Source organism: Cucumis sativus, chromosome 6 (genome assembly GCF_000004075.3).
Source record: "Cucumis sativus cultivar 9930 chromosome 6, Cucumber_9930_V3, whole genome shotgun sequence".
NCBI classification, from domain to species: Eukaryota; Viridiplantae; Streptophyta; class Magnoliopsida; order Cucurbitales; family Cucurbitaceae; genus Cucumis; species Cucumis sativus.
The window spans coordinates 5,769,547-5,903,988 of record NC_026660.2 but is presented as its reverse complement, the minus strand read 5'-3'; the positions used below and the strand labels follow the sequence as shown (position 1 = coordinate 5,903,988).

Genomic DNA, 134,442 nt, shown 5'->3' with positions numbered 1-134,442 from the left:
GCAAAAGGACAAATATATGTTCCTAAAAGTCCAATAAATGGACAATACTTTAGTTTTTTCTTCTTTCTTTTTTCTCTTTTTGTTTTGATTTTCTTCCTCAAAAGTGATATTTAAATGGACAAATTGTTTCAATAATTGAACTTCCCATGGCCTAAAATTAATTGAACCTTTCAAATACCCATTAAAAAAAATTATAATTAGATGTATCATATAGTTGGTAGTTCATAATATATATATTTTTAAGTTATATATATATATTTAAAAAATCTCCATATTTTCACACTTCAATAAAATGATTGAGGTGTTGGTAGAAGTAGTTTTATTTAATGTAAGAAAATGAAGTAAATTATTTACAAATATAGAAAATATTTTTAGGTTCAAAACAATGACCAAAGAGGTAACTATTCAAACTCTCTAATCTCCTTCATTAGTTTGATTTTTGTGTGTATTTTTCTAAAGTTGCATGATATATAAATCTTATTAGTTTGATCAATCGATAATTATGTGTGTTTGGTCAAAATAGGATTGTTGTATTCAAATATAATTTATGCACCTTAGTCTTTTTTTTCCAAAAATAGGGTTTAACACTAATGTGTTTGACTAATTTCCAATTTTATTATTATCTCTTAATAAACAAATTAAAATCATAATTAACTTTCAACTGCCTTTCCATGTGGTCTCATGTGTTTTCTCCCACAACTCTCTCTCTCTATTAATTCAGTTATTATGGTTGCTATGTTAGTTAATATTTATTTATTGCTTCTAAATGTTTATTATAATAATAATTATACAATTTAATCAATAATTAATTAATTAACTAACTAACTAATAATTCAAAGAGAGAGAAGGAAAATCTAGGTATTTTACTGAACTAAATTGATTAATAAAGGGTTGACTAAATTACAATATTATTTGATTATTGAGTGTAATTTTAAAGGCATCACATGGATTAATTAATTCCTTTTTCAAAAAAGAAAAAGAAAAACTGAATATTTACTGAATATTTTTGGGCGGTTAGGATCATTTTAAAGCAAACATAAAAATCCAAATCTGGCCAACTACCGCCCTTAGATATTGCCTGCCACCTATATATAATGCATCCCATGTGCTAATTTCTCTCTCTCTTATTCTTAAACTCAATTAACCTAATTATATTATTTGATTTAAATTGTTTTGTTTTAGTCTCAATTTTAAGTTAATTTTAGAAAAACTGTCAAGTAATTAGTGATATCAATGGATTATCGAATTTTAAATTGGTTACTTTTGAATTTTTTTCTTTTTTTTAGTTTAGTATGATATATATCAAATATATTATTAGACTCTCGTGATCTATAAATGAATAATTAATAACACTTCATTCAACTCATTCTTGAATTTTTATTTATATTTATATTAGACTAACAAATTAATTTTTTTTTTTGATTTGATTAATAGAGACTGTATATGTTTTAAGAGATAGACATGAGGTAGTTCACAAGTCAAACATGGAACAAAAAGTTCAAGTTGAATACTCATATACGTGTTTTAAGAGATAGAACAATATGAAATATGAAGAAAAATGATATATTGAGTTTAAATGAAATTTCACTACTTAAAACTCAACCCATTTCAATATTATTCATATTATTTCTTCAATGAGGTTAAATAAATTAATCAATAAGTGAAATACCAAGATCATTAATAAAAAAAAAAAAGTATAAATAAATAGGACAAAGAAGAAATGAGATTGCATTAAGTCAAAACTTCTCCACTAATATCTTAATTAGGAAGAAGAAAAGCAGTACTAGAGTGGAAAAGCACTTTTGAAGTGGGTTGGAGAGAGAGAGAGAGAGAGGTAGGTAGTTTAGTTAGTGAAAATAATTAAAAAGAGGATTAAAGAATGAATTAAGAGAGAAATTGGGAAGAGGGAAATGAGAGGAAGAGCATTAAGCATTAATAGAATGGGCATATGGGAAGCAAATTAGAGGGAATAAGGCATGCACCAACACACAACTAAAGGAATATGCATGAATCTCCCCTTTTTCTCAACCTCCTATGTACAATTTCTAATTACTTAACTTTGTTTAACCCTAAATTTCTAAACAAACCAATTTCTCTTTTATCTATAACCAACACCTCCTACGATTTGTGTGCAATTTTTCAATATCTAAACCCTTCTATGTATAATTTTTTATCTTCTTAATTTTGTCTTTTAAAAGTCTTTTGTATGATGTTCGTGTTTTGCGAATTTGTTGATTTTATTGTATTCAAACTTTTTACTAATGTTTAGAAAACTAACTAAATAAAAGATTTGAAATGATAAAATAAATTTATATATATATATGATCAATATCTTAGTTGAAAATTATTCCATAAAAAGGGTTGATACTAAACATATAACCAATTTAGTGTAAAAGGAAAAAAAAAAAACTTATGTAAAAGATAGGGTACCAAACTCATGGACCAAGTCCACGAGTTCAACAAGTCAAACATGAATGCCCCGTAAGCATGTCATCTCAGCTAGGTAGATATGGGTCTGGGTCCATGGTTAATACCTAACTCGTGGACCAGGGTTCGACACGTTTTTAGTCTAAATCATGGACCAAGTCTACAATTTTCAATTAACTTGTGGACCCATTCCATAAGCTTACTCGTATATATAACCCTAAAAAAGTTTTTTTAAAAAAGGTGTATACAAATTTTTAATAAACAAAAAAATATTATTTACAAACTCTTCAATCACAAGTTAAATTCAGAACATTAAAGTGGTGATTACTAAAACTTAAACAAGTTATTACCATATTGACAATCACGTTGGTGGGTTTCATTTAAAAACTTTAAATTTGATTTCAAAATCTAAAAATTGTGTTTTAGCTAGTTGAGAATTTGAAAATATATAATTTTTTTTTAATAAAACATGTTTAATTTACAAATTTAAAATTAAAAAAAAAAAAAGAAAAAAAAATGTAAGAATATGATTGATTATATAATAAAAATAATGGATATATAATATATGTAGATGCATATGGTCTCATCTTAGGGGTAGGAAAAATATTTGTCTTAGACAAACATATCTAATAATTGTTTCATTGTCAAATACATATCCAAGATTTTTTCCAGAGTTGTGTTCTTCTTCCTAAACATTGTAAGTTAATTTATATTGTAATTTCATCCCTCTAAAATTTTAAACTTTTCAATTTAGTCCTGGTATATTCCAAAATTTTCTTAAAAGGTCACTTCATAAATATTATATGACCTCCGTTGAGAAGGAACTTGTGGTCAAAATTTTGTAATTACAAACCGAAGCTTAACGTATTTCATTCATATAAATAGAGGTTCAAATACATTTTCTTATAGTTGTAAATATAACAATTAGATTCAAAATAATTAAGTACATACCAACATTATAAGAAATTATAAATATAGCAAATATTGATAGACTATGTTGCAAATAGATCTATCATTGATAAATTATAAGAGTTTATTAGCAATATAAGTTTATCACTGATAGACTTTGCTATACTTACAAATTTTTAAAAATTTTCTATATACTTAATTATTATAACTACTATTTTTTATTTGACAAAACCTATCTGTTTTAATTTACAAATTCTTAAATGAAAAATAAGTAAAATAAAAGAATTTAAACTTCTAACTTCAATCAAAATGGATCAATACTCTTCTTTCCATTTGAAGCGATGTTATCGAATTTCTTCTTTTCATTTGAAGCGATGTTATCAAATTTGACACACTTGCAAAAATAACAAAAATTTTGTGATAAAAATAGCAAATTTAAAAGCTAATAGTGTCAATTGAGCTAAGCTCATGTTGGCAATTACTTGTTATATTTGACTTATTCATCATATTAAAAAAAAAGAAATAAACCATTTTTTAAATGTTTTTGGTAATTTTTCATTAAATTATTTAGTTAATAGTGAGTATTTATTGTAATTTTTTAAAATAGGAAATAGACATTTATAGAATTATTTAATGAATGAATGTAGTAGAAGAAGAGAACATCCTTTTGGTTGCCCTAAGCACACATGCCAAAATTAAAATGGTAAATACATTGGGGAATTCAAAAGTAATAGATATAACTTTGAAGAACTAAATGATGTGTGTGTAACAGCAAAGTCCATGGGAATGGAAGAAGGGGCGGCACCTCGATTTAAGATATTCTTTTTTTTTTCAATTCATTTAATTTAAAATACTTCTTTTTAATTCTTTTTTTCTTTTTTCTTTTTTCTTTTTAATTTAATGTTCTTATTTATTAATTATTAATTATTTATATTTTATTTATTGAAATGATCAAATCAATAATGGCACAATTGAAGGGAATGTGGCAGATGCAATGCCTCTCCTTCTAACATGCCATCTTTATCACTAATCCCTCTTCTTTAATTTTCTTCTTCTAAATTAATTAATGTATCTTCCTCTTCTCCAAACTCGTTTTTCCCACCCACTGTATTTATTCATCCCGTGATCTTTCGATTACATTTTCAAATGTTTGATTTTGAAAAATGAAAGTCATTCAAAATAGATTTTTAAATAAAAAGAATTTTAGAAAAAAAATTTTTTAAAACCAATACAAATGGATCCTTAATTATCTTATACTAATATGAAAAAGTCATCGTTTTATATCTATTAGTAGCATTATTTATTTATTTCCAAGACGAAGATCGTATTAATTCAGGATAGAATTACACATTGATACTTGAATTAGTTTTATATTTAGTGATGTTTTTTCTTATTGCTAGCTCTTTGGGGATATTATAATATAGTGTAAAAGTGGAAGAAGAAGAAAAACTATAGTATCTCATGGCTCTTAACTATAAGTCCTAATAATCTTTTGTAAAAGAAAAGATAACAACAATAAAGTCTAATATATTATATATCCATCCATTTATATTAGATTTCCTAAATTAGGAGGATCAATTTTAATTTCTGACCACATATTTGTTGAATTAATCTAAACAAATATAAAATGATAAAAAATTAAAATTGGCAATGATTTAAATCATCATATAAAAATATGTTTTCTTATTTCCTAAATTAAATTGATAATTCAGTATAATAATTGGGATGATTTATAAAATAAAGATACTAAGAGGGTTTGTTTTGTAATTATTTGAATATAATTAATGTGAAAATAGTGGAATAAGTGTAAATTGAAGAATGAGGTAAGCCACATTGTAGCTTAGCTAGCACAATGATTTAAGATTAAGTTTATTAGTTTATATAAATAACCAATACTCTTTTTATAATATGGTTTTATTCATTATATTATAAAGTATGAAATGTGAAGTCCATGTTGTATTGCATGTGAGTTAACCTATATATATACACATATATAATGTATGGATTTTTAGAAGTTGTAATTATAAGTTTAATTAGGATTAAATAATTAAGTTGAACTTACATTAATTACAATAGTTTATATTCTAGAATCTTCTATTTTAAGTCTCCCTCTTTCTCTCTCTCTTCATGTGAAAGTTATTCCAATTTTAATATGTATAAGAGAAAAATAATTATACAATTTTTTTGTTTGTTTATTTTTTAGAAAAAAAGACTAATATGTAACCAATCATAACAAAGACAAATTGTTGATTTTGGCATTTTGCATTGTATTTATATATATCATACTTTAAAATGGTAACCAAACGCTACATCTAATCTCATGCAACTCTCGACTATACAAAAATAACCGTTAAACAATATTTAAGCATATTTAATGTTTTATGTCATGAAAGTCTAATTATAGTGTTATTGGAGAATAATTCAAGAGGTAGAAAATTTTAAGATGTAAAAAGATAAAATTAAGAACTAAATCAGTATGAATTGTAGAATTAAAAAATTTATGATAATAGTATTTATGTCACTACATTTTATAAATTACAAAAATAATAAATTTAATAGTCGATAATCTCATGATTACCATTTAATATCACTAATTTTGTCATATTCGCAATATGCAAAAAATAGATGTCATGAGCTGTCTTTTTTTAAATGTTTTTGTCCAATTTTCCTAACACTTATATGATGAGAAAGGTAATAATTTTTTTTCCTCTAAACTAATAATAAGAAAGAAAGAAAATATTTACAAAATATAACAAATTTCATATTCTATCGATAATAGATAGAAATAAAAGTCTATCAATATCCATTAATATGTATCGTTGAATATACCGACCTCTTAATAGTTTTTATTAAAGTTTTTCCAATAAATACATATTAAAACTTAGTAAAAGAAAGAAGAAAAAACCATGTTTGACCAAAGTTTTATGTGTCTTATATGTATATATATATATAGTCATTTGTGTTTGACAAAAAGAAAAAAAGAAAAAAAAGAAAAAAAAGTCCCATGTTCTTAAAGTGATGATAATAGCATATCTTGGTACCAATCATAGTTACAAAGATCATAGATCACAAAATATCTAAACACATGAAAGAAATATTCCCACCTCTCTTTAATTCCTTTAATTTAAGTCCAATTACTAATTTTAATTTACAACCCAAAATTAATAATTAATAAGAAATATGAAAGAGTGAGTCACCATGAATCACATGAAGAGAAAAACAAAAAACAAAAAACAAAATTAAAAGAGTGTTTTTAATTATGTGGATTTTCTAAATCTTTCCCTAACCCTTTAATATTATGCCCTTTTAGATTCTTCAAGATTATTCTTTTTTTAATTTCCTTGTAATTATCTTAATTATATATATATATATATATATTTCTCCAAACAATTCTCATGGTGTGTTTATGTGACACATACCCATCTCTTATTACTTAATTGTATTTTTATTCAAATTAATTCATTATTTCTAAACTTGGAGTAATAATTAATTTTGTTTATTGTTGCAATGTTTGTGGAATTGCATCTATGTTTGATCTCATTGTGACATATAATAATGGAACCACTAATATTTTAGGCTAAATTATATCAAAATATTTTTCAATTTTATACTCAATTAAAAAAATCTCTCTAAATTTCAAAAATTGCAAATATTGTTCATTTAAAAAATTACAAATCCTTTAGAATTTTAATTTTAAAGTATAGAAGTACTTTTCCTAAGAATATTTTGTATAATTTAGATTAATATATAAACAAATTGTTGTTTTAAAAGATAAGAAAGTGTAGAGAGAGCAAATAATTATGGAGTAAGAATAACATAAAAGTTAAAGGAAAAATTCAAAACTCATATAATTGAAGGATTAAATTAGCTTAAAAATGAGTTAAATTAAGGATTAAATTAAGGAATTCTTATCCACAAAGGGGTGAGGTTGAGAGAGAATATGGGACTAAAAATTAATATATTGAAAAAACTATTTGCAAATCTAATGGGCCCTTTTATAATCATGAACAGAACCTAACCCTAAATATATTATTAATTTACTTTCTTGATTCATAATTAATTATTAATATATATTCCCTTTCCACCCAAATTCTACCAGAAAGTATATATTCCTCTCTTCATTCTCATTGACCAAAATTAATTAAAGTGCTTCCCTAATTAATAATCTTAGGTTAAAAACCATTTCAACAAAATTAATATTTTCCCTTTCCTGCATATAACAATTTATTTTCAAATTGTAAAGTGAACAAAACAATCACAAATTTCAAATTGTTAATTTCATGAAAGATTAGAGATTAAAAGTTTTTGAATAAGTAGTAATTGTCTAGAATTTAGTCTCTATTATGAATTTTTTTTATCAAAATCAAGTAATAACTTTATCTATATACAGACTAAATGGTTAATGACTTTAATGTTAGACCATATGATAAATAAAATGCAGTGATTAGGCAAACGATTAGAATATGATGATAATGGTTACAATAATCAAGCTTTAACATCACTAATTTATTAATAATCGGTATATTAATTATGGAACTAATTAAATTTGAATGAAAAGTATATATTTTTGGTCCAAATAATAATGCATTTGGTAATAATTTTGAAAAAAAAAATCCATCTGTCATATATTCCAAGCAAGATATGTAGGTGTCTGTCACATTCATGAACTTTATTTGAAACAATTTCAAGATGCTCTCTATAAATATATATATGTGTGTGTTTGGTAAATAAAAATGGTAATTATATAAATAAATATTATTTTTGCAATTTGCATACAAATATATTATCATACAAATTCTTGAATACAGCATATCACATATTTGTTTACAATAATGTATTATTTTATAATGCCCTTTTGTAAGGTATCACACCCATCAGCCTTATCATAAGCATTAACTTTTTAGAAAAATGGAAGAATGTCCAGTGAATCTTTATACTTTTAAAGTTTTCTCAATTTTTAATTTTAGATTAGGTTGTGTTTAACCATTTTCTTCTTGAAAAATATTTAGGAGATCACTCGAAACAAACACTTAATTTTAGAATTCATATAATTGATATACGTAAAATGAAAAACAATCGATGTACTCTTTTGGTCGTCTACTTGTAAATTGTGAGGATCTCTTTTACATTCAAGGGTAATTGTAACTTATGATCATTTCAAGAATAATAATAAAGGATATAACGATATTTTAAAAAATTACAAATATAGCAAAAATATAGCTGATAAACTTGTATCGTTGAAAGACTCGTATAATCTATCAGTGATAAATCAATATTTACAACATGGTCTATCGGTGATAGACTTCTATCATTGATAGAATTTGACAAATTTTGCTATATTTGCAATTTTTTTAAATGTCACTAAATACTTAATTATTTTGAATCTAATTTTGTAACTATCCTTTTATTCAAATGAGATATTAGTTCATTGACATACTCTTCCTTAACTCAGATGTATTTTTTCTGTGGGTCTATTCTTTACGTTCACAGGAATTCTCCTATCTTAATTGTACGAGAGGCTTGTTAAATTTTTTGAAATTTACTATGATTAAAAGAAAAGTTTTCAAGCATTCTTTATACTTTCCTAGTAATTTAAAAAACCAAGTAAAGTTTTAAAAACTAAAATAAGAAGTAGTAAAGAAAAATATTTTTGTTATTAAAATTTAACTAAAAAACAATCATTGAAAAAAAAATTAAAAGGAAACAAGGGTAAGTTTAAAAAAAAAAGAAAAATTTAAAACGAATCCATTAGCCTAAAAAATTAATTTTACATATAATAACTTGATGTTAATTGACATATATTTTTAACTAAGTATCTAACATAAAATTGAAATTTCACAATTTGAGGACAAAAAATTCAATTCATATCTAATAGATTAAATTAGTTTTACTTTTGTTTAGATTGAATAAACTTATTAAACACAAAACTAAAAGTTGCTAAATTTATTAAACATCTATATATATTCAAAATGCAAGGACTAAAGTAATAAAAATCTAAAATTGAAGGACTAAATTTACAAGTTAAAACATTCAGGTATTTGAATCTAAATAATGAGCAAATTTTGGTTGGCAGCTGTGTATATGTTTGAGCATCTTATTTTGCTCGAGATACTAATGTTCTCATACATGATTTATTAGTAATTATATATAAACAAACACTATTGATCTTTACAAATCAGTCCACTATTATACCTTTATATATACATATATATAATAAGCATATAGTATTTTTAAAAAATTACATAAAAATGCCAGCTTATTGGTAAGGTTGCATACAAAAACCAATGATTTTTTGGTTTCTTCAAACCTTTTTTGTTATACGCGTGACTGAGAAAACTCACAATTAATTATTATCACACTCAATTTTTTTTCATAGAAAGTATTAATAAAATATATGAACAACTTTTCAGGGTCATTTTTAAAAAAATAATAATACTAAATGAACAATTATTTATTTAATTATTCAATTTTTAAGGAAAAGGGAACCTTTTTAGGATTTGAAAAAAGAAAATGGGTAGGGGGGTGGAAAAGTGTATATTCCCATGCTAAAAGTGGAAAGCTAGGGCAGGCTTGTTCATCAAATTCCAAGCTGGGTGTGGGAGCATTGCAAGGCTGGTTGGGTGACTGCTGGTAACAAGAACAAACCCTAATTTCGCATAAAAGTTCCCTTCCTCAACTTTCAAAATATCTATTTTAACTCTTGAATATATGTTTTTGTTGAGATTTGTGTCTATTAGATTGTTGAACTTTGACTTAATTATAAATTTGTAAAGTAACCTATCTTAGAATTACTTACTTGATGTGGGACTGTGCGTCATAACCAATTGTTGTTGCTCCAATACATTCTCAAGGTTGTTGTTAATACATAATCTCCAAGGCAATCTCATCTGTTTATTAAAAACAATGGTTTTAATTAATATAGTTCAAACATCAAAATATAATGTAGTGTAAATTGGCCTACCTTTTCCTAATAGATTATTGTGAGTTTAAATATCTAGTCATATATATATATATATTGAGCAAGATATTTAAATTGAGGTATGTCAATATTAACTATGAACATGCACAAAAATGATATCATCCTACCATATAGGAATATCCTGTCCCTACTTAATTTTGACTAAATAGCTAATGATTTTATTTTTATATGAACACATTGATTCTCTCTCTCTATCATATTATGTAATGTTGCATAATTTTTTGTTGGTGTTAGGTATGTAAAGTTGAGGGGTTTGATGATGAGAGTGAGAGGAGCAATTAAGTTGGGAATGATGATAGAATACTACTACTCCTTTACATTTATATATGAGTTTCTAAAAAAAGAAAAGAAAATGCCAAACCCCATATAATAGGGCTCCAAATCTCACTTTTCATGAAAAGGAGTTTGAGATTGTAATTTCAACAAATATATATAATATTAGTCCCAATGGCCACATAACCCTTCTTTTTACACTTTCATATCATACCTTTCACCGTCTAAATCTACCTCATTATTACCTAAATGTACCTTTAGCTTCATTCTATGTCTCTTCTTTCTTTTTAAGATTTACATACAACCAAACACTTCTGGCCACCTAGCATGTACATTAAAAGAAGAGGAAAAAAGAAGCTTAAATCTTTTAGGTTTTTAGGTAATGATACTTTAGTTCTCATGGTTTAAGATATGTGTATCCATTTAATGTAATTCACTGGGTAATATTATCAATTTAAGTATAGTTCAATCGATAAGACATTGATTACCTTTTCAAAAGTTGATATCTTGATCTTCATTCTTGCGATTGTTGACCTAAAAAACATAAGTACAAAGAGATATATAAATTATATTTTATTTTGAATTGAAAGATAGTTAATTTGTCCACTTGTAACTATAACTTTTTTCAAAAAGTGCTTAGAGATGAGTGTTTCACTTTAATACACTTTTCTAAAACTTAACCTCAAAATCACTGCTGAGGAATACACTCTAAAACTAAAAAAAGTACACAAAGAACATAATTTTCTCCGAAATATAGAGCCTAGGAAGAAGTTTAGTCATTAGTGACTTTTCCAGAGAGGAAAGAAAAGAAAAGGAAAAATTCATATGATATTAAAATTTAAAAAAAAAAAAAAAAAAACATAAAAATATAGAGTTAATGTTTTATCAGCATAGATATTGAAGTGTACCAGTTGGCAAGATGGGTGGTGTGAGCCATAAAACAAAACAGCCTTTCAACTCAAACAAAATTTCAAATTCCCTTTGCAGCTTGGTTTTTTTTGAGGTCCAAAGATGCTGACGTGTGGCCCCCTCACCCCATGCCCTCCTCTTCCTCCCTCCACGTGGGATCTTTTCTACATGTCCCAGTCAGCATTATAACCCCTCCCCCCATTTATCTCTTCATCATTGCCATTAAATTTCTCTGCTGGGGGCTCACCTGATTCAACTTCCTTTGAAAACTCCATCTCTCCCTTTCATTCCTCCCTTATTCTCTTCTCTCTCTCTCACACTTGATCTGATCCATTTACTGTCACTACAGACCCGACCCGATTTAACTCCGGATTAGATTGCCCACCCTCTTGTCTAAGTTTGTTTTGGTCGAACAATTGCAGGGTAAAGAATTGAACCATCTATCCATATAGATTTAGCACTCACCCTCTCCATGTGTGGGAGAAAATTTACCTACGATGGAATAATTAATGATTAAGATTAAATATACAGTTTATGGTGGGAGGCTTTCTAACATTAAATTCTTAATGAAGAGTATGAACTAATGTATTAGTGAGATCTAATATTATATTGGGAAGGGGAAGAGGGAATAAGAAAATAAAATAATCAAGGGGTAGGCAGAAGCTTATGATTTGAGAATGACCCTTCAAAGCTCATTGACTCCCACTTCCATCACATGCATCTCTCTCTCAACCTCTTTCTCTTTCTTCGTTTAGTGCCATCCAATTCTCCTTATTTAAACCCCCTCCATCCTCCTTTCATTCTCATCCTCACCAAAAATCAGAATTCTCCTCTCCTATTCCCAAAGCCTTCAAACTTTACTCACAATCTTCTCTTACAAACAAAAACACTTCCAAACATCTACCTGTTTCCTATTGGCATCCATCCTAAAGAACACAAACACAACCACAATTGTCAATCAAACAAAACAAAGTCTTTGAGTTACCTCAGTAGTGATGGAGAACTTGTTTCGTCTTGCCGATCATGATGACTTCTTCTCTCGACGTTGCATCTGGGTTAATGGTCCGGTGATCGTTGGGGCTGGGCCATCAGGGCTGGCTACAGCTGCTTGTCTTAGAGAACAAGGGGTACCTTTTGTAGTCCTTGAACGAGCTGAATGCATAGCCTCCCTGTGGCAAAAGCGCACCTATGACAGACTTAAACTTCACCTTCCAAAGCAATTCTGCCAGCTCCCAAAACTCCCATTCCCAGAAGACTTCCCTGAATACCCAACCAAGAGACAGTTCATTGAGTACCTTGAATCATACGCCAAGCATTTTGAGATCAACCCACAATTCAACGAGTGTGTTCAATCAGCAAGGTACGATGAAACCAGTGGCCTGTGGCGCGTCAAGACTGTTTCAACAGCTGGCTCTGCCCGTAACGAGGTCGAATACATTTGCCGGTGGCTCGTGGTGGCCACAGGCGAGAATGCTGAGCGCGTAATGCCCGAAATCGAAGGATTGAGCGAGTTTTGTGGTGATGTCTCACACGCTTGTGAATACAAGTCTGGAGAGAAGTTCACCGGAAAGAAAGTGGTGGTCGTTGGCTGCGGCAACTCGGGCATGGAAGTTTCTCTAGACTTGTGCAACCACAACGCCTCACCTTCAATGGTGGTCCGAAGCTCGGTAAGAATTAAAACAAACTAAAATATCATTGTTCAAATATGTTCAACTCAATGCAATTTGAATCTTGTACTTTTGATTCTAATGGTGTTTGCTTCCTCTGTTTCCAACAGGTCCATGTCTTACCAAGAGAGATCTTTGGAAAATCTACATTCGAACTAGCTATTACGATGATGAAATGGCTGCCCCTCTGGCTGGTTGACAAGCTCTTGTTAGTCCTGGCATGGCTGATCCTTGGAAACATTGAAAAATACGGCCTCAAACGGCCATCAATGGGGCCATTGGAACTCAAAAACGAGATAGGAAAGACCCCTGTTCTTGACATTGGAGCGTTGGAGAAGATCAAATCCGGTGACATCAAAGTAGTTCCTGGAATCAAACGGTTCACTCGCAACCAAGTAGAGCTTGTCAATGGCCAAAAGCTCGATGTAGATTCAGTAGTTTTGGCTACTGGGTACCGCAGCAATGTCCCTTCTTGGCTTCAGGTGAGGCAAACGTTCAGTTTAAACTTAATTTTTTTTCACAGAGTAATTTCGTCGAACATGTAGTAGACAAAAAAAATATTACCACCATTCTCAAACATAACTAACGAAACATTTTTCATTCAAATGAACAGGAAGGCGAATTCTTCTCGAAAAACGGATTCCCAAAAGCAGCATCACCACATTCTTGGAAGGGAAATGCAGGGCTTTACGCAGTTGGGTTTTCAAGAAGAGGGCTATCTGGGGCTTCATCAGACGCCATGAAAATAGCTCAAGATATTGGAAATGTATGGAAGGCGGAGACGAAGCAACAAAAGAAGAGAACAACTGCTTGCCATAGACGCTGCATTTCCCAATTCTGAAAACGGCTGCCATTGATGAATTGAGCTACACAATGTAAAGAAGAAACAATACAAATAATCATACTGTACAAAGAAAAAGGGAAGAAAAACAAAAACAAAAAAATAACCATAGAAACACAGCCCTCTCCAAAGGCCCATTTTGACAAATTTGTTTTGGGCATTTTGTAAAAGATGGAAGATGAGGCTTTTTCTTTTTTTTCTTTTGGAATGTTCCTTCATTTGTTCATGGAATGTAGTTGTAATTGACAGTTCTTTCTATTGTTCTTTTCATCAACCATTCTTTTGGTAACGAGTCAAATCAAATCATCATTGCCTTTCATACATTGGATCATTTCCATCCCAAGAAAATGTTATTCTTTTCCAATTATCTTTCTTCATTCTTCCCATTCTTTGTTTTCTTGCAACGTCGTATTCGAAAAGGATGAATAATCAAAATTATTGTTACTCGTGTTCATAATCTGTGTAGGTGAAGATTCAAATATCTCATCTTTTATTTGATATTTGAATTGAGATAGAAAAAGAATACTCAAAACCTCTTTTCTTTTCTTTTTGCATACAACAATTATCACAACTTGAAGGATATTCTACTTCTAGAGAGTAAGATCATGAGAATACGGCTAAATCAAGTTTATTTTGTCAATAGTACAATATTAAGGGTACAGGCGAATACAACTCAAGTTACACTCATCTTTATGCATCACTTCAATTGCAATGGAAATAGTGCTTAAAGAAAGAGGTTTATCACATTACAATTTATGATTGAACATTTAGATAAGCTACACATGAAGTTAGAAGTACACCTTTTAATGTTTATTCAACTCTTTACTTGAAATTAAGTTCAGATAAAAAAACGAACATGGACATAGTTCAACCGATATAAAATATATATTCAATCAAGAGATCAGACGTTTGAATTCTCTCTTGAGCTTTAAACATTGATTTTAGAAAATAAAAAAAAAAATAGTTAGAGATTTCTCTCTCTTCAAATGGAATAAAAGAGAGACCAGTTGAAGATGAGGGGATGAATAATCTAATGGGTTTGACCCCAATACTTAGTGAAATAATGCATGATCATTAGCATTTGTTGGCATTGGGTTTGCACATGGAAGCCCCCAGTTATCACACTTTCATTTCAATTAATTAAAATTTCAACCTTTTTTTTCTCTCTTACTTTTGCCTAAATTTGGAAATACATTTCATGGCAACCACCTTTTCAAACTTTCCCTTTTCATTATTAGTTTCATATATTCAACATTTACTTATTATTATTCTTACTATTTGTACACCTTTCAATTTCATCACATTTGAGAGTTGATTTAATTCAATATTGCAATTTTACCATCTATTCAAATTTTAAGATAATACTTTACCCCAAAAAATATCAAATATTGTAAATAAATTAATCTTTTTTAAACAAATTGAGTGGTTTATTTAAGTAAATGTTTAAATTAAAAGAAAAAGAAATTGGCGTCGCCCGGATTCGAACCGGAGACCTTCAGTGTGTTAGACTGACGTGATAACCAACTACACCACGACACCTGGGATGGTTGAACAATTTTATTTTACTTATACAAACCTAAAAATAGAAATTGGGCCAAGCCCATTAACTCAAAGGACACGTAAGCTTGTTTAATATTGACCTATTTATGTACGAATGTTTACAAATATATAATTCTTTATTTATTTATTTCATTGCCTTTAACAAAATTACATCATTGTTTTCATTTTTTTTATTTTCCTTCTTTGATCGAGATAAAATATTTGGGATGAGAGATCGAGTCTCTGAACACTTTTAGATATGAAGGTCACATTAATATCACTGAACTAAACTTACTTTTGTGCATTTTAATTTTTTAAAAGACCATGTGATATTTCAAAACTTCTAAGTTGATTAAGATATGTCACAGACTTATATCCAATCCCTTTGAATTCTCTATCTGTTTTGACTCGAATTTAAGTAAAAATTAATTAACGAGTGCTATCCATTTCTTTTTGCACGTTATCCTAAATCATGCTCAAAAAATCTTGTGGAGAAAGTCAAATACAAAAAAATTAAAACCACAACCTATGGTTTCTTAATATTGTGCGAACATCATTAATGCTAATAAATCTTAAAAAAAAAAAGTCAAATATAAATTTTGGAAAAGACCATGATCTATTTTCAATGCCTTATAATGAGGAGGAAAACACAAGATAATTCAAATGCTCATTGCACTTCTCAACTACCATTTTTATGAGCAATTTTTAATATATTTGAAGTTGATTCTTAACCTAATTCTGAAAGCTTTCTTAAGATTTCATCACATCAGTGTTTTCAATTCTATATAATTCATGTATATATATATATATATGTATATTCTCAAAATAGGTTGGGTTCCACGAAACAATTAAAATTCGTTGTTTTTTTTCCAACTATGATAAAATTTCGTAAGGTATATAAATCTACCCGTTAGGTAGAAAATCTTAAACAAATCACTGAATGGGTTTTTGCTTGCAATATGGTAAGATATCTTGTCATATAGAGATTCTCAAGCATTTTGATACATGAATTTTTCATATTTCCTACTCGAGGATATCCTCGTACATACATACATATCTTCATTTGCATTATATATTTAAAATAAATATTCAATTATATATATATATATATATTTTGTAATTCTTATTGTTTTTAACCCAAAATTTAAATTCAAATCAATATTTAATTTTTAAAAAAAATCATAAATTGTGATACATTATTTTGTTAGGAAAATATTCAAATTTGATAAAATAAAAAAGGTGAATACAAGTTTAGATCCTAACAGTGCCATGAAAATTGGATCGAATAAGTTGGTTTCGTCCAATTGGATCCATAATATTTGAATTGTAAACATATGGGCTCTCTGGACCCAAAAACCAACGTCTAATTTATTGGGCCTAAAGGGCCTCCAAACCCAAGCCCACGTTGTAATAACAACACAAAACAAATTAAGGGTAGTGAAGTTATATTAAAAATTAATGGCGTCGCCCGGACTCGAACCGGAGACCTTCAGTGTGTTAGACTGACGTGATAACCAACTACACCACGACACCGTTTAATGACTAGTGTCATTGTTGTGTTATGATTATGATTTTTGTAATAAGGATGAAATATAACATATTCTATATAAACACTCTTCGATTTCTTTTTGCAAAATTTTGAAGATTATTTATGATTGGGTTTTGTCAAAACAAAAGTTATCCTAATAAACTTTAACTTATGGTTGCAAAAGATTATATAAATATTATGAGTGAAGAGAATGAGTCTAGAACAAGTCTAAATAGTAAAAAAATGTGGTTTGAGAAAACAATTACATAATAAAGTAAAGTCTTTATTTTGATGCCTTAAATATAGTTAGTTTACTTTAGGAGGTCAAAAGTAAAGTGAAAGTGAACCTTTTGATAGGTTACAACAAATTGAGAAGATGAAGAATTGGAGCTTGAGCTTCAAATCAATGGCGGTTCCTTCCAATTTCACCTCCTTTCCTCCTAATTCTCCTCGCCCTCTTTCCTTCTTCTTTAAAGCTTCCGTTTTTCCCCTTCCCTTTTACAATTCCTGCACTTCCAAATCCATTTCCATCTCGAAACACAATGCCTTCACTGGCTTCACAAGGACTAGACCCATGTCGATTCAATCCGTTTCTTCTTCCTCCTCCTCCTCCTCCTCTTCTTCTTCTTTTGGTTCTAGACTTGAGGAGAGTGTCAAAACTACAATTACACAGAACCCAGTTGTTGTTTACTCCAAGACTTGGTGTTCGTGAGTTCAAATCTCATCCATCTCATCTTTATATTTGTAATGCTTTTTGTTTTTTAGATTTCCTTTATGTCCTTTTCATGATTTGGGTTTTCTTTGATTTGTTGGCAATATTTAGAAATTTGATCCTTCCTTTTTTTTTTTTTTTTTTTCTCAAGGTATTCTTTTGAGGTTAAGGCGTTGTTCAAGAGGCTTGGAGTGCAGCCATTGGTCATTGAATTGGATGAATTAGGTGTTTTTTCTTTCGCTTATTTTAATACTTGCTTCTAAACTGAGGACTATAATCATTTTCTTTTCTTTTTTTCCTTTATGGTGATAACTCGATTTCCTGTTATATGTTCTAACTCAATTGTTAACTTGAATTTTGGGATTAAGTGGTTAGCTAATATGGCATCAGATTAGGAGATTCTTAATTTGAGCTGAATTGATCCCTGGGATGTTATTTTCTCCCAAATTCGTGATGTTAATAGTTCATTTGTTGGTTTTTATGAATCAAAGTGATGACCCCATATTGATCTATAAAACTTTGGTGGATTAATATGGAGCTCCATGTTTCGTTTTCAAACCAGCATGAGTTTTTCATACCATTTAGTTTTCTTGAATCCGTTTATGCATTTTGTAAGCTGACAAGTTTTTTTTCCGTTCAGGTCCCCAAGGGCCACAATTGCAAAAGGTACTTGAGAGGCTTACAGGACAACATACAGTACCAAACGTTTTCATCGGTGAGTATTGTGTTTGGAACTTTTAGCTCCTGTTTGACAATCATGGTTTTTTAGAATTGTGCTTGCTTTTTCACAATTTCTTCATCACGTGCTCATCTTTCTTAAGTAGACATTTGAATGTTAACCCAAATTCTAAGAACAAAAACAATTTTTTGAAAACTGTGATCAATATGTGGTAGTAGAATTTGTAGGCTTAATTTGTGAATATTCTTCATTGAAATAATATCTTCCGTAATAAATGACCATTTGATTCATGCAAAAGTTTTGCTTTTAACGGATTTGTTTTTTTGTTTAATCTCCATCGAGTACCTTTACTTATGATCCCAATCAATTCCCTTTGAACAATATGGTCATCAAGAAATTATAATGGTTGTCTATAAGCTGAGAACAGAAGCACCTAGAGGGGTTTAGGATTCTAGATCTCAATAAATGAATAGAGAACAATGTGGTAGCCCCTCGATCCCGGAAAACTTGACTTGGCTGAATGTGCCTTGCATGAGCTAAGATCTGATCATGGCATGGTACACTCTGAAGAATGGGCTGGCTGGTGCTCATAGTAGGTGGCATCATGTACACATAGTAGGTGGCTGGTGCTCCCACACTTACATGAATGGATGTGCTTGTAAATAAACAAAGACATTTAGTTTGAGTAAGGTGTCTGTGCCCAACACATATTAGACACCGAGTCGAAAACACACTTCTATTTCTTTTTAACAAAATGCTTTACAAACTGTAAAAAAGTTTATTTGCTATTGAAAGCTGCCCGCCCCTCTTTAGAAATGCAAGTAGGAAACATGGTTTTAAAGAGTTGGGGATAAAATATCCAAAAACTATGCCGGACCTCAATAGAAAAAATACATTCACGTTGCAAATGGTTCAAATCTTCCTTTGTCTTCTCACAGAAGAAAGTACTATTGATTTTTGCACACAGGTCTTTAAAGAAGTCTATGCTGTTAAACCTTTCAAGAGGAACTAGCCACATGAAATACCTTATATTTATCAGAATTCTTACTGTCCGAAGCATAGGATAGGAAATGGAAAAGGGTGGGGGTTGCAAATTCAATTGAGTATGCAAAGTTTGCAAAAGAAAAAGATCTAAAAATCAGTATTGCAAATAAGATAGATGAGCTCATAATCTTTTCTATTCTTTTAGGGCGAGGTCCAGTCCTATTAAATTTGTTTCCTCTTTTGTTTTTTTCTTGAAATGAGCTCATATTACTAAAAGCCTTGTTCGTTCATCACATTTTCACTTCTTCCTTGGTGAAAATCTCTGTATTTATCATAAACAACCAAAAAACACATAAAAATGATCAAATAGCTCAGCTATACTGTTGTATTGGTTCCTCTCCTGCTATGAAAAGGAATGTCCCTTGCACTCTAGAGAGAAAGAGAGAGCTGATTCCCTATACTCTTAAACTTCACAACCTTTTTATAGGAAACAATATTCAGAAAAAGGTGACAAAATTAGGTGACCTAAGAACAAGAGAATTTAAGAGCTGTAATTACAAACGAAATTAGTATGCCAACAGGGGTCATGCCTGCTCCATTGGCTAGGGTTTGGGGTCTCTTAGTCATACAAGCTTTATTCCGAAAGCCCTCAAGCACAGGTGCCCTCTTGTATAAGGGAGCGAAGCTCTGAGTCCCAGTTATAAAAAAAACGAAATGAAAAAAAGTATGATTTGTACACCACTAAGAGGCATTGTGTTGTATGCATTACGTTGTACAAAAAGCCAAAAAGACTCAAGGAGAGGAGAGGACTTGTCTTCAAATACTCTGTTCCTTTCCTCCAAAGGCCCCAAATAAAAGAACACACTACACAACGCCAAAAGGACTCTTCCCCTATCACTAACAACCCTTCCATCAAGCGTCTCCAAGAGCCAACCATCAATCTTCTTAGGGAGGCAGAATATAACTCCAAATTCCTTAATTAGCGTACGTTGCCACAAAAGAGCAATGGAGGGACAAGTAGTTGGGATTCTTCCTCATACAAACATTTACAACACACGTAAGGGTAAAAGTGAGAGGTCTCAATATCTCTCATTAGGGAGAGCAGTAGGCCACCAAAACAAGAGAGCGATGAACCCAACACCTTCTGGCAAACTAACAATACTACTGCCCCTTCGTGTTGTTTTAAATAGCTACTACCATTTTATTTATGGATGTTTACTCATTAGTTATCATTGTTTTATTCATGGTACTGATTGTTGTTTAAACTCACATTTCTCTCTGTGGCCAGGGGGCAAACATATAGGTGGTTGTACAGGTACATTTTTACAGCATAAGTTTATATAGAAGCTTTAAATCATTTAAAGGAATTATACATTGCATCACTTATATGGTTAACCGATTTCGTGCTTGCTATTGTGATGCAGATACTGTGAAACTATACCGAAAAGGAGAACTCGAACCTATGCTATCTGAAGCTAATGCTAAAAATTCAGAGACATAAACCTCAAGGCACATTTTGTTTTCTGAGCCATTTGGTGACTGACCTGTTGTTGATGTTCTCAATTCTACCTCAAGAGACACTTGTGTTTTTAGTTAGGAAAATGATGTATGTTAAGCTATTTGTGGATGAATTTGTTACAAGGAACTCCAACTTCTGCCATGAAATAAGAAAACATTTTATTACCATTTGAAAAATTGTTTTCTTGACATTTGTTTTTATTGAGATTTTTCTAAAGTAATAAACTTTTTCCTGTAACTCCAAGATGGTATATTTCTAACCAACAACTGAACAGTTATTCACGTTTGCTTAGTTTTATAACAAAATATATATTTTTTGATGTTTTAAAATGGTAAAATTACTTGAAATATTTACAAATATAGTAAATTTATATAATCTATCAATGATAGATACCGTTGACACTTTGTTTGAGTTTCACTTGTCCCATGAAATAGTTTAATATTATTTAACCATGACATATCGACGTTTTTAAATATAGCAAAATGAACTAAAATATTTATAAAACATAACAAAACTATAGATTTTATTAACAATAGACATTGATTATAGACATGAAAATATCTTAAGTAGTTTTATCATTTAAAATATTTTCCACGACATAAATGAGGCTCCAAAAGTCGATGAATATTTAGTTATAAAAAAATATATACCTAATTTTGAAAGGTAGACCAACTAGTTTTGAGAATATAATAATCATTTAGGAAAAGTTGGTGACAATTATTAGTGAACTTTTTGGAGGAACAAAAAAATATTCAAAACCCATATTGAAAAATTGCCGTTTTTTATGTATCCGTTGCGTTTGAGTATTGATGTCAGTCATCAGACCCATTGTTTGTTTCCACGAAGCTTCAACTTTTTCCAGTCCCACCCCCCAAAATATACTTTCTCTACTTATAACTTAATTCAAATTATTTCCCCACAAATACAATTACATTTACATACACATCAGCACATAACGGTTCAAGAACCATTACATTAACTAAGTTAAGTGAGAGATTAGATTGATTTTAACTAAATAATGTGTCAATATTAAAATCTATTTACACTTTGAGAAGAGTCGTGAAATGTCTTAAAGAAAACGCGTTCAATGACTTAGCATTCATTTAATAAGTTTTTGTTTTGCAGTTAGATATTCTGTTCAAACGACCACCTGTTTGAGCAACAACCAACAAGGCTTTACATCTACATCGACCTATTTGTATAAACATGCCCAAGATAACATTGTTCACATTGATAAAAAAAAAAAAAAAAACCTTCCATTGCTAATTAGTAAATGTTATGAACTAAAAGAACGTGTAAAATTATTCCAATCGACTTTAGTAATAAATCAAGCTTGAATTACTTCATATACAATTGATTTTGAACTAAAAAGCTATAAACTAAGTAGTGCTTGGAGCCTAACAATTCTTATACATTTTCAATATATGACAACTACTTTTTAAAATATAATATATATTACTAAAAACAAGAAAATTATACGTTGACAAAGATGTTTGAAAATTCAACAACTCTTATTCTTCTTTCATTAAAAGTCATAATCATCAACTTAGAGAGTTAGGATCCACTCGACCATAAAAACAATTTGACCATTTAGAATGTCACCTTCCAAAGTTCTTTTCTTCTTCGTCACATGTCAATAAACACTATTTTTTGAATAGAAAATTTAACTGTAGTAATTCAAATGTGCTATCATGATCATCATATTTTCGTGTTTATATGTTGATTGTAATCATAATAATACTTAAAGCAGTGAGGAAGAATAAGAAAAAGATGGTTTCAAGTGAGAGAGTTGAGGGAAAAGGAAAATAATAGAAAGAAAAAGAAACGAGAGGTAAAAGTAACTCGTGAGTTCAATGTTGTTGAAACCTAGTACGTTATGATTTAGTGTTAAAATCATGGCTACATAAAATGATTTAATTTCTCTAAATACTATTAAGAAAACAAGAAAAATTATCGATGAATCTGTTGAACTTAGATATAATTAAATAATAGCATAACGTTTAAGTATTTTTATTCTTAATCTAGAACATTCTAATTTTCATGGAATTTATTGAACTTAAACATAAATAAATAATAACATAACCTTTAAGTATTTTTATTCTTAATCTAGATCCTTCTAATTTTCTTGGAATTTCACCATAGTTTAAATACAATAAATATATATATATATATAACAAAATTTCATAAATATATATTTACCATTTTTGTAAAAATATTTGATTTTATTTAAAAAAATTCAGAAATTCACTGAAAAGTCTTTAACATCAAGATGAAGTCAAATTAATTAAAAGAATTAAATGGAAGAATTAGAGCGTTTAGAATAATTTCATTTTAATTATTGTGTTAAACAAGGAAAGAAAAAGAAAATTATAGAATTGTACAATATCTATCTTCATCTACCTCTTCAAAAATTAAATTAAATTAAATTAAGACCCAAAAAGGAAAAGAGAGAAATAAGAAGGAAGGTGAGAGGATGGTGACTTGGGGGATAATTAACAAAGCAACCAAATAAATGAGAAGAAAGAACAGCTCACTTCAACCAATAGGAAAATTTGGGTATCTTTTCTTTCTTCTTTTTAAATTAAAGAAAAAAATATCCTAAAATGAAAAACTTTAGGCTTAAATTACTATTTTGTCCCTTACTTTTCCACTTCTTCATTTTTTACCTTATTGTACTTTTCTATTTCTATTTCTAATTTATACTCTTAATAAACTTTTTTAAAAAAATTTCTACAAAATTATTGCTTTTCAATACATGAAAATTATCGTTGTTGTTATTAAACCAATTTTAACAAGAAAATAACTCAAAAATACTAAATATTAGATTTATCACGGAATTAGTATTGGTGTATTTATAACAAAATATTTATAACATATAGTAAAAATTTTCAGATTCTATCGATAATATATCTCGATAGTTACAAATATGCTTATATCATAAAAACCTACCAATTTCTAGAATCCAAAATTTTGTTATAGCTAATAAATGTTCTAATTTATTTTACTATTTTTAAATATGTCACTTAACTTTTTTATAATATCGTAAAAAATTAACATAAAATAGTGTAAAATGTTTATTTACTAATTTACATATTTCTTTAAATTCTTATTTCATATTATTGTAAGGTTTGAGACTTTTTCATTTAAAAGAGAAACATAAAATTAGAGCTTTGAAAATAAAATAAAATAGAAAACAAGTGAATGTAAAAATGTAAATTTAGTGATAGAAAAAATGTATATGAAAATGAGGAGAGGTGGGGGGCAAAATGGGTATTTGAATTTAATGGTAATGGAAGAAGAAAGTGAAAAAGTCAAAAGTCAAATATTAAGAACGCGCTGCGTATAAAGCTCCGATGAATACACGCGTCTTCTTCTTCGATGAGCGTTTTGGTCTATGTTGTCTGTTGTTCGTTCAATTCAACCTCTCTCTCTCTCTTTCTCAGTCTCATCCAATCCCTAATTTTTCTGCTTCAGCTTCTTCAATTCTTTCCCAATTACCTGAATTTCTTACCAATTTTCTATCTTTAGAACCTCAAATTTATACTTCCCCACTTCTTCATTTCCCCTTTGGTTCTTCCTGTTTCTGTGAGAATCCAATTCCTCCCCCCCCTTTTTTTTTTTTTGGCCTTCTTAAATACCTTCTAGGTTTCTTCCTCCTCTCCTCCTCGGATCAATCGTCCCCCATTTTCTTGTTCTTCTTAAGGTGACAGATCCCCGAAGCCTCTCCCAGGGTTCGTGTGGACTTTAAATTTCACTTGCCTTCTTTAGTTCTTTGGTAAATTTTATATTTCTTGATCCATTTTGGGCGGAAATGGGTCGCTAGCCTTTTTCCTTTTTATTATTATTATTATTACTACTACTGTTTTTTTTTCTTTCTTTGTTTTCCTCTCTTGGAGGGTACGTTACTTTATTGATCGTCTTGTTTCTCTGCTTTCTGATGGTCTTTGAATCTAGAACCATGGCTGTGTTGATGTAATTTCTTGACCCTTTTGTTCTTTTGAGTTTAGAAGCCCTGATTTTGGCCTTTTGATTTAATCTCCTTTTCAAAATGTCGTCTGCGGGTGTCATTGCTCTTTGTCCAGTTCGCAATGAGCATTTAGTTTATCATAAACGTCTAATTACTCCATCTGCTTTGGAATCTAATGAGTCGATTTGGATATATGTTTCTGTTTCGGGCTCGATGAGTCCTATGCCCATCTTTGCGTCGGAATCCATTGAATCTGTGAAGTTGAGGATCCAATCTTGCAAAGGATTTGTGGTGAAGAAACAAAAGTTAGTTTGTGGAGGTCGAGAATTGTCTCGGAATAATTCGTTAGTTCGTGATTATGGTGTTACGGATGGAAATGTGTTGCATTTGGTGCTTAGATTATCAGATCTTCAGGTCATCAATGTCAAGACTTATTGTGGGAAAGAGTTTACCTTCCATGTGGAGCGGGATAGAGATGTTGCGTATGTAAAAGAGAAGATTGCTACTAAGGTAAAGGAGTTTGTGGACGTTGTTGATGAGCATGAAGTAGTGTGCGATGGAAATCCACTAGATGATCATAGCCTTGTAGACGATATTTGTAATAGGCAGGATGCAGTCATACATTTGTTTGTTCGGAAGTCTGCAAAAGTACGGGGCAGACCTGTTGATAAGAACTTTGAGCTCTCTATTGTGGCATCAAATTTCGAAGAACAGTGTAAATCTGAGTTTTCTAGGGAAAATAACCAGAAGGAATACAATGAGGATAAGGAAGCTTATAGGACAAAGTATGAATATGATAAAGAAAGTGCACCAAGGCCTTATCCTAATGGAGGTAGTGTTATGGAGCCCATTGTGGTTAACCCTAAGGTTGAATTACCAAAACCCATTTGGGATATGGTGAACTCTACTGTAGATGGCTTAGACTGTGGGCATTTTCCAGTTAGCTCTTTGGAGGGAACCGGTGGAGCATATCTTATGTTAGACCGGTCGGGAAAGAAGTATGTATCTGTTTTTAAGCCAATTGATGAGGAGCCAATGGCCTTAAACAATCCACGGGGGCTTCCATTGTCATTAGACGGTGAAGGGTTAAAGAAAGGAACCAGAGTTGGAGAAGGAGCATTTAGAGAAGTTGCAGCTTACCTATTAGATCATCCAATAAGTGGACGGCGTTCAATGTTTGGTGACAAGAATGGCTTTGCTGGCGTTCCTCCTACAGCATTAGTGCAGTGCCTTCATGATGGATTCAACCATCCCAGTGATAAGTCAGTTAAAATTGGTTCTTTGCAGATGTTCATGGAAAATAATGGGAGTTGCGAGGATTTTGGTGCTGGGGCTTTCCCTACCAAGGAGGTCCACAAAATTTCTGTTTTGGATATTAGATTGGCAAATGCGGATAGACATGCTGGAAATATTCTATTGGGAAAAGAAAGAGAAGGGGATCAAGTTGTGCTTATTCCAATCGACCATGGATACTGCTTGCCAACAAGTGTAAGTTTTCTTTACTCGCTGTTGGCATATTTTAAATTTGGTTAAAGTATGAAAGGCCCTTGAATGTTGTCATTTGTTTCAAAAAAACCCTGCACTTTAAATGGTAACAATGTATGTTGCCCTTGAACAATTTTTTTTAAAAATTGGATGAAAATTGAGACACAAAATGTTATGGACCTAAAAAGACACTTCAGATCAGCGCAGTATTTTAGATGATCATCACAGAATTCTGAGTCTCGTTTTCGGTTTGAAATACTAATGATTTCTATTCCATTGGTAGTTTTGAATGCTTATGAAAGTTCAAGGTAATATTTGATTTTTGAAAGTGTGGCGGTATGGCAAATTCAAGGGTATTTATTTTAATTTAACCTTTAAATTTTCATGACCTAAAGAATCAAATATTAGACTCATTCTTATGCTGAATTTTGTTGGTTGGAACTTAATTTGTTCAGGGAGATTTCAATGGACTTTTTCGAATTAGCCTTACTCGTATTCCATCAAAATGTATCTGAATTGATATTCTCTGTCATTTCAGTTTGAAGATTGTACATTCGACTGGCTGTATTGGCCACAATCCCAGCAACCATATGATGCTGAGACGTTAGACTACATAAATTCACTGGATGCGGAGGAAGATATCGCCCTTCTCAAGTTCCATGGATGGGACCTGCCTCTTGAGTGTGCACGAACTCTTCGCATTTCAACCATGCTTTTGAAGAAAGGGGCAAAGAGAGGGCTCACGCCATTCGACATCGGTAGCTTTATGTGTAGAGAAACCTTGACGAAGAAGTCAATGATCGAGGAGTGCGTGGAAGAAGCAATTGATTCTTTGGTTCCTGGTACAAGTGAAGCAACATTCCTTGAAAGTGTATATGAAATCATGGATCTCCGCCTTGATCAGATTGCTGCTTCATTGTCCTGATGGGGAAAGCTAAAGATCATTTTTAGTAACTAATAATAGTTGTAAGTAATTAATTAAATATGTGGATAATGCACATATATGATGATATATATAATATATATATATATGTTAATGAAATGTTATGATCTCATGTAACGAAACGACAGGACTATATCTGTTCTGCTTCTTTGTTCTTTGTAATAGCCGCTGAGAAAGGGTTCTCTTTGGCTTTTTCAAATGGCACTTCCTTTGGAATTGCTGTTCTTATTTCATGCTTGTATTTGCTCTCCTAAGGTCTTTCTCCTTTGGAGTTTCAATGGAAATTTAATAAAATATTTATAAATTTTTTAATTTTATTTTTTCTCATTCTGTTAATTATGAATGATTGAACAGAGCAGGTTGTTTATAAGGATATTGTGTTGTTCCTTTTGTGAAGCATTTTTTAATCGAGCCTCTACTAAAGTTAAGATTTAAATTCTCTTTTTAACTTTGCAGTTTATACACTGATCTTTTGAAATGCACATTTTCATCCATTGTTGTTCCTTTTTCTGGAAAAATTGACAAAACTAGCAAACTTTTCGCTTTTATTTTCTAAAGTAGCACATGTTTTTTAGGACTCGTAAAATTGTTTTTCTTGAGATCGACTACCGAGATATTCTTAAAATATTATAATTTTCTAACTATATCTTCTTGGTGCTAGACCGATATTCTACCAATTTTCAAATTTTCTCCGGTTCAAAAAAATTGTTCAAACCTTTTCAAATGTTAACCAGTCGAGACGAAGTAAAAACTTTCTTTTGTTTTAATTCATGTTTTGGAAACGTTAATAATAGGACTTCAAAGAGATGAATCTGTTCCATTTACTATTGGCAAGCTCATTAAAAAAAAATCAGTTCCTTCCAAAATGGGATTGAGTCTTCGAAACAGACCTCGAAAAGAACTACTTCTACAAAATAGATGTGTAAAAATGTTTTTAGCTCAACCTTTTATTGAAGAAAAAAAACTAAAGGATTTTGGAAACAGTTTTCAAAGAAAGGCTCTCAATGCTTGACATTGTAAAAGCTAAATCTCAATTACAAGAAGGTTGGAATTGGAAATGGTTTCAAGGCCTTTTTTTTTTTCTTCTTCCTGTTAGATTTGAAGAATAGATATGAACTGATTCAAGATTGGCTTCTGGTGGATAAAGTTGAAGCAAATGTTATGCATTACAGTCAAATACATAAAGAGTTGAATCTCTAACAAGTTTACTGTTTATTTTGTTCTTTCCAAATCCGTCCCGTGATCCGCAGCTTCAGCTCTTTCCTTTCTCCTCCCGAAAAGAACAGCGCCATGTTTCGTTGTATAATGAGACCGTCATGGCTGTCCCTAACTTTCTTGTGGTTGTCCCGAATGCTTCGAGGGTTGCCTTCCCATATCAGCTTCCTACCATTTCCACCAACCTCGAGGCTGTAACTGAAGTTTCGAGCGTCGGTTTCGTCCCCCATGAATCGCAGAAATGCCATGTAAACTGGTGCCATACCCAGCTGAAAGGCTTCAAAATGAAGACAGAAATACTGGCCAAAGCAGTGGAAGACCTGAGCCAAAGGTGAAATAAGAGCATAAATAGAAGCTCATTATAAGTGAAAAATAATCTTGAATATTGTCACCCACGACTGTTCGATCATGTTGAATGGATACGTACAGTTAGCATCCATGTGGCGTTTTCGACTTCGCATGGATTAGCCTTTACATAACGATGATTAAACGTGCATCCAGAATGCATATCGACCTTGTGATCATCCCGAAGATGGGAAACAAGGAAAGGAATATTGCCATCAATTGGGCAGTCTGATCCAGCATAAGGGCAGGTATATGGTCTATAGTAACAGGCAGATTCATGTTTGAGTTTGCTGTAGTAAGGCAATATCTCCTGGCACCCAAATGTGGAGAATTTACAAGCCAGTTTAAGCGATTCAGCTATTTTTTCTAATGCTAGACATCTGATATCACCGAGCTCTTGCCTGCATGTCGGGCAACGGTTGTCTACCCTTGTTTTACACGAAGAACAGAGGGTATGCCCATTGGGACACTGCACAAACAAAACAAAAAGTTCAAAACATTCAGCAATTTCTTCTCGTCAACTATCCCAAACTGGATAGTCATTACCCGAAATTCATTCATGAAGATTCAATATCATTTAACGCTAGAGATTTCACAAGATTGACGAATTAGTTGTTTTGTCCTTTCGAAGAATCCACACATATCGTGGTGCGAATACCAAAATAGACAAGACATTCCTACGTGATAGTGTTAAATAGACATACACACATACACATAAACATCTATATCCAGCCAAAGCCAAGAAGGGAGTATTCAAAAATCGTCCAGGAGTTCTAAGATTGAGTTTGACATAAGTTCCCAAGTGATTTTGGATGAAAATAAACGTCACATTTAAGAAATTCAAAAATGATTTTAGAATATTTTTCCAGAAACACTTGATGTAGATTATGCAAAAATGATTTCTAAAGTTATTGGCTGAGAATCATATAAAATCAATATTGTAATTTAACACTTGTAAACTTTGAGATGTGATGCGACCAGACAAACTTGTGACTAAAAATTTAGAAAATGTAACCACACCCATAAGCAAGTTAATTTTACAACCACTTTTATTGAAAATGTTTTAAGAACAAGTATAATTTTAGGAATTGGTTACTAACATCAAACAAGAAGAAACGAGACCTGTCGTTTGTACTAACCTAATGCAAAACTAACATCGTTGCATAGCACCACATAGTCAACAAGAAATCAAACAGAATATTAGATCAATTACTCAACTTTATGATGCTGTATTGAAAAATACAACCATCTATTTACCATGTCCAATGCCTATCCTAAGTGCCTCAACCTTCTAACTCGCTTATGAAACCGTATGCTATAAGCAAAAGAGATGATCTGAGCATTGATTTAGAGCAAAACCTTTGACAATATTCAATCTAAATTGAAATAGAAAAAGAGATGATCCCAGCATTGTGAGTCCAAGAGAATCCTATATTCTAGCCATTCCAGCCTGCAAGTACCACTGAGAACTCGATTTGGAACGGGGAAGGTAAAACAATGAAGTAGATTCTTTTCAAATTTCACCTTCACCATTCCATTCACCTGCCCTATGCAAGCCTGATCTTGCAGCGCTAAGATAGTCGTTCTAAAGGTCAAACATAGGATTCCCACTTCCCCAATTGATGATATTTAAGATAATATGAGAAAGAGATCCCAGATTTTCCCCTCCATGTATTAATTAAACTAACCTAAAAAAGAGCCACAATTGGAACATGATTTCAGTTTCTGAACAAAGTTGACTAAACCACAACAAATGATAGCAACACAACAAAATGGCTCTTCATTTTGATGATTATGAGTATATTGAAGGGCAGGGCTTTAGCAAACAATTTAGACTCACAAAGATTAGAAATCTCCACAAAGGCAAAGGCAAATGAAAATGCAAATAACTATAAAAATAATCATTACAAGAACCGATCGATCGAGAAAACCAAAGGCCCAATGGAGGAGAAGAATCTCAAGAACCTCTAACAACAGACCCACAATACGAAATAGATCAGAAAACAGAAAGCAGAAACGGATCAAAACAGTGATTGAAGAAAAGAAAAAGAGGGTTGGGGGAAAGGAACCTGATGAATTGGGGGATACATAGAATTGGTACAAACAGGACATTCAAGAAGCTCATGGACACTTGTGGTTGTGGGATTGTCGTTATTGTTGATTCGAGGCTTGGAAATCGAAGGAAACTGACAGTGACGTTGAAGGGTCTTATCTTCCTCGTCCATCACATCCATGGATGGCATACCATCGATGCCATCCAGCTCCATTTTTGCAGAACAAACAAAGACCTATCCAACTGGGTATTAATTAAATCGAGAGAGAATCAAAATGTGATGATGGGTTTTGAAGGGGAAGAGGTATTCGCCATGAAAACCGGCGAATTGGGGATAGAAATGAAAAGGGTATCGAGAAAAAGTGAAGAATGAATGAAGAAAGGAATGAAAATGGATGATCAAAGAGATGAAATGGGTGGTTGAGATTAGAGAAATGAGGAGAAAGAAGAAGGAAGGAGGGATTTAGAAGGAGAGATTAGTTAATAATGGAAGTTTTTTCTTTCCCTTTTTCATTCCAAAATTTCTGATAGGTCGATACGAGGGACAGAGATGTCGATGTGGATCGGTTATAAATGAAGAAAGTTCCTTCTTTCTGAGCTGTTCTTCTCTTCTCACTTTTCCTTTTTTTTCAACTTCTCCTACCCAATTAACAAATTATTTACACAACAAAATCAAATGCAACAATTAAGTTCAAATCTTTACATTTTCATAGTTCATTATTTAGTTTCATATAATAGTTTATACTTTATAGTTGATTGTTTTAAAATAATAGTTATCTAATACCATCTTTACTAAACATATTCGTTATTATATTTTCTTCCACGAAAATTATTATAAATATTTAGCCAATTTTAAACTAAATTAGATTTATTGAACCGATTATGGAATAAAATTAAACAATCTTTAAAGTGAATATAGTTCAAAAATAATTGACCGACTTTATATCGACGAAAGTTTAAATCTTTATAATCCTTTGTTATATATAAGCATAATTAGATTAGTTTTTTATTTCTTAGTATAATAAAGGGTAGGTGTTTGAATCACATACCTAAGTGTATTAGTATATCTCGTTGAGTTGTACTCGGTGCTCATTTAAACATATATATAGATTAACTAGTTGGTTTCAAGTCATTGTAATATGGACTCAAAATTAGAAATGGTCACAAGATGGAAACTAGCCACACACATTTCTTATTAGAGGTGAGCATGATAGACCAAAAAATCGAGTCGACGGACCAAAACGGACCATGGTTTAGTTGAAGATAAAAGAGAGGTTGATATGTGTCAATTTGAGAAAAATCCAAATCGATAGCTTCTTTAAAAAAAATTTCAAAGGTTTAAACTGACTTAAATCGACGATTCAACTGACCAATGGTCAGTTTGTACTCTTCGTGACCGTGATCGGTTAAAACATTTACAAAACCGATCATAATCGATTTGGTCAAAAAATCGACTTCGAGCGATCGATGTTCAACCCTAGCTTCTATTCTATCATCGTTATGAAATTTGTTGTAAGAAGTAGTTCATGGATTGGTTTTAATCGAACAATCACTTCACATTTGTTTTTAAGAAAACAAACCATATAGATTTTTTAGTTGGAAAACATTTAATAAATGACTAATTTCCAAAAAAGAAAACAAAAAGAAGTTGTCTCATTTGAAGAAAATTGTTTGGGACCTCTTAATAAAAGCCAAATAATATTCCATATGCATATATACATATCAAATTAAGACATTTATTCAAAAATAAAAGATTGTCCTAAAAAGAGAGATTTCAAATACTATCAAAGTTCCAAATAGATATCTATTCCACTTCTTATTATTCACCTAACAAATTAAATATAATGTATTTTACATTTTAAAGTTTCTAATTTTAACTTTTAAACGATTGCGTCCCATAATTACCAATTAAGTTATTTTTCATTATAAAAACATTTAACATAATTAAGTTAATATGTCAACAATGTATTGTTATACTGACTTATTATTATGACACGTGGAACAAACGCGTTGTTTAAACATGTCATGGAAAAAATAAATAAAGTTTACATTTATATTATGCAAGCATATGTAAGTTTTATGTGTAGTGACGTATTCATTTGTCTAAATATGTTAATAAGATAATAATTAATCGTAACAATCTGTTTACATTGTTGTTTTGTATAGAAGAACAAACATTAAAGACAAAATTGAAAATTTTAAAAATTAGTAATGCTTTAAGAACTACGAATAAAAAAGTTGAATGTATGTTTTGATTTTTAATTATTTTAGAGTTTTGATTTTATCTCTGATGTAATTTTTTTGGACAGTTAATACAACTTAACTGACATATAATATTTGTTAACAACGAAGAGATTTGTTGTTCAATTAACGAATATTTTGAGATTATTGCAATACCATTAACAAATGTATTAAATTTACATGGTGGAAAAATGAGAATATAATTGAAAAATTAATATTTATATTAGGGATGACATTGAAACTTTGAATAAAGATTGGGACCAAATTGAAATAGAAACTAAATAGTAGGACTAAAATATTTAATTTGACTCAATAATAATAACAATAATTAGTTTCTCTCTCAAATTATTGTACTTTGGAATAAATTACAAAATGGAATTTCATTTTTAAATTGTTTTATTTGAAATAATTAATTTTTCCTAAGATAATAATATAATATTAAGATTCCTAACCTTAGCTTCTTTCTCTCTTTCTTCTCCAACACAAATATTATTCATTCTCAACATACTCCTAAACTCTATTTTAAAATCTAAATTGGGTAAAATTAAATTCTCATACCTTAGTACAAAATTCTCATGAATTTTAAATATGTAGTTTTGTAAATACGAATTATAATACGTAAAAGTTTGTAATAAAATAAGATCAATATTAATGTCTAAAAAAAAGGAATAGCTAAAGGTGAGTATGATAGACCAAAAATTTGAGTTGACCAACTGAAGGTGGTCTGTCGGAGATAAAAACGAGTTTGGTCGATATCAGTTAGAAAAAAATACATTCAACAGTTTGTTTGTACTTCTTTATGGTCCGGATCATAATATTTACTAAACCAATTATCATAATCAGTTTGGTGGAGATTTGGTTAAAATACTTATTAGTAGCGATACGAAAAGTTAATGATAAAATGATGTCTAATAGATAGGTTAATTAATTAAAATTTGAAAAACAGATAGTAATAAAGAAAGAAAGAAATAGGGAGAGATATTAAATGATATGGTCAAATAAAATAAATTTGATGTACACATCATTTTATGATATATTGAGCTATCCATTGTTTTTTTTTTTTTTTTTTTTTTGTAGTATTTTTCTTTTAAATACATAATAAACAAAAGCTTAGAAACAATGACATTTATCATTTAAAATTATCTTCGAAATATTTCTATAAAAAAAAACAATTCTTTGATTGAAAATAAATTTAAAATGTTAGTAACAAACGAAAATTTCCCCATATATATCAATTAAATTAATTCTTCTGAGGGTGGGTTAAAAATTATTTTTAGAAAATATTTTAACTGTTTTTTTCCCTAATATACTTTAGTATACATTTTGGAAATGAAAATGAAAATTTTCATTTTATATATATATATGATATATATAGTAGAGATCATGAGAGTCGAGAGCCCATCATGCAAGTAATTAAAATAGAGATTAACAATAAAAATAAAATGATAAAACCTTATTATTTAAAATATGGTAGATTCTATTTTGGAATAAAAAAGTTGGATCGACCGAACAAATTATTAAAAATTCCAAACCTACCGTTCAAGTACAAATCATATAAACTTCAACAAATCAACCTAACTCAATTACGGGTATAAAATATCTATTGCAACCAAAATGCGATAAATTCAAAATTTTTCTTACTTCAACATTGTTGAACGAAAAAGAAGAAGACTTCATTCTCTTGCAAAAAGAAAATACATCAAATACACCTACACGTGCTACGTAAAATTACAAACAAAACGTATATATATGTTGAAAACTATGGATACATGAATATGGAGAGGATTATAGTAAGATTTTGGTAGGTATAAATATGGTATAAATAATTGAAGAAAAGAGAATGGAAGCATATATATATATATATATATATATATATATAGGCAATAATAATAATAATAATGTTGGTGGCCAAAACATACCTTTGGATGGATAGTGGGGTTCCATTAATTGATGTTTGATCCAAAGTTTGAATAATGTGAGGTAGTGGTGGGTGTGATATTAATCTACATTTTCATTTTGTCAATAATTGTCAAACGGTATGGGAGCGGACTCTATTTGGTTCGAGGATTTTATGTTCTTAAATTTTTATAGAGTAGAGATCGAACCTTCGACATTTGGAGAGTAAAGTCCAATAACTCTGCGACTTCATAAACCTACTAAAAGAATACATAAAATTCGATTTTAAATATGATGAATAGTTAAAAGCTGATTGTTTTCTTGACAAAGTAGTTTAAAAGTTTATAAATAGAATTGTTCTTCTAAACAATAATAATGTTTTCATTTTTCAAATGAATGAATCGTCGTGAATAGTTTACTATTTGTAATCGTAATAACAACGACTTTTTTCATATCTTTTGAGATAAAAAGTCAAAATATAGAAGAAAGCATTTTGAACATTATTAGGGGGAAAACTAAGAAACAAATAAGTAGAAATAATTCAAAAAATGTAATGAAAATATAGGAAGGAAAATGAAGGAAAAATTCTTTTCTTTAAGTGATGAAGAATTTTTTTTTAATGTTGAGTTGTGAAGGAATATAAGCTAAGAATTATTAGAAGAAATGGAAATAATTTTGAGGCAATCAATGATGATTTAAAAGGGAAATTTTGGAAATGAAATGATGAAAAATAAAAAAGGATTACTTGAGTCCAAAGTTAAGCAAACAATGGCATTTATTAGAGAGATACTCTAATGGTTTGGTCTTTTATATAATTTCTCACTTCACAAGTAATGCTTTCCTTCTTCCATTATTTATTACAAATTAAACACAAATTTATAAAACTGTCAAAAATATTTATAAAATTTACCAAAATGTATTTATATTCCATCAATATAATTGTTGATTGAGTTATCAACTCTATTGAAATAAAATAAATAAATAAATTATGGGTTGAGTTGGTTAATAAATTCACCTAAAATAATTAAAAGATTTTTATTTATTTATATAGAATAAATATTTATCAAATTCTATTTTAGTTTTTTCTATATATTAAATTATTATAGACCCAAATAGTTAAAAAATGTTTAATAAAGATTATTTTGTAAATATTTAAAAAGTTTTACCATTTACAATAATTTCTCTACTTAATTAATTTCATGATTTTTTAATAAACTTTTAATTGATATCCGGACTTATTACTTGTTTTTCTATGAATACAATTTTAAAGAATAACTTGCTATATCTCAAAATTTTCAACAACAAAATTTATAAAATTTTAATACTATTTAAGAGTGTGAGTTGAATTATATATTTTCTTAATGGTTTATAATATTTTTCAACTAACAAAATTTATAAAATTTTAATACTATTACCACTTTTCTTTAACATAAACACGAAGCTCCGTCCTGTTTTTTCCGTTCGAGATTTGGACTAAAGACCTCATAGTCCCAAATACATACATGTATATATATGAATAAATGTATTTTTATTTTTTTGCTTAATTCAAAAAATCTCAGTGGGAGAAGAAAAAAACAAAGGAATACACAATTCTATCCAACAAGTAATTTCACCTTATGAACAATCAACCCTAAAGAAAATACCCACAACAAATGGAGAGTGAGTTCACCACTGATTTGGGAATGCTTCTCTATAGTTTGCATCTTCATTCAATTTAAGCTCCCTCTTAGTTAAAGCGCTGGATTTTGCACCCAACAGCCTCCTTGATAACCGATCTTTCGTCGACACTTTCTTACGCAGCATAGATGCAAGTGTTTTCTTCTTGTTCCTATCTGATCCGGTCCCTTCACCACCTGTTTCCATATTTTCACCAAACGCAGAAGATCTTGATGTCGATGCCAATGCAGCGTCCTGCAAAACACCTGCATTGTGCTCTCTAATTTTTGCAAGTTTGGCACGTTTCAATGCTTTCTTGTCATGTTCTCTCGTCTCTGCTGCCTCTTTATCTCGCGTACGTACATTTTTTACAGCCTGTCTCACTAGCTGTTCAACTGATCCAATCTTCAGATCAGGAGTTGTCTCATCCAATGAAGAACTCACGTTCAATGGCCGTCCTTCATCATCACGGGGCACGATAGGCCCATGAAATGGACACACTTTTAGATCTCTTCTTGGACAAAGTCCTCCTTTCCTTAAAGGAGCACGACAAGGTTGAATTTCGGGTTGATCTTCCTTGTACAAGGAAGCCCGGACATTCAGTTCCGCAATTTTCTCGGCAGGAATAGTTGCATCGTAGTCTACTCGACCCCAGTGGCTTTGAAGCTCTAATCCTCGCTGGTTAGCTAGAATATCTGTCCTTGAATCCCAATTATTTAAGAAAGAGCCCCATTCAATAACTGGAGCATCAGCTAAGAGCTTATTCCTTAGGGAGGAGGCTGAATTACTACTACAAACTTCACCATTTTTCACCACATTGCCAACATGTGCCCCACTACCAGTTTTAGAGTTATCTGCACTTTTAATCACATTAGATGTTGACACCACAACAAGATCTTCATTTTTCTTTTCGGAAGTACCTCCATCTTTTGTTGCTCCCACCGGACCTTCTTCCCAGAAATCTTCATCTTCGTCATCATGGTTTGCACTTTCTGTAAAGTTACAACCCAATTCTTCACATTGCCTCTTCACTACACGTAGACTATTTTGTAAATCGATGAACTCCCTTAAGGCTGAATCCCTAAATCTTATGTCCGTTGAATCAACCCTAACAAGAACAGAGATCCACTCTTGGATAGAAACCATATGTTTAGACATGAGCTTGTAAAGCTCCCTTAATGCATCAAAAATCACTTTATTATCATGATTTTCATGAACCATTTCTCCTTTCAGTGCAGCAAGACGTATCTGTCTCAGCTCGACAGATCGAAACTCTTCTGTGGTGTCATCATCCAAAGGAATCATGTCTCCGTCATCCTCTTTAGAATGAACAATATCCAGACACTCCTTGATCTCGTCTAAAGTCGACTGAATTTCTTCCTTGATAGAAGAAAAATTCTCTTTCAACATTCCATACTTGCGAAGCAGTATCTCTTTTGATCTTATTTCTCTTTCCATCCTCTCTTGTTGGCGTCGCATTGCGTTTGCTTGTATATTTGGAAACTGGAGTCGAAGAGTGTTCTTCAGGTAGTCATAGCCTAATCTAAGCTTTCTGTGGTAGATACCAAAAGAATCATTCCACTTCTCCAAAAACTCGATTGCCTTTGAACGCAAAGTAGATGCAACAGCTGCTGGTTCAGGAAGTACCATACTTCTTCTGAATCCAACACTTAATGTCAACAGTTGATCTAATTTCTCAACGACAATAGATCTGAAAAGCTTTGATCTCATGAAAAGTTCATCAATTACCAGAAGTGTGAGATAGCGGACCTGCCAAAAAAAAAAAGGATCAAAGGTCATATATTTCCACCATTGCAGTCAGACTACTCTTTGTTGCTATTCTCTTCATAATGATTTGCAACAGCTCGAAGAGATGAAACAATGGCATATAGTAACAAATAGGACATTTGGTTCATTCTGAATTCTTTAATTTGTTCCATACTACTGTAAAAACTAAAAAGAAGACATATCAAGATAAATAACACTTAAACCCTCGAATAAGACAAACTAAAGCTGTGATAACACTACTGTTCCTCCAAAGTTCAACTACCTTCCCAGTAAAAGAGAGAAAAAATTAAGCAAAAGATATTGCTCTCTACTACATAATAAATAAATGTGTGTAAAAACCTCTCATACTTCTTATCTCCTAAACAAAATAAACATTACTAAACTCCTCATCAGGACCTTATCTTGATGAACAAGTCAATCCTAGAACTGAGATTTACCCCATTTGGAATTTTACAGAAGAACGGCAGTGGAGCAGTACACAATGTAAAAGTTGGGTGGCAAGAACATGAAAACTGAATTGTGAACTATAGTACTAGCACTTTTTCCAGAGCATATCCTTCCAGACCAAAGACAAAGATGCATCGAAAAGGCTTGTCAATCCAAGCACTGTCATCAAACAACGATTGCAGCAACTAAGCCTACTGCCTAGAGAAAAATACCACTTAGAAAAGAAGATTTACGATGACCCACGGGATCCTAATTAACGCCCATGCTCTTACAATATTTCTTTTCGTATTCCATCTATCAATAGTCGTTAACTAAGATCAAGATGCCATTTAAGCTAAACTTCATCCAATTCCAAGGCAGATAACTTAACAGACGCAAAAACCGAAACGAACGAATACAAACTTAAGGTAAAATCACAAATAATAAACGCATATACCATAAAAAAACAAGTCTGCATCAAAGAATTAAAACTCATGAACATAAAACCTAAACTGAAATTCAAAAGAAAAAGAGATTAGACAAGAAACCTGAGAATGATCAAACTTCATAAGGTCCATAAGAGTTTGGGCAGCGACTCGGAGCTCTGAATCAGAATTCCGCACAACCGATTTAATAGCCTTGAGAAGCCGAGGATGAACTTCCGAATCCGTAGAATTCGTAGCGTTCTCGATCAAAACCCTAACCTTCGATTCCTCTACTCGCTCTTCCTCCATGGTGACTAGTCAAAACAAAGACATCATCCTAATTCTCCAACAGCGGCAATATATATATATAAATATATACATACCACTCTCGGGTCGGGTAGAGTACAAGCGGAACGGCGGCACCGGGCACGGTGGGATGGAAATCCAACGGCGAGGAAAGATTTGAGAATTATCCGGCGTGGTTGAATGGGATAAGAATTGAGAAAGAAATCATGTAGCATTGAGATCTGAAGCGGCAATCTTAATATGAACAACTTTGGTTTTCAATTCCATAATCCATTTTGTCGAGAGATCTTCTTCTAATCGAAACGGTTCACCCATGGATGAGGATTTGGAAGGGGAAGAAAATGAGAAATTTTTCGAGGGAAAAGAAAGATACGGAAGGGAAAGGGTTTTTATTTGTTCTTTTTGCCTTTCCAAATTTGGTTAGGTTTTGATTTTGGTAAATTGTTGCATTATTTCGCCCTTTCCATTCATTATTGTGCTGTTCGTTATCGCTACTCTAACCCACTTGTTGATTTTCTAAGCAAATTTCAAAATGGTTCACAATTTCCATAGGCCACGTTCACTCGTTTACTGTGAGCTGCCACATCATACGATGGAAAACATATGGACATAATCCTACCCATGAGATTGGTTCGACATCTTACTTAACCGACTATGGTCGATTCTAAATGTCTTTTGGTACGTTCATTGAGCTAATGATTCCTTTAAAACATACTTGATAACAAAATTTATCTACCTATTGTATCTTTCACCTTATAACTTTTTTTTGTTTATATTCTTAAGTTATTTTTAAAACAAATTTGCTCGTACTTTTGTTTATTTAATTGTTATTTTGATTATCTTTCCAAATTGGACCCAAAATTACAATTGTATGAATTATTGGAACATTGGATAAAGACTAAATTATGAAAACATCATTCAATTTTGTACAGTTTTATATTAGTCGAGATCCAATAAAGCTGATGAAAAAAAATCCATGAGTTACATTAATTATACCATAAAACCTAAAAGAAAGAAAAAAAAAAAAAGGTTAGAATACTCTCTTACTATTGGTATTAAGTTGGCGCCCAAGTTTAGGCCTCTAGGGTTAATTTTCTTTCCTCTGCCGCCCATTCTCTCCAAGTCTCCATCTTCACCTCGCTGCCCACCTCTCATTCTCTCCATCTGTCTTGATTTTGGTTGTTATGTAGAGAGATGGATAGAAGAAATCAAGGAGAGGAATAAGAAGAAAGAAGAAGATAAGGAGGCGAAAGCCTCAAGCTTTTGTGGGTTTTTCATTTCTACGTTACTGTAGGTCTCAAACCCATTAAACACAACAGTTTCTCTTTTCTTTTTTTTTTTTTTTTGTATTGTTGAACAAATCTCTACTCCTTCCAACATTTTGCAATTACCCTTCATTTCCATTACAATGTATGATTTTATTCACTGTTCTGATTTCTGTGTACAAGTTTTGTTCGTTCTAAACTCATCAAGGATATGATGTTGAATAAGTAAAAGGTCTGAGAAGGAAGATTGTGTTGGTAGAGACAATGTTTGAGGTTTGAGGGGAAAGGGGAATAATGGAAGAGGGCCCCTGTCCTTGTGAGAGTCATCGCATTGTGACTTTCGCAACCTCTTCTAAAGAAATTTGTTGGTAACAATAACGGGTTTGAATAAAAGGCGTGGGTTGCATTCTAACATTGGATGCTTACCTAGACTTCGCCCGACACTTGGATTTCCCTCTGCCTCAAACATTTGCTTTCTGCTTCCACTCTTTCTTCATTGATCATGACCTTCACACTGATCCTTCTTCAGTTCTTTTGCATTTTTTTGTGCTTTAGATCTACAGCGAGCTTTGAATGTTGTTGTTGGGTAGCTGTTTAGTTCATGTGGATTGAATTTTGTTGACAAGGGATTGAAATTTTTTTACTATTTTTTAGGTTTTTGAATGTTCTGTTAATATAATAATCCAAACAAGAAGATAGGTATTGTAATAACATAATAGGTCTTGAGTTTAAGTTGACGAGTTTTTTGGATATTGTTGTTAAAGAGTGATCTTTTCTCTGGAATCAAAGGAATGGTTGGATAATTTGAGTGTCTACAAGAACATTAATGACTTTTACAAGTCATCTAACTACTACTTTCAGGAACAAGACAACCTATGCTCTTTTATGTGTTGGCATTTCACATTTGCATTAATGTTTGTTTCTACATGTAAAAAGTTTACTTTGACCATCATGGGTCGGCCTAATAGTAAAAAAAGGGTCATGGGTTTCATAAAGGGCTTAGAGGAAATAAGTTTGTTCGATCAATGATGGTGAATTAGTGTCCTGCGATTGAATTGAATTGGTTTGTTGGCTACAACCCATAAGATTCAGATATTGCAAGTTTGGACTCTTTTGAACACTAACCAGCAAGGTGCAGATTCCTTTTTGGTAAAATGCAGCAAGTATTATTGCTCTAGTTTTCTTTACCATTGAAGTGAAGTGTTCGAATTAGATTCTAACTATTGAAGCTCATTTATTGTTATGTATGGGTTGGTTTCGTAGTATTTGATTGAAGTCTATAGTTGATTTTGGTTAAGAATATCCCTTACGAACAGTCTCTCAGTAGTCTCCACATATAAACATTGTTTTCATTGTGTAGGCTTCTAGGATTTTGACATTTATTTGAGGATTGGATTTTGGACTGAGAACTGTAGGTTTTCAATCAGGGTATTTTGGTAGAGTTGTGATTTTTGAAGGAAAATGAATTTTAAATCTTGATGTGGGAACTGCTTACTTCTTATAGATTTTGTATAGTTCATATTAGAATTTTCTGTTAAAAACAATATGAGCTAATTGATCTCAGTCTCCCCCGTTTCTGCAGAGCTCTAATTTGTAATGAAGAAGCTCCCACCTATCCTGAGAAAGCTTCAAACCCCTCAACCAACACCCCCTTCTCCATTGCCCAATGCAATTTTGCCCCCTTCTCCTCAAACCCCTGTGGCCCCTCTTCTCAATTTATCCTTCTCTTCTCCGCACCATTACAATCAACTCCTCCATTTCCTCAAATCCCACCTCACATTTCCCTTCACACCTAATAGTCTCCTGCATTTTCTCAAATCCAAGCTTCATTTTCACCCCAAATTCACCCACTACGATTTCCATGTCTTCAATTGGGCTTCCACTATAGATTCCTTCCGCCATGATCACTCTACCTTTGCGTGGATGGCCAGGACCCTCGCGACCACAGATCGTTTCTTTGAGCTCACGTCCCTTCTTAGGTTCTTGGCCTCCTCTCCTTGCCCCTGCTCTGATGGTATTTTCTCTTGCCCTCAAACAGAATCCATTTTTCAATTTTCCATTAGTGCCTATTGTAGAGCTAGGAAATTTGATGAGGCTGTTTTTGCTTTCGACTCCATGAGAAAATTGATTGATGGGAGGCCTAGTGTTGTGGTCTATAATATTTTGATCAATGGGTTTGTGAAGTCTGGTAGATTTGACAAGGCCTTGGGGTTTTACAGTAGGATGCTTAGTGACCGGGTTAAGCCTGATGTGTACACTTTTAACATTTTGATTAGCGGGTATTGTCGCAATTCACAGTTTGTACAGGCTTTAGAGTTGTTTAAGGAGATGAGGGAAAAGGGTTGTAGCCCAAATGTAATAAGTTTCAATACACTGATTAAAGGGTTCTTCAGGGAGAGGAAGTTTGAGGACGGGATTGCCCTGGCTTATGAGATGATTGAACTGGGATGCAAATTCTCTAGTGTCACCTGTGAAATTTTAATGGATGGGCTCAGTAGGGAAGGCAAGATTTTTGAGGCATGTGAAATTTTGCTTGATTTTTCGAGGAAGCAAGTATTGCCCAAGGATTACGATTACTATGGCGTTGTTGAAATGCTTTGTGGCAAAGGGAATGCAGGCAAAGCCATGGAAGTTGTTGACGAGCTGTGGATGGAAGGAAATGTTCCCAGCTTCATTACTTCCACCACTTTGATAGATGGACTGAGGAAAGAGGGGAGAGTGAATGATGCAATGAATGTAACAGAGAGAATGCTTGAAGTAGGTATGATTCCCGACAGTGTGACTTTTAACTCCCTTCTTCAAGATCTATGCAATGTGAGAAAGACTGTGGAAGCTAATAAGTTGAGATTGTTGGCTTCAAGCAAGGGGTTCGAACCAGACAACAAAACATACTACACTTTAGTTTCTGGTTACACAATGGAAGGCAACAAGGTGGAAGGGCAACGGCTTGTGGAGGAGATGTTGGATAAGGAGTTTATACCTGATATTGCAACATACAATAGATTAATGGATCGGTTGTTGAATACGCATAAGAAAAGATCAAAGTTGGTAACGTAATGGTGAAACAAGCATGAAGTTGAGACGATTGCTTCTCTTGTGCTATATATGATTGCAGATTCCCTTAGTGATTTATCTACCATGGTTCATCTTAAGAATGTAATCCAAAGCCCATTTATGAATGGCGCAATATGGGCCCGTTTATAATTCCAACACTTCTCAAATTTCTAAAAATCTTGATTACATTCCAGCCTCGGATGGAGGTGGCGGTAATTATTGAAGCATCTAAGTTTGCACAATCTATATTGATATCTGCTCAACTCTAGCTTGACATTGCAAAACTTGGATAGAATGTTCCAGTGGATGGTTTAGGACCGAAATCAAGAACACGAGCATTGCATAAGTACCTGATGATTCAAGAAAGCAGAATATTTCTGATTTTGGTGTATGGATATTCTCACATGTTTGAAGCGGGGACTTTCATGTCCTCATTAAAGCCTTGTTACGAGAACAATTGTGAGTATTTGCCTCTCCTAGTCGTTCCTCTAAGCGAATATATCAGTTGAAGTGATTCATTTGTATTATGATCTAATTGTACTTTATTTATCTCATTTAAGAATCAAATCAACACATCAATAATTGTATTATTCATACACAAGGCTTATTAGAAGATTATTGAAGAGAAGACTACTCTTCCTTTTAGATCCAGAGAAGATTCAATCTTTCTTGATCCAAGAACAAGCTCGGTAGCTCTTGAATGAAAGTTTAAAGATTAGAGAGAGAAAACATTGCAAAAAAAATTATATCATCGATTAAAGTTCTTAGAAAATGTCATGTTGTAGGTGAGGCTTGACTTCTGATATAAATGTCAAAAGAAAAGGAAAGAAAAGTTGATTAGATTGTTTGAACCAACTCAGCTAGCACTCCCAAAACAAATGGATGTCTCTCTGAAGTGTTGGATTGGATGGAACTCTTTTTCCATTAATATTAGTGGGAAATTCAAGCCAAAAGAATATTTGGTGCTGTATAAACTATAAAGAACATATGAGGTCTGTTTTTGCCCAAAACCAATAACTCAAAGTTCATTATATTTATTATTGTGGGTGGATGTTTCGTCCATTTTTTAACCATGGACTAGAGAAAAACTCAATCTTCTCTTCCTTTTTAGTATTAAATAAAATAAACATCAACTTACGCCTTACTTTATTGTTTAGATTTTAAAAAAAAAAATAGCTTCAAACGTTCGAGAAATGAATTGTTAGGTGCAAAAGTGCATCAACAAATTGTAACTGAAGTCTCGTATTGATTTGGAAAGTGAGAAATCTATAACATGTTATAGATGAGAACAATTGTTCTCTGTTTTTCTTCCAAGTGGTTTTGAAAGTAAAGTTTATGTTCAAAACGAGCAATATAATATCATCGTGGATAAGGGTGAAGGATTCATTATCTTTATCAATCGGTATTCAAGTGGGAGGAGATTAAGCGTGCAAAAGATGGTTTTACTCAAAACTTTGAAAAGAGCAAAATCTCACGTTAGCTAGAAGAAAATAGTTTAACTTCAAAGTGAACAATATAAGATAAGTGATGAAATTATAATTTAACGTACCTTTTTCATATCCTAAATTACGAATGTAATTGATGATTTTGACCAATTAGAATTGTGGATTTCATATGATGATAAAGTATTATAAATTTATATTTTTGTAACTTAAAATATTTTACACTTTCCGACACTCATTTAAGCACTTTGGATTTAAAAGAATTGGTCGGCAATTATACGAACAATGAAAATTTCAAAAAAAAAAAATCAAACAATTAAATAAAAGTGTATTCGAATTATTTGGTAAATAAGAAAACAATTAGAATCGATGGCCGCCCCATTCAGTTTGTTAATTTATTTGTCCGTACAATCCTTTCCATTCATATTTTTAGAGAGGAAATACTTAATTTTAAAAGGTTTTTTTTAAAAAAATATAAAATTTTGAAATAAAAGTGATTTTTTCATAAATATTTGGTGAAATATTCTATTCTTTTGTTATTTAAAAAAAAATAAAGGCTTTTATTTTTACTCTCAATTTTAAAGAAATAAGTTTGTTTACTCAAATATTACGAGTCCATATGGTACAAGTTTTATATTGCATTATAATTGTCTATCAAATAAAATTGTAAGAATTGTGAATTATAATCTTTACAAAATTGGGGTATTTTAAATATTGGAAGGAAATAGGTTGAGTGTTTTCAAATATAATAAAATAAAATAAAATAAAATATTTATATAGTATAGCAAAATTTCAAATCTATAACTATCACTCTTTGGACTTCTATCGACTTCTATTGGTGTTTATAGGTTATATGGATACACATTTATAAAACCATCAATGTCTGTCATTCATATAATATGAAATTCTCCTATATTCTTAAATATTTTCAACAATTTCGTCATTAACAATAACCTCTAATATTTAACTTTAAATGTTATTTTTACTCATAATTTTAGAAAAATGCGTTAATTTACTCAAACTTTTAATATTCACCAAATATTACGAGTCCATATAGGAAAAGTTTTATATTAGATAAGTTAGGTTGATTTTCGTGTTTAATTGAGACGGCTTTGCTCTGCCTATCAAATAAAAATACAAGAGTTATAAGCATTATTAAAAACTTTGGGGTAAAAAAGGGTTCAATTCAAATTGTTGTCACAAAGCATTAAGGGAAACCAATTAATGCATTTCATAAAATACATATGATATACTCAAAATCTAAGGAAACAAAGTTGAGTGCACATTTCAAAAAATATTGTTAATAAAGAAGCACTTAATTCATCTTTCAAAAGTGTTTCCATGGAGCTTAAATTTCACAAAGTATACTTCCATTATTACAAATGTGACAAATATGTATATGTTAATCAATGAAACATATTTATAATGCTAAATGGCAATGCTTGGTCAACTAATTTGCTTGTACTTTTTTTTTCTTTTATGATAATTAATGAAGTAGATATATAGCACTACAATTTCGAGTTGAATGACTGCATAGTTAGTAGGTTGTGATTGTTATTAATTCATTGTTCCTTCCTCTATTTTTGGTAAAAGAGTTGTGGTTTTGAATGACATAACTGTTACAAATATTTATAATATACCAAAAGGTTATTGTTTATTAGCAACAGAGAGGTTTGTAATATTTATAGATTTACAAATAATTTTATTTATTTTGCTATATCTGAAAACAATTTAAAAGAAAATATATTACTCAACCGAAATAACAGTTAATATATGAAAAACTATGATTTTTAAATATAATAAAATGAACCAAAATATTTATATAATACAGTAAAGTTTCATATTTTACTGATAATAAATACTAATAGAACATGAAATTTTGTTATATTTTATATATAAAAAAAGCAGTTTTGTCATTTACAATATTTTTTTTTTACAAAAATTGTATTAAAAATAATAAAATTTATTAACAATTGATATGAAAATATGATATATTTTGTAAATATTTTAAGAGAAATTATAAAAAATACATATAACAACATTTTTAGATTCCATCGATAATAATTATTGATAAACACTGTTTCTACCGATGAAATTATTAAACAACGATAAAAGTCTATTAGTTTTTATAATGGATAGAATCCAAAATTTTACTGTAATTTGTAAATATATTTATTTGTTTTACTATTTTAAAAGCTTCACCTATTTTAATTCATTTTTCTATGTTTTACTATATCCTTCCAAATATTAAATCGATTTTAATGGATTAAATACATTTGCTAGGGCAATTTTCAACCAAAAAATTATTTTAATATTCTCGCAAATCACTCCTATGTATGTCTTTAAAATCGTAAAAGAATTCCTTTAAAACAAAAGAAAAAGAATTAGAGAAGCAAAGGAATTCAAAAGCTATTTTCTATAATTTGACCTCAACCAAAATTTTAAATTAAAAACATCACTCATTTTATCAAACTTGCACGAAAGATAAAATCAAATACATACATATATATGTATGTATGGCATTGGATATTGATTATCCTTTTTGTTGGTAGATACATACAAAATAGTGGGACGAAAAATGGAAGCAAAATTAAAGTTAGATGTATGAATTTTCTTGCATAATGCCATTGGGAAATTATAATTAGAAAACTATGAACCACATAAAATAAAATAAATTTCATCACAAACAAAATAATAGTTGAAAGAAAGAAAGGAAATAAAAAATGAAAAAAAGTGAGTGCCGTGTTAGGAAACAGAGATATCCATATTCCTGGTCAAGGAATTCAAACATTCAATGCCAAACATGTACCAATCTCTCCCTTTGTATTTTTCTTTACTTCCATATTTTCCCATCATTTTCATTTTTTTTTTAATTCGTTTAAATTATATTCAAAATGTCGAGTTTTAACGTTTTGCGTTTCGAATGTGTGTTTGGTTTAACTTTTCAAACGTTTAATTTTGAAGATAAGTTAGTTGAAAATGAAATTAAAGCATTTGACAGTCTGGTTAAAAAACATGCAAATCCGAAAGTAGTGTTTTTTCTGCTAAACTTCTGTATTTTTAAAAATTTTGAACGACATATTTTACTCCATCCATACCTTTTGTTTTCTTGATTTCAAGTGTCGATTTATCATAAACACGTAGTAGTGCAATAACATAAAACTTAAAACAACTACTATAAATCCCTTCACTCTACAAAGTGTTTTGAAAAAATTAAAACAACGACAAAATATCTGTATACCCTGTCAGTAAATTTATATTTAGTAAGTTTTTCAAAACGATGTGAAATTCACACAGTAAATACGTTATTGATTAATAAATCATTTACTAACGTATCAAATAATTAATAAGTGAAAGTGTATTGTATATTACATTTGTCATGGTTTAACCAATGCAATGCAGGTGGAAATATAATCTAAACTTGGGATGTGTCGTTCCAAATCATGAGACTTTGTGAAAGCCTCTCTCCCTCTCCCAAATCTCTACCTCCCTACCTACCTACTTCATAGTTCTTACATATGGTGAAATTTTGAATTAGTAGTTTTGAGAGAAAAAAAAAATTATTGATTTTAACTCATCAAATACTTTTCACTCAATGGAATGTTAAAAATACTAATTTACCTACTCCTTTATAAATATTGTTAGTATATAAATATGAGTTTGAAAATTACAAAATAAATTAAAGATGAAATTGAAAATAATTATTCAATGTAATTTTTTTGTCTCTCAAATTAGCCTTGAAATGGAGAAAAAGTGCTTAATGTCAATAGTGGTTAGGGATATCAACAACTCTTTTGTTTGTTTATCTGTAAGACAAATAGTGAATTAATTAGATGCATTTAAATTTTTATTCAATGAATTTTGAAGTAAAAGAAAATTAAATTTTCATATGAAAGTATCTATAAATTACAAATTTATTTGTCAAACCAACCCTTTATTTTATATCAACTTATTGTACTAAATAATAATAACAATAATAAAATATTCATTGTTATTATTACTAAATAATAATAACACATTTAATATTTTCATTATTTCTAATAGATGAAAATATAATTCTTCCTAGTTTAAATTTATTCCATTGTTATAAATTCTACATGTATTTAGTTTACGAACAAAATTTAACGAATATTTTTACGAATGTGAATAAAAAAAATATATAATTTAAATACTTAAGACGATTGATATTTACGTGTCATCGTATTTAAGTATTTTAATTTAAATACAAATTGGTCTATTGTCATTGGATAACATGTGTCAGTTGAGTTGAACTCTGGTTGATAACCACTGTCTCGTTAACGTACACTCGTGTTGACTTTATTTGTATATTCTTATTAATTTAAAATACTTAAATTTATAAGATTTTTTTTTTAAAAAAATAGCAAAGTAAATTAAAATATTTACTAACTATCACAAAATTTTGGATTATATTACTGTACCATATCAATTATAAAATTTGCTATATGTGGTAGATATTTTATAAAATTTGTTGTTCTTGAAATTTTATCTAAACTTATTCACAACACGTAACTAATAATTAAAATTTAATATAATTCAAATGTCAAATGCCAAATATCTATAACAAGTTTTAAACAAACACCGTAGTATTAAACAAAAATAATATGAAAAACTTAATTATTAAACTTGAAATTCTATCACGTGGGTCCAACTATCTATTCGTGTTGGATTATGTGTAAAAGTAAGTTTAACTCAATCATAATTAACCTAACATTCCATTTCAAAGGTACGAGATTCGATTATTTATACTTATAGCACACTTAATTATGTTTTCATTGAGTACATTAAACGTTGGTAATGGATGATTTGCAAAATTTAGAAAGAAGATTAGAAGTGTGATTAGAATTAAGACAATTTAAGAAACACACACTGCTATGCTCTCTAGTTGTAGATGGCCCCCACTCCCAATCCCATATCTTAATCTCTGCCTTTCAAATGGCTGCATCCATGCCTCTCTTTTCCACCCAAATAATAACAATAACATTAACATCAATTTAATATACTCTCTTTCATTTTTCTATAATAAATTTCCCCAAATAAACATTTTGAATTTAACGTTTTTATTATTTACAATATTTTTTTCTTAAATAAGAGAGAGATAGATAAAATAGGGATTAATACTCCTCCAATATATGAACCCAAGAAAAAAGAAGGTTGCCAAAAAATGCCAAATTTCTCATTCTGACTCTTTAATCTCAACCCTTCCTTCCTTATCACACACACACACACCCCTTTCCCCTTTCCCTCTCCTTCTCCTTCTTCCTCTTCTTCCTCTTCTTCCTCTTCTTCTTCATTTCCTTTCCTATTTGTATTTGGATTACACCTTCCTTCCAATTCCCTCTCTCTTCGTTATCCATTTCTTCTTCTTCTCCAATTCCCCTATTCCCCTCTTCTTCTTTTTCTTCAGGTCATTACTGTTTCTCCATTAATGCCTTCCTTTTTATTTTATCTCTCCATTTCCTTCTTCATTCAATACATAATACATAATCTTTAATGGGTTTCCTGTTTTCAGTACTTCCCAAAAAACAATGGCACCAAGGAACAGCCATGGCAAGCCTAAAGCTCACGATAAGAAGAAGAAGAAAGAAGAAAAGGGTACTTTTGTATTTTCAGTTCTATAACACTATCTCTCTACACAAATTATTATTGGGTTTTCTTCTTCCTTTCATATTATTATTATTATTTATTTACTTTGGGTTTTGGTTTGCAGTTCTTCCAGCTGTTATGGATATCTCTGTTCTTCTTCCTGATGACACCCTTGTTGTCTTAAAGGTCTCAATTCCCTCCTCCTTTTCTTCCTTTTATTATTTCTATGGAATTTCAATGTCACGTGTAAAACTCTAAACTTTCAACTCCAAATTAATAATACAAACTTTATATATTAATTCAACTTTATTGTTTTCTCCTTTCAAATACTTTTTAAGAATTTTCAAATTTTAATTATCACTGGTAGATGTTTTTATCCATATCATAAAATTGAAATTATTTACCAAATATAATTAAAGTATAGAGAAATTTAATAAAGATTATGTATTTAAAAACTAAATGAAAGCATAGCATAATATTTAAAACAAAATACTTGTGTTCGGATTAAATTTTGTTACTCTTATGTGACATATTATAGGAGAAACTAAAAAGCTTAATAAAATCTATTAAAAATTTAAATTATGGCTTTTGTTCATTATTAACACATTAATACAACAATTTAACATAAATTCATCGTAATACATAACAACATTAATTAATTTCAAATTACTATATTAATATTTTGAGAAACATTTTTTCGTCGTTTGAATATTTATGGTAAAACAGGATATAAAGTATTCAAAAAACGAACATATGCTCTTTTGTACAACAATAAAATGTTAAAAAGTTACCATTATTAATTCTTATGAATTTGATAAAATCTTTAAATTTATCAAATATTATTTACAATGAAATTCTAATTTTCTTTTTCTTTTTCTTTGAATGAAAGTTTAATTTGAAAATGATTTGAGTTTGGATTAAAATTGTTATTGTCAAACATAAAGAAATAAATGTGAAAAATAGAGTGACGGTAGGGAGTGTTTCATAAAGCAGGGAATCTCAACGGACAAAATAATAGACGTTCGTCGCCTTCTTTCTGTCAAGACCGAGACATGCAATATTACCAATTTCTCCCTTACACATGAGGTAATTTTTTTCTCTCTCAAACAATTCTCTTGAAAATACTTATAAATATTAATGATTTTATATTCAATACTTATAAATATTAATGAAATTTTATTTATATATGTGATAGACCATTATGGGTGTTATAATAAATAGATATATATTTTTTACTACATATAAAAAGTAAAACTTTGTTGTATTTATAAAGTGGTTAACTATGTTAAGATGAATTGTTTTTGTTTATTTTTTAAAAATGATTTTGAATTTCTAAGATGAAAATGACCTATTTGTTGTAATTTATTGAAGTCGAACAGATGAATAGTTTATGTGTTATTTGGTAGATACAAAAAGTTACGTTTTAAAAGCTATTAGGACTCGTAAAAGAAGTAACTCGTGTTTCTTGTAAATATTGTTACATCTCTCCTGTCTTTCTAGTGTAGATTACTGTAATTAATTGAATGTTGGAAAAATAATTTGTGTATCTTATAAGATGAGAGAGTTCTCTTCGTATTTACAATATTGGAGTTTACTAATTTTTGTTAACCAAACATTTTTTTGAAATTTATGAGCTCTGATATCATATTAAACAAATATGAGAATTCATCTCGCGTATGTTTAATGTTTTTTTTTGTAGCACTCTCAATTATTGGGTTTGAAATGAAGTTTTGAGTTTTGGTTATGCCTAGGTTTAAGATTGCTATTGAAAACCATAAAAGGATTATATACAAATTTTCACTTATTTAATTGCTTGGTAATGTAAGTGACAAATACTACCGATGAAAATATTTTCATCGTGTCCTAACAAAATTCACAAAACATAAAAATAAGCAATAAAATGTTACAAATATAAGTACAATATAAATAATAAAAATGTTAATTTCTTTTTCAAATTATGAAATGTTTATTTACTCAATTTTTGTTTTTACTTTAATAAAGTCTCTATATTTGTTATTTACCATCGTAAAAAAAGATAAAATATTTAACTTTACTTGTGTGTGATTTTTTTTATCTAATTAAATTGTATTCTAAACTTAGGTAATTACTACATTTTGTATCCACAATTAATTTTCCTAATTAACCTAATAATTTTAACAAAATACAATTTAAAAAACTCATAAATTTGAGTAACAAAAGGTTATGTATAAATGAGTATAATTGGATGAAATTGAAAACTTTGGATAATGAACCATACAACTTGACAAGAAAATTGATTCTTTTTTTTTTCCAAAATATTACCCAGGGGTATTTCGGTCATTTTGTAATTTCATAATTTGTTTTGTTCTGTTTTAAAAGGTAAGAGGGCCTCGGTTAAAAGATTCGGTGGACGTGTCCGCACTGAAACCGTGCACCCTAACGTTAGTGGAAGGTATGAAACGCTGCCGTTTAGGGAACATTTCTGATTTCCCGCTCTTTCTCTACTTCTCATTGTCTTATCTTTTAATTTATTTAATCATATTCGTCTCGTCGACGGACAGAGGACTACGACGAGGAGCTTGCGGCGGCGCACGTCCGGCGACTCCTTGACGTCGTCGCTTGCACCACGTGTTTTGGAACGTTACCTTCGGGGAAGGATCAGAATGGCGGTAAGCTTGACGGTAATGGCAGGAACTCGTCCGGTGCGCTGGATAAGAAAGCGAAAAAGTCCCCGAACTCCGCTGCTTCGACCATTTCCGGTAAGTTCGACGGGTCTGCAGCTAAGCAAGATGATTCGGAGGCGGAGATCAGCCATTCGTGCCCTAAACTTGGAACGTTCTACGATTTTTTCTCTCTCTCCCACCTCACGCCTCCTCTACAATGTAAGTCTCTTCTCTGTGGTTTCTGTTTGCATGCTTGTTCGGTTTTATATGAAAGACAAATTAGTTTTGTTCTGAGAGAATTATTGTATGTTCTCTCTTTCTCTTTCCGGTAGTGTTAGTTATTTTTAGCATTTCGTAATGTTGTATAAGCTGATGGTGCTGTAGTTATACGGAGAGTGACTAAGCAGGCAGTGGATGGAATTTTGCCAGACGACCATCTCTTCTCGCTTGAAGTAAGTTGCCATGTTCTTCTAGTATTCAAGAATAACGTCGCTCTGTACATGACTATGGCTATACTTTTTTAGATTTATACTGTACTGATGAATTTGGCCGTTTTTCTTTCTTTGAATTTGTAAGGCCAAGCTTTGCAATGGGAAGGTTGCGCGCGTGGAATCTTGCAGGAAGGGATTCTTTAGTGTTGGAAAACATCAGATTTTGAGTCACAACCTGGTTGATTTATTACGCCAGCTGAGTAGAGCCTTCGATAATGTCAGCTTCTTACATTCTCTCTTATCGGTTAATTCTCAATTTTTTTAATAAAATTTATATACATTTATATTTTTGCATAAAATTTATATACATTTATATTTTTACGTAGCTGTTATTTGAATATTTTGTTTCCTTGAAGAATCTGTATTTCGTGTTGTAGTCTTCTTGGATATGTTGTAACAGGGTGGAGTCAGCAATTTTTCATATGTGGGTGCAAAATTTTACGCATTAATACTTCTTGTGTACATAATTTCAAATTCCAAAACTTGGGTAGCAAATTAGTGAGAAAATGTGGAATTCTTTAATGCTTTTATATAACGTTCTTAGTCTAGAATTAGTCGAGAGGAATAAATTATTCAATGAGATCTTCACATTGTGAATGCTTCTTAATGACTATTGGATGTCAATTTTGAAATATTCATGCTTCTAATATCCACTAGTACTAGATACAAATTAACAGTACTTTTGTAATTTCTCTCTTCTACGTTTACGTCGAATAGTGTAAGGTTTGCTGAAGAGAACGGCAAGCTTTTATTTTGCTGAAGAATTTTTATTATCATGAATTTCAGTATTTTTTTAATTTAAGATTCTGAAATATTGGTTGAAAAATTTCTGATGTTTCAGGCATATAGAGATCTCATCAAAGCATTCTCAGAACGCAACAAGGTTGATGGTGTTTTTTTTTTTGGTTGGTAGTATGTACTACTTCTCATTTTTAATTTCTCTCTTATAGCTATTCTTGAATTTCCTTGCAGTTTGGAAATCTTCCTTACGGGTTTAGAGCCAATACATGGCTTGTTCCTCCTGTATCAGCACAATTGCCTTCAGTTTTCCCTCCTCTTCCTGTGGAGGATGAAACATGGGGAGGAAATGGTGGCGGTTTAGGAAGGGATGGTAAAAGTGACTTGATACCATGGGCCAGTGAGTTTCTATTTCTAGCATCTATGCCTTGCAAGACGGCAGAAGAGAGACAGATTCGGGATAGAAGGGCTTTCCTTCTGCACAGCCTTTTTGTTGATGTAGCCATTTTCAGAGCCATTAAAGCAATTAAACATGTTATAACAGTGTCAAAAGTGGACCGTTTAGTTTCAGAGGGTGAAGTTCTCTTTACCGAGAGGGTAGGGGATTTAAAAGTAACGGTTGCAGCAAAGGATGTTCCTGATGCAAGTTGCAAGGTAGATACCAAAATCGATGGAATACAGGCCATTGGAATGGACCAAAAGAGCCTGGTGGAAAAGAATTTATTGAAGGGAATCACTGCTGATGAAAATACTGCTGCCCATGTAAGATGTTTTCCATTTAAAGTTTCATTCAACAATGTCTGTGGTTGGATTGGTGTTTTTGTTGTTACTTCAACTTTCTAATTGTTTCTGTTTCTACTTTAGCAGTTAGTTTTTATGGCTTCCTTTTCAGTCATCAATCATTAAGTTTTTTATTGGGTATAGGATACTGCAGCCCTAGGTGTCATAAATGTGAGATATTGTGGTTATATCTCCACAGTGAAAGTTGAGCAGAAAGAGAACGAGAAAGTTAGTTCTCAATATCAAATCATTGAACTTCTTGACCAGCCTGAAGGTGGTGCCAATGCCCTTAACATTAACAGGTATAAATAATCATATTAAATGGTATTGCAATTTCCTCCCAATTCTCTACATGCAGATTATGTATATGTACTGTCACTTGTTGCAGCACTTGAACATAATTTCTACCTTTGGTTTTTGCTATGAGGCTCGTAAATATAGGTCAAGTATCTTATTTAGGCCAAATTACAAGTTTAGCTCCTGAACTTTAAGCTTCGTGTCTAGTCGTCTTTAAAATTAAAGTACAGTATAGGTCCTTAAACTTTCAATTTTTATGTCCAATTGGTCAATTGAAATTTCAAATTTATGTCTAGGAGATCCTTGAGACTTACTAATTTCCAAGCACTTTAATTATTTGACCTATTAGATACAAAATCAAAAGTTGAGGTACCTATTAGACATAAAACTAAAAGTTCAAAAATTTATTAAACACTTTTTAAAAGTAGGACTAACTAGACACAAATTTGAAAATTTGGGGACAAACTAGGAATTTAACCTGATTTGTATGTCAATTCTGCTCATTGCCTTTTGTTAACAAATATACCACCAAATGTTTGACCGAGCCATTGAAATTTCTAAAATTATTTTTAATTATCTGAAAACACTTCTATCTTTTGGTAGTATTTGGCCATGTTGAAGTATTTGTAAAACCTTAAAAATTATGTTGGAACTCCTATTGCTTCCGTGACGGTTGTTGCTTGCTCTTAAAATTCTTGGTGGATAAGGTGTTTTATTTAAATCAAGTTTGAGCAGTACCTAGAGTTCACCTTAAACTTCCTATTCCTTCGGTTGACACTTAAACTAACATTTTGATTTTATTCACACACAATTAAAAAGTACGGATCTAATTTTTGAAGACAGGATGTTACTTCATGTTGTTATGTGTTATTGGCGTTGACTATCAACAAGGAAGATGTCAAAACTTTGGTTTGATGCCAGAGCTTTACTTGTCCTTAGTCAGGCCAGTTTTTTTATGTCACTGAGTGTCTGATGAGTCTGATCTCGGTATTTTCTTACAGCTTGAGATTATTGCTCCACCAAACTACACCTTCGGAGCATAACAGATCTCTCACACATTTGCAAAGTATGGATCAAGAAGAGCTTGGTGCTGCCCAAGCTTTTATAGAGAAACTGTTAAAAGAAAGTCTTGTCGAGCTTGAAAAGGAGGAGACACAACCTAATCATTTTGTTAGATGGGAACTTGGAGCCTGCTGGATTCAACATTTGCAAGATCAAAAGAACACAGAAAAAGATAAGAAACCATCCAGTGAAAAGGCCAAAAATGAAATGAAGGTGGAGGGACTTGGGACACCTCTCAAATCTCTTAAGAATAAGAAAAAGCAAGATATGAAAACATTAAAGATGCAGTCTAGAAATGATTCCAGTTCAGATGGCATGACTGGTGAAAACGATGCTTCTTCGTGTGAAGCTGAAAACGAAAAAAATTCAAAAGAAAATGAAATTGCATTAAGGAGGAAGTTGTCCGAAGAGTCCTTTGATCGGCTGAAAAATCTGGACACTGGTTTGCATTGCAAGGTAATACTTCTTTGAATGCTGTTGCATCTTCCACCATCAACCATACCTCAACTCACTTATTATTTTTTATTTCAGTCGATGCAAGAATTAGTTGACTTGTCGCAGAACTATTACGTGGAAGTTGCTCTTCCAAAACTGGTAAATTTACATTTAATAGTTAGATACTTATTTATTTTTGTTGCATGTTAATATTGTCATGGTGATTCCCTTTTCTAGCATTTATCATGCTTTACAGGTATCAGATTTTGGTTCTTTGGAGCTTTCACCAGTTGATGGCCGTACTCTAACAGATTTCATGCACACAAGAGGACTTCAGATGCGTTCACTTGGTCATATTGTAAGTTCCATGATGTATCCGTGTCATACTTACGCAATTTCTTGTTGCTTGTTTTCTTGTATTTATATCAACGAGCTGAAAGGTGCAAAATGAACATGCCGTGGGTTGTTTTACTTTTGCTCTATCTTGCCAATCTTCAAACAAGCTTCTCCTTTCAGATTCTTTCTTCCATGATTTAGATCAATTTATTATGGTCCCTCCTGTTGAGCCGGGTATGAATGAATGAGGTTTTAGAAACAACCTTTTTAGCTGCAACATCTCGCAATGTTTATCTCATTCTTTCAACTAGTGCTGCTCTTTGTTTTCTGTTTTGACCTGACTATAATTTATAAATCACATATATCAGGCTAAAACAGCTTGACTTTATATATTGGACTATGGAATATGGCTTATATGTATTTATGTACGTGTGTGCATATATATACCTTAATGTATTTTCTTTAAAATATTAAAGATAATACTTCTTTTCCATTTGATTTTCATTAATTAATTATATTTTTTTGGAGGCCAAGAGAATACTTCTATAAAAAAAAATTGAAATTTCCTTTATCAGTTGATATTATATTTGAGTTCTGTTACCTTGTTAGGTCAAGCTTTCAGAAAAGCTCTCACATGTGCAATCACTCTGCATACATGAGATGATAGTACGGGCTTTTAAGCATATTCTTCGGGCTGTCATAGCTGCTGTTGACATTGATAAAATGGCTGTTTCTGTCGCTGCTACATTAAATCTGCTCCTTGGGGTTCCTGAAAATGTGGATCCACAAAAACCTTGCAATGTTCATTCCCTTGTCTGGAGATGGCTGGAGCTATTCTTAATGAAGCGATATGAATGGGACATAAGCAGCTTCAACTACAGAGAATTAAGAAAATTTGCAATTTTGCGTGGCATGTGTCACAAGGTAATAACTATTAAGAACTTCATTTCAGTTTCAAAATCCTATTCATAGGGATGGGGATCCATTCTGCAGTGCTATATATAAATTCACCTCCTACATTTTATGTGACTTTATTCTTATTAGCTCTTTCATGTATTAAGACATTTTTGCTAATGAAAGATCAAAGAACATAAGCAGTCCAGAAAAATCAACTCAACTCAATAGGAACACCCTCCCCCCCGAACAAAAGAAACAAAAAAAAAAGAAAAGAAAAGAAACGAAAGGCAAGAAAAACTAAAGATAAGTTTACAAGGAAGTGTTCCAACTTTTGAGGATATGAGCCCATGCATAGTTATAGAACTCTTTGTTCACCACCTCTTCGAGACCTCCCCATTTCTCTAATATTTTACTTCTTTTTCTAACCAAAGGCTGCACAAAATAGCAAAAAAGGTTGCCCTCTGCGAGGGGTCTTCCTTTGCCCCTAAATAGAGGATAGAAGATCTCCTTCAATATTGCCAATCAACATCATTATGATCCACAATAGGAAGAAAGAACAACATATCATGGGAACAATTACAGTAATTTGTCTTTTATTTTGGAAAGGGAGACAATTTTGCCAATGCAAGATTTATGATTATTTGAAGTTAGGGATGGAAACAAGGTTATAATTGTAATTTTGAAACCCTGAACAAACTCAAGTGGCCGAAGGTTATTTCTTGTAAAATGTCTCCTTGAGACCAGATATGCGCTGACTTTTAGGAACTCTTTAGGATAAGATGAGGCCTCACCTTCTTATGGCAGGTGAAGGCCTTGACTTTTGAGTGTCTTGCCTTCTTGAGGGGCCATGAGCTTCAGAAAAGCATGACAGGTTATAAATGATAATTGAGGCCTGTTTCTAACGTTCTCTTACTGTTTATATTTTAGGTGGGTATTGAGCTGGTTCCACGAGATTTTGATATGGACTCTCCATTTCCGTTTCAAAAATCAGATGTTGTAAGCCTGGTCCCAGTGCATAAGGTGATTGAATGGATGCTTAACTGTAGGATACCTTTTTTAATAATGTCATGAAAATAAGAATGATTGAGTTGAATTTGCATGCCATGCAAACTTCTTTCAGCAAGCAGCATGTTCATCCGCAGATGGAAGGCAGCTTTTAGAGTCTTCGAAAACAGCTTTAGATAAAGGAAAACTTGAAGATGCTGTAACCTACGGTACTAAGGTATGCTATTCACTATCGTGGTTTTATTTTTCCTTGTTGTTTTTTGGTTAGGAGGGTTTATAACAGGTCCAGTTCTCAAAATTAAGTACTCCTAGAGGCCTTTACCTCCTGAGTTGTAGTGTTTAAATGTACAAATTAATTGAAATTCTTGCTTGGTTCTTCCTTTCCTACCTCAGGCTCTTGCAAAACTCGTTGCAGTTTGTGGTCCCTATCATCGAATGACAGCTGGAGCTTACAGCCTCCTTGCTGTAGTTTTATATCACACTGGTGATTTTAATCAGGTAGTTAACTCATTCTGAAGTGTATCTTATTGGACCATGTACGGCACCTTCTTTTTGTTCTAGCTTATTTATCCATTTCCATAATATATATATATTGGGAAGGAAGGTATTGAGTTGAAAGTTAATTCTTTATTTTTCATTATAGGCTACTATTTACCAGCAAAAAGCCCTGGATATCAATGAGAGAGAATTGGGACTTGATCATCCAGATACAATGAAGAGTTATGGGGATTTAGCGGTTTTCTATTACAGACTTCAGCATACAGAGTTAGCTCTGAAGTATGTCGTCCATCCTCACTACTATAGAGTCCCTAACTTACACATTGTATAAAATGGGTCCAGGGTAATAGAAAATGTATATATGATTTTTTTTTATTAATTTTTTAGTGATCCAATATATTCTTAGGGCCGCATGCTAAAGCTCTCTTTCCAATCAATATTTGTCATCCATAGCCACGCTAGGATTACTGAATGAGTTAATCTGTACAATTGTCCCTGATGAATTTCCATATTTGTGATTTACATTATGTATCCAGTTAAATTCTTAACCAAATATTGAATATATTAATTTGATGGTCGCCAATGAATTTTATTTGTTCTGCAATGGCCCATCGATTGGCCTATATGTTTTTGAGATATCACTAAAAAAAGTTTGTTGTTTAAAAAAATTAGGTATGTAAAACGGGCTCTCTATCTTTTACATCTCACTTGTGGCCCCTCTCATCCCAACACTGCTGCAACATACATCAATGTGGCTATGATGGAGGAAGGGCTTGGAAATGTGCATGTTGCCCTCAGATATCTCCACAAAGCTCTCAAGTGTAACCAACGATTACTTGGCCCTGATCATATTCAGGTTTTGCCTTGACTATACTTATTTTAATTTTACCCCTTTTCATAGAAATAAATTAATTTCTTTAATATCTGAGCAATAATTACTAGGGTTTTCTGCTCTAATCATAATGGGTCGTACTAAAGGATATACCTGAATCCGTGGGAAATTTATGGCATAATGGTGTAGGCTTTAATGCTGTGGCTCAGTAGCTTTTATTCTTTGATCATCATTTCTCATTCTTTCTTCCTTAACCCATACATATAAATTTGTTAAAATTTTAAACCTGTATCATTTTATTTGTGATAAATGAGTTCATATAGTCATCACACTTATTTATTGAGCTCTGATTTAGGTTTTCTAATTTCTTCAGACAGCTGCAAGCTACCATGCTATAGCCATCGCACTCTCACTAATGGAAGCATACCCTTTAAGTGTTCAACATGAGCAGACAACTTTGCAAATTCTGCGAGCAAAGCTGGGCCCAGACGATCTGCGCACTCAAGTAATTCAAGATATCTGCTCATCTAGAGGACTATAACATTGTTGTTTCTTTTTATTGATAACAATTTATATTCATAATTGTATAACATTATCAAAGAAGGAAGCTGGCTATTTCAAATAATACCTTTTTGCTCTTTTAAAAAATTTTGTTCTTAAAAACTTTCCTACCTTCTCATGTTAGATTTAATCTTACAGGATGCTGCTGCTTGGCTAGAATACTTTGAATCCAAAGCTTTTGAACAACAGGAAGCTGCAAGGAATGGTACTCGGAAGCCTGATGCATCAATAGCTAGTAAAGGCCACTTAAGGTAAATGCCATTTTCTAATTTTTGACTTGTAGGTCAATTTGACAAGTAGCGAAACTGTAATGCAATTCTATGCTCTTTATTGGTTGCTTTTACAGGTTTACTATTGTGTTTTTTTCTCTGTTGTTTTTATTTGCATACTTGATGATGCATGCAAATGAATTTTGGTTAGCTGAACTTGGAACAAGTTAATTTTTGTGTGCTTGTCCTTGTCAATTATAGGAAGTAATTTATTTAACAGTCGTTTTCCTAGGATCTTTTGCCTGTTTTATGGCAAGAGTCTCACTTGCACCACATGTACAAAATAGACATGGAAAAGATAATTTTAGATCTGAAATCCAGTATGCATTTTCCCCATTTCCTTGCATCATACCTCATCAGTTTTGAATTAAAACTTTTCATATCCATATTGTGTTTGCTCTCCCTTTTTTGGGTTATTAGAAAATTAATTTGTTCTTGTTCCTGCTGTATGATGCTTTTAGTGATTATGCAAGTTGTAAAATTGAAAAAACCTGAGAAATATTACTTTAGAGCTTATTGTTATAGTTTCTTCTTGATTTAGACATATGATGCTTTCAATCCTAGGGGCTAGAGGTTTGAATCCTCGAATCCTCCAACCCCAGATGTTGTTGAACTCAAAAGGTCATTGTTTCTTCTTTGAAACTTGGCAGTGTCTCAGATTTGCTCGACTATATAAATCCCAGTCATGATGCCAAAGGAAGGGATGCAGCAGCAAAGAGAAAAAACTATATTGTGAAGGTAGTTTAATGTTAGTCATAGTTCGATTAGATAAGGAATCAACTAAGGTGACTTCATGTATAGTTAGTTTCATAAATGGTTAATTGATGATCCCTGGTAGGAAAGTTTTAATTACTTATAACTTTAGTCATGTGTACACTTGGTTATGATGGAAATCGAAATTTTTTATAAGGTTGGGGCAGAAACATTTAATTGTCTTTGACGATGCACAATGCTTATTACCTCCATGCCAAAAGATAAGTGGGGTATCTATTATAAAATGTCTCTTCAGATGAATCTTGTTTTCTTTTTAAGAAAAAAATCTTATATAGATACTTTTTTCAACATCATATTTTTCCTTTGGGCAAAAATTGTACTAATAACTGTTTTTCAAGTTATAATTAATAATGAGTAGATGTCCCCAAGGTGTGGCCTCGTTTGCAAGGTATTGAGGTCTCTTGATCATATCGTCTTTGAGCTCCCAAGTTTAAACTTTCAAGTGAGCTTGATACTAAAAACCTTTGATGCCTCCCGAGTCTGGCCCTTGGGGTGGCCATGGGTACCCTTGGGTATAGGAAAAAAAAGCTTTGACCCTAGTTATAAGAAAAAAAAAAATTAACGAACAAAGACAGGTCATTTGTTACATCGATTAAACAGCATTTAAAAAACCTTGCTGTTGCTTTCTTCCATACGTAGTTTGCTTGTTCATCTCATTATTCTTTTCTCCTTGCAGCTTAAGGGAAGATCTGATCATAGTGCAACCATGGCACACGGTGAAGAATCTCCCCAAGAGACCTCAAAAGAGGTTTCTGATGAAGAGACACTTGTACTTGTACCAGGGGATGTTCCGAGTACAGACGAGGAGACTACCACACCCGTTGAAGTCCAGCAGCCTGTTACTGAGGAAGCTGCTGAGGAAAGGCCAAAAACTGTAGATGATGTCATATCTGAACTCCACCCTGAAGGAGAAGATGGCTGGCAATCAGTTCAAAGGCCAAGATCAGCTGGGTCATATGGGCGGCGGCTGAAGCAACGTCGAGCCACTTTTGGCAAGGTTTTTAGTTACCAGAAGATGAATATAGATGTTGAGAGTGAAGCTCATAAACTGAAGAATAATAATCCAAACAGTCGATTCTATGTGTTAAAGAAAAGAACAATATCCCATGGTAGTTATACGGATCATCATTCTATGAATTCCTATCAAGGTTCCAAATTTGGGAGAAGAATAGTGAAAACCTTGACTTACAGGGTTAAGTCAATTCCCTCATCTACAGAAACTGCAACAGTGGTGTCGGCCACTGAAACTGCTGACAAGGTCAGTTCTGTAGTAGATTCTGGTAGATCCTCGACTCCAATTGATGCTAGCTCATTGAAGAATACAATAGTTAGCCTTGGAAAATCACCTTCATACAAAGAAGTGGCTGTAGCCCCACCAGGTACTATTGCCATGTTGCAGGTAAAGGTTCCTCAGAGTGATACAACTGGTGCTGAAGAACTCAGAGTTGAGATACATGAAGAAAAATCAAATGAAATGAAGGAAATCTCTAACATTTCTGTTGTGGAATCTTCAGATTTATTGGAGAAGGATAAACAAGTTGAGGAGAAGAATGATGAAACTCAGACAGGACATACTGTGGAAAATAGCCCTTCTCAAATGGTGTCTGAGCCCGTAGAAGGACTTCAATCTTGTGTTGCTGATGTGAATGAAGTTGTAGAGGACAATGTACCTGAGGATAGCACGACCTATCCTGGTGGATCTTCTGAAAGTAAACCTGCTGTGGAGGATCTATCGAACGACTTTGAATCTGACAATTTTGACTCCCATGAACAAGCTGAGGATTCAAAGGACAAGTCATCAGTTTTAAGTTCTGGCGACACTAGAGGACTCAATAATAAGAAATTATCTGCTTCTGCAGCTCCATTTAATCCATCACCAGTTATCATACGCGCTGCACCTGTGGCCATGAATATAACAATTCCCGGTCCTCGTGGCATTCCACCGTGGCCAGTAAACATGAATATTCACCCAGGGCCTGCTTCAGTATTGCCAACAATTAATCCATTATGCTCATCTCCTCACCAACCATACCCATCCCCTCCACCAACTCCTGGTATGATGCAATCCATGCCCTTTATATACCCTCCTTATTCCCAACCACAGGCAATACCAACTTACACTCAGCCTTTATCCGTACCTGGTTATTCCCAACCAGTACCAACCAGTACATTTCCTGTAACCACCAGTGCTTTTCATCCCAATCCTTTCCCTTGGCAATGCAGTGTGAATGCTAACCCATCGGAACGTGTTCCAGGCACAGTTTGGCCTGGTAGCCATCCTGTCCCATCACCTGTTGACTCTGCTAATGATTTCATGAAAGATTTGAATGTCAATGGCGACATTTCTTTGAAAGTTCTGCCAGCTGATATTGACACCCTAGGAGAAGCTAAAAAGGAAAATAATTCTCTGCCATCTGAGCGTATGGTTAGTGAAAATAAAGGTGCTGGGATTAGTTTAGAGAATGTGGAAGAAAAGTGTAATTCAAATCCATGCATGGTTGAAACTTCAACTACCATTTTAAATGGAAATGTGAAAAGCAGTAGTGAAAATGTAGAGGAGGAGAAAACCTTCAGCATTTTGATAAGGGGAAGAAGAAACCGGAAACAAACTCTCAGAGTGCCGATTAGTTTGCTAAGTCGACCTTATGGCTCACAGTCATTCAAAGTAAATTATAATAGAGTGGTTAGAGGAAGTGATCTCTCTAAATTTACCAGCTATTCGGCAAGCAAAGAATGTACAGCTAGTGCAACATAGCTGTGGGTTGTGTCATACTTGAAGACAGATTGTTCAAAGATAGAGAAGGATATTGCTGATATTATATCCTCTAAGCAAATCGAGTTACTGGAACTGGATGTCTTCTGGCTTCATGTCTACGTATCATCCCTGCCTTGTCACTTTCATGATTCAAACAAACTCAGAGAACAATTGAGGTTTGTTTTCTAAAGCACAACCTATAAGAGACTTTTATCTTCATCATCTTTATAAGAAAACATTCTTCTTTTGTAGCATAAACAAAATATTTCTCTGATATAATTTACAAGTATACAAACTAGCATTTACGTCCTATATAGGAAGTCTATATCTTAAGGTTGATTCATGTCTCCATTAATTGAAGTAGTCAGCCATTTTCTATTTCTTAATTAAATGTTACCCCCATATTATAAATCTAATCGTCATCAGGGTCAAAGTTTGGTTCCATAATTTGCCACTAAAAGAACAAATTAAAGAGTTGGTTGGTGTTCATAGGCTTTAGTTTTGGTGCTACGATTTCTTAGGTTGGAGTTTTATTAGTTGTTAGTTAGGTTTAAGTAAGTAGTTTTCTGGTAATTGGATTGGCAGGGTTAAATCTTCTATAAATAGAGGGTTAAACTTTTGGGGTTTTTGCAAAAATATTTATGACAATCGAGCCCATGTCATAATATTTTCTAAATTTGCAAAAGTAGCAAATTTAAGAGTGATGACTCTCTAATAGTCTTTGATAGTTCCGATAGTCCTATGATTACCGTTTGATATCATTAATTTTGTTATATTCGTAATATGCAAAAAATTAGTGTCATAAGCTATTTTTTTCTAAATGTTTCTGTCATTTGATGCAATTTTCCTAAACTTTTCAGCTGCAGCTTTATTATATGGTATTTTCTCGATGTGCAAGCATGATAAACATGTGGTGAAGAATCAAACAGCTCTTGAGGTGATTCTTCATTATATCGTTGGAAAATTGGATTGCTTCGTTCAAAGATAAGTTGGTTTCTGGTTTTGGGATAGTGATAGCTGTGATTTTGGTAGGGTTAGTTTAAAAGTGTATACCACTGATTATTTCATTTATGTTTGACCCATAAACTTCTCATTCCTTTTTTTTTCTTCTTCTTCTTCATGATCAAGTTGATTAGAACCTTTTTTATGTTCTAATGACATAACAATGAGCCAAAAGAATAAGGAATTGTTCCCATTAATATCTTCAACTTCCTAATAATGTCTGATTTTGAAATGTTTTAATTTGCCATATTTGTGGTCTAAATTTTAGTATTTGGAAATTTTATATGATAGAAGTGTAACATTTGGTTTCCTTTGGATTCTTCTCTCAAAGTTAGAATGTTTAGTTGAAGTGAGCAGAAGATATGTGGGAATATAAGAGGAATTTTTTAGTACTACTCCTATACTCCCATCCATAATTTGACGACAGATGTGTCAAATGATATATAAATTCATTGTTCATTTAGTTTATGAATTCAACAGTTTTTAAAATTTACCTTTTTCACATTGAAGATAGTATGAATTCCTTTTCCCTAGTATATAATTTGTTTGAAATAGGAGTTATGAAAGTTATAGCTCATGTGAATTGACAATGTGGACGTTCAATTTTTTTTTTTTTGAAACGGAGACAAATGTTTTTTATTAATAAGAACTCTAAATACAAGACATTTATATAAAGAGAACAATAAAGAAGAAAAAGAAAGGAAGAAATGGGAAAACTATAGGGTCAGGAGGCGCATCCAAACAATTTAATCAGATTGACACCTCTTTGGACGTTCAATATTTAACACTTTAGATGTCTCATCTTGATGAAAAACAGAAAGTTAGTATTGTATTATTTGTTGTATGGATTATTCGTGTTCCAAATCTAGGTTAAAAGTAGAAGATTAATTATTATTATGATTTTCAATTTAACCATATGTGACAAAAGGGGATTTGTACGTTTGTACTTTTAGTAAAATATACCCACTTTATGTTGGCAACTTGTGAACTTATTTAAAAGACAATTGAAGTCTAGGATTTGGTTATGGTTTTTTTTTTCTTCTTTAAAATTTAGAGATCTATCGATATAGAAAAATTAGTTATAGAATTTGAGAAAACACAAAAATGATCATTTATGTTCGTTTGATAGCTAATCGTTTTTTTCCATAGATTTTCACGTTAAAATGCTTTCCATTTAATCTCTATATTTTAAAACGGTTTACATAAGTTTTTGAATTGAAATTTAAAACCTGCTGACATAAAATTGAAAATTCTATGATCTTTTGAGCAAACAAAACTGAAGGATTTAGGTTGGTAAAGCTTTATCTCACCGAACACCAAATTTATGAAGTTCCAGTTGAAAGATTTGGGTTTATGATTAATAAAGTTATAAAGAATATAAATAAATGGGTGTTTGTTGAAAAGAAACCATACTTCATTCAATGATGGAGAGGGATCTGTTTTGTTTTGTTGATAATTTGTGTTACTTAGCCCAAGAAACAGCATCAATCTCGGATTGGGCACTTCTATACAACTCCAACCTCTTCCCAATTGAAATTCTTCGTTGCATGATGGCAGGATCCTCATCCAACAATTTCCCTAATTGTTTCGACTGTCAAAATAATTGGCAAAATCAGAGTTGGAATCTTCCTTTTCTTTTCTTTCTTTTTTTGGACTATAAAATGAGAGTGAAAGTTTACAGCATTATTTAGGTGCAAGATACAAGAATAAACTAGGCTTGTATCTACCATGATTTTATCAACAAAAGTCTAAACTTAAAGCTCAACTCAACTGACACATCTATTTGTACTCATGGACAAGAGGTTTCGGTTTCAAATCTTTCCACCCTTACAACTTTTCTAACTTGGCACATTGGGCTTTTAAAATTATATTGGGTAATTATAATTGGTGGCAATTTTAGAAATAATAGTTAAGTATACATCAAAATTTTTTAAAAAAATGCAAATATAGTAAAATTTATGGAGAATTGTCAAAAAAATAGCAAATTTGACAAAATATTTATAACTTAAATATGCTTCTATTAGTGATATTGATAAACAATGATAAAAGATATTAAGTTTCTGTCAATCCAAAATTTTGCTACAACAGATAAATATTTTAGTTTATTTTACTATATTTAAAAATGCTCCAAAATCTATCACTTATAAACTTTTACTATATTTAAAAATGCTCCAAAATCTACCACTTATAAACTTTTATCTCTGACAAATAGCTCTTTAAATGAGACTAGTCCTCCCAATCTAGCTCACATCTATGTTCCCGACTAATGTGACTTAGCTAAACTTTACATTAAAACAAAAGCTCACATCATTGAGTCCATTGGGCCACATCTATCGATATAACTTGGCATGATGGAGGATTTCTACTATGTTTCCTAGTACCTAGACATCTGATATGCTTTAGCCTTTAATAAAAGCATAGGAATAATAACTACGTGGAAAGCAACTAGAAAAGAAGAAAGTTAAAAGGGTAAAATAGATGGGACTAAAATTGTAATTTGACCCTTCACTTATTTTCTATTTCATGAGAAGCCGAGATGATGGTGAGTTTCTTACCTCCTTTGTACCCAATTCTGCAAAGAAATGATCGAGCAAGCTGCGTTTGGCCTCCCGGACTTGACAATATACTATTGATTTTGGAATAGAATTCCTCAGAGTCCCACAAACCATATTGACGTAGGACAACACTGTGGATCCTGTAAAGGAAGGAGCAAACCTTAATTGCTACACAAAACAAACTTCTCTTAAGTGCTTACACTATTCATTTTTTCTCATTAAAACCTCAAGTCCGCAATGACTTGATGTCACTCACATGCTAAAAAGACCGTATGTTAAACATTCGGGGCCCAAAATACTTTATGTTCCTCTTAGTTTGTGATTGAGGCCAGGGGGGGGGGATATCTCTAGTCCATTGCTATACAGGGAAAAGAAATGTTGGTATTTCTGCTTACCAACTCGCCGGAGATAAGAATCGTTGTATCTATCAAAAATCGAATGTGTTGGATTTCCACCCTTCTCAACATCTTGAGGAAGCTTGCGAAAAAATTCAACAGTTAAGTAACCACACTCCATATCCACTAGTTGTAAGGTGGCTCTCTTGCTTTCTTCCTTCATCCTCTCTAATGAGTTAATAGCTGCCTTCAAAACCTCTGTTCTCAAGGTAGGATATTGCTTTAACTCCTGGATGAGACCAAAGTGAGAGAAGAAAACTGTTAAGTCGTTTATATTAAAAACTAGCAAAATTGGAGCTAGGAGTTTGGGGGAGAGAGAGAGGACTCATCACGAAAACTTATAAAGACCATGTAAGTACGGACTCATAGTTCACTACTTACCGTAGTCTCACTGACAGACTTCTGCACTAAGTCTTTAAGAAGAGAAAAAACCTGCAGTAATAAACATAGATGTGAAAAAGCAAGCACGAGCAGGAATTGATGAATATTAGTTAAGTTAAATAAATAAAATTGTATGTTAAAGAGAAAATGTCTGTCAATGACAGGTTTAGAACTACTTTAAACCAGGACCGTTTCAACTAAAACTTTGTTATTTATCCATTTGGATTAATCTTAACACTAATACTTGACCACCAGCCATCAAGAAAGAAGTTCGTTTCACAAGAAATTTACTAAAATTTGAAAGCTAGATTACTCTTGAAATACTCCATCTTTCAAATAGATAGCAAATTTCTCGATCTTAGATCTAAAGACCATTGCATGACACCATAAATTTTGACCACTTGGCAACCTGTGGCAGGTGGGAGACGGCTGGCGGACTACAACAACTGGTCTAGTATGGACATAAGCAGTCAACGCCTAGTCTACTTAGCAGATGAAGAGAATTTTGAAACATTAAAAATTATTTTAGACCATGTTAACTATTAGTCAAGGGTTTACTGTTCTTTTAAAGAAAAATTAACACTTGGAGTTTATTTGCCACATAATCAAACAAAATTGAGCTAATCCACGTCATGGTATACAGCCTAGTTAAAATTCCACTGGGTTAAAATTAAGTCAAAGACCATTTAAATTACGAGATCAAATAGACATCAATCTCAAACGTCAAAAACCAAAAGTATATATTCCTAAAAAAATTTATTACGTGTATTATTTAAATTTAGTAAATAAATGAGAGTGCAACTCAATTTGGAGAATGAGACATTTTAGTTGATTCGTGATATCTAAACATATCATATATAAACAGGCTGAAGGAAAAGGAATATCATGCCTCAATAAAATGAAAATGGTGCAAAAGAAAGAACTCGTAGATGTAAATAATATAACTAATACTACTTACCTAGAAATTTGTGCAGTAATTTTAATATTCATCCCATGCAGCATTGAAACTAAAAATTACTTTTGCCTATTCTTGATCGGTGAACATCTCCATAGAGTTAAAATGTTTATAACATTTAGTCAATAAAAATACCAACTAATTGCATAACAACTGAAATTTGAAAGCACTTAAAAAACAGATACTCCCACTATCTATTTTTGCATGGATAAACAATATAATCCTAATCCATGACCTGTCATAAGATCCTCCGGAGTTGTTTAACAAATACTTTGAACCATGTGATGCATTTGTCAGGTGAGAAAAAAGATATACGGTTGGTTCCTCATTTTAATTATGATGAGCAATAAAAAAGTGTTACCGCATCTACAGCTGCCTCTGCAGGAGTTCTAATGGTTACCAAGGTAGATTCAACAAGCCGGCGATACCCTTGTTCAGGTGCAATTAAATGAGGTTGGTATCCATCTGCTTCAGTTATTATCTTTCGAACATTGTCCATAGAAAGATGCTTGTCAAAATGCAATCTCTTTAAAGCAGCCGGGAATTGATTGTCAAACACAGAATAAATCTTCTCTCCACCTGGGCGTCTAGAGAATCAAACACGTTTGGAAAGGCAATCATTCCAGATATGATTAAAACCACTAATAAAAATAGGATAAGCAATGGAGTATCACATATACATACACGCCATCTAGATGTTCTTTAAATATCTGATCAAATGTGCGGGAAATTTCCATGATCATATATAATTTTCCCTGCATTAGGAGGGATTGGAGGGAATGCAACGTTACAAGTGCTTAACACTACACAATAGTTTGTAGAAGCTACAATTCACATAGGAATGAGAAACTAAATGCTGAATAATTCTTCCAGCTACTGTTTATTTTTAAACTTTGGAATTAGTATATAATCAATCGATGTACATCATTCACAAAAAGCGATTATCCTTTCATAGATGTTCTTGTAGATTCCTCTACACTTTCCAATATGTTTGAGATTTATAAAAGAATTAAATTTCAGGGTAAATTTCCCTTGAAAACTATAGAAAATCACTTTTTTTACATTTCTAGACTGACATCAGATCGTTCAAAAAACCCTTACCCAGTTGAAACAGTGCAAGAAAAATGGCAAAACCATTCCCTTTTTCTTTTTGTATTTTATTTATTTATTGATTGAAAAATGGCAAAACAGTGCAAGGAGAGGGGAGAAAATGCATAAACACAAACCATGCAACTTTAGTAGAATGAATGTATTCTTCCAGTTGAGAAACTAGGGGTGGAAAATGTTGCATAAATGGAGCTACAATAAAATTGAAGAAAATTATACTTTTTTGGAGGGATTTTTAAAGATAGAATAATTGAAAAACTATTTGTGGTCTATAGCAAAATTTTAATCCAAGTCCAAAATGGATAACCAAAATCTTAAAGGATAGTTGCAAATTTAACGATTAGATTCAAAATAATTAAGTATATAGCAACATTTAAAAAAATTTGCAAATATAGTAAAATTTATCAAATTTTATCGATGGTAACCGATAGACTATGTTGTAAATATTGGTCTATCACTAATTGTCTTGCTATATTTGCATTTTTTTAAAATATTGCTATATCCTTAATTATTATTACTCAAATGACCATCAATTATAATTACCCAAATTTTAAACCGAAGCCTAGTATCTTTCTGTTTTTTTGGATAATTATAATTAATGACCATTTTAAGAATAATAATTAAGGATATAGCACATTTAAAAGAAATTGCAAATATAGCAAAACTATCGCTGATAGATATGTATCACGGATAGATTTGTATAATCTATCAATGATATATCAATATTTACAACATGGTCTAACAGTGATAGACTTCTATCATTGATAGAATTTGATAAATTTTGCTATATTTGCAATTTTTTAAAAATGTTACTATATACTTAATTATTTTGCATCTAACGGTTAAATTTACAACTATCATTTTTTTTCTATAGGATGGAGATACTTTCCTTTTCCTTCCATTCGGGTAATATCTCCTATTTTTTATTCTTTAAAAGAAAAAGAAGGCAGGCAAGCTCAGTATGGCCAATGGAAACCCTCTGGCCTCTTAAGAAGGCAGCTAAGCTTTTTAAACTTTCACTTTAATGACTATGCTCCTTAATTCCTTGTAAAACTAACAGATTTTTTTCTCAAAAAAAAATCGTCTTTCATTTTTCCTTTTTCATTTCATTCGTTCTATTCTTCTTTTCAACTTTGAATATTCAATTAAATGTAGCTTTCTTTTACGAATAAAACCCCTCAAAACACATCTACCAGGCACTTATTTATGTGTTAGTAAGTTGCGGCAAAAAAATGGCTTCAAAGTAATCAAAACAGTAAGAAGTGGACAATTTTAAAATGCTTACTCCAGTATCAGTTGCAATGGATTTTCCAAGACGACTCAACTCTGCCTCCAATTCAGCGATAGTTTTGTTAATAAGAGACTGAAGGCCTGGAATTCTAGACTTGATGACAGATTCCAGATGCTGAAAATTTTTTTCCACCCACGCTTTTCAAATTAGTCATCCAAACAAGACTAGCAAATGTCAGAATAGGTAAGAATTCACTGGCAGTTCAGCAGACAAAAAAAAGGTTTTAAATCTTTTTCGTCCTTGAAAATTGGAGCGATTGATGGAAAATGTTGTTGTAAACATAACAAACAAAGAAGAAAAAAATCATGTGATCATTAAAATGATAATGTTAACCTGCATGGGCAATTCTGTACCTTTGAAAGCATCTTCCCTAAATGTTCAGAACCCATCCTGCTGGCCATGTGCTGATACTCTGGACTAGTAGCAAAATACTCACGTTCTCTACGACGAGCCGCAATCATATCAACGCTTTTATTTATATCAGCTTGTGAACGATTAACAACACCAATCCAAGGAAACTGCAGTTTATATGCTCTTCCTTCTAAAATCTGCAAACCCGTAAGTAAATTTATTTTTATTTATTAAAAAATAACAGAAGAATTAGTCATTCAAATATCCCGAGGAAAGAGGAAAATTTAAACACCCAAAAAATTACTTATTTGAATAACTTGCTACAACCATTTTCAATTGATATTCATCATCTAGGCCTCACAAGACAAAGAACTTGACCTTCCAAAAGTGAGCAAAAACAAGATGGAGGGAAAGTGATGACCAAACCAAAACAGAGAAGGAAATGCAGGAAAGTTCCCCTTATGAAGGCAATAAAGTGAAATGGTCTTCTCAGGCTTAGGCTATAAAAGTACTATATAAAGAAGAGAAAGCATAGTTGAAAAATCCCACTGAGGATCTTAACGATAAGAGAACCGTTCTTCATGGAAAAATCCCATTCTTGAGGAGCTTTTTATTTTTATTTGTTCTCTATGAATTTGGTGAACAATCTGGCATATATCTACTTGATTCTACACCTTTGTTTCAGCTAGTACTAAATCTTGATCTGAATGAGTTTGATTATTGGGTGGGTGAAATTGATCTAACTTCAGGGCAGCCGTTGTAGACAAAAAAGTTAGAACATTATCAAGACCTTTTTCAACCAACAAGCATTGATGTGAATATCTGTAATAGACATATTAAACAAGATACTGCAATAGACAAGTTGCAACTGGAACTTTAGGCCGCCACACGTACATCAACTGCATTTGTCCCTTGGTCCATAAGATCGATTTTCGTCAGAACTCCAAATGTCCTCTCACCTGAAAGTTTAATAATTTCATGAACTAGGACAAAAAAGGGGAAAATATAGTTGACCGCAAAACAAAATACCTTCAAGCCAATTCCAAATAGCTTCAATCTTTTATTTATTTTCTTTTCTTATGAGATATCAGACTTTCATTGAGAAGAAAATGATAGAAAACAAGAGCATACAAAAAACATAAGCCCACAAAAATGGAGAGAATGGCAACAAACTACAAAAATGGGCTTTAATGAAGACCTAGCAAGTAAACAAAAAGATCTTGTCATCGAGGTCCAATGTAACTGCATTGCTCTTCTTCTACCAAACAACTCCATCCATGTGGTTGTCCAATCCCATATCCCGTCATTATTTAAAGTCTTAAATTTTAAGTTGGAAAAAATGACGATCTTAGATCTGCCACTGGATGAGAGTAAACCTACCTCTGTAAAAATAAAAATACAATTTTTCAAGAGGGAAAGCCGTTGTCCGATCTTCTCCATGAGATCAATACCAAAATGATAAACACCAAGAATTTTTCCCAGGAAGGAAGCCAAGATACGTGTAGGAAAAATTACCAATAACAAGGGCTCTGACCATTCATTATAGTTGGTATCAGTTCCAAGGCCAACAATGACCAAAGTGTAAATGAGTTCTTTTATATTCGACCACTTTCAAAATTGACCAATTGACGTTTCTTATCCCTTCATATTCAACCCAGCTCGTGTATAAGGAAACTACCTTTATCTCAAACTAAGATGCAAAGAACCTTTGTTCTTTGTTTTTATGGCTCCTCTTGCCTTGGGCCTTCCTTATTTTTTTCTCTCTCTTCCCTTTATGAATTCTTCTAGTTTTTCATTAAAATATATAGAGTAAAAGGAAAGAGTCTGGACAAAACTCTAAACAAAGTCCAACAAGCAATTAAAATAAAAACCTATATACAATTTCACTGGTAGATGCATAGAGGGTAAGAATTAAAAAAACATCTCTGATTTCTAAAACTAGTTCAATTCACAGAAAGAAAGAAAAAACAAAAAGAAGAAGAAGACGATTACTCTTTGGCTCAAGTCACGTGTAATTGATCAAAACATAGTCAAGGTAGATAATGCCATATATAAAGATTCTAATTTTTAAAACTAATCCGAGGTCAAACAAAAGAACAATGGATCAAGTCATGCATGCTTAATGTAAAGGTAGGCACACATTCATTTTACATAATCCAAAAGAATCTTGTTTCTGTCTCACCTTTTGGATCTACTTCACGAGAAATTTTAATTGCATCAGATGTCGCAAGATCCTGGTTTGCTGGAGAAATGGCCAGAATGATGCAATTAGGCTGTAACAAGAGATATGTCACACATAAGTGAAACAGTTACACGTCGCACATAAGTCAAACAGTTATATGCCACAAACTGAAACAATTAGTCTGTAACAAGATATTGCAAACCAGGTTAATTATCAGACTAACATTTTCAATTAAAAAAAACAAAAAAAATTCAGAAAAACGCAACAGCACCATTTACGTAATACTATTATATTAAAAGGGAGCCCCATATTAAATTATATACTCTGACAATTACCTTTTCTATGAAGGATCGAACCATGTTCTCTATATCTTGAACAATGCTTTCAGATTGGCCCTCTACATATTAAAGTCAATGCATCTTCTCACTCAAATTTGCAATTCATGCAGTTTTTTTTGTTCAGTCATCATAAATAGCTTATAAGAAGATAAATGGAGTTGAGAACTTGGATTAATTATAAACAATAATTGAGAAGTTCTAACTAACCAACAGCTACTTTTGTCAGCCCAGGAAGATCGATGAGTGTCAAGTTAACGACTGCAATTAAAATAAAATAACAATTAACCACTGTAATTAAAACTCCATAAGAAAACTGGAAAATAAAATTTCGAGAAAGTAAGTTGATAGGAATTTTTCATAATATAAATACAACCTATCAATATAAAACAAGGAAATGTTGTAATAATAAAAAAAGACCACATCCAAATTATACCGCAATGCGTATTCATAGTAGAAATACAACCGCATCAAATTGACATAAAAGGTTTTCTTCAACTTTGCAAAAATGCTATAGATCAATAAAAAAAAAATGCACTTTTCAAAAAACCTAACAAGACCAAGTGAAATTAAACATGTACCTTATAGGTCAATTGTTTGTAACTTATAAAAATATTGAGAAAAATCTAACTCAAAACTCCACTCTGGAATTGTAACTTCCTTTCTCTTTGTCCGTTGGCAATCCTCCTTCTAGGATAAGCAATTGAACTTATTTCTTTCTTTGATCATTCGTGTTCTCATAATTAGACCGCTAACTAACTAGTGAACCAAATCAACTTTACTACCTAATTCTAGACTCAGGGTACTTGTCAAAATAAAAAATAGTGAAGAAGAATTTGGTCGAAATTAGATATAGAAATTAAAATCTTATATTATCTACTCAGCATCATCAAGAGTATCCCTACAACAAAAGCAACAGAAGCTGCTTAACCAGAGAAAATATCTAACCATTGGGAGAGTAGATACTGAGATGGATTGGAACACTTGAAATTTGTTTACTGCGCCCCGTCTCTCTATCAGTCTCGTCTGAGATCTCCTGTCTCAGGGCGGCTACATGAGTAACGAGTAGAGATGAATTAATCAACAAATAAACATTCAATAGTTGCGAAAATATGTATGAAAACAAGTACCAAAATCAGTAAATTTTTTCCTAGGGAGATGCATGAACTCTCCATATTCTTTTCCATCGTCGATTCTATGAAGCTGCAAAACAAGAGGGCGTCGGGTGACAATCCCTGCAAACAACATATCAGTATCTTATTTCAAATTCCAAAGAGTGTGGACATAAGGGAGAGAATAAAATTTGCTAATAATATTGCATATTTTGTGTAACTATTGGAAAACAACTGCCTGACAAGGTTCATTCGTCTGCTTCCCGAGTTCAGCTTGTAATTAATAAACATGGGTAGAGCTGACATGAAATACAATACAAATTACCAGGAGTGAGATGCCTAAATTACAACTTTTAGAAGTTGACCGTTCAGCTTGTAATTACCGAGAGTGGCAAGGTCTGTTATTTTAAGACGTTGCATCCCCTTTTAAAGAGAAACTTCTGAAAGCTTATAGTTTGAAAAAATCACTTTTCTTTCAGCTACTGATTTTTACAAACGTCAAATGTTCTACATGACAAAAGCCAGGGCCAACGATGAACAACAAGGCAAAAAAAATCTATTCTGAAGTACTTTGCAAGTTCACGATGCACCCTTCAAATGAAAAAGACAGTCATCAAAAAGGAGATAATGACAGCAGAAATTTACCAGCTCCCCGAGGTAAAAAGTCTTTTCCAACAACGCTCTCCAACACCGAAGACTTGCCAGAGCTCTACAACCAATAAGATAGCAGCTTGAGTGGACTGCTGGTCTATAACACATTATGGGAAGTGATAAGGCGAATTGTAATATAAGAACTAATGCCGTTTGCAAAGGTTTCCGCATGTTTCTTGAGCTGCACATCTAACCAAACCGAGAGCCTAAGTATATATGAAAACATCAAATTTAACTCGGGTGAACAACATTTCTAAATTATAGTTGTAATATTGATAACAAGCGATCTAATGTTTGATAGAAGGGAAAAAAACTATCATTCTGATTTTTCTATCAAATATTTCTCTAAAAGGACATGATCAATTTTTTCTATAACATGAATTTTCCAGGTAAGATAAAAGGCACTAACTCGTGGAATTCTGATGAAATTATTGCAGTGATTGGAGAGAAGGGATATAAAGGAACGATGGAATATAGTTCCTAGAGAAGGTCGACAAATTTGCTTAAATTATACAATACATTCTGAAACGAATTAAAAAGAGAAGCAACTCGTGCGGTCAATTATATAATCAAACGAAATAGAGAATAGAGCAGTAACCGTAGAAACATAATGACGTCGCGAAAGATAATTCCGAGAGAAAGTAAAACAAGAACTCGGGCCAAAAATGATAAGATAGCAGTAAAACGGGCGTATTAAAGTAGAAGAACATGGAAATGTGAGGAAGCGGGGCATGACCTGGCCTCCGACGACGGCAATGGCAGGAAGGGAATCCCAGAGAGTGGGTAAAGCGCTCTCTTCGCCATGGTCGCCGAGAGCAGTGCAAGCTCTCTGAAGTTTGTTGACCAAGGAAATGAGATTTTCCATGAGCGAGGGAAATCGGATTGATGAGACGATGAAGAGTATGGATTGCAGCTGAAGTTTAGCTGAGAGTAATTAAGGATGGAATGTGAGAGTGAGGAAAAGGAGGGAGAATGTGGGGCGGCCATTGATGGACTTTGGAAATGGAGAGAAGAGGTGAAGGCGAAGAAGAAGGCTACGAATCCGAGTCCTTTGAACGTTTCCAATCTTTGGTACGGCTTCTATTCTGTTTAGTTATTTCGTTATTTCGTTTTTTCCTTTTCTTTTCTCTTATTTGTATTTCTTTTTAATTTACAAAACAATTTCCAAATTTGTTATAAATGGATTGAGAGATTTAACCATTTCATTATTATGTATAGTAAGATATTTTATAAATGTTGTATTTGATTGGCAATTGTAGGGATATAAATAAATAAATGAAATGAAAAAATATTGGATACTTTTTAAATTGTGGTATAATTAATCAAAATATTTATTAAAAAATCTATATTTTATCACTTACCGATAATTTTATTTGATATAAGTCTAACAATGTATTGAGATCTATCATTTATATAATCTAAAATTTATTATATTTTGAAACTATTTTCAACAATTTTGTCGTTTACAATAGTTTTCAAACTTTTTTTATGTCTTTTACTTTCCCTTGTATTTCTTTGTTGGAAATTACTCACCTCACTTGCAAAATTGAATCATAATTTTGGTTGGAATCAAATTTATGATAGGTCTAGAAGCGAGGCCCTAGATAAGTCTGGAAAAAGAATTGAAAAAAAAATGAAATTCATTTTCACATATAGAACGAAAATGTAACAAAATTTTATATCAATTATATTGATGGACCTTAGTAGAAATCTTTCATTAATAAAAGGTAGAATATTGCTATACTTTGTAATTTCGTGTGACAGTGTCCCTAGTAAATAAGTTATATGAATAATAGCAAAATGAAAATAGTTACAAGTTTGCATTTTTTTCTTCAAATTTATTTGTAAGTATCGAATCAAATGTGAAGTGGACGAATCAAACTTCAAACCTCAAATTTTTTTAAGCCATCTCTAACTTCAAATCTGTTAATACAATAATTATGCCGGTTAAAGTTAACTCCTACCTATTACAGAAAAAAAAAAAAAAAAAGACAAAACATAACTTTCGAACGAATAAATAATCTGTTACAAAACGTATTTGTTTTCTCTATACATAACACAACATGCATTGAAATTATTTTATTTTATTATACAAGTACAATATTGAATGTCCTATTTTATGAACAAAGCACATGTAAGTATGGTATTGTCAAACATTAAATTGTTTTGTATTATTTTCATATATCATATATTTCGTTTTATTTATTATTTGTCACCTCAACACGACTTTTAAAATGGAACGAGATCCACTAATATTGATATGGAGTTTTCTTTCATGTCTACTAGTTTTTAGAAGTATTTTAAAACATAACAAAATAAACTAAAACATTTATATAATATATCAAAACCTTAGATACTGATAGACTTTTATCAATGTATATTAGTTGATAATTTTTTAATTAATAGACAATTATAAAATTCAACACATGTCTATTTGCATTCATTATTTGTATAAATGAATATTTACTATATTATGTAAATACTTACCGTAATTATGTCATTTACAATAATTTCTTTTTTTTTTTTCACCTAAAATTTACGACGTAAACTAAATGAGCATTATACTTTCAAACAAAGAAAACGGTTGTAATCGGCAACATACTGAAAATATCTACAAAATGTAGCATTCTTTTATATTATATCAATTACACACGCTAATAAACTTCATCCATGGTTAGTAGAACGATAAATTTGTCATTCAACCTCACCGTTTACATTTTATTTTTGATTATTTTAATTAAACTATAAAGTTTCGTGAACAATCTTTTTGAATAAAATATATTGATAAAAGTTTTTCGATCTATCATCTTATAAATATTTCGATTGATTTTGATATGTTTAAAAAACATATAAATTATAATTTCCATAATAATTTGTTATCATTGAATCACGAATAAACGATGAAATCAAGTGGAGAATTTTCCTTTCCCCGCGTAGAGTGGGGTGTGTAGCCGCCACGTCAGTTGAAAAAAAGGGTAGTACGGAATCTCCATGCTACCTTCCCCTTCTTCGTCCCTTTTCCTTTTCAATCTTTAAAAACATAATAAATATAAATAAAGATAAAAATAGTTTCCCATTTCAGTTTGGACTTGGCGCTTCCCAGTCGCCTCCCCTCCCTCCTTCCCTCCTTCCCTCGCTTTCCTCAATTTTCTTTGGAGCCAAAAATAAATTCCATATTTTCCACGTTACCCGCCCTTTCCCCTTTCCCCTTTCCCCCTTCCCCTTCCCTTTTTCAATTACCCAATCCCCCAAAGGCCAAACTTAATTTAATTAAAATACCCACCCTCACCTAAATAAACCAATAAATATATATTTGGTTTTTTTTTTATTTTTAATGTAAATAAAAATGCTTATTAGCCATTTTGATGATTATTGTACTCTATGTATTCTACTATTCTAATGTTAAAAATGTATATTCACATAATAATTATAATAGATATGAATTATAAATTAAAATTATGTTTTTGAGGTTTCCTAAAGTAAAGGTTTATTAGAATATATATATATATATTCAACTTTGTTGACCATAATAATTCGTCTCTCATAGAGTTAATTAAAATTTAATAATGTAATATTAAAGTTTAGTCTTCTTTTTTATTATTATTAATAGAAATGTAGTCTTCCAAATTGTAAACTAGTGCAAATTTATATGATTAAAAACATATATAAATTGCTATATTTTTCTTTTCAAATTATATATTTAAGGTGTTTTTATTAGACATTTAAAAAAATAATAAAATAATAAAACCATTTACAATTTATAAATATTCATCAAATTCTCAATGACAAAATTTAATAAATTATATATAGTTATATAGTTATATTTTATAAATAGTTGTAATTTTCTTTTTTTATTCACAATATTTTTTTCTATATGTTTAATATGTAATTTTTTAAATTAAAAACGTGTTTAATGGACTTTTAACTTTTCATGTTTTTCCTTAAAAAGGTTTTCAATTTTGACTAGTGATCTCAACACTTGAGATCACAACAAATTAAATTTTATTATAGCTGAAGCCACATTTTCTTAATATTGTAAACTTGACTTAGATATATAAATTATATATATTTTTTTATACTATAGACATTAATAAATTCAAATCATTAAACTATGCTCGTACTAATTTAATTAGACAAACATTAATTTACTTTGAACACCTTCGTGAATTGAATTGCACCCGATTTTAACATAATCTATAATGAATCATTAACTAAGATATAAAAGCTTTGAACCCAAATTTAATTATTTTAAATAAAATTTGTGAAATATATTATATTTTTATTACTTCAAAAATAATTATTAAGAAATATAAAACCACATCACGAATTAATAAATTATATCAATTTAAGTTATAAACTAATAATTCTATCCATTCAAATTATCAATTTTGAAATTTGTATTAATTTAGACCTTAAACTAATAACCGCGTAAATTTAAATTACAACTTAGAAAAATCTATTCGTTTAAGCTTTAAATTTATATGGTCTATTTAAACGTCTAAGTTTATAAATGTAAATATGTATTGTTCCATAATATAATTATAAAGTTTAGAGTTTAAATTGATAAATTGAAAATAAAAAAATAAAGATTTGTGGTCAAATTCTTCTATTAACGAAAATTTAGAAAGGTAAGAGTTTCGATTTTCCATTTACAATATATAAAATAATAGTAACAATATATAAAATGGAAATTGTTCCCTTGCGGTTTCCTTTTCAGTTTAGGCGGATCGATCCCCGACTCTGACACAGCTCGTAGCATCGTCGTTTCCTTTCTATGCGAGTTTGAGTGAATTCTTTCGTTTGAAATTAGCATTCGATTTTGATTTTCCCTCGCCGGCGTTTTTCTTCCGTTTCTCGCGGGTTTTTGTTTTTCGACACTGAAAATTTATTGTTGTTTCGTTGCGATTTCTTTTATCGTTCTTAATCTGAGTTTCGCGGACGTGAAAGTTTCTGGAACGAATTGAATTGTCTGAGTTTTATCGTTTCTTGTGGTTGATTTAGGGTTTATTCCAATTTTTCCGCTGTGTGTATGTTGAGTATATGTGTCGCCTGGAGTGGGTATGAAGCGGAGTTGAATGGTGGACGGAGAAATCCTTCGACATTGTCCGGTGTTCGGTTCCTTTTCGTGGAAGAAGATAATTAGGGCTTCGCATTGTTTTTGTATTGGAATTGGGTTTTAATTTTCCTAACAAGATGATCATCAAACGAACTATGAAATTCGAAACGCCGAATCTTAAACGCTGTAAGCTCGAGGAGCCCGATTCTGCGGATTATATGTATTCGGTGAATTCTAAGAAACGGCGGACGGATGGGTATTATTCTTATGGCATCCAACGTGAGGTTGAGGATTTAAGTAGTGGTTCCGGTTCTTGGTACAACAATGGATTCTATTGGGGTGATGAAATTGAGCGAAATCCGAAAAAATTGAATGGCCAGCGAGCAGTGAACCGCAGCGTTGAGAAATTACGACCCCCGCTGTTGAAGTCATCGCGAGGAAGAATTCAGATGCTTCCTTCGAGGTTCAGTGACTCGGTTCTTCATGTATGGAAGAAGGAAGATTCGAAGGGTAGTTTTACGGACTCCAGCATTGAGGATAATGATGACGAAGAAGAGGAAGAAGGTGTCTTAGAGGAATCTAGAATGAGAAATAAGGGATTGACACTATCGAAACAACAGCAGTGGAAGGATAATTACAGGTTGAAGAATTCAAAATGGGACTCTTCGGGTAAAAGTGAAGAGGAGAAAGATAGTCCTTTTATGGGGTTCTCTAATTTGAATGGTTCAAGAAATTGCAGTTCAAAAACTGTGTCGCCATTGGAAAAAGAAGAGAAACCCACTAGGCTAACTTATATGGGCGCGAAGACAGACTCAAATTCTGAAAGGAAAAGGGATATTTACAAGCCAGAGGAGTTTGCTCTGGGAGATTTAGTATGGGCGAAGTGTGGGAAAAGATACCCAGCTTGGCCAGCGGTAGTTATCGATCCCTTGTTGCAAGCTCCCGAATCGGTTCTAAAATCTTGCGTCCCAGGTTCTATATGTGTAATGTTTTTCGGATACTCAAAGAATGGAACTCAAAGGGTAATTTCTTCGCACCTAAAATATGGGTAATGTTAATTTTAGTCGTCGCGTTCGTTAGTTATATTTATGAGTATGTTCATAATTCACAGGACTATGCATGGGTGAGACAAGGGATGATATACCCCTTTGCGGAGTTCTTGGAAAGGTGTGTAGCCAACTATTTTCCATGAATTGTTTGTATTTTTTCTATAAAATGATCCGGTAAGATGATCAGAAAATTTCCCTATTAATCAGATTCAAGGGGCAGAAGCAGTTGCACAAGAGCAAGCCAAGTGATTTCCAGATGGCTATCGAGGAGGCTTTATTAGCAGAAGATGGTTACGTGGATGCCAGTGTCGGCAGTATGTTAATGTCTCTTCGAGAAGCAGATGTCAGTGGGTTGCCTGATGCTTCGACGTCCAACCAGGATCTGGAGTACTATTCCGAGAAGGTAATATTATTGAGAATCCATTTCATACTTTTCGTTTGTTATTTATCTGAATTATGTTATGAACTCACGAGCTTTTTATTTGAGGTCTGAATGAATTTGAGTTACTGTTATTATCGTGGGTGGGTTTGGATTTCTTGGAATACGATACAGGATAATCGCGCACAAAATTATTATGTTATAAGAGCTTCGGCTAGTGATTTATTGTGCGGGCCTTTGCGTTTACAGTTACCTATATCTTTATTTATATGACTGGTTTTGTCACCCTGTCCAACTTTTGCATCTCGTTACTGTATTTTTTTGCTATAAAAATATGTAATTTTATTATTTTTATCGAAATTACATATAATTTATTTTTTGGTATAAGAACGTGTAATTTTATTCTTTTTGTTCAAATTGCATGTCACTGTATGGCACCCAAGAGGTGTCCCCGTTGGCTGAGATCTGCCATCTGAGTAACAACCATGGAGAGGTCATGGGTTTTTGAATCTTTGAATGATCAGTATGAGGAGAACTCTAAAACTCTTGGAGTCTTCCAGTCCACTTTTTAGCCAAAAAAAAACGTGTACTTGGGGTCTTTTTTAGTCTATGAACTTAGAAATCTCGATTACTCAAGAATTTTTTGATAAGTTGTTAATCCAACTGAACAAATTTTCAAGGTTGGCTGGGATTGGGAAGGTAAAAGTTTTGGAAAAGGGTTAACTTGACCCAAAAAGGTTTGGAATTTAGGAGTATTTTTTCTGGAGTTTAATCCCGTGGTGTGGGCTTAAGGATCTTTATGGTCAATCATTACATCCGTTCTCAATTATTTTTCACCCTAATTTTAGGCTTTGTTGTTTGATGAATTATGAAACTTATCAACCTCAACTTGTTTCTTTCTTAACACTGTCATTTATGTTTGCGTCAATTCATGCCAATGCATAATTTGCACATTCTTACAAGCTGATTTTATAAACTCTGTTCACTATTGTCTTTTTGTTCTTGGCACATTATAATGTAATGTGCTCAATTTTTTTGAGAGCTCTTACAAGTTAATTTATTTTACAGAAAGTAGTCAACAAAGGTTCTAGACATTGTGACGGATGCGGCTTGTTATCACTTTGTAAGACACTTAAGAAAGTAAAGGGGCCGACTTCTGCCACGCAACTATTATGCAAACATTGCCATAAGGTTTGGAGATGCTTATCTTCAACATATTTTGTTGTGCTGGAATCCTTCCCTGCCAATCTTGACCAAATAACAAAACACAAAAGATATTTTTTGTTCTTAATTAAATAGCTATAGTATTTATCTAGATTATCTAACAATTCTTGTATTTACAGTTAAGACAATCAAAGCAATATTGTGGCGTATGCAAGAAAATCTGGCACCACTCTGATGGTGGAAATTGGGTAAGCATTTTTTGTCATTTTTTCAAACCATTCTGTTTGGTATATGCGTTCTTCCTTCGTTATCTGATTTTATTTGTGTGTTTGTTGTCGAACTAGGTCTGCTGTGATGGTTGTAATGTATGGGTGCATGCTGAGTGTGACAAAATTTCAAGCAAGCTATTTAAGGTATGCCTTCTGCACCTCAATGGATGTGCCCTTGTTCTCCCTCTCTCACATACAGGCACACATATTTTTACCTAAGTTCAGGAATGTCTAATTGGTATGCTCACTGCGCTTGAAGGATTTGGCACACAGCGAATACTATTGCCCTGACTGCAAGGTTAAATTCAATCTTGAACCTCCGCATGTTCAGAATAATCAATCAAAAGCCAAGTGAGCACTACAAACACTTTTTGTAATATTTTTTTAGTTATTATGATTTTATTGGCCCGTAAAAATATTTCATATTAATACTTCGGTTAAGAGAGAGGGGCTTAGAATTCCACTTTACTATTGCTGCGATGAAGCTCTCAAGCATCAGATGCAATTAGGAATTTGGGAAGCAACAGGAACTTTTTCATGTTATCAGTTTCCATTTTCTGACCTTAAAATTTATACATTTGATGTGAGATATCTTACACTTTATATAAACCAGTTCTGCGGACAAGGGTGCTGAGGCTTCCATTCCAGATAAGATAATAGTGGTTTGCAATGGCATGGAAGGAGCTTATATTCCTGATTTGCATTTGTAAGTCCAAGTCCTCCGAACATGTCGTTAAGTCACATTTTATTTTATTTCTCTTATTTTCATGAAAGATTTCGAGTTACACATCATTTTAATGGTTTGGACAAATTGTTTAAGATGATGAAATTGTGACCTCAATTCCTATCTTTTAGGGTTGTCTGTAACTGCGGTTCTTGTGGGTCAAGAAAACAAAGACTTAGTGAATGGGAAAAGCACACTGGATGTAGAGCAAAGAAATGGAAATACAGTGTTAAAGTGAAGGCTACAATGTTACCTCTGGAACAATGGGTTTGTAGTGACACCTCTTTCTTTCCTTTCTGTTTTAGGTTTTAGCCAATGTCTTGTACTTGCGATTCATCATTCCTTACAGACATCAATGAAATTTCAGATTGCAGAGTTCAACACGAATGGCATAGATTCCTCGAAGCCTTTGAAATTGGACAATCAGCAGCTAAGCACCTTCTTACGTGGTATAGATTCTCTCTCTTTTAATACACACAAACATATATATGTTGAGAAGGTTGCAGTATATGCCTGCTGTTCGTCTATTCTCACTGTGTATTTTCATTGATAAAATACAAATATTGAGGCTACATTTTTAAAGTTTGTTAATCTTTGTTGTAACAGAGGATTATGAGCCTATCTATGCAAAATGGACGACAGAGAGGTGTGCTGTTTGTAGATGGGTTGAAGATTGGGAAGAAAACAAAATTATCATCTGTAACAGGTGTCTAACAATCTACATAATTTTGCACCAACATATATATTTAAATGAAAACAAAATTTTCTTCAACAAACAGACAAACAAACAAACTTCACGGTTTGAAGTGAGCATTACCATATACCACCTTAGGTTGTAGATTTATATCATCACATATCTGTTCATCATCATTTCAAAATTATTTGTCCACGTGTTTGTCTTGTGAACTGAAAGTGAAGTTTTGAGCCCACATGTGAGAAACAAGGATTCTTTAATGGTTTGTTATCTTGAATGCCTTTGTTTTATTTTATTTTTCTCCATTAAAGCTCTGTTTTTGGATAGAAGATAATATAAATTAAAGCTAAACGTTTTCATCGTTTAACTGTTTGGGATTTGTGACAGTTCATATTCGACACATCCAGGGATTTATATTCATGTAAACTTATAAGTTATGACTTCAGGCACAAATAGTTGACATATAATTATACAGGAGAATTGTTACCCTTCTCCTTTTTTTTATAGGTGCCAAGTTGCTGTGCACCAGGAATGCTATGGGGCAAAAGATATTCATGATTTTACATCATGGGTTTGCCGAGCTTGTGAAACACCAGATACCAGCAGAGAGTGTTGCCTATGTCCTGTTAAAGGTTTGTTATGATTGTATTTTATTTCTGGGTTCCTAAATTTTGGCAAATAGTCCATTCTATATTTAATATTTCAGTGGCTATAAGTCTCAAGACTCTTGACTTTAATAAGATTTTTTTTAAGGAAATATTTTTCTAACTATAGAGGTTGAAGGCCGCTAAGATGAAAAAGAGGGATATGGCCATAAATGGGAACATGTTTATTATGCATCATGGTGGTGTTTGAGTGCTATCATTTTAAAGAGATGCCAGGTGATTTTAAGGTGCTTGGATATTTGCCTGTGGTCACATGCAAGGTGCATCGGTCACCCTTGCATTGGGTACAAAGAAGCACCTTCAATCAGGCATTAACCATAGCTGCTATGTTTTCATGACCATTGAACATACGTGCGGGAGAAAAGAGTAGTGGGATTTGTCAAATCTTACAATACTAACTTTGGTTGGTCTGTTTTCTTGACAATTTGAACCCCAAATAAAAAACATATTGTTTTCGTAAGTTCCTCCATGAGTATTACGTTCTCTTTTCCTTATTCTTTCCTTCTCTACAGGTCCCCACCCACATACCATGTTTCCTCTCATGCAGACATTTTTGTCTTCATTTCTTCACCTTTTGGTTTCTGATTAAACCAATTTCATAAATTTCAATTATTGATAAAAATAAAAAATAACACTCTTAGGGAGATTTTGCGAGCTCCCGTCTCTCCTGAAATCAAAACTTATGGACACTTACTGACCAATTTCACCATACCTAGAATGAATCCATTTCCAACTAGGAATGGATTCATTTTCAATTATTTCTTCCGTTCATTGTTTCATCTGATTTTACTCATATTCTTTTATTGTATATTATTTATGGGTTAGTTTCATGAGAAAGTGAATTTTCATTTGAATATGCCTTGTGCCGATTCGTTTTTTTGCTGTCTTGCAATATGATTAAGGACAGAAAATAAATTATTGTATGTTTTTTTAGGAGGCGCTTTAAAGCCTACTGACGCTGAGGGACTCTGGGTTCATGTCACTTGTGCTTGGTTTCGCCCTGAAGTTGTTTTCTTGAATCATGAGAAAATGGAGCCTGCGGTTGGCATCTATAGAATTCCATCTAATTCTTTTTTGAAGGTAATTGTACTATTTAAAATTTAATTCTTATTTTGAATCAAAATGATAATGTTGATTTTCTAGTAGGCAAAGAGATGTTTGTTGTCTATACATTCTTTCTTTTTATGGATAACAGAAATGTGTAATTTGCAAGCAAAGTCACGGTTCCTGCACGCAATGCTGCAAATGTGCTACTTATTTTCATACAATGTGTGCTTCCAGAGCTGGATACTTCATGGAGGCAAGTATTTTTGGTTGATATTTTGTGATATTTACTCTATAGAATATTTCTATAAATTTGAGTGTTGCTATTTTTGACCTACAATCACAATGCATCTTCTCTTTTAGACATAGGTTGGATTTCTGTTTCTGGCTTGGGAAATTTTTTGAAGGTGCTACAGGTTGACAATTGCTTAACTCTATTTATATTCACTTTCAGTTGCAGTGCTCAGAGGAGAAAGGGAGACAAATTACTAGAAAACTGATATATTGTGCTGTTCATAGGTCAGATTATTACTTTATTGCGTATAATTCTATTCTCTTCCTCCTTGTTTGATTCAATAGATCCCGAGACTCAAAATCCTTCTTTGTCATGTAGAGCACCAAACCCTGATGCTGTTGTAGTGGTGCGTAGTCCTTCTGGCGTTTTTTCTGGCAGAAACTTGCTGCAAAAGCAGAAGGGATGTTACAGGGGATCAAGGCTAGTTACATCAAAGATAGAAGAACAATCAAAGTCTTCAGCCTCTGAAACCAATGATTTTGAACCATATTCTGCAGCCAGATGTCGTGCTTATGTTAGATCAAACGATAAGGTTGTTCACTGACTATTTCAGAAATTTTTTCCGTTACTAATAACTTGTTTTTTTTTGCCTCACCATTATTATCTGTATTTTTCTAGAGGGTTGAAGGGCAACGGCAACCGATATTTCATCGACTTATGGGGCCCAACCATCATCCACTGGATGAGATTATTAGTTTGAGCACACGCAGAGTAATATTCTTGTCTTAGATAGTTTAACTTGCAGTTTTAGCTCATTTTCCAGTGATTAATCAATACATTTTTTCTCTTTCAAGGAAGGAGCAGACCCCAAGTCCTTTTCCTCATTCAAGGAACGGCTTCAATATTTACAGGTAAATGCTACCTCTTTTTTTTGTATATTTATATTATATTTTTAGTGAAATCTTGTTGCTATTTGCTTAATTTCCCTAAATGACTTCAGAGAACTGAAAAGGATCGAGTTTGTTTTGGTAAATCTGGAATTCATGGATGGGGCCTCTTTGCTCGTAGGAACGTGCAAGAGGGAGAAATGGTAAGGATGTTGTTAATTTTTGCGAGCTCCAGTTAAGCTTGTACACTTTTTGTTTTCTTCTTCAGCGTTCCTTTGTACTTTTAACTTATTACATTTTCGTCATACACAATCATGGGGTTGAGGCAGTCTTTTGAGATAAATTTTAGTTATCTAACTAATCAGGTGTTCAAATCTATCTTTAGGTTGTTGAATATCGTGGTGAGCAAGTACGGCGCAGTGTAGCAGATTTGAGGGAGGCTCGGTACCAATTAGAAGGAAAAGATTGCTATGTGAGTTGACAATCGTTTTACAATCGTTTTTTTTATGCATGAAGTATTTCATATGTTTGAAGTTGATTATGTTACATGAAATCTCATTTTGCTTATTTGATAGCATTCAAATATATTTAAATACAAAGGATAAACGAATTACAATGCTAAGTTCTCAAGTATTCAAGGAACTTGGACTATTTCCTTCTAGACGATTTAATCCCAAGTAAACTAAACACTTGCCTACCCTCAATGTTTTTCTTCTATGTATACCAACTCTCTATTTGCTCATATATCCTCAACAATCCTCAACACCATAAACATATTCCTAAGCACCTTAATATTAGCCTATCACTATTCCGCTTATGTCTTTTCTAACTACTATGCTATTTTAAGAAACACCATAATTGAGTTTGATATATGTCTAGAATAGTAAAAAAAGTACTTTCCAACTAAATACAAGTTCATTTCCAAAATTTCCCATTTGAAGTGGTAAGTTTAAAGCCATTTTGAAAAATTATAGAACATTTCAAAAGCACTTAAACTACTTCTAGAGTAATTATGTAATTATTCTCCAAAAATTACTTTATAAACGTCATCTCAAAAACACTCGGTATCTTGGAAAGTTAAAGGGGTCGCCTTTCCCGTTTCCTTACCCTTGCTTAGATCCAAGAGGTTTTCTGTTCCCAATATATTCTCTCTATGAAATGCTGGAATTTGATTGTGCAAGTATTTTAATCACCGAAGTTTAACACTGATTAAATTGTTGCAGCTCTTCAAGATCAGTGAGGAAGTTGTCATTGATGCCACAGAGAAAGGAAATATAGCACGACTGATAAATCATTCGGTAAGCAAATTCGGTCAAAGTCGGAAATTGATTATTTCTTGTAATTTTTTTGTTTGAAACTTTGGAGTGGAAGACTGAAATGTGAATGTGTGTTTGTGTGTTGCAGTGCATGCCAAACTGCTATGCAAGGATCATGAGCGTTGGTGACAACGAAAGCCGAATCGTTCTGATTGCCAAGACCAATGTAGCTGCCGGAGAAGAACTAACGTAAGAACCACATTCTTTCTTCTTCAACTTCAAATATAAATCACTTCTTTAGCTCTCTTCTTCGTTTACAGCTTTATCTCTCTCTCCTCTTACAACCACACAGGTACGATTACTTGTTCGATCCCGATGAACTTGATGAACTCAAAGTCCCCTGCCACTGTAATGCCCCCAATTGCAGGAAATTCATGAACTAACACTTAACTCGGACCCAACTTACTTCAAATCAAACCAAATCTAATTCTTTTGCTACATCTCCTCTGCAACCTCTTTAGGAGAGCAGCTACATTCTTTTTTCTCTTCAAAAGAAAGAAATTAAAAGGCAACTTGTTTTGGTATAGTCATTCCGCTCTTCACTCTTCCCTGTGTACCCCCACCATTTGTATAGCAATTCGTAGCGTAGGTGGAATAAAAGTGTAAATTCAATCTGCGGCTCTTTGGATGCTATGCATAGGCTTATGAGGCATTTTTTTTTTCTATATAAAAAAAAGTCCCTTTCTTTAAATAGTGTTTATTTTATGCCATCTTTGGCCCCTAATCTTTCTAATTTTTCCATTTTGCTACATTTGAAAGTTAAACTTGTAAAGTTTCTGTAACATTATTGTACTACTTTTCTTGTTAGTTGAAGGCTTGAAGCATATAATTCTTTGGTTCTATAAAGAATTGAAAGAAAAATATCGTTCCTGTTATTTTATTTGTTGAATTTCTATTCTAATTTTGAATGAGTGGTGGAATTAGTACAACAAGTTAGATCATTATTCACAAATCAATAGTAATCAAAATGTTAAGATCCAATCGTGAAAATGTTTGTGTTTTGCAATGCAAATGGATTAGGAGAGTTCTAATTAAATTATGATGACTACATTCTAACTATAAAATAAATTGAATGTTAAACATTCTAAAATTTGAAGAAAAGTTTGATTGTTGAATTACAAATTTAATCTTTGAAACTTCATGTAATTGTTCTCCACTTTTAAAATGAAAAGTTGAAATTAGTGACTTAAACAACTTTTAAAATTGTCAAAATTAAAAATATTAATGAGGAATTATAGGATACAGAATCAAATATTTGGAACTTACTAAATAATTTTAAAACTAAAAACCTATAAGCTATTCAACACAAATAAGCTATTCAACACAAAATTAATATAAGAGAGGTGTATAATAAAAATTCATAGTTTAGACATTCTATTTTGGAAATTTTTTAAAAATAGTAGATTTTATCAAATATTTACCGTATAACAAATTTTATTACTAATATCATTTAATTTATTTATTTTAAAAATAAAAAATAAATTAAAATATTTTTAAAAATAGAAAAATAAATTAAAATATTTACCAATTATAGTAAAATTTTGAATTTTATCACTAATAGAAATGAATAATCACTGTCTATTAATGTTGATAAATTTTGCTATATTTTGTCGTACTATTTTTTATAAGTTTCCTTTATTTTTTACGACACAAACATTCATTTTTGTTGACATGTTACATTTCTATCAATATTAGAAAAAATGAAACATAAATAGTATAGTATAGTGCATTTACTCTTTTACACTTATGAGTTACATTTAAATGTAATAATATTAATATTACTATAATTTATTGTTTATGTTAATTTAATATTTTAAATATTTTTTTTTAAAAAAAAGAGAAAGCGGAAAATTTGTGTTTCCCGCGTATATAAATAGCGAAGTTTGAGAATGAGGGGAGCTTTTTTTGAATCTCTAAGCAACAGAAACAAAATAGAGGCTCTGCATTTAAACAACGTCCATGGGGAAGAAACTGAGCATTGCCTCAGCGAGAGATCGAGTGGTTACGCGATCTCAATCCATTTCCATGGAACGTGCAAAAATGACGAAGCGATCTTCGCCAAAAAATCCAGTTGTTGCTGCAGAGCCGGAAGGAATGGTAAAGCGAATGCGGAGAGATATTAAGCCCATTCATTCTTGTAGCTCTCCTCGTTCCGCTTTTCTTACTGCGCATTCTTCTGCTTCATCCTCTGCATCCTCCTCTTCCTGCTGGTTCGTTCTCTTCCTCTTTCTGTCTCAATCCTCATAGTCGCTGTTCGTACGCAATTTCGATTCTGATACGAGTTCGCGCGTAAACATGTGTCTGCTTGTAGAGGTAAATGCCTATGTGTTTTTTAGTATACTGATAATTAGGAAATTCAAATTTAAGTTGCTAGAAGTGATTGAATTGCTTAGTTCACGAAAATGAGATGCAAAGTTATTTTCTCGACTTTAAGCTCTCTGAGCTCGATTGTGTAGTTCGCATCTGTTTTGTACTGCTGAGGACTTTGAAATAGAAAGAAATGAATAACTAGAGTTTTTTCTGTGAGATTACGAAGCTCAAGGTGAACGTCTGCAGAGTTAAATCTACGCAGAGTGAATTTGTTCGTTTTCTCCATCAGGAGAAGATTGTGAAGAAGAAACGTTTATTCGTGATTTTAGGATGTGCAAACTGAATGTGAAAATCTTTGTTGAAAACCGCGACACGTTGATAAACACTTTCTGGAACTCTTGTATTATAATTAGTTTTGCGAAATTTTCAGTATAGTTTAATTGTTTGCTTGTCACAATGATCGAAGAAAATTCAGGACTCTTTCAATTTATAGCTACTTCAGTAGTACATTTCTTACTTTTGTTCACATTAAGTATTCCGAGTGCCCTGGTAATCTTCTTTACTTCTATGTTTTTTGGTTCTACATATATGATTTAAAAAGGACGTTTGTTCTATGTTTACATATTCAATTTTAAATCAGTTGATATATCAGTTTCAGTAATCAAAAGTTCATTTGTTTATTCAGCCATTAGTCTGGCTTAACTTGGGTTGATCGGGATTAAGATTGATGAATCATAGAAAGTATAAATTGTTTCCGACAGTTTGACTGTTTCATCGGAAACAAAGTTGAGGATCAGTATGTAATTTAACCTTCCGTATGAATTTCCTTGAACAAACATGACAGGTACGACGCGGACGTTTGGACAGAGGTAGCAAAGTTTCTGGATGGAAGATCTTTAATGATGCTTGCGGCTACTAGCCGGTGGTTTTACCGTTCAGTCATGGAAGACAGCATATGGAAGTATGTTTGCCTACGTGATCTTCAGGTCCCTGCTCCTCAACATACTGCCTTCAAATGGATCAAACTCTACGTTTCTGCCTTCGGTAAGGATTGGATTCAAGTTCTCCCAGTTGTATTCCTGCTATGGTGAATGCGTATTGCGTTTGCTTAACTATTCAATGACCTGTGTTCCAGACGGAAGCCACTCTTACATTTTCCGGCAGCCAGAGAAACATCTAGGTGAGTGGTTTTGATTCCACTTAACTCCTTATAGTAATTTGGCATCCTGTTGTACTTAACCACAAAAAATGTCAAGGACCTGTTGATCCACGGCTACTGTCTAATCTTATTATCAGTTTATCAATCTTACCTAGTAGATATATAGTGATCCTGATTCCAATTTACTATTGAATTGTGGTTTGCTTCTTTACCACATCGTTTATTCATTTCAATGAAATCAGATTGGATGCGAATTGGGGCATTTTTCCTAGATTCTTCAGTAGCACTACTATCAGAAAGGCTAGGCTCCCAAATGAAAATCCCAAAACAGGATTCAACGGATAACACATTGGAGTCCGGTTGTTGTGTATTGCACAATGTTAAAACTGGGATCTGGATAGCTGGTATCAAGCTTGCTAAATGTTTTTGACATTTTCTTTCAATTGCTGTTATAACTTGATACTCCCTTTAACCTTTTCTCAAGTAAGTTTATATTCCAAATGGATTAATGTGGCAGATCTGCAACTTGTTCGTTGTCCCGTTTGCGACCTGAATACATGTGATGGTAAGCACCCCACGTATAGGAACCTCTTTATGTTAAATATTGCAAGATCTTAGCCTGCAGTTGTATCATTCTAGTAGTTGGTATCCCATACTATGTTTACAAGAATTGAGGAACTCATTAGCTTATTCACTTCCAAATTTCATTGAAAATAAATTAAATCTTGATTTCCAATACCATAGGAAAGTGGATGGTACCGAGCACATACCCATTCATCTGCTAATCAGCATTAGTTCATCGTAAATAGAAACATGCCCATATAAGAACTCAATCTAACCTCATCATCAAAGAATTCGTATTTCAAAATTGTAAATAGTGGATATGTAGCTGCAGAAAATTATCTACAATTGGCTATTGCTGACCTTGCTACTATTATTATGTAGGAACAATGCAGACGTTGGATGCTAGGCACATAGAGCTGTTCCTAAATGAAGGTTACCAAGATGGTAGTTGGGAGTATCAGATTGTAGGTTCTCATGATATCAGAAAGCCTACAGAGTCAGCTTCAGGGGCCATTTTTGATGTCAAGCACCTGGAAGACTCTTCAACATCAGGTATAACACAAGCAGGAATAGTACATTCTCTTCACCCAAGTTAGTAATTTAGGTACCATACATGAAAAGTAAATTTAAAGTGTGCTTAGTTGTTTAGATGGTGAAACATGCTAAATTTCTACAATTAACCTAAGCCTAGTGGTTTAACGTGTTACAAATTAATACGACACAAGAACTGAGTTCAAATTCCTGCAACCTCCATTAAGTTTTTAGATGTTGAATGTTATTACAAGACATTGTTCTACGTCAAGAGAAATTGAGCTAATTCAAGAGATTGAATTATGAACAATATGATGAGATTTTTCCCAAATGAATTGAACAGGATTACTGGATCTGAAGTCATGGACAGGAAATCGGACTGATTGGCAACCAAAGGCAATGATTACTCTCAACGCTGTTGCTGTAAATACCTATTTGCAAGACAACGAAGGTAAATTGATCACCTCCAATTTTTATATGACACTCAAATACGATGAAAATTACTTTTAATCATTTAAAAAACATTTTTCTTAAAGAATTTTCTTAGTCTTCCGTCCACTCGATAATAAGATGGGTTCTAGAAACATGGTAGATTAAAAAAAATTAAATTGGTATTCTATTAAAGATGGACGTAGAAGAAGCGTTTTACTTCAAAGTACTTAAAATAAGTGATTTTAATAAAAATAAATTTTTAAAAACTTAATTATAAGCATTTAGAAATAAGGTTATTGATTCTATATTTTAAAAATATTTTCAAGGTGTCCAGTAATATGAACAAAAGCACTTTTGTTCAAGATTGATTTTGAAATTATTAAAACTTTTATCATGTTTAAAATTCTTTTAAAACACACTCTTGCCTCATGCAAAATGTTCAATTTTATACTTGTAATTTTCATATTATCAAAATTGATTTTAAATGCTTAAAAGTATGTTTAAGAAGATTTTAAAAATGACATAAGTGATTTTAACTATTTCAAAATTATGGTGACTTTAACAAAAAAAAGTGATTATAGCCCCGTCAAAAGTCACTCATAACAAACACTGCAAAAATATATTTGTAAATAAAACATTTTCCAATATGTTTTAATTAACTTTTTAGGTGTTCAAGAACTTTTTATTACTTTTAAAAGCCAATCTAAACAAGTCCGAGTCCTATAAAATATAGAAAAAAAAGTATCATTTTCATCCGAACAAACCACTCTTAAACATAACCCAATAACCCAACTTCTTGAATTCATTGATTAGTAATATAAATTATTAGAATACAGCATAGCATAGTACAGTGGTTGATTGAGATTTGAGGTGTGGAATTTGTATGGCGAATGCAGGAGTTCACGTGAAATATCAAGCCATGAGAGCCGGAGCAAACGGAGAGGTGGTTTCTATCCGAATTTCTCAGCAGCTTCTTTAGTTTCTTCCTTCTTTTATTATTCCTTCTCTTTTCCCTTTTGAACTTCAAATTCAACTCACTATACCATGCGCCACCAAATAAGTATATACCCAAACGAAAACTAAACTAATAACCATTTCTACAAATTAATGCTTTTCCGTTCCAACCCTTTCTCATTAACAAATTATGTTTCAAATCATTTTTCTACTTCTTAAAATGGAAATCATTTTCTTTGTTGTTCAAAACTTCCTGATAAATCTGCTTTTACATACATAACATCTATATATATGAGAAGAAAAATCTATGGCATGACTTGTTGATTTTATTGTCCATCTAGAATAATAGATTGATTTTAAAATACACATTGATTAAATTGTGTTGTGTTTTTTCAATTACTCGAGATGAGATTAATAATACAAAAATGAGAGTTTGGTCATACGACAATAGTTACAATAATAAGTTTTATAGAGCAACCGCTAATCGTGTGTTAAAGAATTTACAATTTCCCATTAATAACTCCAATACAAAAACACAAAAAAGAAAAGTATGTCATTTTAGTTTATTATAACTATCAAAAGTGCAAGGACACACACATACACTCACACAACTAATGACTACTTACTTCACTATTGGTAAAAAGATTGTAAAGAAAATACAAGAAGATCATCCTAATTTCCATTACAAGTTTATGGAGAGAAGTCAAAGGGGTTACAATGGTAAAAAGTTACATTCACTTTCTGGCAAGAAGCTTCTTTGGAAGCTTGTCCAAAGGGGTAGATTTGAGCAAGAAAAGCCTTGCTGCCCTCTCTTGTAAAGTACCTCCACACTTCAAGCCACGTGCTTGCAGTTCGGACTTTAGCCTTTCCAAACCAAGAACCTGGATCATAAAAGGGAACAATAATACGAGGTTAAAACAATTTGAGTTTCACTCTCTAATGTAACATTTAACACGAGCAAACAACGATAACATTAGTTACTAGCCCTTCCGAGTTTGAAATATGGAGTGTATTAAAGTAAAGATTTAATAAGAATCTCCTTAGAACGTGGAAAAAACTTGTGAATATATAATGTCAGGACATAAGCTTTTGGCCTCCCTAGAGATTTTCTGAATTTACCCATGTGTGACAAACAACGAACAGAAGTTTAGAATATAGATTTTGTCTTTTTTAAGAGAAGTTTTTGGGCAAATTATTCCATTGATATCTTAGGATAATTCATTCAATCAATGAAATTGCTTCTTATCCAAAAGAGAAAAAAGAGAAGTTTTTGGTGGGGGATGCAATTACACCCTCAAACATTCAATTGTAAGGATTGGGCCCTCAAACTTCCAAATATGTTAAAATTAGACTCTTAAACTTATGGTAGTAGAAGAAATTGGACCCTCAAATGATAAAAATTGAACCCTCAAACTCATTCACTTGTCACTATTCTACAATTATGTAAGTATGAGGGTCTAATATCAGCACTTGTATAAGATTTTAGCAACTGAAAATTTTGAGTGTATAAAGACAATTATCACCCTAATTTAAGGGTGGTTTTTGCAATTTGCCCAAAAAATTTAATGATGCAATGCAACCTACCTACCTACCTACCTCCCTCCCTCCTAGCAGAAGAATAAATGAGAAAGGATTTTCTTTAATGAAATAACCCTAAATGAGAAAGGAAATTTGACATTAAAGCTATTGTGTATAAGAAAAATAATCATTGGACTTCCTGAGCATACCTCCATTTCGGTAGCAGAACTAAAATCATCAAAATTCAAAGGAATTTCTGGATTGCTCACAGTTGCAGTTGTTTCGTCATGGTCACTCAACTTAGACACTGGAGAGCCATTTGGTTCAGGACGCGTAGACAAATCTTCAATAATTTCACCACTATTTGGATTTGAGGTATCTTGATGATTAGCTGATACATTTTCGGAGTTTACGATTTCAACCTCAAGAGCATCCTGTTTTACAACCTCATCTTCTTGATGGGCAGAAATAGCAACAGCCTCTGGACACGATAAAACTGCACTCTGAGTAGTCTGATCATTCATTTCAACCGCATCAACACGTTCAGATTGAAGTGTTTTTTCACTAGAGCTTCCAACTAATTCCATGGTTTCCTGCGCTGCCATGTCCTTTTCTTCCTCAGATCCACTTTCACATGAGGATCCCCCAGAACCGTCTCCAGCTTTACCATAGTTCACGGAGTCTGAACTCCCTTCAGCGTCCTTATTTAAATCAGATCGACCAACGTTCAAGATGACTGATTTCTCACTTTCTTCTTCATTTTCAGCATCGTCCTCATCTGAATCGTCACTGTCACTTTCACCCATTTTTCTCTTGCCCATCCTAGCAGACAAATAATCATTTGCACAACGCTAATAAGAAAATGCTATGTTATAGGAAATCATTACATTTAAAAATCTCCAGATTATAAATAATTCTCCCACCAGTTAGAAATCAAAGAGGAAAAAATACAATCATTAAATGGGTGCTTATGCTTACACAAATAAAATTAAACTAAATCCAAAAAAACTGTGGAGGGTTGAAAAAACGTCCCTGCAAAATCTCGAGTTCCTTTCACACCAAAGAAACCAAAACAAGATTATGTTGAATTGAAAGCCAACATACAGTCTTTTTGGCACCATGAAAATTGAAATGAGTGACCCACAAAGACTAAGGAAAGGATACTGAATATATCATTTGGCAAGGCCACAGATCAGCCAAAAGTTCCAAACATTTTTAACCAAAGTTGAGATGCATATGAACAATGAGAAAATAGATGACAAGGATGTTCATTGTTAGAAAACAAAAAAACAAAAAACACAACAAGGAGAGAGTAAAATGAGACATTCTTCTTTGTAATTGGTCGACAGTAATTCTTTGTTGGTTATCCATCGTCCACTTCTTATTTGATAGGCTGACCAGGGTATAAAATTACAAAGAGGGAACCCCAAACCATAAAAAGGAATCTACAAAAACCCTTTTCAATTGGAACGGAGGGAAGAAGAGCTATAGTGAGGGTGAGAGGGAAGCATTTACACCTAGTTACAACCATAATGATCCATAGCATAAAAGAACCTGTTGTATTAGTGTTCCTTGTTAGGGAAAATTCTTCCAATTCTTTCATCACAAATATCCCAGCAGTAGGCTCTAATAAGAACTAGGAAGGATGCTACAACTGAAGGAAAAGTGATGGGCTGCATAGGAACATTTCAAAAATGTTTTTGAGGTGGCAATTTCAACAACGAACTATATAAACAAAACACTCACTATAGAATAATCTTAAGAGGTTGATCATTTGAACAAGCCAATCCAATAGGAAACAGCAAGAAAAATGAGGAAATCTAAAAGGGAAAGAAAACTTCAGAAGGAAGTAGAAATCAATCCAAACGCTCTTAGTTTCTATGGTACTAAAATAAACAAAAGATTGATAAAGCTCCATCAAATTTCAGCCTGATTGGTGATTAAGTATGCCCCTATTCACTCTTTATGATAAGAAATAAAAGCTTGAAGGCAGTTTGCAAGCTAATATAACATGATAAAACAAATCAAAGAAGAAGGGTAAGCAAGAAACTAACCAGATCTTCAACTTTTTGGCGTCTGCACCATTGGCCATCAAACCAGCCTTTCTTTTTCCCTTCATCACCGCATCTCTCACGGATTCCTCGACCTCAGCCACACAACGAGCAGATTCCTCTCTATACTTCTCAACATACTTCTGAGCTGCAGAATCCCCAACCCCTTTCTTCCCCACCTTCGCTTTCTTCTTCAGAAACTCCTCAGCCACTTTCTCCAACCTCCTCTCCTCCTCCTCCGCCTTCCATTCCTCCAATCGCTTCTCAGCATTCACATGCCTTAACCTTCTCCCACTCATATCCCTACAAGCATCGAAATTATTCGTCTTCTTTTGCCCCGCTTTCGTCGCCGCCCCACGCAACAGCGATCCGAACCCTCCCTTGCCTCCCAGAAGCCGGAGAAGAAGATGTACAGTAGGAAATCTTCCTGAAGGGTCACCGGAACATGAGAGAACCGAATCGTTCTCGATCTGGCGGCTGCCGGTGACGAGACGCTGGTGATTTGGGGGAATTCCAGTGGTCTGGAAGAGACGGTGCTTGAGGGCATGGCCGTCTACGTAAGGGGACGTCAATTTCAGAGCTAGGGTTTTGCCATCTAACAGCCTCACGAAGAGATTGAAAATCTCGACATTTTCGCGGGTCTCCATTGTCGTAGAGCTTCGAGTTTTGGATTTCTGAGAGAATCGAAGAGGAAGGATAACTTCGCAAATACCCCTTTTATGGAGAAATTCGCAAAAGTAGCCTACTTGGTTTTCGTTTTCAAAACTAACACATTTCTTTTCATAACTCGTAAAATTGTTTTCCCAGTGGTGAAATTTACTTTCGGTGCATCTTGATCGACATTAAATAAGAATCTCATGTTTTTCAATTTTTTTCCAAATTTTATTTAATTTTTTCTTAAAATTTCAATGGCCAATTTCATTCGAAATTGACAGAAAAAAAAAACAGTTTACGAGTTTTAGAAAAATATGCTACTTTTGAAAATAAAAATAAAAAGTGTATTAGTTATCAATTTCTCTTTTTATGGACTTTTTTGACTTTTTCTTTTTCCTACTATTTATATGAAAGTTTATACTATTTATATGAGCCAGTAAATGATTTTGGTTGTAGTATGAGTTTTAATAATCAAAATAAACTTATTCTTATAAAGTCATTATCGTGTATTTATAATTAAATTTAAACTTACGATGCTCAATATATGCATTTATAATAGGCTCCATTTATTAAAATGGAGAGGTCTAACCTCAATCTCATCATTGATTGTGGTCAAGAAAAAAAAGTCATTAGTTTGGGCTTTAAAACCCAAACTATTTTCTTCCCAGGTCCAAATTGGTCGAAGGCCAACCTCTACCTTATTCAATAGTCTTATGCTTACTCAGACCATTGCATGTGGTTTCCTAGTTCGAGTTTTACCATTTTCTTAATCTAGTAGTTTGTAAACTTTATAAAGTACTCAATTATACTCTCTAGTTGAAATCTACAAATAGTATCGAACATTTTTATTTTAATGCCTCCTTTATTCTCGATCTCTATAAAATATTAAACCAAACCATATTAAATCACTACCAAAATCATGCAAGAATGTTGAAACTCATGACATAAAACGATTTTTTAACATCCTCCCTCTTGCTCTATTTTGCTTTAGCATCCTAAGTTTTCATCTTGTTTTTGCTCTTGCTCTTTGACTATAATTTTTTTTCTCATTATGGCTCCCCTTTTTTACTTTCAATTATAGCTATGAAAATGAACGATGGGCATCATAATGTAGGGAACCATTTATACTGTAAAATAAGTGAGAAAAATACATAAAGTTATTAAAAAAAGAGAACACGATTGATAACCTTCAGAAAGAAGATGATGAGTGATGGTAGTATAGTCTTTTGAAGTAAGCGACACATTTCATTTTCATTCTCGAGTTTCGATTAACACTGTCAAAATATAATTTTGACTAGGATTCCTCGACTTACATTCATCGTAAATAAACCAATATTTGATTTCTTTTGTAGTAGAAAACTTTGTGTTGAAATTTTGTTAAGACGGAAGAAATGATGTGATTGCACCTCCCATATTTTGATCTAACATTTAAGATCTAAGCATCAATGAGAAAAAATGAAAAAAAAAAAAAATGTAGCCACCTCAACTCAAGGCCCACTAGATAACCATGAGTGGGAGGAGCCTTTTGTGTTGGAAAAAGCAAGATGTGAACGCTCATTGACTGCATGCCAAATTGTACCCGAGTCAAGTTGAACATGTGGTTTACAGGCGCAAGGTGGTCGAAAATTGCAATTCTCTCTTAAAGCTCAAATATTATACTCTATTCTTTTGAGATTCGCTCAGTTTATCCGATCAACAATATATACTATACCTATATTCATATAAGTATAAAACTAACTTGATCGATGGTGAAAATATATAAACGGAAGTAGGGTTTAAACTTTAGACTATCTTTGTTTTAAAAGCTAAAACTTTCGATCTTTCAAAAGTTGCAACGTTGTCCTTAACCTTTTACAAATATTTCAAAACTATCATTTATAATGTACCACCCGTTACGATACTAAATCTTTATTCAACGTTTTAAAGGACAGACTTATAAATGTAAAAAGAATTGAAGTATCTTAAAATAAAGGGAAAGGTGCAGAAGTGACTTTTATAATTAAATCTAAAATACTTTTAATACATAACTATAAAAATCAGCTCTCTTTGCCATTCCAACTCCACCATGTCATTTGCCAATCAGATCAGAGTAGAAAACCAATGTTGAATTTCTCTCTTCTTTTCTTTTAAATCTAAAGATAATGAAGTTTTTTCCTTTTGAAATTCAAACATTAGTTGAAATAAAAGTATTTGAAATTCACAAGTGGCAAAAGCAATCTCTCTCTCTCAACCAAAAGAATTCTATGAAGAGGATCCCAAGCAGGCCACATGATTCCCTAAAACCTGCCTTGACCAACTTTATGACAGAACCACCAAAAAATTGTATATATAAACACACACACACACAAACACATATATATTATATTAATATAAAAATTAAAAAGGTAAAGGAAAAAGAAAAGAAAAACACAATTAACTATTAGGAGCCTTAGGATTCCAGACATAGTCTGCAAAGTCCAAAAGAAGTGATTATGCTAAAGCAAAAAAAGAAAAAAAAATCCTAATAACCAAAAAAGAGACCAACTGATAGTGAAATATGAAGAAGAAGAAAAAGCAATAATGTTCTAACTAATCCAAAAGTATTTTAATCAAAAGAAGATCCATAAATTACAAATCAACCAAGCTAAGCTTTTTGGAGCTTGCCTTTCCATGTTGACCAACCATAAATTGTGATGCTCAAAAGACATAAAATCAATCTTTTGAACCATTTCACTGTTAAATTATATAAACAAGAGTGTGTCATAGGATGCTTCCATGCTTCCCCAACACGATCGTCAAGACAAGGAGAATCGAAAGCGCCTTCTTTCGTGTTCCTCCCAGTCTTTTCGCTTAAAATACATGAATGAATAAAATTCTTCACCTAGTTCTAAACAAACTACTTGTAGACTCCTCTTCAAATACACTGGACCAAACATAAAATAATGTTGATAGAGATGGATATGATATGTTACTGAACCAACTTTGTAATTCATCTCTGGGATATGCTTGTTACCGACTTTTAACGAACGACTCGATGATGCTGGAACATGGATTCCTTTTTCTTCTTATCGAATCACACGACTTAAGAAACTTGCCCCCCTCTCCATTGTTATTCAGTATTCCCTCAGACAGTTTTGTTTTCCAAGCTTTGTCTACGTGGTTAGCGTGTGATAAAGAAAGACTTTATCATCATCCAGTTGAAATTAACTCCGACGAATTTGGTTCAGATGCTACTGCAGGTGAAGCTTGTGAAGGCCCTGATCCAACCGCTGTTATCGTTGTTGCTGTTGTACCTGTTACATTTTTCACATAAATCTCCAAACCACTTTTGAAACCAACATCAAAATGACATTCTTCAGACACCAATTCTCAAACATCAATGACATACTAATGGATTAGATTACAAGCATTTATATTTCATTTAGCACCTGAAGTTGTCGTTCCCAATGCGTTCGAGCCAGGAAGTGATAGGATACCCGTCGAACTGTGCTGCTGAGGAAGATATGGGTACTGCATTAAGTGTGGATATTGCATTCCAAACCCGTACCCCTGGCTACTTTGAGCGTAATACGGATAGAGATTTTGAAACATTCCAGCCGGTCCTGAGAGCCCATTCGCAGAGTAATAAGGAGAAAACTGTTGGCCCCCGTAAACACCGTAATAGTTCTGCATCGAAAACACAATGCTTAAATCAAAATCAATTCCACCAAGAAGATCACAAACACAAAACAACATCAAACCAAAAAGAAACAACACTCATATAGACATAAAAACACAGATTCACACCAATGGATAAATTCTGTCTTGTGAATATCCAGCAAACCTGAAATGAGGCCAAAAGAAAAAACAAAAAGGACAGTATTATATTAATTAATCGATAAAAGGGGATAATGGGAAAATTGGGTCTTGTTTGATCCCATTTATAATTCTTGTTTTTCAACCTTACCCATATCCTGAAAGAGGGAATGAGTATTGACTAGTGGGTTGATGAATATAAGATGATGAAGAAACATGATAAGCAGGAGGTGTCACAATCCCAGATGCACCTCTAAATCTTCCACCAACACCTACAAATTTGTTCCACAAACTTTGTGGTTACTTTTGAGAAAATATTACTCCCCTTATGTTTGTTTTAGATTTCATATGTTTCACAGCCAAAAAGACAAAAAAATGTCCTTCAAAATGCAGATTCAACCTCCTCCATTGAAGGTGAGAATTCAAAGAAAGCAATGGAAAAAAACAAACACATTGCATGTGGGAAATTTTATAATCCATTGAAGAGATCAAAGCATTTAGTTAACAAAGAAAAAGGGTACAGATGAAAAAGAATCAAGAAGAACCATGTTGAGGAGTGGGAGGATGTGGCTTATGAGCACCAAGAGAAGCAAGATTACAGTTAGCCCTTCTTCCATCAATAACAGGCGAAGGGTTTTGACAGGCTCTAATGGCAGCATCAGGATCTTTAAATGTTACCTAAAAACAAAAAGAAATCAATCAAATCCCAGAAATCAAAATCAAAATCAAAATCCCCATTTTGACAAGAAGAAGGGAAAAGAAAAAGGGACTTACAAAGCCATAACCCTTGGATCTGCCAGTGTTTTTGTCAGTAATTACAACAGCTTCCAAGATTTCACCAAATTGTTCAAAATACCTTCTCATGGTATGTCTTTGAGTCTCCCAAGCCAAACCTCCAACAAAAATTTTGGTGAAAGTGGTATCATTGTATTGACCTCCAAGGCTAAGGCTGCTGCTATTATTGCTGCTGTTAATGTTATGAAATTGCCTCTGTTGAGACATAAGGGAAAAACAAAAATAGAGAGAGAACCACAAAAAAAAAAATATGCCTCTCCCCAAAAAGCACAAAATTAGTCTAGAATGCAAAGAAATCTTAACCCCAAAAAACAAACAAATGTTTTCAAGACCAAATCAATGGACTCCCATCTTTTTCTCTTTCTCAAGAGAAGGAGAAGGAAAAAGAATGGTTTTTGTTTTTTTCTTTTTTCTAATAACTACCCTTTTCTCCACATACACAAACAAAAACAACTACCCAGATTCCTCCAACAATGATACCCTTAACGAGAAAATCATTACTGTTTTTGAGGGTAAAAAAAGGAGAGAGAAAAAAAAGAAAAAAAAAAGAAACCCCCTTTTGTTTTGTTTTGTAATGAGATGTAATGTACATATATATATATATATAGAAGAATTATAGATTATATAATATCAAAAGACAATATGATAATCGAGGACGACGAAGAAGAAGAAGAAGAGAGATAGAGAGAAAATGAGAGAAAGACAAAAAAGCTGCTAGTGGGTTCCCACGCACGACGACAGAGCCTCGAGAGAGATTTTTGCTAATACCAAAAATAGAATATTTAAACTCTTTTTCGTTGTTATTATTATATTTGCTGGATTGGTCTGGATTAGCATTTGCTTCGCTGTATTCGAATCAACACATTCAAGACATTCCTAAACTAATTCTTCTTCCTTCCTAACCATAGACTCTACATCCATTCATATACCCTTAGAGATCGAATCCTCCACTTTTGAATTTACTAAAGGGGAGGATTTGACACCTTGCCTTCTTTCTTCATCTTCATGCTTCCATTCAACTAATTTAGATTTGTGTCTTCCAATATGCTGTAACCATCCACTCATATTAATCAAACCAACTAAATCATTAGTATAAGTAGTTTGGTTGACATGAACATGACCAACGATTTGATTGTCGTCTTTTATTTTTCCTCACCGAACAACCACATTAACTAATTTGGATCGAACCGTATGTAACCTTATGGTCGACAACTTATTATTGGTGTGACCACGTCTATTAAGATAGATGTTTATGATTTTTCGGGACCATTTTACATAGTTGTACTTGGTGTTTGGAGTTAGGGGCGCAATTTTACTTTGTATCAACTAGCTTTTGTCGGAAAAGTTTTCATACTTTTTGATAAGTCTCGTTAGTTTTAACTTATTAGGCTAATAAAACTAAAATATAAATCATTTGTTGCATACTTTTGGTTTTAATTATAGTAGAATTTAGATAATTAAATTGAAAAAAAATCATTTGAGCATGGTAGAATAAAACGTAATCTTAGAATTTTGTGTTTATTGTAATGTTTTTTAATGTTGAGAAGAGCAGAACTTAGCATAATTGTTGTCCAAACTATACAATTTTTTTGTTTTACATAGATTTGTGATACTCAACGTCAACTCAGTTTGTTTGTATTTTAAGATTCGAAAATATTTTGGTAATCGGAGGAAAATGGACAACATATACAAAAATTTAACACATCATCTCAAATAATGTAAATATCCTAAATGAGAAGAAAAATCCTTTCATCCACAAAAGTAAATTTACTATTTCTTTTCTTATGATTTGCTTTTGTTGTTTATTTCTATTATTGATCTAGATTTGACTAATCACTTAGATTAGTATAAAAAGTTGAGTTTAATAGTGAAAGAGTTAAAATAAAACTAAGCTTTTATATAATCAATTATCAAAAAAAATATTAGACTATTTTTTTTATCCTAAATATGGGACAAAACCTTTATGATCATCTTTGAATGTGTTCTTATTTGTTTAAGTTTGTATTAGTCATAAACATACTAAATAGAAAGTCGAAAATATGTTAGATAGTTGCAATTGCATGAAAATGTCATATTCTTCAATCCAAGAGTATACGAATGTTTCATGAAAATGTCATAAACTATCTCTCCAAATTATTAGCTACGCTCATATGCTTTCTTGAAAAGAAAAAAAAAAAACTTAATACTTTGTTGTATACATTTTCTTGAAATATAACTCAAGACGTTTTGTTGTATATGTTCTCGTATAATTAATATATGATTTTTCAAATATTTTCTATCTTTTTCTAACGTGTCCAATTGCACTAGTTCATTTATTTTATAAGAATCCCAATTATTCAATTGGTATTTGATCTTTATTTAGCTATTTAGGTGGTATACAGTATTATTCTTCTAAAAAAACTCTAGCACATCAACTTAACTTTATGATTATGTTTTTCTCCATGTGAAGGTATTTTTTTAGATACCATGATTCATTGGCTAATTTTTAAACTATTTTTATTTAGATTTGTTAAACACTTTTAAATCATTAGAATTAATCTTTGTCGTGGAATAATTTTATTTTATGTTATTAATGTTTAAGCTGATTCAAACTAGTAATAGTTTTTTCATATAACAAATTGTTATGTAATTGCTTGACACTACTACGATATTACAATCTTACAATAAAATATTATTGTGTAGAATTGAACCTAAAAAATGAAGTTTCGTGCCAATACTACTAATAAGTCATATTATTACTTTAGTATTTAATATATGTAATTTATGTCAGTAATGAATTAAATAATATTTGTAACATTTAATTATTGATACAAATGATAGTTGAATTGATGGTATGGTATTGGGGCACAATTTAATGAAGTAGGTCAAATATTAACAATAAAAGGGTTAGTAAAACTAACAAAGGAAGATGAAAGATGAAAGTGCTACATCAACATGTGTGTACATATGCAAAAACATAAACCATTTGTGAAAAAGATCTACTAACAGACAAAGCGATTAACTTGATTTTGCTTTGATTAGTGGAAAATTTTACGAGAATGGACAATGAAATGGCAAGCAGAGAATGACATCTATAGTTATGCCACATGGACATCTCTCTCCCAGTGAAAAAGAAGGTGATAGATATATCAACGCCTCCAAGAGCTTGTTGTAACTCAATATCGATGATCATCTTGATAATGAGAGTACTTCTTTACGGGTTCTAGTACAAATAAAATTTATTTATAATATAAGTTGAGAAACTAGGTAGAAGAATACATGGTTACAAGTACTTAGTAACGTTAACAATAAATTGATTATAATCACTCTTGTAATAACAAATGATTACTATCAAATGGAAGGTTAATCAATCATATAAATTTGGGTTGAAATTTATATGATCAAAATCAAATAAGGTTTGTACTTTGTACTAAAAGAAAATATCAAATAAGGTTTGGGTCCAAAATCAATTAAGGGAAAGAAAAGAGAAGAAAAGGAAAGGAAAGGAAAAGGAAGACGAGGCCTTCTTCACGTTCACCTGACCCCTACGGTTTCAACTGCCATCTTATCCGGCGACGGCGACCGTCTACGTGCAGCGGCCTGACACCAGATCTGTGGGTGGAATACACCTGCTGTAATCGACGAACGAAGAACAGTACGCCGGCAACGCCGCTCCTCAGTCGGCCATTTTTCTGTTTCGAGCTACACTAGTGAACTCTGGCGGACGTTTCGATTGGAGCGATTCATAGTTTAGAGATATTCATATATCGTAAGCTTCAGCAACGTCCTTTCAACTGATCGGTGGCCTTCAAACGACACTCCAGCACCCTGCCGCTCGCGCTCGACCTCTCCAAGAGAACCCGCGGCTTCCATTGGCGGAGACGCCTTCCGGTAGTGGTAATTCTCAACGCCAACGGCTCGATCGGCTCTGGATCTGATTACCCACTTCATTTTAGCGGCAAATCTGTGAGTTGGAAGGATTTTGGACACTGTTCAGCAAGATTAAAGGCTTTTGAACGAGTTTCGTAGGTATTGTTGATCTAAATAGCTTTTCAAACTCGATTTAAATTTTGATTGATTGGGGTGTAGATGCAGTTTTGGAGGAATGGATTGTTGGTTAACATTTCTGAGCGCTTTTTGGGTAATCTTACCCCGTTGATTGGACATCTTATGTATTGTTTTTAATTTTAGAATACGTTATTTAGGTTTTGGGTCAAGATTTTCTGTAAGGAAAAGGAAGATTAAGTTGTTTGGAGTTGCTTTGAGGTATCTGATTCTTCTATCAGATTGCCACACTGATAGGTTGGATAAAATGTATGATTTTTGAAGTTTCTGAATGTCGAAAACCGGATGATGCATGATGAATAATAAACGTAGAAAGTTCATGTTAATAGTTGAACGACGATATGACAATTGTGAAAGTTGTATGACAATTGTGAAAGTTGTTTCGTGTTGCATCCTACATGGTTTGTTGGCTCAGCCGTGCCATCGGGTTGGTTCAGTGTAAGCATATTTTTCGACTCCACATTATTACACACACGAGTTATTGAGTCTTATTTGTAAAAGTTGAGTTATGAGATCATTTAAACTGTTCTTATTTTAGTCTATGTTTAAACTGTTTTCAAGGAATTCTGATTCAAGTTTTTGATTATTTTACAGAAAATAGAAAATTATCCTCTCAAAGATTTTAAAATGACTTTAACATGCATGTAGTGATGTCCCTCGTTAGTTTTAGTTCAAAAAGTTAGTTGTTACAATTCAAATCCCATGTCTTTGGTTCTTACCAAACATTGAAAATGATTTCAAATTTGAGGCTTCTAAAGATTGCTAATTTTATGTTGACGATTTTCCTCCAGGGACTTCCAAGGGCCCTGCTCTTAGGAATTAGGGAATCATGATTGGAGTTGGGAAGATCAAGCAATATTCTAATGTCCTCGAAAAACCTCTCAGCAAGGGAAAACAGGAGGTTGTACTCTATCTATATATACTTATTCTTTTTCTTGTTAAAGAAAAATCAACTTCATACCTCACCTCGTTAGATCATTTTGTTTAAAGTAGAGCTTGTCAGCCCTCCTGGATTTTGTCGTTATGACTTATGATCCCTCAAATGATGTCACTATAATCCCTCAAATGATATAGTTTAACAAAGTTAAAACTTAAGATCTCACCATTTTTAGGCTTTTGACGATTTCAACTTGAGTATTATTTATTTATCTTTTAATAAAAGAAATTTTATATTAATGTCATAATCTGAAGTTGAATCCTTTGAGCTTGTCATATTATTTCTTTATTCCCTTTGTCAACAATATTTTAATTAGTTAAGTGAATTTTAGCTACAAATCTACAATATGTTTGTGATTAGGTTTAATTTGTTTATTTATAGGTGAGTTTGAGTGCATTTGCATTCTTGTTCTCCGAACTTGTGCAATACAATCAGACTCAAGTTGACAATATTGCTGAGTTAGAACGAAGGTAATCTTTTATCTGAAGCTATTATATTCTAATCGACAACCATTCATCGTTGTGGTTTTTGTTTTTGTTGGAGGGGGTCAAAAATTAACAGGAGACGTGATTAATATTTCATACATACATGAAGGCTAATGATCTAGATTTGAACTTTCTAATGTTCTTTGCATGTCATTTTTTTTATCCTTTTCCTTTTGATATATTTCTATTTTTATCAATAAATAGAGTTTGTATAAACAACTAAACAAAAAACAAACTCAAATTTTGTGGGGACAAGATTACCCTACACCTAAAGTTATAATCAACTAAAAGAACTCTAGTTCAAGCTTATGACAATGATAGGAACATTGCAAAATGATTTTGGAGCACTCTAACTTGAAGGTTTCCATTGTTTTTCGTTACGCTAATGAAAAGGATGGTTTTAAAGCTTTTTTCCCAGAATGGTCTAAAGACTGCATTTGAGCTAAATCCTAGCTTTGTCCTCATCAAATAGAGAATTTAATGAAGACATCTTCCATCTTCTTTGAAGAATACCAAGCTAACTGAAAAGGTTTTCTAGTAAAATTTCAACTATAAGGAACAAATGAAGAGGTGATTGGAGGATTCCTCTCACTAAAACACATAGGCTCGATTTAAGGAGGAAGATGAAAAGTTTCAGTGATGTTGTATACGCATGGTGCTTGGGAGGAGATTTCAATATTATGAGATGGGCTCATAAACTTCTCCCAAACTTAGGACTTACGGATGTTCCTCACTAGAATGCTTGTTTCACGTGGTCTTGAGGGGGGTGGGGGCATAGTAGAGGCTGACATTATTCATTGGGGTCCTTTTGTGTTTCAATTTGTAATAGTTGGTTTTGGCACAAGAATTGTAAAAACTGGCTTGAAGCTTCGATTTTTGGGTCTCAATTCCAAGCTTTGATATTCCACCAGTCAAGATTGGAAAACTTTTGTTGATGCCATTGCAAGGGGGGGTTTGTGAGTTGTGCTTATTGATTCTTTTTAGTGTTTTACCAAACAGTTCTGTAGCTTGATGGCTTAGAGAGGGTGGACTATAATTCAGTTTATTCCTCGGTCATAGGTTCAAAGCCTACTAGGTACAAAAGAAAGCAAATATATATATATATATCTTTTTAGTTTTCTGTTTGGATTTTAGTTCTCCTTTCAAGTTTCTTTTTCCAATTTTAATTTTTAGTTTGCTTATAATTCTCCCCAGATAGAGAATTCCCCTCACGTATCCCAACTTTTCATCCAATTCTCTCCTTTAGTCTATTGGACTACACTATTTAGGTTTGTTCTTGACTTCATTCGAAGTATTTAGGCAGTTAATGCTGCTGTTAAGAGAAAGAACTTTAGTCTTCTTTATAAGGATTAAGCTATATTTGCGTCCAGGAAGATATTCCAATGAGGATGAAGTTGAATTTCAAAACTTTTTAGTTATTTGACAAAATATTTTTTTCATACTCTCTCTTATACATTCACAAATTTATGTGTACAACTTATAATAAGAATGACAAAGATACAGTTTAGGGATAATAACATGAATTTTGTCCTTTCTTGTTAAGTTTTTTAAATGCACATTAGAACTGTTATCTCGAAGTTTGATGGCTTTGAGGTAAACTGAATCAGGTTGGAGGATGCGGGCTATGCAGTTGGTGCTCGAGTATTGGAACTTTTTTGTCACCGAGAGAAGGTATTGAATCTTATGTTAAAAGCTAATTGAGCCTTTCACTTTTTAAATTTGAACCACCACATTTTGGTTTTCCTGCTTATGTTTGTTTTATGTTCTCAGGATTTTATTTTTGGTTTAAAACACATTGATAGATACTCTAATCCTTGATTTTAGGATGGTAGATTTTCATTTGGATCCGTATTCGTTCTTTTGAATTTACTTTATCATTTAAGTTAATGTTCAGATCTGCTTTATGCTTCTTTGTTCTCACAGGGAAATAGACGGGAGACGCGATTATTAGGCATTCTCTCATTTGTACACAGCACAATTTGGAAGGTTTTGTTTGGAAAGGTGAATACTTGCATTTGATTGCACAATTCGCTTTTAAAGTGGTAGTTGTTATACTTGCATCGCCAAACTTTCCATAGTAAAAAATAAACCTTTAGGGCTGGGTAGCCTAGAGATTTTGATAACATTAATTGTATTCGGAGTCTTATTCTTCAAGGCTTTGAAATTGCTGACTTCCCCCTTGTTTAAATTGTAATTGATGTACTTAAAAACCTATTGGAAAACCATTTTAATATCCAACTCCTAAACCAATGCTAGTTTTTGTTTCTAAAACTTGGTCACGTTTTTTAAAATTGTTTTCCAAAGTAGACTAGAAAGTAAATGAAAATGCTCGTAAATACGCATAAAACCAGCAGAAAAAACGTAATCATACAAGCTTCCACTTTTTCAAAATAATTCCCTTAAATTGCATGGCAGAATGAGTACAAAACATCCACTAAGTTCTGCCTTCATGTTGTCAGGTTGCTGACTCACTTGAGAAAGGCACTGAACATGAAGATGAGTACATGATCAGTGAAAAGGAGCTGCTTGTGAATAGGTAGCTATTGTCTCGGTCGTCATGCTTTCAGTTTTATTTACTTATTTTTTTAATTATATTATTGTTATTGTTATTGTTTTTGCTTCACTCAATAACCTTATCATCTACCTTAGATTTATTTCAATTCCAAAAGACATGGGTGCGTTTAACTGCGGGGCTTTTGTTGCTGGCATTGTCAGAGTAAGTGCTGCAAGGCCTCTTTGAAATGGATGGTATTCTAGTTTATGTAAGTTCTGATGTGTTCCGTCTTGCTTAAAGGGTGTGCTGGACAATGCTGGGTTTCCCGCTGTTGTAACGGCACATTTTGTTCCGGTGGAGGGCCAACAGCGACCACGGACGACTATTTTGATTAAATTTGCAGAAGAGGTAAGTGTTACCCTCGTTGACCTTTCAACTCTACTCTCCTTTCCTGATTAATGCTTATTGAAGTTCTTTCTTAAGCACTTATTTGTGCCTAGTGGGTGGATATAAGGACGAACACTTGTCCGTATTGACATGTGTTTCTTTTATGATTAATACTTATTAGAGTTCTTTTTAAGTACTTATTTGGGCTGAGTGGGTGGATATAAGGATGAACACTTTTAGTTTACGGGTGTTGGACACTTGTTAGTACAATATGTATATGTTAAATATTTTTTATACAAAACGAATATGGTGACACTTTTTAGACACGTATTAACATAGCAAATAGATGTATAATCGTTTTCTGATGTCTCATTTTTAGGATTTCCTCTCAAATGATTCCATGCTCTCTTTTTTCTCTTGATCCCATTTCAGGTATTAGCAAGAGAAGCAAGATTAGGTTGATATATGGTTTGAAGTAAGGTTGGGTATTGTTCTTATGCTTTTAGCATTTTGATATTGGAGAACGGTGAATTTCTTTCTGGCCATTGAACACAGAATTTCACCTGATATCTCTCTGTTGTGAAGCTGTAAGGAAATTTGTGCTCTTCAATTAATCTGTATAATTGATGGCATCGATTACTTTGTTGCGAGCAAAATGAGCTGTGAAACTATAAATGGTTTATTCAGCATAAATGTAAACCGAAGCAAATTCAAAACCTCCCTCCCAATTGCTTTTTTCGTTTAATCTATCAGTACTTGGACTTATATTAACTTGTTGTGTCTAAGCTATAAGATTTAGATACAAATTAATTGTTTGAATTGTTTTTCCATTAAGAATCATTGGTACAAAGCCATTTTCTAGAGTTCTTGTATACGTTCTACGATACTACGTCGCAGTTATGTTTGAGTTTTAATTTTTTGTTCAAGCCATTCTTGCAATAAAATGGAAACTTTTAAATTTTGTTCAATTGTCTTAAGGATCTTCACGAAACTTCTGAAAAAAGCACAATTTTCTATATCATTGTTGGAAACTCTACTTCTTTTGATATATCAATGATACAAAGTAACTCCTTTCTTGCTCCACTTTCTTGATATCGTGTCTATATAGAGACGCATTGGATCAAATTAAGATTCAAACCATGTAAAACAACACTTTCAACCACTCAAGCCAATTTTAATCTTACCCTACGTTCTGGTTTGGATCTTATAATTTATTTTCTAATTGTCATGTTGTTTTTGAAGTCTTAAATATTCACTTTCTATATATATATATATATATATAGTATAGCAATTCAATGTGTAGTTACCTTCATCTGAATAATTATATTCCATTAGCATCAATTGCAAATTGTATTATTGAACTAAAAGGGCTCTTACTAACAATGAGGAGTGTTAAACAGTTCAGTTGGCTTTCTCAAGGAATAAAAACTATATCTTATAAACAAACCTTACAAAAACTAATGTTCGTAACATAACACATTTACATTTCACTCTCTACTTCTCTTTCTCCTCACCTACGATCTCCTCTCTCCCCAACTACATCCACAATTGCACTTCGAAACTACTTTCAATGCTTTCAGATTTGAAAACTCACACTAGCCTGAAGTGAAATAAGTAGTAGCGATCCTTTTGGGACTTAAATTACCAGATTACCAATCTCGTCAATCTGGGATTTTAGGAGTTGAGATTCTGCTTCCTATTATTTTTGGATTTTGGTTTAGCAATTGCGGTTTCTTTCTCACTTGTAGATCTTGTGTCTTGTATATATGCTGCCTGATTTGATTATGTGTTATCGTGATTATGAGTTGTTTGTTTGGTTACTGTTTGACTAACTATAAACATGTTGAATTGATGAACTAAGTCGTTGAAGTTTCTGATGGGATTATATATGATTGATATGAGTTGTGATGTGTATGTAGTGGTAATTGGATTATACTTGTGTATTTGATATTGAGTTTGTATTATGAATATGGACCAGTATGTAAGACGCAGATGCTGGCGTAATTTTGGGTCACTGCGGTCGCATTTCCAACGAAGATTATATTAGATCCATGGTCTTGGTTACAAAGATTATTCATCTTCATGACCTTTTGCTTCATTTTTATCTTGGAAATTTTGATGATTTCGAAAGTGGGTACGAGCAACGTCGGAAAGAAATGAACAAAAAGTTTGAGATATATGATAAGCAGCTCAACATGAGAAGGTGAAAGACGGAGCAAAGTTTGCTGCTGCTAAGGAAGCCTCAAAAAACAAGTCGAAGGTGTAAAGGTTGATGTGGACGATCCCTTCCCCGAGGCCCCCAGAAAATGGAGAGATTACAGTGTAGAGTTCCACTTCCCTGAACCCACAGTGACAGAGCTCACCCCACCATTACTGCAATTGATTGAAATCAGTTTCAGTTATCCAAATAGGAAAAAGTTTAGACTTTAGACTTTCTGATGTTGATGTAGGCATCGACATGGGAACACATGTTGCTATTGCCGGATCGAATGGAGCAGGAAAATCAACTCTTTTGAATCTGCTGGCAGGTGATCTCGTTCCAACAGAAGGCGAAGTACGTAGGAGTCAGAAGTTGAGAATTGGGAGGTATTCCCAACATTTTGAGACCTTCTAAGTTCTAACAATGGAGGAAATTAAACACCAGTTCATTATCTTCTTCGTCTTCATCCTGATTAAGTTAGGCAAATTCGAACTCCCTAGTCACAATATCACCTCACACCAATTGCTACATTATCTGGGGAGGACAGGAAGGCAGAGTTGTTTTTACATCAATTTCCATGTCAAAGCCTCACATACTACTCCTTGACGAACCTACAAATCACTTAGATGTGCAAAGTTCTGATGCATTAGCAGATGCCTTGGATGAATTCAGTGGTGGAGTTGTTTTGGTTAGCCATGATTCAAGACTCATTATCACGTGTGTGTGAGGAATGGGGATGAAGAAAAAAGTGAAATTTGGGTGATTGAAAATGGTAAGCGTAGAATCATTCCCCTGAACTTTTGAAGACTATAAGGAAAAACTACAAATGGCCATTAAAGCTGAGGTTGATGATGATTAGAAGAAGATTTGAAGCATTCTCAAAAGAAGGTGTCAAATTTTCAAGTAATACCTTTGATTTAAAGGATTCATTTTATTACTTATACAAGTTTAATAGCTCAATGGCATGTTTGATACCCATTTGGTATAATTAAATTTGGCTTTTGATCTGAAGAGTTTTTCATTAATATTCAATTCAATTTTATCCTTTTAATTGGTAGATTCATTTTAGACATATTTTAAAAGAATAGTAAAATTTTGAAATTATTTACAAAACATAAAATTGAAATTACCAAAAAAAAAAAAAAAAAGAAAAATAAAGTCTAATTTAGTTTTTTTTTTAAATTTATTCACAAAATATTATAACCTTTTTAAATACACTCAACCATTAACTTAATATTAGCAAAATCATAGAAGGTGATCATGATGATAAAAATATATATATACATAAAATATAGCAAATTTATTTTAAAATTTTAATAAATTTTGTTAATATTCCGTTTCTTTACAAATATTTTGTGACAAGTTTATGAATAATAATTAGATATATAACAACATTTTTAAAAATCTATTCCTTTGTTCTATAACTCTTATGGTCTATTATCATCTATATATATATTTGGGACGTATCTATTAGTAATAGAATTTTAATAGATTATATTTAAATATTTTTAAGTATGGTTATATATTTAAATTTTTAATCTATTTTTGCAACTATCTTTAAAATCTATTTTCCTTTTCATAGAAAGATAGACCGGAGAAACATACGTCTTTAGGGGTTCACGAAGGATCCAATAGAAAAATGCCACGTATGCCATAAAACGTGGCGGCGACCAATTATAGTCTGACGGTGACGCAAAATTCGGGAACCATATCAACGCCATCCACTAAGGCGAACTATTTAAACCCCAAATTTGCAAACCGAAGGATCAAGTCAACATTCAATCTCTTTCGATCAAAGTGGTGACCGGAGGGAAAACTCGCCGGCCGGCCAGGAGGAGGATCGGTTCACTGCAATTCTTCTTCATCTCTCCGGCTACCCAATTTCTTACGAAATCATGGTAATTTTCCTTCTCAGATTTGTAATTGTGATGGATTATTGTTCTAGGTTCTAGATCTCCGATTTGTGTTATTCGTCATTTATCCAGAGTTGGATCTTGTAATTATCTAGATTAGCACTTGTTGATTTGGATCCTTTTTCTGTTTTCTTCGTTGAGAATTCAATCTGAATCTGTTCTGTTTCCGCTTTATAGGGTTTTTTTTCTTCTTCTCCGATTTGACTATTGGTTATTGCCTTCGATTGAATCTCATTACCGGAATTTAGTGGTTAAAATGTTTGTATATTGGTCTTTAGACATTGTATTAAGTGAGTAATTTGGATTGCCCGAGTCTCTTGATTTGAATGGCTCTTTAGTTGGCCTAGATCTTCTGATGAAACCGACCGGAGAAGATTGCGCAAAACGTTGTTTACTAGAGGGAACATTTTTTACAGTGAAGAGAAATCTTCAGCAGTCATATGGTTGAATATTGTTTCCTTGTTTGAATTTAAGTTGTAGGTAAAGGAAATCTCGCTTGGCCGCTAATCTAAGATGAGGATTGTTTTCACATGTTTTACATTTTAAATTTAGATCATGTTTAACTGAGATTTTTGGTTGGAAAATGGCTAGGGCATTTTAGCTTTGTGATGATTTCATTTGGTTATGAATTGTTAGTGTTACTCAAATGACTATATATATTAAATCTCGATATCTTGAGTTGCCTTTCTGAACAATACTTGATGAACTTAAACCTTTTGTAGACAACATCAAGGCGTCTTGCAGACCGAAAGGTGGGGAAGTTTGAGAGGAATATCACAAAGAGAGGGTCTGTTCCAGAGACCTCCGTTAAGAAGGGGAAGGAGTATCCTGTTGGGCCCTTGCTGCTTGGATTCTTCGTATTTGTTGTCATCGGATCATGTAAGACTAATCCTTTGTTGTATATATATCATTTTAGTTTTTGCTTTATCTGATAAATAATTGTTGTGGCTAACCAAGTAAAGTATACAAGTCCTAGTTCTAGGTAAAGAATAGTGCCAAGGACACAAGATAGCATATACTAAATAATAAAAAAAATTATAGTTCTTTTAATTCTTAAAACTGAAAGTTCTCTTTTATGCATATATATATATATATATATAATATATTTCCTTGAGTAGAGGAATTTGAATATCTTGCGTCGACTAAGAAATGCATGCCAATTACTATTGAACAAAAATGTTAGAGCAGACCTTTATCCCCACGCAATCAATTTATTGATGGTGCATTCAGTAAGCTTTTTCGGTATTCATCTCTAGAGGTGATTAAAATGTTGATCTGTCTGGGACCTTATTTCGTCCAAACTCTCATGTGATTCATCTTTCTCCTCTTCTCCTCTGCACATTTTTGCTTTTAGGTGGTTTAAACCTCACCGTGTTAGAACGTTCATGACTTGTTTTACTATGGCTATACACTGTTAACAATAATCACCGGATTTCAATTTGAATATCTTATTAGGATACAACCTAGCAACAATATTCGATAGTCATTTGAGAAGGCTTACTTTCCCTCAAATTCCCACCATGAAAAATCTTACCAAAATGTCATTCATCCCAAGTCCTCAACACACTACATTTATAACCAAGGCCCTTTATGCCCTATCCTATCTCTAATTAGGTTTGGGACTCTCACGTCTCTCTCAGAGTTAGACCGCAATCCTAAAACGTGCGAACTTACTGTGTCTTTGGAGTCTCTATTGTATCCAAAGTATCATATGTATATTTTGTTTTCTGATCTTTGTTTATTCAACAGCTCTCTTCCAGATAATCAGGACAGCAACAGGCGGAGGCATGGCTTGATTTGATATATAATCCTCTGATTTTGAGATGATGGTGTTATTATTACACGTTACGTTGTGTCCTCCCTTTTCTTAGGCAGTAAGATGAAACACAAAGGAAATGTTTTGACTTTTTATTTTTCTTTTTAAATGGAATTGATTCCGCAGTTGGTTGTTCCTTCTTGTTGTGGGAGATTTCAAGAATTTTGACAATTGTATTGTTACCACTCTCTTTCTGCTTTCACATTTCTTGTAACCATCGACTTTGATGTCAGACCTTAAAAGAAAAGAAAAGAAAAAAAAAGGTACATTTCAACTCGACTGAAGTATGTATAATATGACCGAGTGAACGAGAATTTCTCCCTGGAAGAAAGAAAGTGGCGTTAATATTGTTTGTTTTTTTAGAAATATCAGCAGTCTAGGGCTTCTTCTTTTCCCAATAACCACCATCACCTGCTAGCAGGGTAAAGAGTGGAATGGTACAAAGGACCTTAATCACGTCTTTAGAGCTAGAAGAAGAATTAAAAACAAAAGAAGAAAATACGCAGTCCATAACCGTGGCTAGAACTTAACGCCCGAGACATCAGAATCTTTGTAACAAAGAAATGAAGAAAAGGAATGCTTTCTAACGGACTATACCCTGCAATGCTAAAATAAAGAGATTTGAGATATCATGTACAAAATGTGTACAAGGACAATTAACCTATTTTAGGTCAAAAGTTATCTTCAAGTCCTTGAAAGAATCGCTATAAAGTTAACCCCTATTTTTCAACAAAGAGACCCAAAAAAGGAGACTTTTCCATCATCCATACGAAATAATTGACCCAAAAGAAGGAACTTCTACAGTTTTCTGTTTAGAAAAAAAAAGGAAAGAGAAAGAAAAGATTGAAAAACGTACCAGTTTTGTTTTGGAAGAAGCTAATATATTTATTATACAATTCCGAGCCCACAAAAAAGAGAAAAAAAGAGGAAAATTTTAAATTTGTCTTTTTGACATTTCAAGTTGTTTTGTACAATAGGTTTTTACACCAGAATCACAAAAGTCTAGTTTGGGGAAAATCTAAATTAACTGATGAAATACAAAAAGGGAAAACTAGAAGAAGATAGGAAAAATCAGCACCAAAAAAAGGGTTGCGTGGAACAAAATAAAGCTTACAAGTTAACAAGCTTTGCCCAATGAGAGAAGTTGGTCACCCGGAACGTGTCAGCTAAGTCAAGCGACTGCAGTCGGGCATGGGTAAAATGCAGTGCCTGAAGTTATCCATTGTCGCTTCCTCCCACGAGGCACCCCGGGAACTTTTGACCATTCCTTGCTCGTCAGGTCGTATGTAACCAATCTGTTTGTTTGCCTCGATCTCAAGGATAGCATGAGCAACCCCTTGTTTCCCAAGCAATTCATACTAACGTGCTTTCCATAAAACTCCAAGCACCATATGTTTGGCATTCTGTCAACCTCCTTCCATAAGAGAGTCATCTTCTGCAGCTCCCATATGCACACGCATGTGGCTGCGTTTTTTGTCAACAACCCCACGAGCATGATCCGACCTCCGTACTCTGCTAGCGTATGGTCTGTCAGATGTAGCGGGGTGGGAACTATGAACTGCTTCCAAACCCCAGTGACCATGTTGAAGGACACAATCCCTTCGGGGTCCGAACGCATGAAGTAAAGTGTGCTGTCAATGGAGACAGCTTGTGAGCGGAAATTCAGGGATAATGGAAGCTTAATACTTGAGGGCATGCTACCGGGGTGGATCCATGAGTTTTTGACAGAGTCGTAAATCTCATACTCTCCATCACAGCCCAGACATAAGATATTGTAGCCCCAACTTGTCGAACTCCCATTAAGAGTCATCCCTACTGCAACGCGAGACCACACTTCAACCGATCTAGCTGGCAACTCTTTAAGAGATTGAGTTAAAGGATTGCATACATAGAAGTTCCTATGACTGAAATCAAGCAAGCATACAAGGCCTCCAGCAGAAGCAACCGGAAGGACAAGTGATTTAATAGGCTGAGATGAAATGGATGGATGGTGCCATTTCTTCAGAGAAGGATCATATATGGCTCCTGAACTAACCATGTCGTGAGTAATGGTGTAGAACCAAGGGATGGTTTGTGGGACTTGAGCACAGTAAAAAGAGAAACTTTCGGAGTTTAGCAGTGAGTTCCATTTCTGGCAAACAGCACGAAACCGGAAGAATGTGGCTATCGGAAGTCGAGCAATGACAGCTTCAAAGAGGTCTTCTGGGAAATCTTTCCAGATTTCTTCTTCCATCACCTCAGTTGTTGCTGCTGATCCTAACAATTTTCCTCGGTTCCGCTCCTTTCTTGGCTTTTTCAAAGGTGGAAGCATGCAAGTTTCTGTCATCTTACAATTGTCTGATCTACCAGCCACCAATACAAGACCGTAATAATCATCTGTAGAGTTGTCATCAATATCTTTGAAGCACCACCTGTGCAATAGTCGAACTGAAGATGGTCATAAACTAGTCCAGACAAGGGTTCCCAACAACCGTCATATGATCATATAAAACATGAAAAGTTTAAAGAGAATCCAAAAATGTAAAAGCGAGAAAAATACTTCCAAATCACAACCTTCTAATGTTCAATTGATCCTTGAGGATCAGATTCGTAGAATTTCAAGATAAAGCATTTTCGCAGCAATTGACAAGACAGTCTACTTGAAGTATTATATAATAGTATTGCTTCATCACTGGATATTCGCAACCAACTTCCAAACATATTCCCAAGCATTGATTATATCTCAATTGGTTGCATAACAAAATATTTACCCTAATAAGATTAAGACCACACAAAAAACACGTCCTTTAAATGAGTAGAAGAACTCCAAGCCCTAATGAATTTGCAGTTACACACATTTAAATGTTGGAACACAAAGAAGCCATCCAAGTAATTTCTTTCTCAGAGTTTTCGTCCCTACTGTATCTCACTCATTCTACGGATCTGCATTGTTAAAATTTCGTCCAATCTAAACCAAAAGAAACAAAAAAATCGAGCCAAGCTCAAACAAAAGCCATGATTAGTGCAAGTTAGGAGGACTACTAGAAATTTAGAAAACCCTACTTAATAAAAGTGTCCTAGAAGTTAAAACCAAACACCAATTTTGCTTGTACGGAGCTTTCATTTTGATGAAGAGCCAAGGCAAATGACACAGGAAAATGATAGTTTTATTTACAAAAGAAGGCACATTAGCAATACAATCCAGCTCCATATCTCATTCATATGGATACTTCAAATGTATTATATAAACATAACTGATAACAAGATGAAAAAAAATCTGGATAGGAAATAATTTCATTGATTAACTGAAATACCCAAAGAGTAACAAAAGAATTATTAAAAAAAGATATAAATCACAGCATAAATGAGAAAAAAGAGCCAAAAACAATTTAAATTATGCTTATATAAAGCAAAAATCATCATAAGAACCTCTTTAGCAACTCAGGAACAAGTAGATCAAAGCAAAGGTAAATTAAGACTAAAAGAGGAAAAGACTAACTCCTACATGTACGAATTACATTCTTGATGAATAGAACATAAAATAAATAGCAAACTAGTGGTTTCAAGAAACTTAAAAAAAAAAGTCAAAACTATGTCAAATAAATGACATCAAGAATAAATTCTCAACATGTCATTTTCAATTAGTCTAAAAGTTTTTTAGGTACATCAGATTAGGCCCTGATTCAAGTAGCTTTGCAAAAGAGTGATTGATTAAGTTCAGCAACCTCTCTCCAAAATAATCCAGCTGCCGCTCATTCGATTTTTCACTGACCTAGGCTTGATATAACAAATCCACGTTTCACAATTCTTCAACTATGTCTCCAAACAACTTGGATCTGAATACGGCACCTCCTCCCAGTTTTTCATGCCATTTTTAAAAGTGTTGATGTGCAATTTCACCTAGCATCAATCCTGGGCCATCCCCCTTCTAAAAGTGTCATTGAAATCACTAATGCAGACTAACCTAAGCAATATGTAGTATGTATTTTACCATCGAGTATGTAATGATCTGCCCCACAGTGATTCCAGTCTGATTACTGTAGACGAATGATCCCCTACTCGAGGAAGGTTGACTCAATCACCACATTTTTTGGTGTTTTTGACTAAGCCACCAGTATGTACAATTATAGAAACTACACTAGGTTTATTTATGCCCCAAGTAATTTTAAAAAAAAAAAACCAATTCAAGTAACGAATGAAACAATCAAAATCAATAAACTGAAATTAGGTGGTTACATGGTAATTACTAAACCTTCTAGATTTTCCTTCAGCACAGTTCTGACTTCTTGGATTCCTTCAACTTTTTTGAGACCCTGCCTTTCACTGCTCAGTTTTCTCCCTTTTCTCCTCTTCTTAAAACGTGGCTACCCGTAACAAATTCAAAGTTATCACTCCCCCTTCCACTCGATATGAGTTGGTTATCAACAAAACCAGCGACGTTGAAGGAAACAGTAGGGATTATGCAATCACATATTATACATTACAACAAAACGCGTAAAGTTACCATAATCAAATCACTAAATTAAAACAATCCAAACTCCAAATTAAAGAAAACGAAATTCCAATCCGAATTCAATCTCGCCACACTCACAAGCGATCCTCGATTCCTCAATAACACTTCCGAAACTCAAATTCAAAAGAAGAGAATGAAAATTTTACCAAAATCGAAAATTACATTACACAACAGAGACAATAACAAAAAACTTACAGTAAACACAGCTCACAGCTGAAAAACACAATCAAACAAACAAAAAAAAACGAGAAAGCAACACATAAGCAAAAACGCCAAGAGCCAAATCACACGAATTAAACAAGCGAAAAACACATCCGACAAAATACGTACTAAAAAACGTCAGTAGAAGCAACTAAACATCGCATTTAGGAAACCGATAGTAGAGAAAGAAAGAAGAGAGAGATCGGAGGAAGATAAAAAAAAAACGCGTTAAGATAGATGGAAACCTCTGGTGAGATGAAGCTAGGGTGAGAGCCAGTTGCTGCGCAGGTTGTGGCGGCGGTGGCGGCGGCGGTGGTGGAGGAGGATGAGAGTGGTAGAATTGCAAGAACTCTTGAAGCTGACCGATGAGCTGCCTAAGCATGGCCAGGCCTTCCATGCCCAGAGAGCTCCCCTCTCTCTCTCTCTCTCTCTCTCTCTCTCTCTTCACTTTCTTCCTACCTTTCTCTCTCTTCTTTCTTATTTCTTTCTCTCTCTCTAAATTAATCTCTTTTTTCTTTTTCTTTTTTTTCCTTCAGTATTTGATCTACGAATCATGTATCGCCACATCATTCGTTCTCATGAATGTAATGAACCCGCACGCATCTTTCATTTTCCTCCCCCTTCCTTAACTAAATTCATTTTATTTTCTCTCCGATGCCCTTTTTGTTTTCTTTCTTCCTATTTTACCCTTCCCCTTTTCTCCTTCCTCCGGTTCGGTTTAACCAAAAGTACCTAACCGTTTTTTTTTCTTAATTTCTTTTTTGCTTTTTCATCATTATTATCAAATTAATTAGAACAAGTTTTTGTTCTTTTTTCTTATTTTTGTAGGCACGTTAGACTAAACTAAAACTATCGAGATAATATAATAATAAATAAGAGTCGAATTCACCAACGGAGGATGATCTTTAAGCCATATATCAAAAAACTTAAATGATGTGTAACCGAATTACTTCTATTACTGAAAAAACAAATGACGAGATCATGAATATGACAATGTTGAATGACATCGACATAATCCTAAATCTCGTTCGCATATCTAGTATTTTCAGCCATGAGATTTTGTAGAAATCTTTTAATCAATTTCAACTCTACAACGATATAATACAAGCTTCAAGAGCTTTTGACAAACCATTAGCATAACCTTGGTCTTATAGATGTTCCTCAAACCGGACATGATGACTTTTCTGTCCCCATTCTTGCCACTCTTTTGATTCTCCATCTCACAAAATTTCTCACAAAGAATTCATAGCTCAGTTTCAAGGACTTTAGTATCGATATTCGTTCACAAATCTTTTGTCTTCTAGTTTTGATAGATATATTCTCGATTTTCAACAATTATGATTATATTACGGTCTTTCAAACAAATATTTAGTAGAAATATGTGCGTATGACTATTTAATATATACGTACTGAATCACCTTTTTTGTCATATTCTATCAAACAAAAGCTTAAAATTTGCCACAAACTCAAACTTGTAAGACACATGGACTCAGGGCTAAATCAACCCAATGACTCAAAAGAGAAAAAAACTCGTCGAACAACCCCTTAAGATTGAGTAAGAACAGAGAATCAAACATCAAAAGATAACTTGCTATAATTCTTCATCATAATTCCAACTCACTCATTATACAACCCTCACATACCTACCATTTCAGTTATACTCGTAATGACCATCTTTGTTAAAAGACTTAAGGTTGAAGGCTTACTCCATTTTCTCACTAATAAAAAAAAAACCAATAAATATATACACACAGCAACCGGCGGTTGGAGTAGACCGGACGAAGGAAGATAAAAGAAAAGGGTAGAAAAGAGAAAAATGGGAGGAGAAATAAGGGAATGATGGAGATTCCTCAGGTGGGGGCAAAAAGGTAAATTAAGAAGAAAGCAAAAATAGAAAAAAGAAGGAAAAAAGTGGAATAACTCGTATCCACGTGTGTGTGAAGAGAGAAAGGATTGGATGGTGAAGAAGACGGGAGGGAAAATAGGGCCCACGGTATGTGGAAAGATCAACGGGCGAGATCAAATCAATCAAATTCCACAAAAACAAAAAAGGGTCACACGGTATGATTGACCGACCCCGTTCATTTAATATTTTTGGGGGAAAAACTGAGAAATGATGGTTTTGTTAAAATTACGGAAGTACCAAACCAACTTCACGGACCCCGTCCCCCTCCTTTCCTTTATTATTTTTATTCCATTTCTACTCATTTCTCATTATGCTCATTATGCTCATTATTACCCCTCTCCTCTCCTCCAATTATTATTTCTTTTTCTTTTTCTTTTTTCCTTTTTCTCTCTTTTTTTTCTTCTTTAAATTAAATTCATCTACTCATTTCATTTACACTTTTTTTCCCTTTTTTTTTTTACCAATTTTAAATTAGTTTTAAACAAGAAAAAAATTCATGAGTGCCTTACCATTATAACTTTAATTTAAATATAACAACAACATGATGGAATTAGTACAACTATTATCATTGTTACCATTTAGAACAAAAAAAAAAAACAAAAAAATCAAGATGATAATCAGGAATGTACATAAGTCGGGTTTAGTCAAGTTAAAGAAAAATTATAGACCAACTCGTAACCCAAGGTTCACAAAAAATTAATCATATCGGTTCAATATGTAAGGATCAACCCAACAAAAAAAAATCATGGTTAGATCATAGGTCGGTGGATTTTTTTTTTCTTTCTTTTCATCTCTTCATAATTTTTTTAGACAAATTGTCATTCAGATGCAAAGCGACGTATATATATATATATATAGGGTTTATGTTATATACACAATCGGGTTTAGTTGGGTCAACCCGACCCCTTACTTGCAGAACCACATTCTTACTCAATTTTTTCCCTATAATTTTCTAACTCAATTCAACCCAATCCAACATAAAATTTAATAACCCAATCGTTACAGTTTTGGTTAGGTAATCTGAGTTGGTCGAGTTACCGATTTTTTAGATTACTCTTAATGCTAATGACCAAAGTTATAGTTTTAAAGTAACATTCCCTTGTTTATTGGCCTATCATATATTAACGATGTGGTTTTTGCATCTTTGCAATAGTTTAAGGTGTTAATTGCAACTTGTGGTGAATTAGAATGGGCAAATGGTGAAAATTGAAATGTTTTTATGATCATATTTGTTTTTTTTGGTATCCAACACTTTAATTTATTTATCTTATTTTGTGTTAAAAAAAAAAAGTTTAATTTGTAGGTGGTTTGGTTGCTATGGGATTTGAACTTGTTTTCTAAAGAATCTTCACCCCTTTTTATTTTTTACATCTTTCTATGATTATTAAGTCAACTTCATGTTATCACATTTTATAGATATGTAATTTTCTTTTTCATTTATATATTTTACATTATTGGTCCCCAAAACACTTTTTTAAATTTCAATTTAGACTTTGAAGTTGTGAATTAAAATATTATTTTAGTGTATATGTTATTTAAAAAGCTTGACATTTTTACATTGAAAAATGTTATAAGAAGCTGCCACCATGTATTATTTCTTAAGTAAATGGGTTTGAAGAGGATATTGAGTTGCCTTTTTGTTGAATGGCAAATTAACCATATGGATTATAAAAAATCTTATAAAATAAAACGTTGAGAATATTACAAACAAAGTTTGAGAAATTAAAATTTTGAAGCCTTTTATATTATATTTTTTCTTCCTTAAAATTTGATATGGTCAATAACTTTGGTGCAAATGATTTGAGATAAGATAGGTAAATGAGATCATATCAGTTGAAGCACCCAATCGTAAGATTGTTTATTGCAACAAGCCGAAGAGCTATAAAAAACTAGTGTGGTCACATAAGGACTTCATATGACGACTCTATGGATGCAGACTTACGATTACTATTAATATTTGTGGTTAAGTCAGACCAAGTTACAGTACAACCAATCCCTTTATTAGAAATGAGAAAAATGTTTGCTCCAATCAAATCAATGATATAAAATATTTAAGTACTTGAAAGCGCGTCATGAGATTCAGTTTAGATATATTTGGTGTTCATAAAATTTGACGAAAAATTATTTGGATCGAGTGTAGTTCAGTTGAGATTGTTGTAGTTTTATTGACTTTATAATTATTAAAATAATTCTTTCCTAAGATTGTAAGTTTGAAATTAATTGTTTTCATAAGTTTGTACTTTAAACTAATATTTAATAAAATGTAAAATTTGCATTTCATAAATTCATGAAATATTTATTATAACTTTGACTTACCACATAAAATACAATTAAAAATTTAGAGACTCGTTAGAGATTTATTTTTTAAAAAATTTATTAGTCACATATCGACTCAAACTTCAACTTAACCAATAATTCATTTATTAATTAAAAGAAATTAAATTTAAAAGAATTATTTTTTGAATAAATTTCATTGACACTCTCACGTTTATAAGAATCCTTTGTATTTCCAAAAGATTAAAATTTACTTTTTCAAAAGGCAAGAAAAAAGATTCAATTTTATTCACTTATGTAATCCCTCGTCTCTGTAGTCAATGGATACTAAAAGGTCGTTTGATCACTTTATATTTTCTAAAAATAATAACTTTGTTTACTTTAATATTTTTTCTTAATTAAAATATAAATTTTTGAGTTAAGATTTTTAAATATATTATAACAGTTTTATTCAATTAATGTGTGCAATATAATTAACAAATAATGCTACTTTGCTTAAGAATATCCATGTATATAATATATTTACTACTTTGGTTAACTATAATTATTTCTTTAACTTTTAATTTTATATTTAATTGGTTTATAGTGTATTCGATTTCTAAAAAAATATTAGATGATAGCCAATATATCCATACATAAAATTGATTTTTATGTTTAATGAAACTTTGAAAGTAAGGTTTTGTGTTTAATAGATACATGAATAAAAATATTATTGAATATATGTTTAAGATTCTGGTAAATATAAATTGGAAAAGTAATATTTCATTCGGTAATTATTTAAATTTTATTTGACACTTAATTGGTTTTTTTCTAATGAGTTTTTAGATTTTGAAATTTAAAAATAAAATATCACACCGATTTGATAACTATTTTGAAAAAGAAAAAAGAAAAAAATTGTTTTTAGTTTTTTTATTTTATTGAAAAACTAAAAGCATGTTTGATAATTGTTTTTGGTTTTATGTGTCTTTTTTTAAATAATTTACAAATTAAAAGAATGTTTGATAATTGTGTTTCTACTTTTTGTTCATAATAATAATTTTTTTTAGTGATATATTTTTTTTTTATAAAGATATAATCAACCTTCTTCTCTAATATTTTTTTCATATAGTATACATAATTATTTTGATAACCATTTTAATTTTGTATCATTATTTTTCTATTTTCTAAATTACATTTATAATTTTTTGTTTATTAAAAACAAAAACCCATATTAAAAACAATAATAATAAGGGATTTTTTTTAAAAAAATTGAAAATAAATAAATCATTTATACTTCAAGGAAAAAGGCTACTAAATGGAAAAATATTTTGTATACTTTATCATTTTTTTTATATATATAAAAAAAAGTAGAATGTAAACAAATATTTTTAAAAAAGATAACAACTAAAATGAGATTTTAATCCCATAAAGAAAAGTAGAATAACATATGAAAAGAATATATATTTTAACATTATATTAAAAAGTAGAATGGTTCCAACCTAAAAACTCAAAAAGAGAGAGACATCCAATTGAATTGAAGATAAGATTATACATCAAATAGATATTAATTGAAAGTCCAAAGTTAGTATTAATGGAACATGAATATTTTGAAATTCCCAAAATATAATAATAACAATAACATATATATATATATATATATATGTAATGGAGTGGAAATGAAAAGATGAATATTCTCTCAACATTTGTATTTAGTTAACTTACTTTTGGTTGCAAATGTAAAGTGGGTCCAAAATAAAGGAGAAAATACCTTTCTCATCTCTCTCATTCAACAAAATAAAGTAAATTGAAGAAACTTTTTTTCTTTTTAAATTTTTACTCTAAGTTTGAAATTTCATAGTGCACTAAATAAAACCAAGACAAAGTTATTGACCAGTTGACTCCCTTTTCACCCACTCAAATAAATCCAAATTACCAAATAAAAAATTACATTACATGACAAACATATTTAGAAAAAATAGCTGATGATACTTTTTTTTAGATATTACAAATCTGACAAATATAACAAGTAATTATTTTTTTCTATTTTTATAAGTACTCCTTGTCAAATTGCCTCTTAAATATTAAATTTATTATAAATCTATTAGAAATAAAATTAATGTTAATGATTCATAACGAATTAAACCTAACGTTATCATCGTTATCATCTATGTCTTCTAAGATTACTTTTATAAATATTCCTTCTTCATTGTTACAATGTATTCAATATTTTCTTTTCTAATTGTATTTGATACTATTAATCTCAATCTCTCGAGCATTGGAATTTTTTAGTGGGACACACTATTAATTTGAAAACTCTTACCTTATAAAATGGCATCTCATTCCTTTTCCAAACTCTTTCTATATTTTTTAACCCTCTAGGAAAAATAGAACTTTCACGATGTTTCATCGTATTAATTTTAACTAAACTAATCTCTCTTTACCCTTTGAAATCAATAGATTATTTTTCTTTTGCCATATATAATTGTAGGGTAGAAAAAAATTACTATAAGAAAATTTCCATATACCTCTATCTATTTATGGCTTGAATTCAAAAAAGTATATATATTTAAAAATTTGGTGACACACCCCATCAATTTACTGAGGTAAAATTTATAATTTCCTTCCATTATTATTATTGAAACTTAGTTGAGAATTTGAAAAAAGTAAAGCTTTAAATATTTATTTGATTTTTCTTTTCATAATTTTTTCCTAACTTGCAAGTATGTGATTCGTAGCAACCAATCTTCCCTTACCTAAAAAATGGTTAGAATTTTGCCATCAACCCCTCTCCTCAAATTTGTCATTCTTGAAAGTAATAATTATTTTCGTTCAAACAAATGGTTGCAATTATACTTTCAAATTTTCAGTTTATACATGAAAGTTCAATTTAACTCAATTTTAACAAATGTATAAGTTCGACGGTTTCATTTTTTAAAATAAAATTTTAGAAACGGTTTTAAATATTTCTCTAGAAGAAACCCACCCAACAGTTGGGTAAATAATAATGCAACAAACCTCTACTTAAAGACATGGCAAAATAAATAATAATAACAAATCATAATATATACTCATAATAATATATATTTTTTTGCCACAAAATTTGATTATAGCTTATTATGTAAAGTTCATTATAACACAACTTTTTTTAAAAGAAAACTAAATAAAGTATAATTTTAAAAAGATCAAAACATATTTTATGAAAGTTATAGGTTTTTTTCTCTAATTATTTTCTTTGAGTTTAATATTTTTCAATCTCATGATCTCTCACTCCTGTTTTCCTTAAAGGTAAAATATGAGACGGTATTATATTTTTGAATGAATAGTTAGGTATGCTTTTAGGGTTTAAAATGATGATGATGAATACAAATATTGATATAGTAGTTGACATGGAAACATTAGAAGATTGTGTATGATATCATTTACAACACTATTCATGTAAACTTGACATGGTAGCTAATGAGTAAACAAAATATATGGATGTTGTTGTAGATGGTTCATGTTACGAGTAATGTATAGGCTAAAGGTACATAAAACGTACATAATGAATAAAAAGAAACTACTAAGATCGAGAAAGTGACAACGAACGATGAGAAGGGCCAAAGGAAGAAAGTTAGTTTGGCCCAAGACCAAACTATCCCAATGAGCCTCAGCTAAGGCCACGAGAAGAGGGTTAACTTGGCCCACATCCAGTTTCGATCAGCCTGATTTGTCTTAGCCTTGGCAAAAGATCGAGGTCACCAAATCAAGCCAATTTGGTCACCCAACCATATCGATATAGAAAAAAGTAAGCAAAGAAGGTAAGCAAATTATCCACTAGCTAGCAATCTTATTCTACGACGAACCTACCAACTTTCAGACTTAGCATGAGAGTGTGCATGACCTACACCACACATCAATGTGCATTCTTTTGTTAAATTGCAAGCGATTTTCCTCCTTCAAAATACAAATTTCACCACTGTTGTCACCTTTAAAGTCATTTCGAAATAAGTCCAATAAAATTTTGGCATCAACAACAGTGCCAAATCAAAGTTAATTACTTTTTGCAGTGAAACAATAATATACAGTTAATGCAAAATTTCAATTGAGTCGTCCCTACTGTTAGTCCTCAATCGAAACAAAATCTAAACCCTAATTAATAACCGTTTTTGTAGTTTAACCATGGTTTGATATATAAGTTATTTTCCAATATAAAAGAAGATGGGGAGATAGAAGGTAATAAGGGAAGAAGGGTGGGGGTAAAATGGGAAGAAAGAGGTGATGATGAAAAATAGAGGGGAAAAAAGAGAAGAAAAGTTTAGGTAAGAGAGAAGAGGTTTAAAAAAGAAAGGAAAAGGAAAGAAGAAAAGAATGATTAGGTTTGGCAAAACCAAGAGAAGGGGATGGGGATGGAGTTGAGGTGGGTAATGATTTCTCTTGTCTAGGGGAGAGAGAGGAGAAAGAGGAACTTTTTTTTCTTCTTCTTCTTAGAGAGATAAAAGGGTATTTTGGTCATTTTTATTTAGAGTATGAATGGGAATGAATGATGATGATGATAAGTCATAATGGAAGAGTTTGGATGATGATGATGATGATCATTATGGGAATTTGGCTTTGCTTTAAGCTTTGCTCGTGTGTTCATCCTAATTAGGTTTAGACCATCTTATCAGCCCTCACTTTTCTTGACCATAATCATTTCATATTATGACACAAAGTTTAGAAAGATAAAAGATGCCAACATTGAGAATAGTCGACCACCCAAGACTTACATGAATAGTGTTATGTTGAAAGACCGATCTGGAGGTTGATATTGAAGAAACAAATATAGTTGTAAAAGATAGTCGTTAGTCGTTAGAGCTCAAAACTGATTACAATATACAATAAGTACAAAAAGAAAGAAGTTAGGCATTAAGAATGGAGACCGCTCATTTTTAATAAAATAAAGGTACAAACACATACTTTTTTTAGTTCGGTACAAACACATACTTGAACGTCTGATCTTAAAACAAATACAAGTCGTGATATACAAAAGATAAATTAAACTAAAATTGATAACCAAAATTTATTCTTAAACTTAACTTAATTGAGTAATTAAATTTGAAAACAATAAAGTTTAAGTTAAGATTTTCAATTGGTTGAAAATATTTATAAAATATAACCAAATTTAGCTTATAAAAATGATACACGTATAAGAATGACAACACATATACAATTTTGTTATATTTTTATAAATACTACGGTTCGTCCATATTTAAAATCGTCAATTTATAAAAAAGTGTTGGGCTGAGGTGTCATCAATATTTATTGGTTTGTGCAATAGAAAACGGCCCAGAAGAGAAGCAGAGAGT

General features: G+C 32.4%; 15 protein-coding genes, 1 long non-coding RNA gene and 2 other non-coding genes across 24 annotated transcripts; 9 read left to right on the top strand and 9 right to left on the bottom strand.

Annotated features, from left to right (window-relative positions):
• Positions 1 to 9,418: 9,418 nt before the first annotated feature.
• On the bottom strand, positions 9,419 to 12,617 carry LOC105435767. The gene is made up of 4 exons (XR_004217221.1): positions 12,483 to 12,617; positions 11,497 to 11,989; positions 11,077 to 11,122; positions 9,419 to 10,223 (listed from the first exon to the last, which is right to left on the bottom strand). It is a non-coding gene; the product is annotated as an uncharacterized LOC105435767 (long non-coding RNA).
• Positions 12,159 to 14,328, top strand: LOC101208872 (probable indole-3-pyruvate monooxygenase YUCCA8). Its single transcript, XM_004140537.3, has 3 exons — positions 12,159 to 13,164; positions 13,275 to 13,646; positions 13,778 to 14,328. Exons 1-3 carry the CDS (start codon positions 12,493 to 12,495, stop codon positions 14,003 to 14,005), a joined length of 1,272 nt encoding a protein of 423 aa, XP_004140585.1. The 5' UTR covers positions 12,159 to 12,492; the 3' UTR covers positions 14,006 to 14,328.
• Positions 14,329 to 15,470: 1,142 nt separating this feature from the next.
• Positions 15,471 to 15,544, bottom strand: TRNAV-AAC. Its single transcript has one exon. It is a non-coding gene; the product is annotated as a tRNA-Val (tRNA).
• Positions 15,545 to 17,003: 1,459 nt separating this feature from the next.
• Positions 17,004 to 17,077, bottom strand: TRNAV-AAC. The gene has a single exon. It is a non-coding gene; the product is annotated as a tRNA-Val (tRNA).
• Positions 17,078 to 17,379: 302 nt separating this feature from the next.
• Positions 17,380 to 21,142, top strand: LOC101210016 (glutaredoxin-C5, chloroplastic). Its single transcript, XM_004140623.3, has 5 exons — positions 17,380 to 17,780; positions 17,936 to 18,009; positions 18,425 to 18,499; positions 20,736 to 20,762; positions 20,872 to 21,142. Exons 1-5 carry the CDS (start codon positions 17,449 to 17,451, stop codon positions 20,946 to 20,948), a joined length of 585 nt encoding a protein of 194 aa, XP_004140671.2. The 5' UTR covers positions 17,380 to 17,448; the 3' UTR covers positions 20,949 to 21,142.
• Positions 21,143 to 24,335: 3,193 nt separating this feature from the next.
• Positions 24,336 to 27,678, top strand: LOC101209114 (phosphatidylinositol 4-kinase gamma 4). Its single transcript, XM_004140538.3, has 2 exons — positions 24,336 to 26,421; positions 26,957 to 27,678. Exons 1-2 carry the CDS (start codon positions 25,015 to 25,017, stop codon positions 27,341 to 27,343), a joined length of 1,794 nt encoding a protein of 597 aa, XP_004140586.1. The 5' UTR covers positions 24,336 to 25,014; the 3' UTR covers positions 27,344 to 27,678.
• Positions 27,679 to 28,345: 667 nt separating this feature from the next.
• LOC101209363 (E3 ubiquitin-protein ligase SINAT3) lies at positions 28,346 to 31,509 on the bottom strand. Its single transcript, XM_004140539.3, has 3 exons — positions 30,991 to 31,509; positions 29,004 to 29,390; positions 28,346 to 28,896 (listed from the first exon to the last, which is right to left on the bottom strand). Exons 1-3 carry the CDS (start codon positions 31,186 to 31,188, stop codon positions 28,567 to 28,569), a joined length of 915 nt encoding a protein of 304 aa, XP_004140587.1. The 5' UTR covers positions 31,189 to 31,509; the 3' UTR covers positions 28,346 to 28,566.
• Positions 31,510 to 36,502: 4,993 nt separating this feature from the next.
• Positions 36,503 to 40,141, bottom strand: LOC101209611 (UV-stimulated scaffold protein A homolog). Of its 2 annotated transcripts, XM_031886949.1 has the most exons (3): positions 39,790 to 40,141; positions 39,530 to 39,720; positions 36,503 to 38,537 (listed from the first exon to the last, which is right to left on the bottom strand). In XM_031886949.1, the coding sequence occupies exons 2-3, from the start codon at positions 39,713 to 39,715 to the stop codon at positions 36,777 to 36,779; spliced, it is 1,947 nt and encodes a 648-aa protein (XP_031742809.1). In that variant the 5' UTR covers positions 39,716 to 39,720; positions 39,790 to 40,141; the 3' UTR covers positions 36,503 to 36,776. The 2 variants fall into 2 exon arrangements, with proteins under 2 accessions (XP_031742809.1, XP_004140588.1); XM_004140540.3 differs by having other exon boundaries at positions 39,530 to 40,141.
• Positions 40,142 to 40,759: 618 nt separating this feature from the next.
• On the top strand, positions 40,760 to 44,890 carry LOC101210267 (pentatricopeptide repeat-containing protein At2g36240). Of its 2 annotated transcripts, none has more exons than XM_011658448.2 (2): positions 40,760 to 41,002; positions 42,542 to 44,890. In XM_011658448.2, the coding sequence occupies exon 2, from the start codon at positions 42,574 to 42,576 to the stop codon at positions 44,032 to 44,034; it is 1,461 nt and encodes a 486-aa protein (XP_011656750.1). In that variant the 5' UTR covers positions 40,760 to 41,002; positions 42,542 to 42,573; the 3' UTR covers positions 44,035 to 44,890. The 2 variants fall into 2 exon arrangements, with proteins under 2 accessions (XP_011656750.1, XP_004140672.1); XM_004140624.3 differs by having other exon boundaries at positions 40,761 to 41,002; positions 42,560 to 44,890.
• A 5,761-nt stretch (positions 44,891 to 50,651) lies between these two features.
• Positions 50,652 to 66,698, top strand: LOC101210514 (protein TSS). Its single transcript, XM_011658447.2, has 25 exons — positions 50,652 to 50,898; positions 51,004 to 51,086; positions 51,202 to 51,263; positions 52,071 to 52,163; positions 53,436 to 53,508; positions 53,618 to 53,938; positions 54,104 to 54,171; positions 54,296 to 54,427; positions 55,052 to 55,093; positions 55,183 to 55,710; positions 55,873 to 56,030; positions 57,027 to 57,543; positions 57,619 to 57,681; positions 57,779 to 57,880; positions 58,468 to 58,782; positions 59,683 to 59,775; positions 59,876 to 59,977; positions 60,154 to 60,258; positions 60,404 to 60,537; positions 60,931 to 61,114; positions 61,464 to 61,595; positions 61,790 to 61,902; positions 62,571 to 62,658; positions 63,371 to 65,625; positions 66,310 to 66,698. Exons 2-24 carry the CDS (start codon positions 51,020 to 51,022, stop codon positions 65,447 to 65,449), a joined length of 5,571 nt encoding a protein of 1,856 aa, XP_011656749.1. The 5' UTR covers positions 50,652 to 50,898; positions 51,004 to 51,019; the 3' UTR covers positions 65,450 to 65,625; positions 66,310 to 66,698.
• A 968-nt stretch (positions 66,699 to 67,666) lies between these two features.
• On the bottom strand, positions 67,667 to 78,851 carry LOC101209856 (dynamin-related protein 5A). 3 transcript variants are annotated; one of them, XM_004140541.3, is made up of 16 exons: positions 78,503 to 78,851; positions 77,761 to 77,824; positions 77,134 to 77,238; positions 76,952 to 77,053; positions 76,214 to 76,264; positions 76,004 to 76,065; positions 75,669 to 75,759; positions 74,381 to 74,445; positions 73,489 to 73,683; positions 73,130 to 73,249; positions 71,422 to 71,492; positions 71,099 to 71,324; positions 69,783 to 69,833; positions 69,402 to 69,630; positions 69,007 to 69,146; positions 67,667 to 68,042 (listed from the first exon to the last, which is right to left on the bottom strand). In XM_004140541.3, the coding sequence occupies exons 1-16, from the start codon at positions 78,629 to 78,631 to the stop codon at positions 67,914 to 67,916; spliced, it is 1,830 nt and encodes a 609-aa protein (XP_004140589.1). In that variant the 5' UTR covers positions 78,632 to 78,851; the 3' UTR covers positions 67,667 to 67,913. The 3 variants fall into 3 exon arrangements, with proteins under 3 accessions (XP_004140589.1, XP_031743779.1, XP_031743778.1); XM_031887919.1 differs by having other exon boundaries at positions 77,761 to 77,947; positions 78,503 to 78,635; XM_031887918.1 differs by having other exon boundaries at positions 77,761 to 77,972; positions 78,503 to 78,634.
• Positions 78,852 to 82,470: 3,619 nt separating this feature from the next.
• LOC101210760 (histone-lysine N-methyltransferase ATX3) lies at positions 82,471 to 92,123 on the top strand. The gene is made up of 23 exons (XM_011658446.2): positions 82,471 to 83,844; positions 83,934 to 83,989; positions 84,079 to 84,274; positions 85,319 to 85,441; positions 85,594 to 85,662; positions 85,759 to 85,827; positions 85,943 to 86,034; positions 86,297 to 86,389; positions 86,539 to 86,674; positions 86,775 to 86,856; positions 87,014 to 87,113; positions 87,609 to 87,733; positions 88,701 to 88,846; positions 88,962 to 89,066; positions 89,265 to 89,329; positions 89,424 to 89,637; positions 89,724 to 89,816; positions 89,900 to 89,956; positions 90,046 to 90,135; positions 90,318 to 90,404; positions 91,156 to 91,230; positions 91,337 to 91,437; positions 91,541 to 92,123. The coding sequence occupies exons 1-23, from the start codon at positions 82,960 to 82,962 to the stop codon at positions 91,629 to 91,631; spliced, it is 3,150 nt and encodes a 1,049-aa protein (XP_011656748.1). The 5' UTR covers positions 82,471 to 82,959; the 3' UTR covers positions 91,632 to 92,123.
• Positions 92,124 to 93,175: 1,052 nt separating this feature from the next.
• Positions 93,176 to 97,360, top strand: LOC101211003 (probable F-box protein At3g61730). The gene is made up of 8 exons (XM_004140627.3): positions 93,176 to 93,458; positions 94,403 to 94,602; positions 94,694 to 94,738; positions 94,960 to 95,121; positions 95,235 to 95,282; positions 95,663 to 95,833; positions 96,156 to 96,263; positions 97,141 to 97,360. The coding sequence occupies exons 1-8, from the start codon at positions 93,208 to 93,210 to the stop codon at positions 97,221 to 97,223; spliced, it is 1,068 nt and encodes a 355-aa protein (XP_004140675.1). The 5' UTR covers positions 93,176 to 93,207; the 3' UTR covers positions 97,224 to 97,360.
• Positions 97,361 to 97,687: 327 nt separating this feature from the next.
• On the bottom strand, positions 97,688 to 101,476 carry LOC101210101 (replication stress response regulator SDE2). The gene is made up of 3 exons (XM_004140542.3): positions 100,771 to 101,476; positions 98,926 to 99,538; positions 97,688 to 98,079 (listed from the first exon to the last, which is right to left on the bottom strand). Exons 1-3 carry the CDS (start codon positions 101,412 to 101,414, stop codon positions 97,933 to 97,935), a joined length of 1,404 nt encoding a protein of 467 aa, XP_004140590.1. The 5' UTR covers positions 101,415 to 101,476; the 3' UTR covers positions 97,688 to 97,932.
• Positions 101,477 to 103,970: 2,494 nt separating this feature from the next.
• On the bottom strand, positions 103,971 to 106,724 carry LOC101210354 (RNA-binding protein 24). The gene is made up of 6 exons (XM_004140543.3): positions 105,970 to 106,724; positions 105,741 to 105,873; positions 105,347 to 105,467; positions 105,187 to 105,223; positions 104,829 to 105,066; positions 103,971 to 104,693 (listed from the first exon to the last, which is right to left on the bottom strand). Exons 1-6 carry the CDS (start codon positions 106,195 to 106,197, stop codon positions 104,590 to 104,592), a joined length of 861 nt encoding a protein of 286 aa, XP_004140591.1. The 5' UTR covers positions 106,198 to 106,724; the 3' UTR covers positions 103,971 to 104,589.
• Positions 106,725 to 109,406: 2,682 nt separating this feature from the next.
• LOC101210599 (trafficking protein particle complex subunit 5) lies at positions 109,407 to 115,198 on the top strand. Its single transcript, XM_004140544.3, has 9 exons — positions 109,407 to 109,998; positions 110,826 to 110,935; positions 111,353 to 111,441; positions 113,064 to 113,127; positions 113,380 to 113,457; positions 113,916 to 113,992; positions 114,106 to 114,172; positions 114,251 to 114,358; positions 114,770 to 115,198. Exons 2-9 carry the CDS (start codon positions 110,864 to 110,866, stop codon positions 114,797 to 114,799), a joined length of 585 nt encoding a protein of 194 aa, XP_004140592.1. The 5' UTR covers positions 109,407 to 109,998; positions 110,826 to 110,863; the 3' UTR covers positions 114,800 to 115,198.
• A 3,028-nt stretch (positions 115,199 to 118,226) lies between these two features.
• On the top strand, positions 118,227 to 120,545 carry LOC101210840 (stress-associated endoplasmic reticulum protein 2). The gene is made up of 3 exons (XM_011658445.2): positions 118,227 to 118,435; positions 119,173 to 119,329; positions 120,200 to 120,545. The coding sequence occupies exons 1-3, from the start codon at positions 118,433 to 118,435 to the stop codon at positions 120,244 to 120,246; spliced, it is 207 nt and encodes a 68-aa protein (XP_011656747.1). The 5' UTR covers positions 118,227 to 118,432; the 3' UTR covers positions 120,247 to 120,545.
• A 633-nt stretch (positions 120,546 to 121,178) lies between these two features.
• LOC101211089 (F-box only protein 6) lies at positions 121,179 to 125,446 on the bottom strand. 3 transcript variants are annotated; one of them, XM_004140546.3, is made up of 2 exons: positions 125,205 to 125,446; positions 121,179 to 122,677 (listed from the first exon to the last, which is right to left on the bottom strand). In XM_004140546.3, exons 1-2 carry the CDS (start codon positions 125,354 to 125,356, stop codon positions 121,438 to 121,440), a joined length of 1,392 nt encoding a protein of 463 aa, XP_004140594.1. In that variant the 5' UTR covers positions 125,357 to 125,446; the 3' UTR covers positions 121,179 to 121,437. The 3 variants fall into 3 exon arrangements, with proteins under 3 accessions (XP_004140594.1, XP_031742715.1, XP_011656746.1); XM_031886855.1 differs by having other exon boundaries at positions 121,179 to 122,693; positions 125,205 to 125,344; XM_011658444.2 differs by lacking the exon at positions 125,205 to 125,446 and adding an exon at positions 124,498 to 125,183.
• Between the last annotated feature and the right edge of the window lie 8,996 nt (positions 125,447 to 134,442).

Bases quoted from the DNA above. Each gene is read 5' to 3' on its own strand.
- LOC101208872 (XM_004140537.3), top strand. From the start codon at position 12,493: ATGGAGAACTTGTTTCGTCTTGCCGATCATGATGACTTCTTCTCTCGA. The intron at 13,165-13,274 runs GTAAGAATTAAA...TGTTTCCAACAG, and splicing joins CAATGGTGGTCCGAAGCTCG to GTCCATGTCTTACCAAGAGA. The intron at 13,647-13,777 runs GTGAGGCAAACG...TCAAATGAACAG, and splicing joins ATGTCCCTTCTTGGCTTCAG to GAAGGCGAATTCTTCTCGAA.
- LOC101210016 (XM_004140623.3), top strand. From the start codon at position 17,449: ATGAAGAATTGGAGCTTGAGCTTCAAATCAATGGCGGTTCCTTCCAAT. The intron at 18,010-18,424 runs GTGTTTTTTCTT...TTTTCCGTTCAG, and splicing joins CATTGAATTGGATGAATTAG to GTCCCCAAGGGCCACAATTG. The intron at 20,763-20,871 runs GTACATTTTTAC...ATTGTGATGCAG, and splicing joins ACATATAGGTGGTTGTACAG to ATACTGTGAAACTATACCGA.
- LOC101209114 (XM_004140538.3), top strand. From the start codon at position 25,015: ATGTCGTCTGCGGGTGTCATTGCTCTTTGTCCAGTTCGCAATGAGCAT. The intron at 26,422-26,956 runs GTAAGTTTTCTT...CTGTCATTTCAG, and splicing joins GATACTGCTTGCCAACAAGT to TTTGAAGATTGTACATTCGA.
- LOC101209363 (XM_004140539.3), bottom strand. From the start codon at position 31,188: ATGGAGCTGGATGGCATCGATGGTATGCCATCCATGGATGTGATGGAC. The intron at 29,391-30,990 runs GTTCCTTTCCCC...TTGTTTGTGCAG, and splicing joins TGTATCCCCCAATTCATCAG to TGTCCCAATGGGCATACCCT. The intron at 28,897-29,003 runs GTACGTATCCAT...CCTTTGGCTCAG, and splicing joins ACGCCACATGGATGCTAACT to GTCTTCCACTGCTTTGGCCA.
- LOC101209611 (XM_004140540.3), bottom strand. From the start codon at position 39,715: ATGGAGGAAGAGCGAGTAGAGGAATCGAAGGTTAGGGTTTTGATCGAG. The intron at 38,538-39,529 runs GTTTCTTGTCTA...TTTTTTTGGCAG, and splicing joins TGAAGTTTGATCATTCTCAG to GTCCGCTATCTCACACTTCT.
- LOC101210267 (XM_011658448.2), top strand. From the start codon at position 42,574: ATGAAGAAGCTCCCACCTATCCTGAGAAAGCTTCAAACCCCTCAACCA.
- LOC101210514 (XM_011658447.2), top strand. From the start codon at position 51,020: ATGGCACCAAGGAACAGCCATGGCAAGCCTAAAGCTCACGATAAGAAG. The intron at 54,428-55,051 runs GTCAGCTTCTTA...CTGATGTTTCAG, and splicing joins TGAGTAGAGCCTTCGATAAT to GCATATAGAGATCTCATCAA. The intron at 55,094-55,182 runs GTTGATGGTGTT...ATTTCCTTGCAG, and splicing joins CATTCTCAGAACGCAACAAG to TTTGGAAATCTTCCTTACGG.
- LOC101209856 (XM_004140541.3), bottom strand. From the start codon at position 78,631: ATGGAAAATCTCATTTCCTTGGTCAACAAACTTCAGAGAGCTTGCACT. The intron at 69,147-69,401 runs GTAAGCAGAAAT...CTTCCTTTACAG, and splicing joins TTCTTATCTCCGGCGAGTTG to GATCCACAGTGTTGTCCTAC. The intron at 68,043-69,006 runs GTAAGAAACTCA...TTATTTTGACAG, and splicing joins CAGAATTGGGTACAAAGGAG to TCGAAACAATTAGGGAAATT.
- LOC101210760 (XM_011658446.2), top strand. From the start codon at position 82,960: ATGATCATCAAACGAACTATGAAATTCGAAACGCCGAATCTTAAACGC. The intron at 86,675-86,774 runs GTTTGTAGTGAC...ATGAAATTTCAG, and splicing joins TGTTACCTCTGGAACAATGG to ATTGCAGAGTTCAACACGAA. The intron at 91,438-91,540 runs GTAAGAACCACA...ACAACCACACAG, and splicing joins GCTGCCGGAGAAGAACTAAC to GTACGATTACTTGTTCGATC.
- LOC101211003 (XM_004140627.3), top strand. From the start codon at position 93,208: ATGGGGAAGAAACTGAGCATTGCCTCAGCGAGAGATCGAGTGGTTACG. The intron at 95,122-95,234 runs GTATCAAGCTTG...TTAATGTGGCAG, and splicing joins AACTGGGATCTGGATAGCTG to ATCTGCAACTTGTTCGTTGT. The intron at 96,264-97,140 runs GTAAATTGATCA...TGGCGAATGCAG, and splicing joins CTATTTGCAAGACAACGAAG to GAGTTCACGTGAAATATCAA.
- LOC101210101 (XM_004140542.3), bottom strand. From the start codon at position 101,414: ATGGAGACCCGCGAAAATGTCGAGATTTTCAATCTCTTCGTGAGGCTG. The intron at 99,539-100,770 runs GTTAGTTTCTTG...TTTGTCTGCTAG, and splicing joins GCCAAAAAGTTGAAGATCTG to GATGGGCAAGAGAAAAATGG. The intron at 98,080-98,925 runs GTATGCTCAGGA...TTTATGATCCAG, and splicing joins GTTCTGCTACCGAAATGGAG to GTTCTTGGTTTGGAAAGGCT.
- LOC101210354 (XM_004140543.3), bottom strand. From the start codon at position 106,197: ATGTCTCAACAGAGGCAATTTCATAACATTAACAGCAGCAATAATAGC. The intron at 105,468-105,740 runs GTTCTTCTTGAT...ACAAATTTGTAG, and splicing joins TCCTCCCACTCCTCAACATG to GTGTTGGTGGAAGATTTAGA. The intron at 105,224-105,346 runs GTAAGGTTGAAA...GCCTCATTTCAG, and splicing joins TTCCCTCTTTCAGGATATGG to GTTTGCTGGATATTCACAAG.
- LOC101210599 (XM_004140544.3), top strand. From the start codon at position 110,864: ATGATTGGAGTTGGGAAGATCAAGCAATATTCTAATGTCCTCGAAAAA. The intron at 114,173-114,250 runs GTAAGTGCTGCA...TCTTGCTTAAAG, and splicing joins TTGTTGCTGGCATTGTCAGA to GGTGTGCTGGACAATGCTGG. The intron at 114,359-114,769 runs GTAAGTGTTACC...ATCCCATTTCAG, and splicing joins TGATTAAATTTGCAGAAGAG to GTATTAGCAAGAGAAGCAAG.
- LOC101210840 (XM_011658445.2), top strand. The intron at 119,330-120,199 runs GTAAGACTAATC...TTTATTCAACAG, and splicing joins ATTTGTTGTCATCGGATCAT to CTCTCTTCCAGATAATCAGG.
- LOC101211089 (XM_004140546.3), bottom strand. From the start codon at position 125,356: ATGGAAGGCCTGGCCATGCTTAGGCAGCTCATCGGTCAGCTTCAAGAG. The intron at 122,678-125,204 runs GTTTCCATCTAT...ACTATTGCACAG, and splicing joins CTAGCTTCATCTCACCAGAG to GTGGTGCTTCAAAGATATTG.